This window comes from Eumetopias jubatus, unplaced genomic scaffold (assembly GCF_037043125.1).
Source record: "Eumetopias jubatus isolate StellerSeaLion01/CBP00866 unplaced genomic scaffold, mEumJub1_p1.0 scaffold_15, whole genome shotgun sequence".
Taxonomy (NCBI): domain Eukaryota; kingdom Metazoa; phylum Chordata; class Mammalia; order Carnivora; family Otariidae; genus Eumetopias; species Eumetopias jubatus.
Window position 1 is genome coordinate 87,616,411 of NW_028274821.1, and position 137,354 is coordinate 87,753,764.

At 54.6% G+C, this 137,354-nt stretch overlaps 7 protein-coding genes, 1 long non-coding RNA gene, 1 other non-coding gene and 1 pseudogene across 20 annotated transcripts in view; 6 read left to right on the forward strand and 4 right to left on the reverse strand.

The window, feature by feature from the left end:
* Positions 1-3,061: 3,061 nt before the first annotated feature.
* DNM1 (dynamin 1) lies at positions 3,062-46,759 on the forward strand. The gene is made up of 20 exons (XM_088018751.1): positions 3,062-3,245; positions 17,278-17,351; positions 17,661-17,810; positions 18,098-18,301; positions 18,514-18,612; positions 18,710-18,870; positions 19,942-20,084; positions 20,212-20,347; positions 20,531-20,598; positions 21,728-21,866; positions 29,133-29,219; positions 32,413-32,483; positions 32,662-32,713; positions 35,506-35,619; positions 39,441-39,550; positions 40,220-40,331; positions 41,131-41,301; positions 42,568-42,809; positions 43,186-43,401; positions 46,422-46,759. The coding sequence occupies exons 1-20, from the start codon at positions 3,085-3,087 to the stop codon at positions 46,492-46,494; spliced, it is 2,583 nt and encodes an 860-aa protein (XP_087874877.1). The 5' UTR covers positions 3,062-3,084; the 3' UTR covers positions 46,495-46,759.
* A 1,466-nt stretch (positions 46,760-48,225) lies between these two features.
* GOLGA2 (golgin A2) lies at positions 48,226-65,433 on the reverse strand. Its single transcript, XM_028107760.2, is given in 28 exon segments — positions 48,226-49,202; positions 49,293-49,446; positions 49,526-49,632; positions 49,730-49,832; positions 49,920-50,135; positions 50,419-50,507; positions 50,739-50,814; positions 50,894-51,139; positions 51,868-51,981; positions 52,223-52,560; positions 52,930-53,017; positions 53,221-53,328; positions 53,436-53,525; positions 54,855-54,996; positions 55,323-55,381; positions 56,296-56,402; positions 56,501-56,594; positions 56,681-56,743; positions 57,031-57,069; positions 57,886-57,966; positions 58,161-58,220; positions 58,626-58,689; positions 58,810-58,853; positions 59,118-59,149; positions 59,152-59,233; positions 62,297-62,377; positions 63,700-63,822; positions 65,303-65,433. Coding segments are annotated over 28 exon segments (3,108 nt in total). The 5' UTR covers positions 65,387-65,433; the 3' UTR covers positions 48,226-48,978.
* A 273-nt stretch (positions 65,434-65,706) lies between these two features.
* On the forward strand, positions 65,707-71,309 carry SWI5 (SWI5 homologous recombination repair protein; the record flags this gene model as incomplete). Its single annotated transcript, XM_088019123.1, has 5 exons — positions 65,707-65,816; positions 66,102-66,150; positions 67,896-68,017; positions 69,093-69,187; positions 70,984-71,309. Coding segments are annotated over 5 exons (441 nt in total), but the record flags the coding sequence as incomplete, so codon positions are not given.
* A 2,726-nt stretch (positions 71,310-74,035) lies between these two features.
* Positions 74,036-74,580, forward strand: LOC114212787 (small nuclear ribonucleoprotein Sm D2 pseudogene; annotated as a pseudogene).
* Positions 74,581-88,549: 13,969 nt separating this feature from the next.
* TRUB2 (TruB pseudouridine synthase family member 2) lies at positions 88,550-99,434 on the reverse strand. The gene is made up of 8 exons (XM_028107955.2): positions 99,277-99,434; positions 98,606-98,737; positions 96,943-97,017; positions 95,749-95,810; positions 94,526-94,607; positions 91,869-91,941; positions 91,201-91,337; positions 88,550-90,443 (listed from the first exon to the last, which is right to left on the reverse strand). Exons 1-8 carry the CDS (start codon positions 99,383-99,385, stop codon positions 90,118-90,120), a joined length of 996 nt encoding a protein of 331 aa, XP_027963756.1. The 5' UTR covers positions 99,386-99,434; the 3' UTR covers positions 88,550-90,117.
* Positions 99,435-99,548: 114 nt separating this feature from the next.
* On the forward strand, positions 99,549-109,401 carry COQ4 (coenzyme Q4). The gene is made up of 7 exons (XM_028107945.1): positions 99,549-99,880; positions 99,963-100,097; positions 101,191-101,287; positions 101,825-101,927; positions 107,562-107,691; positions 108,228-108,321; positions 108,811-109,401. The coding sequence occupies exons 1-7, from the start codon at positions 99,811-99,813 to the stop codon at positions 108,983-108,985; spliced, it is 804 nt and encodes a 267-aa protein (XP_027963746.1). The 5' UTR covers positions 99,549-99,810; the 3' UTR covers positions 108,986-109,401.
* A 5,055-nt stretch (positions 109,402-114,456) lies between these two features.
* TRNAR-UCU (transfer RNA arginine (anticodon UCU)) lies at positions 114,457-114,547 on the reverse strand. The gene is given in 2 exon segments: positions 114,457-114,492; positions 114,511-114,547. It is a non-coding gene; the product is annotated as a tRNA-Arg (tRNA).
* Positions 114,548-115,052: 505 nt separating this feature from the next.
* Positions 115,053-128,899, forward strand: SLC27A4 (solute carrier family 27 member 4). The gene is made up of 13 exons (XM_028107833.2): positions 115,053-115,205; positions 116,520-116,686; positions 119,021-119,415; positions 120,625-120,783; positions 121,920-121,989; positions 122,080-122,171; positions 122,977-123,086; positions 123,298-123,507; positions 123,717-123,843; positions 124,477-124,614; positions 124,782-124,946; positions 125,042-125,188; positions 127,887-128,899. The coding sequence occupies exons 2-13, from the start codon at positions 116,526-116,528 to the stop codon at positions 128,042-128,044; spliced, it is 1,932 nt and encodes a 643-aa protein (XP_027963634.1). The 5' UTR covers positions 115,053-115,205; positions 116,520-116,525; the 3' UTR covers positions 128,045-128,899.
* Positions 123,957-135,000, reverse strand: LOC114212823 (uncharacterized). 10 transcript variants are annotated; one of them, XR_015766816.1, is made up of 5 exons: positions 134,684-134,999; positions 126,725-129,407; positions 126,309-126,422; positions 124,814-126,218; positions 123,957-124,362 (listed from the first exon to the last, which is right to left on the reverse strand). It is a non-coding gene; the product is annotated as an uncharacterized LOC114212823 (long non-coding RNA). The 10 variants fall into 10 exon arrangements; XR_015766821.1 differs by lacking the exon at positions 123,957-124,362 and having other exon boundaries at positions 124,370-126,218; positions 134,684-134,796; positions 134,922-135,000; XR_015766820.1 differs by lacking the exon at positions 123,957-124,362 and having other exon boundaries at positions 124,370-126,218; positions 126,725-128,967; positions 129,329-129,407.
* Positions 135,001-135,166: 166 nt separating this feature from the next.
* Positions 135,167-137,354, forward strand: part of URM1 (ubiquitin related modifier 1) — a 15,349-nt gene continuing 13,161 nt past the window's right edge. For all 3 annotated transcript variants that reach the window (XR_003610074.2, XM_028107873.1, XM_028107874.1), the window contains exon 1: positions 135,167-135,233. Coding sequence is in view for 2 of the 3 variants with exons in the window: in XM_028107873.1 (XP_027963674.1) it covers positions 135,199-135,233 (35 nt within the window). In the remaining variant the exon portion in view is untranslated. The remainder of the gene's footprint in view (positions 135,234-137,354) is intronic.

A 137,354-nucleotide genomic window follows, 5' to 3' on the forward strand; every position in this document is an offset into this window, starting at 1 on the left:
AAACTCTTATGCTCATACAGATCCAGTTCCAGACCTATTCTGCTCCAGGAATCTACCCATCTCTTCTCCTGATGCTACCACAAAGCATGATTATTACAGTTTGGGAATATATTTTAATGCCTGATAGCACAAGCCCCCAACATTATCATGCTTTACCAAAAAAATTTCTTGCCAATTCCCGATTGTGTAAAAAAATTTTTTCTAAGTAAATTGTGGAATGATGTTGTTAAACCACTCCCCCCACGACCCCCTGCCAAATCTCAAGTTGCATATAATAATATATATCAGAGCTTCTTCCACGCTGATGTGCATAGGAATCTCCTGGGGCTCTGTGGTTCTTGTTAAACGGAGGTTGTGATCCAGCAGGCCATGAGCAGAGCCTGAGATTCTACATTTCCTTCCTTCCTTCTTTCTTTCTTTCTTTCTTTCTTTCTTTCTTTCTTTCTTTCTTTCTTTCTTTCTTTCTTTCTTTCTTTTCTTCTAAAATTTTATTTATTTATTTGACAGAGAGAGAGAGAGAGCATAAACAGGGGGAGCAGCAGAGGGAGAGGGAGAAGCAGGCTCCTTGCTGAGCAGGGAGCCCCACGTGGGACTCGATCCCAGGACCCTGGGATCATGACCTGAGCCGAAGGCAGCCGATTAACTGACTGAGTCACCCAGGAGCCCCCCCCTTTTTTTTTTTTAAAGATCTTATTTATTTATTTGACACAGAGAGAGAGCACAAGCAGGGGGAGCTGTGGGTAGAGGGAGAGGGAGGAGCAGGGCTCGATGCGGGGCTTGATGCGGGGCTCGATCCCAGGACCCTGGGATCATGACCTGACCTAAAGGCTTAACCGCCTGAGCCACCCAGGCGCCGCAAGAGATTCTACATTTCTGACAAACTCCAGGTGGTGTCCAAGCTGCTGGTCTGGTACCAGACCTATATAGTATGATCCCATTTCTGTAAAAACAAAATGAAATAAAATGAATATATAGGGGACAAACCAGAGAATAAACACCATAAAAGCTATACTTAGTGGTTATCTGTGGGTAGGAGGATGACCAGAAGCTTTGAAATATTGTGTAAAGTCTGACTTTTACAGTAAGTTTCACTACTGTAATTAGGAAAAACAACTCAGCTGTGATGGTGCCCCTCTGGGCAGACATCTGCAAACTACACCCCCTCCCCAAATTAATGGCTCCACTCCAGGCTTCATCTCTGCCCTCTCTGGTTCTCAGAGCATAATAAAGGGGCTGGGTCTAAGCAGCTCTTCTCAGGATGCACAATGTATGTAGCTGATGCTCCAGCTGCCTGGAGGGCTCAATCAGTTGGTTTGATCAAATTCCCCCGAGCACCAAGCCAGGGCCACGCCCCTCACAGGGATTCTAAATCTCTCATTATCCCCATTACCTAGATTAGAAAACTGAGGCTCAGAGACAGGAAGGGACCTGGATCACCCAGCTTGAACAAAGCCTACGGCCTGCTCATTTTCCTTTGCCTGCCTGGAAAATCCCCTGCCCCCAGATGTCCATGTGGGTCACTCCCTTACTTCCTTCAGGTCTCTGCTCACATTTTTACCAGAATCCTACTCTCACCACGCCAAACAAAGAGTAACACTACCCCTGCCCCAACCTTCCCCAGCTTTCTCACTTTCCAAAGCACCCATCACCATCTGACAGGTCATATTTATCGGCTTATTGGTGTTTGTTCCTCTTTTTCCACATATGGGTATAAGCCACATATGGGTAAGGACTTTGTCCATTTGCTCATTGCTTTATCTCTGCGGGCTGGCATAGGGCCTGGCTCAGGTAATATGCATTAAACTGGTGAGTGAATGGTGATCTCTGATTCCCAGGGCACTGCTCTCCCAGCAGTGCTCCCCAACCCCCCACATTCATATACAGGGTGACCCGCTGATGCCCAACAGCACAGGGTAGGCTGGCCTCTCTTTCCCAGCCTCCTTGTGGGCAGTCCAATTTAGGTTCCTCAGAATCAGAGGTGGATGTCTAGGCCTGGAGCCCATGTCCTCTCCATGTGAACAGGACACATAGGGTAGGACTATAGGAGTCCTGGATTTGAATTCCAGTTTTACCACCACCCTGATGGGTTGGGGCAAAGACTGACACTCTCTAGGACAAGAAGTCCCAGCTCTTCCAAGAAGACCTTCCAAGGGTCAGGGCCCTGGCACTTTCTATTCATTCAGTCTGGCCTGCTTTCCCCCTGATCCGCCTGTGGCTGGCTCCTTCTCATCATCTAGGTCTCTTCTCCAATGTCACTTCCTCAGAGAACTACCCATCTCCTCCCAGGCTAAAGGGGCCTTTTGCATCCACACATGTACCTCTCTTCACACCCTGTTTACTTCTTCCATCACTGTTAGTGTAAACTATTTTCACTTTTACGATTTCATTTACCTGTTTCTTCATTTCCTGTCTGTCTCAACCACCCCAATGTAAGATCTGAGGGTAGAGACATTGTTGATCTTGTTCACTGTTGTATGTCCGCTGCTGCCTATGACAGGGGCTGGCTTACAGGTGCTCAATAAATATTTGTTGAATTAATGTTCTGTCTCCTTCTAGAAACAGGGAAACTGAGGCCCAAGGCAGGACGGGCATGCTGCCATGAATAAGTGTCAGAACCTAGAGTCGAAGGCAGTGAGGCCGAGTGGAACTCCAGGTCAGGAGACCTTGAAGGAGACCCATCTCTTTCCAAGCCTCAGTTTCCTCATCTGTAAGATGGAGTGAGACAGCCATGACCACTATCCGAGAGGCCCGGTACTAGGGGTGAGACCTTGCCCAGTTCCAGGAATGATAGCTGCGGTGCAGCATCGGAGCCCCCCAGACACGGCTCAAGCGCCCCAAAAGCCGCAGATGGAGAAAACTACAATCCCCATGGTGCCGCAGGCGGCACCTGCGCACAGCGGCCAGCCCGCAGCGCCGTGACCGCCCTCTGGCGGCATCCTGGCGCAGAGCTCCGCTCGGCTCACGGAGGGGCGGGGGGGGGGGGGGTCCGCGGCGCAGGCAGTCGGAGCGCGCGGCTGCAGCGGCTGAGCAGGAGCCGGGAGCTGGAGCGGCGGCTGATTGCAGCCCGCGGGGCCCGCCGCAGCCATGGGCAACCGCGGCATGGAGGATCTCATCCCGCTGGTCAACCGGCTGCAGGACGCCTTCTCCGCTATCGGCCAGAACGCGGACCTCGACCTCCCGCAGATCGCCGTGGTCGGCGGCCAGAGCGCCGGCAAGAGCTCGGTGCTCGAGAATTTCGTAGGCAGGTAGGAGCGGCGCGCCCCGGAGCGCGGACTGCCCCCAGCCCGGGTCCCCGGGCCTCCGCCCCCGACGGCGCCGCGACCTCGCAGCCCTTGGCGCTGCCTCCGCGGACGGCGCGCCCCCCGCCTGCAGCCAGACGGAGGGTGCCCCCCCACCAGAGCCCCTCAGGGGCTGCAGCGCCCCCCGCTTGTCCGCAAACGTCGTCAAGCCACCGGCCACGGTATCACGCCCCCCTCCTCCGCCACATCCTTTAGGGAAGACGGCGCTCTGCTAAGAGACCCTGGCAAAGGGTGCCCCCTCCCCCAGTATAGGCACCAAGGGGGCCTGCATTACTCAGCGCCTCCCTTTGGCTCCCGCGTCCCTCGGAGAGGGCAGCACCCCAAGGGCAGTGCCCCCCAGCCCTAGGCTCCACGGAAGACAGCTCCCTCCCCCAGGAGGATCCCTGGAAAGTGGCTAGGGACCCCCTCCGCAGCTGTGTCCCTGGGAGAGGACAGAGCCCCCGGACATCGAGGACCATGCACAGCCTCCCCCCTCACACACACACCTCTGCAGCTCCCGCCGCCATCCGTGCGCAGCGCGGCGGCGGAGGGAGGAGGGGGTTGGGGGTGCTGCAGGACCAGGAGGGGGGTGGCCGTGAGACCGCTTCCGATCCTCTTGCGAGCCGCGGGTACCTGGCTCCGCCGCCGCCCCTGGGTGGGGGGCGCCTGCCACCGCCGCTCTCCCCTGGGCCTGGCAGAGGGATCGTAATGGAGGGAGAAGGCGGCGGAGGGCAGAGATGACTAAGACAGGGAAGCAGGATGGCGGGGAGGGGGGAGCCATTTGCACAGCCTAATCCCCCTCCTGGCTCTGATCCCATAGGGCGCTGGGAGGGCCAGGTGGCGGGGAGTGGGGGGCAACCGCAAAGACAAAAGGTCCTGGGTTTAGGGGGGCAGGTGGGGTCGTGACCCCCCCTCCCCGGGATCCCCAGAGAAAAATGGAGTCCGGGATGGCTTTTTGGTGCGGAGAAGGAGGATGGTGCTCTCCCGGGAGGGGGATGGGGGCTGAGCAGACAGGGAGGAGGCAGCGACACCGGCCGGCCTCCTGCTCAGGCATCTCCCTCCCTCACCTTCTTCAGAAACCCTAGCTTTCTCCCAGTGACCTTCGCTGCTAAGGAAGCAACTGGCCTGTGAGAGATGGAAGCAGAGGCCCCTCCCTCCGAGGGGCAGCAGTTCCGAGGGGACATCCTGGGTCCAAGCCAGGTTCTGCTGTGAAGCCTCAAGAGAGTCATTTGCCCTGTCTGAGCCTGTTTCCCCACCTCTAATAAGGACAGTTGCACTGGATGGTTGTTCCTGCCCCTCAAATCACCTGGGAAGACCAGTGCCAACCATGGGGCTAAAGGGAAGGGTTCTGACGGGAGCAGTGTATCTGGGAGATGTTGGAAAGCCACCATGGGGGCGGCTGGGCCCATCTGGTCAGCAGCAGGGGAGGCCGTCTGTCTCTTGGGGATGGGCTCCCACAGAGCCCCACTCCTGCTCACGCGACCCTCAGAGCTTCAGAGACAAACAGGCAAGAGATACAGATGGGCCCCTTCCCTGTGGCCCAGCAGTCAGGGTGAGGGGGTGGCAGGGACTCTGGACACAGCAAAGCCCAGAGGCCTTAGTGCTTTAAGGAACACCCACGGAAATGCAGCACTTTACAGTGTACAAACCATATTCCTACCTTTCGTCCATAGAACATTTGCTGAACGTCAGCTTATTCCAGGCTGTGTGCTCTGGCCATGAGGCATGGGGCGGGGGGGAAGGTGACCTCAGCCCCCCTCTGCTGAGCCCTTCTCATGTGCCCCACACCATTCTCCACAGGATGGCTCACAGCAGCCCCATGAGGCAGGTACCATAATGCCCATCCTGCAGCTGAGGGAACAGACCCCAAGGTTAGATGCCTTGCTCAAAGTCCCCCAGCCAGGAAGGTCAGCATCTATTAGATTCCAAAGCCCAGGTTCCTAATCTCAGCCTTGAGAGCCTCTGAGAGCCAGGCCCTGAACTGGGCACAGGGACATGCAGGTGCATGGGCCTCCATCTTCCCTCTCTGTAGGATGGGACCACGGACGGTTGCTGCCCTACTTTCCTGACAGGGCGGTGCGGGACTCCAGGGAGTTCATGGGTGTAAACACCCTTTTGTAAACACGTGGGAGGGAGCTGTTGGTGGTCAGTTAGGCTTGGGGACCCATGTGCGCCAGGGCCAACCTGGTTCCTGTCTTCCTGGAGTTCACTGTCCAGCCAAGGCAGGTGCCAGTAAGTAGGCAACATAGCAGGCCGGCATGGCCACAGCTGACTTGGGCCCCTGTTAGCTTGTTGAGTGGAGTAGGATGTGGACTGTGTCCCCGGAGGCCCTGGTCCTCTCGCTGCCCCCAGCACCCCGGGGCCCTCTGACAGTGGCCCTGCAGGAGGATGCGCAGGGTGTCCAGGTGCAGGCCCAGGGCGGCTGAGGAGGGCTTGGCCTGAGGTGGAGGAGTGGGTGGGAAAGCGTTATTTGATCCTCATGAAAGCTAGTGAGGAGACCACAGCTGGGGCACCCGGAGGGAATTCAGTGGGGCCCCTAGCCAGCCCCACCTGCTCCCTCATGGGCTCCTGACCTCTCCGTCTAGGGCTGGGTCCCCAGACCCGTGAGCATGGAAACAGCCGCTCCATCTCCCGGGGCTTCCCAGGAGCCAACCCCCCACAGAGAGGAAGTGGAAAAATACACCAGAGGGACCAGAGGCTGCCCCGGGCCAGCCTGGGCTTCTGTGCAGCCCCGGATGGCCCTGCTGTCGACTTTGCAGTCATGTGGCAAAGCAGCTGCCCGGACCCTGCTAGGACTTGTCTGGGTCCATGCTCTTTCTTCATCCCCCTTTTACAGAAGGGAAAACTGAGGCTGATTCACTCAGTCATTCAGACATTTGTGGAGTGTCCCCAGTGTCACGGCGCTGGAGAGTCTAGGGTAGAAAAGACAAAAGCTTTGCATTCCGAGGGGGAAACTCTGAAATAGTAAACACAGGAGCGCATATGAAGAAGACAGAGAATGTGGTCAGTCCTGTGGAAGGGAAAAGGGAGGTCAGAAAGGGTTTCTAGGAGGGGGTAGCATCTGAGATGAGAAGCCATGAGACTGAGAAGCATTCTAGGCTGAGGGAACAGTGAGTGCAAAGGCCCTGGGGCGGTTAACAAATGTGGCATGTTTAAAGAACAGAAAGGAGCCCCTGTGGCTGGTGTTTGGTACGCAAGGGCAGCGTGGCATCAGAGAGGTAGGCAGGGGTTGGATCTACAAGGCCCTGAGGCTCTGATGAAGAGTTGGGTTTATTTTCATTACTGCCAGAAGCTTTTAAGTAGTGGAGTGCCTTGAGCTGATTCCACCAAGTGTGTAACTTGGGGAGGGGGCGGGGGACAGGTGAGGAGGCTGATCTAGTGCGCAGGCGCTGATGGGGGCCTGGGCCAGGACTTCCACAACGGGGAGGGGGAGAGCGGTGGGGTTCAGGGTACATTTTGGAGGAAGTCCCACATGACTTGCCGGTGGATGGGATCTGCAGGGTGAGGAAGGAGGACTCAAGGATGACGTCAGTGTCTTTGATTCTGCGTGGGTGTTGGTGCCGTTACCGGAGGACGGGAGGAGCAGGTTTGGGGGGGCAGGGGCAGGACCAGGAGCTCGATTTTGAGCATGTTGAGTTTGAAGTGTAAGGTGGGCAGTGTGGTGATGAAAGCTGGAAGCTCAGGGGAAGGCGGGCTGGAAGTGTAAGTTTGGAAGTCGTCCATGGCGTAGAGGTGGGATTTAAACCCATGGGAGTAGATGAGATCATCTCGGGGCGAGTGTAGACAGAGGAGTGTGGGCAGGGCCCCAGGACACCCCAGCATTTTGGGAGCAGATGCCTGCTGCCCTGGGCCACCCGACTTTGCCCCCGGCTCCACGCCCCCTCCCTGTGACACCTGTCCAGGACCAAGAGTGGGCTGTCCTGGGACAAGCTCTCAGGCTACGCTCCCCTCCCCTCACTCTGGTGCCAGGTAGGCTAAGAAATGGGTAGCACCCACCCTCCCTGCCCCGTCAGCCCCTGGGGAGGCTGAGGCCAGTGGGAACGCAGCAGAGGGGCGGAGGGCGCAGGCTCTGGAATGGGACCTGGGTTTGTAGCTCAGCCCTGCCATTTACAAGCTGAGTGACCTTGGGCATGTTTCTTAAACCCTTCTCAGCTCCTAGTTCCTCATCTGTAAAATGGGGATAGTAATAGCATGTCCCTCTTAGGATTGTGCTGAGTATTGAGATAATGCCCACGAAACACTTGGGGTAAGGCCTCGTAGAGAGGATGTGCCAGGTTTGTTCCGCCTGGACAGAGGGGCAGGCTGGGAAGCAGCTGGGGGGCAGGTGGGGGCAGGGGGCCTTGTGAGTGGGCCTCTGCCCAGAGCCCAAGGGGTGGCCTGAGAGGCAAGGCTTTGGGTTTCCCTAGTGGCTCTGCCTACCCCTGCTCAGGCTCCCTGGCTCCTACCGGTCTCCTTGCTCCTTCCTCCATGTTCTCATCCCAGCGTGGGCTTGGTGCCGGTCTCTGGCCTCTGAGAGCCCCTCTCTTCGTCATCCCTGGGCCCTCCGGTGGGGGACAGCCCACTCCGCGTTACTAAGCTCTCATCTTCTGAATACTTTGGGATACATCTTAGTGGTTCCAATTCCCAGACTTGGAGACTGAGTCCAAAGAGGATTAGGGGATATCCTGAGACATCCTAGGTGGAAAATTACTGACTGGAGGGGGCAGAGGGGACTGACGTTTGCTTCTGTTGAAAGGAGGGTGTTGTCAGAGGGGCAAGAGAAGGCCCCCTGAGGAGGGGGCCTTGCGGGTGGACCTGAACAAGAAGCCGACCCGGTCAAGCAAAGGAGTGGACACACCCCAGGTGCAGGGTCCCATCCGAGCACAGGCCCAAGAAGAGAAGGAGCCCAGTGGGTTTGAGAACCCAGACAGAGGACAGCGTCACTGAGGGAGGAGTGGAGGCCCCAGTGAGACCAGGGAAGTCGGGAGACACCGGCGGCCCTCAGCAAACACCCACACCCACAGAGCCGACTCCCTGTGCTCCAGCCTCCATGTGCTCAGAGTGAGCCCCTGCCGAGTGCTGAGCACACATAACCAGACTCACCTGCTCCACCCAGGCCAGAGAACATCTTTTCCAAACCCCCGCCCCATCCAGTGGCCCCAAGGAGTCGGGAATGAAAGGTGACTCTGGCAGACAGCATCTGATCCAGGCTCCAATAGAATCGAGTTTCCCTGACCTTGGCTCGGGCTACAGGGTCAGAACCTCGGTGGGCGATGGGAATGCGGGGGGCAGGGGGGCAGCGTGGAGGAAGCCAGTCTAGGGCCCGGTGTTATTAGGTGTGGAACAAGAGCAAAAATGGAGGCCCACGTGCCAGATGTCTAAATATTCCAGTTATAAATCAAGCTAAGGGATCGCTGAATACAGTACATCCTGCCCTCCCACCTTGACAAACACACTTTCATAAGAACCTGGCAGACTGGGTTTGAATTTAGAATTTCAGACTCCTCAGAGTTCCGTGATGGGGTGTGGCATTATGGGGACAGGTGGCCCCTCTCCCCAGGCTGCCCCTGTCTCTTCTTACTCCATCCTGCACCAGAAGGGGCCTCCCGGGCTCACATGCCGACACCCTGCCCTCACATCTGAGATCCATCCGAGATGCCAGGAAGGATTCCCTCCCCCCCCCCCCCCCGCCGCGGCTAGGCAGGGCAGACCCTGGAGGAGGGCTTGAGACCAAGAGGGAATTCCAGAGCACTCAAGTGTGGCCTAGGAAGGGTGCATAGGCTCCAGCTGGGCACCGACCCTTGGCCCCTGGGGACCCCTTGCTCTAGAGATCCAAAGAGCGACCCCTAGAGCATGGGGCAGGGGTCCTGATTCCCCATGTCCAAGGGCAGTGCTGATTATTATTTTCTTGGAGCCAACAACCTGTTGGTTGGAGGAGCAGACTATCATCTCCTGTTTTCAGATGGTGAGATGGTTCAGAGAGGGTAGAGAGCTGCCTGAGGTCCCACAGCAATGGAACTAGAGGCAGGACAGGAACGGGTACCGGTCCCCTGCCTCATGTCCGTCCCTCTTCGCCCCCCCACCCCCGCCGCCTGCTTGTGCACAGATCACACCCCTCAGCTTCTCCTCTGCTCTTCTCGGTTGTCTCTCTGGACTCTGACCCCTCCCCGGACTGAAATCCAGCTAAGGAACAAGAGCTGTATGGGGTCGGCTAGAACCATTGCAGGCACCTTGAAAAAAAGACTCTTGGCCTTGGAAGGTGGTCAAGGCCGTCTCCTAAAGGGCATCTTCCCACTGCCCTGGCCAGAGGCTCCGGGACCAGCCTCCCCTCCTGGGTCACCCTCCCCATGCGAGTCCGTCCCAGGCCCTGTGGATCCTGCCCCTGGTCCGCCCACCTTCTTGAACCTCAGCTGCCCCCACCTTTGTCTTAGCCCCGGGGGTGGCCTTCTCTTGTGCCTCCACCCCGTTCTCTGCCTGACAGCACGGAAACGCTCTATGGCCTCCCAATCTGACCCCCTCTGCTTGAAGCCCTCTTTGGCCCCTGACCTCCAAACCGAGCCCCTCGCTCCTGAGTTGAGCCCCTGAGACCTGCCTTAGCCAGCCCCGCTTCCGCCTCTCCCTGTGGGTCCACCCTAGTATCTTGCAGGTCGTGGAGAAAATGCCCCCCTCACTCTCCTGCCATATGCTGTCGTCATCTTCACCATGCCCTCGTCCTCCTTCACTGGCTCATCCTCTGAGTCTCACATCAGCCAACACCTCTTCCAGGATGCCTTCCCTGACCACCCTCTCCCCCTATGACCTGCCCCTCGCTGTGTGGGATAGGGCTCAGTGTTCTCCCAGGACGAGGGGCTGCAGAGGAAGAGAGAGGCCATTGCCTTGGGCGGAGGGCTCCCAGCAGACAGCAGTTCCAACCACGGTTATATGAACATTTCACCCGTTTATTAGTGCCTCCTCTTTCATCACTCCTGCTCAGATGCATCTGATCTGAGCACAGGGAAATGAGGCCACCGGGCAGGATGCGGAGAAAATTCTCAGCAGGTGGATGCACACTCCCCTCTGACCTGAGTTCCAAATTTGAAGGAACACAATGCACAAACAGGGCACCTAGCCCACATGCGCTCAGGTGGCTCATGGCACCACCAATGGGCACCCTCCCTTAGAGCCTTCCACAGCCAGGATTGCAGGGCATCCCCTCAGCAGCCCTTAAGGAGGGAGCTGCTGGCCTGTGTCCCATTTCACTAATGGGGAAACTGAGGTTCGGAGCAGGGATATAATTTAGTGGTGGAGCTGAGATTCTTTTGCATCGAACTACTGGTGATAAGCAATAAGGATCCAGGCGTAGCTCTGTTATCGAATGACTTGGGAAATGCCCTTGATGAGCTATTAGGCAAACATAGCCACTACATAAGTGTGGACTGGAGCCCAGTGTGTGTATGTGGGCACGTGAGGGGTCTCTGACCGTGTCTCTCATCACAGCAGCCTTACACAGCCATGCGAGGATCAATCAAGAGTTTGCGGGGGGAGGGGGCGCCTGGGTGGCTCAGATGGTTAAGCATCTACCTTCGGCTCAGGTCGTGGTGCCGGGGTCCTGGGATCGAGCCCCGAGTCGGGCTCCCTGCTCAGTGGGGGAGTCTGCTTCTCCCTCCCCCTCTGCCTCTCCCCCTCTCTCTCAAATAAGTAAAATCTTAAAAAGAGAGAGAGAGAGGATGCAGGGGGTGTGCCTAGCAGCCTCTGTCAGTATAACATGGGACTCTTGATCTTGGGGTCGTGAGTTCAAGCCCCACCTTGGGTAGAGAGAGTAGTTAAAAATAAAGTCTTTTTCTTTTTTTAAGATTTTGTTTATTTATTTGACAGAGAGAGACACAGCGAGAGAGGGGACAAAAGCAGGGGCAGAGGCAGAGGGAGAACTGGACTCCCCGCTGAGCAGGGAGCCCGATGTGGGACTCGATCCCAGGACCCTGGGATCATGACCTGAGCCGAAGGCAGACGCTTAACAACTGAGCCACCCAGGTGCCCTTAAAAATAAAATCTTAAAAAAAAAAAAAAGGGATGCAGATTTCTTTTTTTTTTCTTTTAAAGATTTTATTTATTTATTTGACAGAGACAGACACAGCGGGAGAGGGAACACAAGCAGGGGGAGTGGGAGAGGGAGAAGCAGGCTTCCCGCAGAGCAGGGAGCCCGACGTGGGGCTTGATCCCAGGACCCTGGGATCATGACCTGAGCCGAAGGCAGACGCTTAACGACTGAGCCACCCAGGCGCCCCGGGATGCAGATTTCTTAAACAGCTTTATTGAGGTATAATTTACATGCCGTAAAATTCACCTGTTTTTAGTGCACAACTCAATGATTTTTAGTGTATTTACAGAGTTGTGCAACCATCATCACAGTCTAATTTTAAAACACTTCCAGCACCCCAAAAAGAAACCTTGTGATGATGCAGATTTTCAAGCGCCCGGCAGAACCTCTGACCAACAGTCGGCGAGCCATCAGTGTTTGCCATGATTATTATCGTAAATGATAAAATGTTTACAGTGGTGGTCCCCAGGTGCTGGGATGATGATTGTTGTTGTTTTTTTTAAGATTATTTATTTATTTATTTGACAGAGAGAGACACAGCGAGAGAGGGAACACAAGCAGGGGGAGTGGGAGAGGGAGAAGCAGGCTTCCCGCCGAGCAGGGAGCCCGACGCGGGACTCGATCCCAGGACCCTGGGATCATGACCTGAGCTGAAGGCAGACACTTAACGACTGAGCCACCCAGGTGCCCCTGATGATTGTTTTTTATTTTTAAACATTTTGTGTATTTTCTGAATATGTTTTCAAAGGGAGAACATAGGATTTTTACAGGTAGGAGGCAAAAGAGAAATCTGTTTCCATCTTGAAAATATAAAGTCATCAACACTTGCAAGGGAGGGAGGGAAGGATAAGGAGGAAGGAAAGCTCATCGCTTTTCTTTAGTAGGAAAAACGGTTGCCGAGGGGAGAGTTTGCACTTCGGAGTCCAGAGCCCTGGGTGCTCTCCTACCCAGCCACCAACTTGCACTATGACCTTTGGCAACACTCTTCCCTGCCTTGTGCCTCAGTTTCCAAACCTGTACAATGCCAGTGATTTGGGGAAAACTAGAGGAGCTCGTCTTCATTTTTTTTTTCAAAGATTTTGTTCATTTATATGAGAGAGAGAGAGAGTGAGTGAGCACAGAGGGAGAGGGACAAGCTGACTCCCCGCCAAGCAGGGAGCCCGATGTGGGACTCCATCCCAGAACCCCAGGATCATGGCCGGAGCCAAAGACAGACACTTAACCGACTGAGCCACCCAAGTGCCCCGAGGAGCTCGCCTTCAAATCATTCTTTTGGCCAGCAGGGCTGCCCCGAGGGCCAGCTGCCTGCCCTGCTCCATGATGGGCACTGGGGCCACCGTGGTAAATGGGACCAGCCCAGTCCCTGCTCTCAGGACATCAGAGCATCAGGGGAAGCCAGGCCAGGACTGCCCTGAAATGTTCAAACCTCAGCTGGAAATTCATGGTCTGTGTGATGTGGGCATGCCTGGGGCCTCCTGGGGCAGCAGGAACAGAGAGGGACTTGTTGCCTGGAGGCCGCCTCACCTCCTCCCCACTGTATTTCTTGGCCCACCCCCTCCCTCGCCTCCACCCTAGCTCCGTGCTTCAGAAGGCACCTCAGAGCTGGCCTGCCTCCCTTGCCTTCCACTTTCAGGAGCAAGATTTGGCTGGAAATATCCTGGCGCCCCCTCCCACTCTTCTGGCTGTCCCCCAGGAGACCCACCTTCCAACTCCCTCCCTGCTGCATCGTTTGGTGGGGGCCCAGCCTGTGTTCTCAGCTTGCTCAGCAAGTTATGTTATTTATAATCATAATAGCTACCATTTCTTCAGGCATCAAGGTATGTGAGCCTCACAGCAACCCATTTTACTGATGTGGAAACTGAGGCTCGGAGAGGTATGGTCACTTGTCCACAGTGACACAGCTCCTGAGTGGCAGCTCTGACATTCAACACCAGGCCTGTCTGAGCTCAGGGCCTGGGAAACAGGAGACATGGAAGGAAGGCGGCTGCCAGGTGCGCGCCAGATGGAGCCTGCTGCTTGCTGGTGTTTGCATTCAACAGGACCTGGGAAGCAGGGTCCCTGAGCTCTGGCCCCAGATCTCAGGTCCTAGAGTAGAGTAGGGGAGGGTCACTTTGGGCCTTTGGTGTACTTCCTCCAGACCCCTCTGGGTAGGACGGTGCTAATTCGGACACGGAGGCTGTGGCCCTTGAGGGTCCCAAGAGGTGTTTAAGGTGTTTACTTCATCCTCCCTGTGCTTCAGGTTTGAAGGTGTCTCTGCAGATGGCAAGGCAAGGCCTCCTCGGGAAACCACCATCTGTCCAGAAGGAATGGGGAGAACTGGCATGCCACCACGCACCCCTCCCACATGGCTCCTGGGGCTGGTGGGCCCAGCACACTTTCCTCTGTCGTCCCTCAGCCTAAGCAGGAGCTGGGTGGGAGGTGTGGGGTGGCACTGGCTGGAGGCCAGACCGGGCTGAACCCCCACTTTAACAGAGCGCCATGGGACAGTGTATCCAGGTGGAAGGCAGGAGCCATGGAGCTGTTCAGCCATGCTTGCTCCCTGGAGCGTTGCCTGAACACCTACTATGGGCCAGGCCTGGGGTTAGCACGGGAATCCGGCAGGGAGCAAAGATCTCACAGTCCGGACGTGTGAACCAGCCAGTGCTCTTTGCTGCCTGCCCAGGCATGGGGCCCTGGTCCCCTCTCCGCCACCTCTCCCGTCACAGCTCCTTGCATCTCTCGGGGCCTCTGTCCCCTCCTCTAGACAATGATGGAGGAATGACATGGTCTCTGAAAGCTTCTCCTCCTCAGGGTGCATCATTTGCCCCTAACCTTTCGTGGTCAGAATCCCGAGATCTGAGTCAGTGCCTGGAGGAAGCGGGCAGAGTGTTCTGTGGGCTCTCACATTCCTTGCTGAAATTTGGGAACTCTCCTAGAGGGGGTGCTGAGAGCAGGCAGCACCGTGGGCAGCCCCCTGGAGCTGCTGAGTGCCTACTATGTACCAGGCCCGGGCTAAGCTCTTTGTATGAAAAGCCTCCACAGACCTTCTTGCAGCCCACGTGTGGTCGTGGATGATGACCAGTTTCTATGATGCTGGTTTGCAGCTGAAGGTTTTGAGGCCCAGAGAGTGAGGCCCAGACTGCCGAATGGCCAAGGTGGGATTCGAACCCAGGGCCTCTGCCTGGCATTGGCTCCTAACCACTAAGCTTGAAAGGGAATATGAAAGTGACATGGGGTTCATGTTTACAATCCAGATTCCCTCTCCCCTACCCCTGCCCCACTAGCTCCTAACCCAGCATATCTGAGGAACATGCACTTTAACAAGCTGCCCCTGCAGACCATGTGAGGGCCTCACTCTGAGAACCTGGGGCGGGACAGAGATGGGGCCTCTCCCCACCCAGGCACCCCCATCCCCACCCTGGCCCCAAGAGATCCTGGTCTGAGGAGGGGCTCTACTCCCACACATAGCCCTGCCCCTCTAATCTCTGCTTCCCATAAGCTTCTTGTCCTTTAAGTAGCCCTGGGGAGGCAGTGACTTGGGGAAGCCTGGCCCAGACCCCTGACCACACCTCCAGCTGGGGCCTGGGCTCCCCGTACCCTCTATGCAGCACCTCATTGGCCTCCAACCCGCAGGTCTGCTGCGGCCAAGTGGGTCCATCTGTGCAGTGGGCCTGGGGCTCTCAGGGAAGAGCTCCAAGGAAGGTCCATGTCTCTGCGTGGGGGGCTTTCTGTGGGGAGTCCCATCCTTCCCAGCTCCTCCTGTAGTTTCCATGGCAACTCCTGTTGCCATGGTATTGCTGGGTGAGGAGCTGGTGGGGGAAAGGGTGGACCCCAGGCCCCCATGCCCACCCAGCCTCCTTGAGAACAGATGTCCTATCTACACAGCCCTGGGGGTTTCCAAATACTAGAGAGTCACCCCCCAAAGGAGTGAGTAAAGGATGGGAGAGATAGAGACAGGAGCTGCCTCCCCCCCACCCACCGCCCCGTTAATCCCCTCCTCTGCGCTGCCTGGTGCATCTCCGTTCCAGCACGTGTCACACTGCATTGCATTATGTTTACTTGTCTCTCTCTCTCACCACACTGTGAGCTCCTCCTCCGGGTAGGGAGCTGTCTGACTCATCATCTCGCATCCCCGGGGCCCAGCACAGGGCCTGGCACAGAGCAGCTGCTCCCAAATATGTCCTAGATGGAATTTAATTGAATTACATAAAAAGCCAAGTCTGGCTTTTTGGGTTGAAGGACGAGCAGAGTTTGACAGGAGACTTCCCAGCCTCTGGGGCCCAACAGGCCCTTGGGGTTGAATCTGAGCTCTGCCATTCCCATCTGGGTGACCTTGGACAGGTCACCTCACCCCGAGCCTCAGTTGCTTCATCTGTAAAATGGTCATTTCCATGTCAGAGCCCTGTTTTGAGGGCCAGGGGAGTCAGTCAGCATTTACTGAGTGCCTCTTACGTGCTAAGCCTTGGGCTAGACAGGGGGATCCCGTGGTGGACAGAAAGATGCTGGCCCTGCCCTTCTGAAGCTCAGTCTTGCAAAAATGAAAAGTGCTTGCCTAGCACCTGGAAATGATGAATAAATGCAGGATTTGTCATCCTTCTCCTTCCCCACAGAAGTAGCTGACTCCTCCCTATTTGCCTCTCATCCCCCCAGAGGAGGCGCAGGGGCAGGAAGAGGTCTCCCCAAGGCCCCAGAGGAGGCCTTGAACCCAGGAGCTTGGGCCTACTCTGCTGTGCCTGGGACCCTCCCGGCCGGAAGGGGATGGGGGCAGTGCAGGAAGCTGCATGGTCCAGGTCAGGCTCTGGGATGGGAGTAGGAGACCTGGGTTCTTCTCGGGCTCAGTCCAAGTCCCGTAGGAGCTTGAATGTCCTTTCGCCTTCTTGGGCCTCCATGTGCCTCTCCATGAATGAGGTGGCCAGCTGGATCCCTCTGGTCCCTCAGGCTGTAGCCTGCCCCCCGCTTTCCTGCATCCTGGGGATCCCATGACTGCAGTTCTGACAGCCTGCTCCCTGAAGAGACCTCCGCCCTCATGCCTGCGCTGGCCTGGGTGGGGCCGAGGGTGGGGGTGGATATGAGAAGAGCTGACAGGACAGAGAATCAGCACCCACAAGAGCTGGCCAGAAAGACTGCTGAGGTTGACACTGGCACGAGCAGATATCTGGGGTATAGACATCAGGTCTGGGGCAGTGACTCGGGGACCCCTCAGGTCCCATCCTTCAAAGACTGGGTCTGCAAGGGACTGAAGCGCAGGGAGCTCTCACAGGAGGGTCAAACAGATCTGTGTCCGGAGTCTGCTCTGCTGGATACGGACCGTGCAGCCTGAACACCTCTGAGCCTCAGTCTCCTCATCCGCAAAATGGGGACAGTAACAGCACCTACCTCACAAGGCTATTGTGTGGAGTCCATGAGATATTGCCCACAAAGAGCCTGGCATGCAGTAGGCACTGAAGAAGCATGAATTTTTTTCCCTTGCCTCCTCCTTCGCCCCACCCCTCCTCATCCTCAACCCCAGCCAGATGGGGCCCCCTGGGAAGGGGAAGTGAGATGCTGCCCTTCCCCCACAGCGGAAGGGAGGGGAGAAGGTGCAGCTCCGTTTTCTTGAGATCCACTTGGTGACCACTGGACACTTGGGCACCCCGTGCCACAGTTGAATGGCAGTGGCTGGGTTGGCACATGGACTTCTTTTTGGCCCAAAACCAACACAGGGCATCCCTGAGAGAGATCTGGGGGTTATGGGTCTTGTCTGCTGACAACTCACATGCATAAATCTGTGACCCAGGGTACTTGGGGGAAGTCCTTTCCACCTTTCTCGGCTTCCATCTCCCCTCAGTGACACGAAACCCCGGGGCTAAGGTGTGGTGGGCACTTTAGGAGAGCACTGGGGCTCCCCATGGCAGGACAGGTGCCCCCAGGACAGAGGGAGCCTATTCAGGCCTTGACCCTCCGCTCACTCCCAACTCATTGCAGGGACTTCTTGCCCCGAGGGTCAGGCATTGTCACCCGACGCCCCCTCGTCCTGCAGCTGGTCAATGCCACCACAGGTACGTGCTCTCATCCACCAGCAGCCCCACCAGCCTCTCCAGCCTCCCCACTCTATCCGCAAGGAGAGGTCCGGCCTAGCCGCTGAACTTGCTTGCTATGTGACTTTGGCCCTGGATTCCCCGTCTGGACAGTAGGGATAAAAATGCATAACGGGGACATGGCGTTGTTGTGGGGAGGGAGGAGAGAGAAGGCAGTGTTTGGGGGTGTATGGGGGTCTATTCCCAGTGGAAGATGGAACCCAAGTGGGTTCCAGGTTAAGATGCTTACCCCTCCACCTTTCCTCCCCACCCCACCCCATTCTGGGGCAGAATATGCCGAATTCCTGCACTGCAAGGGGAAGAAATTCACCGACTTCGAGGAGGTGCGCCTGGAGATCGAGGCTGAGACAGACCGGGTCACGGGCACTAACAAGGGCATCTCGCCGGTGCCCATCAACCTCCGCGTCTACTCGCCGCATGGTGAGGAGACGTGGCCCCCGTCCCGGGCCTCCTGGTCCCCTTGCTTAGCTCCGCCCCCACAGCGACCACCTCCTCTGCCCATCCTAACCCCAAGCTCCATCCCGCCATGACTCTGCCCACCTCCGGCCACGCCCCTAACGGGTCCCCGCTTTAGCCCCTCGTTTCCCTAATCCGTCCACCTGCCGCCAGCTCCCAAGCGGATCCTCTCTAACGGGCCCTGTTCCTTAATCCGCCCGCCCACGGCCACGCCCCTCGCCTTGAGCCCGCCCTCTCGCCACCCTGTCCAGTGCTGAACCTGACACTGGTGGACCTGCCCGGAATGACCAAGGTCCCGGTGGGGGACCAACCTCCTGACATCGAGTTCCAGATCCGGGACATGCTTATGCAGTTCGTCACCAAAGAGAACTGCCTCATCCTGGCTGTGTCCCCGGCCAACTCCGACCTGGCCAACTCCGATGCTCTCAAGGTTGCCAAGGAGGTGGACCCCCAGGGTAGGTTCCTAAGTGCGGCAGAAGTGCAAGGCCCTGGGGCTCTTCTTTCAGTGCCAGGAGGAGCCACTCTGTGAAGAATAAAGGAGGCAGGCCGTGGGTTGAAGGAGGGTGTGGGGAGGGAGATGGGCAGAGCAGGTGGCAGCGGGAGCGCTGGTGGTCTCGGTGTGAGGGTGAGTGCAGATGCAGACGACCCTCTCCTGCCGGCCCCCCAGGCCAGCGTACCATCGGGGTCATCACCAAGCTGGATCTGATGGACGAGGGCACAGATGCCCGTGACGTGCTGGAGAACAAGCTTCTCCCCCTGCGCAGAGGTAGGCAGGCTCCTCCCCTGACACGCTCCACTGCCCCTCTCCTTCAGCCCACCCCGAAGTCAGGGCTGCTTGCCCCTGACTTCACCCCCTTCCACAGGCTACATAGGGGTGGTGAACCGGAGCCAGAAGGACATCGATGGCAAGAAGGACATCACGGCCGCCTTGGCTGCTGAACGCAAGTTTTTCCTCTCCCACCCGTCCTACCGCCACTTGGCCGACCGCATGGGCACACCCTACCTGCAGAAGGTCCTCAACCAGGTAGGAGCTCAGGCCTGGGGAAAGCAGCATGGGGACAGAATCATTTAAATATATTTTGTGAGGGTGGCCCACAGAGGCGTCCTCATCGTGTTTGTGATGATGGAGGGGAGGCAGGGGGGAAGGCAGTGTGGTGTAGGGGCAGAACTGGGGACTCTGGACGCCACAGGCCTGACACTCCATCTCTCTGAACCTCTGTTTTTGCATCTGTAAAATGGTGATGTTGGTGATAAAACAAGATCATTGTGCAGCTTCAGGGAGATACTGTGTATGGGGACCTAGTCAAAGCAAGCCCCCGAACTTGAGAATCCCCCTACCGGAGGCCTAAACACAGAGGGGACATGGGAGCAGCCCTCCAGACATCCCCGTCCCAGACACATTTCATTTGGCCCTCATGGTGTCTAAAATTCAGCTAATTTCAGATACAAATCTAGACTCTCTGTTTCTATTGAAAATTACGTGGGGTGCCTGGCTGGCTCAGTGGGTAGAACATGTACCCTTTTTTTTTCTTAAGATTTTATTTATTTATTTGACAGAGAGAGACACAGCAAGAGAGGAAACACAAGCAGGGGGAGAGGGAGAGGGAGAAGCAGGCTTCCCACTGAGCAGGGAGCCCGATGCGGGGCTCAATCCCAGGACCCTGGGATTATGACCTGAGCTGAAGGCAGACGCTTAAAGACTGAGCCACCCAGGTGCCCCAAGCATGTACTCTTGATCTCAGGGTTGTAAGTTTGAGCCCCACAGTGGGCGTAGAGATTATGTAAAAATAAAATCGAAGGAAGGAATGAAGGAAGGAAGGAAGGGAGGAAGGAAGGAAGGGAGGGAAAATTGCATTATTCATCCATGAATTCAGCTCATACACCTACTGTATGCCAGGCCCCGGCCTCAGCAGCTTTGCTTCTCATGGGCAGGGCAGTGGTGGGCAGGATCATGGCTGCCTTCTACCTCTTTCAACCTCACTGCATCCACAGGTCCCCTGGCATCCTGGCCCCTGCTTGGCCCTCTGGGCATCTGTATTTGTGACCATGGCCTTAACTCCTGTCTCATTCTGTGCTCCCACCCCCCCACCTCCAGCAACTGACCAACCACATCCGGGACACACTGCCGGGCCTTCGGAACAAGCTGCAGAGCCAGCTTCTGTCCATAGAGAAGGAGGTGGAGGAGTACAAGAACTTCCGGCCTGATGACCCAGCCCGCAAGACCAAGGCCCTGCTGCAGTGAGACACCCCCCCATCTCCTGACTCCCCAACACCCAGCGGCCCCTCAGCACAGGGCTCACCCAGGGCTCCCTGCATGAGGCAGCTGCAGCCCCCTCACGCCTTCCCACTCTCTCCACCCCCCCAGGATGGTCCAGCAGTTTGCCGTGGACTTTGAGAAGCGCATTGAGGGCTCAGGGGACCAGATCGACACCTATGAACTGTCAGGGGGAGCCCGCATCAACCGGATCTTCCATGAGCGCTTCCCCTTTGAGCTAGTCAAGGTAGGACAGTCTCCCCAGGGGCGGGGGTGGGGGTGGGGGCTTAGGACTACCCACCCTCCCCCCGCCTTGGACTTTCACACATACCTTTGCTGACCTGGGGCCCAACCCTGGGAGTGGGGCATCTGTCTTGGCGTTCCAGGAGCAGGAAGGCCCTGACCAGCTGTCTCTTGTTCTCCTACACAGATGGAATTTGATGAGAAGGAGCTCCGAAGGGAGATCAGTTACGCCATCAAGAATATCCATGGCATTAGGCACGTATTGGGACCGGGGAAGGGGGCTGAGCCCTGGAAGGCAGAGGGTCTGGTACCAAGGCACAGGGAGTGATGAAGTGAGCTGCCCTCAGGAAGGACCAAGAGCCCTGGTCCCCAGTCCCCTCCACCCTTTCTGGCTCCCAGCTCAAATAGGCTTGAGCTGGGGGAGGTGGACTGGAGGCCTGGGCCACCCCCTCCCTGCAACCTGCTGTCTTCCTTTGCTGTCCCTGGAAGCAGGGCCTGGAGGCTGGACCAGCTGGGCAGAGCCCAGGACATAGGTAGCTGGGGAAGCATCCTCTGGGCTTGGGCCCCCTGCCCATCCTCAGGATGAGACAGCCTCCCCAAGTCCTATCCAGGTAGCTGCACAAAGCTGCCAAACCACTGGGAAGGGCCTGGGATGGAGCATCTAGGTATTGGTCTGTGTCCTTTTAGGATGGGACAAGGCCTCTCAACCCTCCAGACCCTCCCATAGTCTCATTAGCCCCAAGTGGGTCCCATTCCACATCACTTCCCTCCTTCTAGCCAACCCCACGGCCTTTGGAACAGGAAGGGGGCCTGGAAAAAAAGATGTTTCCTTAAAAGCTTAGCCCCCTTCAGGGACCCAGATCCACACTGTTCATTCAACAAGAAAATTTAAAGCACCTGCTATGTGCCAGGCAGTGAACGAGACCAAAATGACCCTGCGTTTATACAGGTTCAATTCCAGGGTTTGGCATAGAAATTACAGACTGATAACTGCATTGGCCATGACACAGGAAAAAAAAAAAAAATCTCTTCTGGTCTTAAAATAAAATGTTTTATTCCCAGAAAGGCTCTTAAAGAGAGCCCAGTTTGGCAGTTTTCATACCATGTTTGGCCATAGCACCTTTTGTATGAACAGAATCTTCAGAGGAAGCAGGCCATACGTGACAATTACAAGCAGACCTTGTCTTGCCCCAAAGAGCGTCAATGGAAAGTCCTTCGTTAGAATCCCTCCCGCCCGTTTTACAGATGAGGACACTGATGCCCAGAGAGAGGGAGTGGGAGGACCCCAAGGGCAGAGTTCAGGGGGTCGGGGGGCCCCTGGCCTGGCACTCCTGGCAGGAGCTGGCCTATGACACTGTGCCCTTCTCCCGCTCCGGGCGTTCAGAACGGGGCTCTTTACCCCAGACATGGCCTTTGAGACCATTGTGAAAAAGCAGGTGAAGAAGATCCGAGAACCGTGTCTCAAGTGTGTGGACATGGTTATCTCGGAGCTAATCAGCACGGTTAGACAGTGCACCAAGAAGGTAACCCGGTGGCCCGGGCCAGCCCCCCCCACCTCTGCCCCCATCCTGCACTGCTGCCAGGCGATCCTTTCCCCACACCCCCCACTGCCTCCTCGGTAGCATGTACAGACCTCAGCGGGGTGGGAAGGCAGGCCACCACAGACTAAGACAGGGGGTCTCTCTGAGGGGGCCTCACCCACTCCCTGGCCCCCAGGCGCAGGGATCACACGTTGATAAGACAGGTGTGATGGTGGCTATTCACCCTGAGAGCCCAGCAAGAGCTCCCCCAGCTCAGGGAGAATCGGCCTGGAGGGACCCTGAGCCCCCTCCCAGCTTTGGGGGTCCCCTTTGGGGGCTCCAGGGAAGGGTCACGGGGACACCTTGGCGCTGCAGACAGGTGAGATACAGGGCCTTCTTGGGTGCTGCTCTGGGGGTCTGGATGGCTAGAGGGGTACAAAGGACCCAGGTCTCGCAGGTACCCCGACTCCCCACTGTCTTTCACCGCCCCCATTCTCACCCCAATCTCACTCAGGACCCTGCCCTTCCCTTCCATCCACATCCAACCTTCCAGGGACAGAGTCCTCCTCCATCTGTTACGTCCTCTGAGCTTCACAGAACCTCCCAAGGAGGGCGGGGCAGGGAGGATGGCACCCATGTCACAGCAAGAGAACTGAGGCTTAGGAGATCAAGTGACTTGTCCAAGGTCAGATAAGCTAGCAGGTGGCAGAGCGGCCACTCGAAGCCAAGGCTTTGGACTCCAAATCCAGTACTCGTTTGATTCCACCCCAGCCTCCCTTTCTTGCCTCTCCCCACTGCTGCCCTGGCCCCTCTCTACCACCACTTCCACTCTTTCTGTCTTTCCTCTTCTCTCTTTCTGTCTTTCCCAGCTGAATTCCTCCAGACCCTTTTGGAGGAGAGGCAAAGGATGCCCCTTGAGGAGAAAGGGAAGGGCAGGAGTAGAACCAGGAGCTGGAGAGTGGAGGTCAGGCAGCTACACTGCAACTCCAGGAGGCATCATCTGCACCATGGTCTATGCAAATGGAGCCCCCTGGAGTTGGGCAGTGCACAGCCTGGGCAGCTGGATGCAGCAATCCTGGTGGAGGTAGGGAATCGTGCCAGGCTTTGGAGTCAAGATGAAGTGAATGCAGGAGGTGTTGGCAAACCTTGAATTGAACAGAATGGGTGGGTGGGGTCCTGGCCTGGGTCAGCCCCTTAGGAGGACCCAAAGGCTGTGACAAAGATAGCATCGGAAAAGACAGAGAGGGCCGGCTCAGTGTAGCTGAGGAGTCGCGGCGGGGGCGGGGGAGCCCTGGGCAGAGGAGCTGAACTCAGTAAGGGGCCTTGTACAGAGCAGAGGCTTGGTCCCTCAGAAGCCCCCCAACCCGTACCCCACAGAGCCCTGCGGGATACTTGGCAGCACCTGGGAGGTGCCGACCCCGGGTGGCGGTAGGGAGGGCCGGTCCCACACTCACAGTGTCTTCTGTTCTCTTCCCTTTCTCTGTGTCGGTGTCTCTCCGTCTCCCCCTATGCCTGTGCCATCCTCCACTCCTGAATCCTGGCTCTGCTTGGCTTTCACTCCCCTTCTATTCCCCACCTGCCCACGGCTGTTCCACCTCCCGTCCCCCCTCCTCCCCGGGTGCAGGACGGGCCTCTTCACACCTGACCTCGCTTTTGAAGCCACAGTGAAAAAGCAGGTGCAGAAGCTCAAAGAGCCCAGTATCAAGTGTGTGGATATGGTAGTCAGTGAGCTCACCACCACCATCAGAAAGTGTAGCGAAAAGGTATGACCGCCGCCAGGGCGGGGCTGGGCCTGGCCGTCCCTTCCTCATGGCCATGGACTCCCGTGGGCAGAGCCATCTGCTGAGCAGGCCTGCCAGCCTCTCGGCCACCCACGTGGACCCAGATGCCTGTGCTGGCTGGGTGATTCTGGGCCCTTAGGTTTCGTGCCAGCTTATAACCCTGGGTCTGCTTACACTTACGATCCTTTTAGGCCCCCATCTCTGCTAGAAGACTTTGCTCCAACCCGAGCATCCTCAGCGGCCCCTTTTCACCAACAAGAATTACAATGGTGACGATGATAAGGGGATGGCGGATATTTGTTGAGCACCTATTATGTGCCATGCACTGAGCTAAGTGCTCATCTTTGTTAACTGACTTGAGCCTCCCAACGACCCTAAGAAGTGGGTCGTGTTATCCCCATTTTACAAATGATTAAACTGAGTCTCAGAAAAGGAGAGCAGAGTGGGATTCAGATTCAGGGAAGCTGAGGAAATAGATCTGGGATCCAGGCCTCCTGGGGTGGGGGAAGCTATCCCAGTTCCTCAAAACCAATTTGCCTAAAAGCATATTGGATTACTCACTTTATGGTAATCCGTATGCGTTCGACAGGGTCAGCCTCTTTTGGGTCTGTGACCTTTTAAATGCCTTCTTCCTATTTGTCTACTTCTGGGCATTCTGAGGATTTTTAGCCAGATCTTCCGAAGGCAGTTCTTTCCAGGGGAGTTCATGAGAATCAGGTGCCTGGGGGAGCCTCTCCAGGATTCAAATGCCCCTGCCCAGCAAGCTGAATCAGAATCTCAGGGAGAGCCCAGCCTTGCCTGTACTTGAAAAAGCTCCCTATGCTGGGCGGTGGGGGCATTGCTGCCTCAACTTCATGTTGCAAATAAGTTTCACGGGTTTCATGGCTCGTGCATAATTAGTCACGTGCGCCCCTTTCCTTATCCTGTCTCACTTTGCCCACTTTTGTGCCTAATGTGGACAGTAAGCGAATTAGCATCCACTCCAGGCCAGTTCCAAGTGGAGTGAAATCTGGGCTGGACTCCCCATTGCATAGTATTTACCATGACATCTGAGTCACGGTCCCACGGCATACTCAGCAACACAATCTTACTTTTGTTAAACTTTAAAAAACACCGAGTTTATCTTAAGCTGCCTCAAATCTCTTTACAAAAGAAGACAAGATATAACTAAATTATTTTAAACTTCAGCTTTTCGTTATAAAACTAATACCTTCTCAATTTTAAACATTTAGGAAATGCCAAAGCTTAAAAAGAAGGCAACAACCTTCCCTTTCCAGGGAGCCACTAGTGAGACTTTTGTACATTTCTTGCAAGTCTACTCCTTTGAAAGAAAAATTGAAACTATCAGTATTGATTTTGTTCTGATTGTACACGATTGTTACAAAAATATTCGAACAGCACAGAGAAAGCAAGTCCCTATAATCGTACAACCCTAAAAATAAGGACTATTAGCTTCCTAACTAATTACAAATATACGCCAGTTTTAACCTAAATGGGATCATACTATACACGCTGATTCCGGAACTCTTTTTTACTGAGCAGTGTATAATGGAAGCTTGTACATAACTACAAGATCTACCCTTGAACACAATTTTGGTAACTTCCCCACTTCTCCAACATTGCCCTCCAAAAAGTTTTTACCAATTTATTTCTCCAAATCTTTTTTTCCTAAGGTTTATTTATTTATTTTGAGAGTGGGGGGAGGGGCAGAGGGAGAGAGAGAAAAAAATTCCCAAACAGACGCCCAGCTGAGTGCAGAGCCCAACCGGGCTCAATCTCATGACCCTGAGACCATGACCTGAGCCGAAAGCTCAGTTGGACGAGTTGGACGCTTAACTGACTGAGCCACCTGGGCACCCCCTCCAAATCTTTTTTCTGTACATAGGTTTATTTACCCTGTTAGGTAGTCACACTGCGAATATATTAGCATCCTGCTTTTTCTTTTGGTAACACACATTTTGGGGAGGTATGTTACATAGTCTACATAAACCTTTTTTAGTGGTTGCATAATATTCTACTAAATAGATTTATCATGGTTTACGTAACAGTTTTTCTATTGGTGAACATTTCTTTTTTTTTTTTTTAAAGATTTATTTATTTATTTTAGAGAGAGAAAGACCACGAGTGGGCGGGGCAGAGGGAAAGAAAGAATCTCAAGCCAACTCCACGCTCAGTGTGGAGCCCAATGTGAGGTTCGAGCTCACAACCCTGAGATCAGGACCTGAGCCAAAACTAAGAGTTGAACACTTAACCAATTGCGCCACCCAGGCCATTTAAGTTGTCTCCAGTTTTTCAATATTATAAATAATCTGGCAATGAACATCTTTTTTTTTTTTTAAGTAATCTCTACACCCAACATGGGGCTTGAACTCATCACCCTGAGATCAAGAGTCACACACTCTACCAACTGAGCCAGCCAAGTGCCCCTGAACACCTTTGCCAATACAAATGTTTATTTTTCTTTCTCTAGGAATTTTTTCCTTAGGATAGATTCCTAGAAAACTGATTACTAGAATCAAACATTTAAAAACTGTGAAACAGTCTGCTGAATTGCATTCCAAAGGAAAGCAGTAATTATCGTAAATGGTAAGATTTTGGAAGCAACCCAGATATTCTTCAAGAGGGGATCGATTATGTAAGGTATCATGCGGTCAATGGCAGACAATAGCTATTAAAAGGGCAAGGCATATTTATTTCCATTCACATGTCCCTCCACAATGTACTGTGGGGAAAAAAGCAGGTTTCAGAAGATAATATAGTATTGGGGGAGGAAATAATATATGTAAACAAGAAAATTCCAAAGGCATAGTCATCAAATTGCTAACCATTATGTTAAGAGAGGGCAAGAAAAATAGGAATTTTTCCATTTCCACTTTGCAAATTTTAGTCTTACAGTGAGTCTGTAGATTTTTGTCAGCAGGAATATTGATACCAAAAACTTTAAAAAGGAAAGCTTATAAATTATTTCTAAAAAATAATGTTGCCTTTTGATGTATTTAATGAGTAGTGATTTTGTTTCTTTACATGGCAAAATTCACCCATCTTCTTTATTCCCCCCCCCCCCGCAAATCTTCTAAGGTTAGCAAGGCACCCCTGCCAGAGGTTTCTAAATAGTCAATTCTAACACTTCCCAGGCCTGCTGGATTACAACTTTCCTCTCTGGATGAAATCTGGAGTTTAATGTCGCCCATGGGATGTACTGCTCAATCCTCCCAAGGACCCTGAGAGGGAAAGTGCTGTTACTGGCCCATTTTCCACATGGAGAAACCGAGGCTCAGAGAGGTTGCAGTTACTTTCCTAAGGAGAGTCGGCAGGGCAGGGGCTGGCTTTGAAACAAGAGTCATGTGGCTCCCGGGCCTGCGTCCTTGGCCACTCACTCATGGGCTCCAAGCTGACCGCCCCACTCAGCCAAGGACTGAGAAAGAAATGTTCCACTTTAAAAACTGGCTAAAAGTCCTGGAAAGGCTCAGAGACAGCCAGAATGGAAAAAGATGCTCAAAGGGAACAGAACTTCTCAAAGAGGCTGAGGCTGCCTTGTCATGTGTGACACGTGGAAAACCTGACAAATGTAACATCCAGGCGGTTAGTGGGAGAATTGGTCATGCTGTTTGGCAAACTGCTCCCCCTTCCCTCCTTGCCCACCTCCCCCCCCCACACACACCCCTGCCACAGCCCTGCCCTGGGAGGAAGCACTTGGGACCACCTCAGAGGAGGCCTCAGAGGAGGTGACTCAGTCCCAAATCTCTACCCCAAGTTGGAGACTTCAAGGAGCAGTGGAGCCCCTCCTTGGGCTTCGTGGGGTAGCGGGTCCACCAGGCCCGTCTAGCCAGTGTTTGTTTGGAAGCCTCGGTCTCGGGCTACCTCTCCCCCAGGTCCCCTGTGCTTGGCCACATCAGCCACACCTTGGCATATCCATGGGATGGTCGGGGGCACGGGGGGGCGGGAGCTCACATCTCTCACGTCTACCTCTCCTGGGCATCCAGGGTGCCACTTTCTTCCCCATCCTCCTGCCTCTCCCCATGCCCCCTGCCCCATCCCCTTGGCCTCCATCTTGCCCTCAGGATCACTACCTGTGACCCGGGCACGCTAACCTGCAGGTCTCTTCCCACGTAGGGGGATTCACCTGAGGGGCCTGACCCAGGCATGGGAAGAGTGACAGGACTGGTTCAAGATTTGCCCGACCTGGGTCCCATGTGACCACCAAGTGGGGAGGGCAGGCCAGCAGGACTCGAAGTTCCTGTGGGTGGGCTCCCCATCGTCAGCTCAGCGAGGCCCCCTCCCCGAGGAGGAGCTGGTTCATGAGCCAGAGGGGCTGGTGTCCCCTCACCCTGGCAAGGGGGGCGAAGACATCCATTCTTCATTCATTCTCTCATTCCTTCAACCTGCCCTCTCTGAGCCGAAGCCGTGTGCCTGACCTGCCACTGTCTTCAGGGCAATGACAATCCAGTTGTGGGGGGGGGGGCACAGAGAGGCTCCTAACCTAGCTCTTGGGGGTGGTCAGGGCAGGCTTCCTGGAGGAGGCGGCATCCAACAGTCCTGCAGGAGAATGAAGCGATGTGGGCTTTGTCCAGAGCCTGGCTGAGATGAGGGCAGAGTTCACAGGCAGAGGGAGGAGGGTTTCTGCCTCAGTTGATAAAAACTGGAGGGAAATGGGTACTGGTGAGCTCCCACCCCAAAGGAGTGGGGTAGAGACAAGTTGGCTGGGCAGATGCTGCTGGGGATGATGGTGCCAGGCCGGGGCATGCAAAGGGAGGCAAAACTGGGTGGATTCTACCAAGAAGGCCCGGGGCCCAGCCAGGCCCCCGCGGGGTACTGCTCATGCTGCTGGCACCCCACTCCGCATGCCCCCCACCCCGTGCCCTCGCATGCCTTGCCTGGGGCTCCTGCATGTCCTGTATGTGCCTGCTGGTTTCCCCCTGCCCCCTCCCTCAGCCTGACTCAGGAGGCCAACTGGCACCTCGGGCCCTGCCCTCCCCAGATTCTTCCTGGATAGGAATCTCGAGGCTGTTGTCTGCCTGATTCCCCACCTGACTGTCCCTCCAAGCCTTTGGGAGGACAAGGGGTAGCCCTGGGGGTCAGCGAAAGCTTTGGGAGCTAACGGCTCCCCCAAAAAGAGGCCTCCATCGAATAGTCTGTTTCCAAGATGGCTGCGACCAAGGGGGCGGGGCAGGCTGAGCCCTGGGGCATTTCTGCCCATGGGAACTGCCGTCCCCCCGAAGTTGACCGGGTAGGCCAGCGAAGAAGAGGGCCTGGTACTGGAAAGACCCTTGAATTGCCATTTGGAACCCACACTTGGGGGAAAGGGTGGCCGTGGCTTGGTGCCTTCAGCTTCCTGGGACCCCGGGCCTCTCTTCCCCTCATCTCGGGCCTTCTGTGTGTCCTGCCACCGCACCGCACGCTCCTGGATCCCCGGATTCTGGTGGGGTGGGGGTGCTCCCCGCCGGTGCCCCCTGTGTACGTGGCTCTCTCCCCTCCCGCCCCTCCTTAGCTCCAGCAGTACCCCCGGCTGCGGGAGGAGATGGAGCGCATCGTGACCACCCACATCCGGGAGCGCGAGGGTCGCACCAAGGAGCAGGTGAGCCCACCGCACGCTGCTTCCCTCCTGCCCCACCCTTCCCATTTTGCCTCTTGCCTCAGGCTCCCTTACACCTTCTCGCCTCATACTCTCTGCTTCTCTAACTTTTTTATTGCGGTCAAATATATATAACATACAATTTGCCATTTTCACCACCTTTCGGTGTGTGGTTCGGTGGCGTGAAGCCCGTTCACTCTGTTGTGTGACCATCACACTCCCATCCGTCTCTCCAGAACCTTTTCATCTTCCCCAAACGCAGCTCTGTGCCATTAAACAGTGACTCCCCAGCCCCTGCCTCCCCCCACCCCCTGGCAACCACCATTCTCCTTTGTGTTTCTGTGAATTTAACAACTCTAGGGATCTCATATACCTGGAAGCTTACAGCAATTGTCCTTTTGTGTCTGGCGTATTTCACTTGCATAATTTTCTCAAGGTCCATCTATACCAGGTGTGAGAATTCCCTTCCTTTTTTTTTTTTATTTTAAAGATTTTATTTATTTATTTATTTATTTATTTATTTATTTATTTATTAGAGAGCGAGTGAGAGAGAAACAGCATGAGAGGGGAGAGGACCAGAGGGAGAAGCAGGCTCCCTGCCGAGCCAGGAGCCCGATATGGGGCTCGATCCCAGGACCCTGGGATCATGACCTGAGCCGAAGGCAGATTGCTCAAGCAACTGAGCCACCCAGGCGCCCCCGAGAATTCCCTTCCTTTTTAAAAAAAAAATTACTTAAATTCAATTAACTAACGTATAGTATATTGTCAGTTTCAGAGGTAGAGGTCAGTGATTCATCAGTCTTATATAACACCCAGTGCTCATTACATCACGTGCCCTCCTAATGCCCATCGCCCAGTTGCCCCACCCTCCACCCCCTCCCCTCCAGCAACCCCCTCAGTTTGTTTCCTGAGATTAAGAGTCTCTTATGGTTTGTCTCCCTCTCTGATTTCTTCTTGTTTTGTTTTTCCCTCCCTTCCCCTGTGCTCTTCTGTTTTGTTTCTTAAATTCCACACAAGTGAAATCGTGATACTTGTCTTTCTCTGATTGACTTACTTCACTCAGCATAATACCCTCTAGTTCCATCCACCTTGTTGCAAATGGCAAGATTTCATTTTTTGATGGCTGAGTAGTATTCCATTGTACATATAAATATATACCACATCCTCTTTATCCATTCATCTGTTGACGGACATCTGGGCTCTTTCCATAGTTTGGCTCTTGTGGACATTTCTGCTATAAGCATTGGGGTGCAGGTGTCCCTTCTGAATTCCCTTCCTTTTTAAGGAATGTCCGAATGATGTTCCATTGCCTGTATAGAATTTATTTAGTCATTTATCAGATATTCATTCATTCATCCACAAACATAGTCACTGAATGCCGCCTCTGAGCTGGGAGGAGCAGAGATGAACAGGCCCCCTCGCGGGCCCGCACAAGGCTTATAGGCGAGTCCTCCTTATTTGTCCATCTCTCTGTCATCCTTCTGTCTGTACCAACCCCTGGCTCCCGATTCCTAGCCTCCATATTCATACGCCCCTTCTCCATGATGATGCTGTCCCCCAATCATTCACATCTTTGTTTGGATGTTGTGTTTTTGAAACCTCATTGATCTCTTCAATTACAAAAGTGACAGATAATAAAATATTCAATCAGTACAGAAGTAATTAAATTACAAGTAAAGTGTTCCTTCATTCACTCCCTACCCCCAGTTCCTCCCACAAAAGAACTGTTATTAACAGTTTGGTGTGTTCCCTTCCAGGCCCAAGCATTTTTTTTAAGATTTACTTATTGGGGCGCCTGGGTGGCTCAGTAGGTTAAGCGTCTGCCTTCTGCTCAGGTCGTGATCCCAGGGTCCTGGGATCGAGCCCCGCATCGGGCTCCTTGCTCTGCAGGAAGCCCGCTTCTCCCTCCCCCACTCCCCCTGCTTGTGTTTCCTCTCGCTGTCTCTCTGTCAAATAAATACATAAAATCTTTAAAAAAAGAGAGAGAGAGAGAGAGAGAGCACAAGTGAGGGGAGGGGCACAGGGAGAGGGACAAACAGACTCCCCGCTCAGTGGGGAGCCGGACGTGGGGCTCCATCCCAGGACCCTGGGATCATGACCTGAGCTGAAGTCAGCCACTTAAGCAACTGAGCCACCCAGGCGCCCCTAGGCATTTTTTCCCTAGACCTATACACATTCCAGATTCCATCTTAATCTTCAATAACCACGGTCCTGCTGTGTGTCTTGCCTTTTTTCTCTAAAGATAATTGTAGAAGCTAACATCTGTTGAGCACCCATTACGTGTGAGACGTGTGATCTGCCTCATTTCATTGTGCCTTCACCACTCCTAGGAGGCAGACACACTTCATCTGTGGAACTTGAGGCTCAGTGAGCACAGGCTTATTATGCGGAGCAGTGGGGTTTGGGTCTAAACCTGGTAGTGTGCATCAGTCATGTTCCTCTGGTCATGACTCGGTTAAGAATCTCATCACTCTTCCTCATTTGCAAAGGGGATCTTCCAGTGCCAGAACCTAGAAATTGTCCTCATTCTTTTCAATAACTGTAGAGTGATTTATTGTTCAGAGGAGGCCATAATTTATTTCACCTTCTGATGGCCATTGGCTCGTTTCCAATTTTTCTCCATTACAAACTACACCACACTGAACACCCTGGTATACATATATCTTTGTTCACTTGGTGAGTTTATCTAAGAGACATATATATGTATATATATAGTTCTAGAAATGAATATGTGCATTTTAATATTGTTAAATGTTGCCAAATTACCCTCCAAGAAGGTGATCCTACCTTGCACTTCCACCAACAGTATATGAGAATCCGTCTTCTCACAGTTGTGCCCACACTGGTCATTACCAATATTTATTATTAATTTGATGGGTTATAAAAGGATCTCATTGTTTTACCTTAGATTTCTTTATTAATGAGGGTGAGCATTTTTACATAGCCTTATTGATTATATGCATTTCCTCTGTGAATTGCCCATTCATTCAAGAGTTCTCTGGCTCTTTTGATTTGCTTGTCTGTCTTTCACTTACTGACTTGTAGGAAGTCTTTGTTATGGATACTATTATTGATGCACTGATTGATTTATTCTGGGTTCTATGTGTGCTATAAGTATATTTCTTCCAGCCTTTCATGCATTTTAAAACCCTGCCATATTTTTTCCACTTGCCTGCTGACCTGTGTATCCTCGAAGGTCATGCTTCTCATCGATATTGAGCTGGCTTACATGAATACCAATCATGAGGACTTCATAGGCTTTGCCAAGTGAGTGCTCCCTAGGCAGAGAAGGTGACATCTCCTGTGAGTGTGTGTGTGTGTGTGTGGGTGTAGGACCCAGGCCTGCTGGGTCAACCTTCTGGGTCTGGTGCCCACTGAGTAGTGGCATTGAAGCTAGGCCTCTTGAGAGAAGAAATTCTGAGACTCTTCCCTCTCTCCCTATTAGTGCTCAGCAGAGGAGCAACCAGATGAACAAGAAGAAGGCTTCAGGGAACCAGGTGAGTGAACCCCAGTGCCCCAGCCGGAGGGATGGAGGGTGCCGGATGGACGCCAAGCTCTGAGAGCCCCCTCCCCCAAGGGGAAGGGTCCCACGGGGGCCAGGGAGCCTGTCAGCTGCCAGCCACAAGCCTCCCACTCTGCCTCAGTAACCCTCTCTCCTCTCTCCCGATGCTTCTCGTGGTTGCTATGGTTACCTCTTTGCAGGATGAGATTCTGGTGAGTACCAGGACTGGGGCTCTTTGGCTTACGTAGTGAAGGGGAGGAGGGGGCCCATTTACAGCGGGATGCAAAGGGGGCAAAAGGGCACTCTTTGGCTTGAGCTGCTTGCACACACCAACACATGGGTGTCCACATGTGCTCTCAGTCCAGAGGCAAGGCCTAGCCATTCACAGAGTCCCATCAAGCTGTCCGTCAGCGCACATGAGCTTAGCATCTACTTCAGGCAGAGGTAGACCATGTGGGCTGGGTGGGTGAGAATGGCTGGGAGGGGCCTGGCACTCAGTAGGTGCTCCTCAAATATCTGTTGAATGGATGGATGGATGGATGGATGGATGGATGGATGGATGGATGAGTGGATGGATGGATGGATGGATGGATGGATGAGTGGATGGATGGATGGATGGATGGATGGATGAGTGGATGGATGGATGGATGAGTGGATGGATGGATGGATGGATGGATGGATGGATGGATGGATGGATGAGTGGATGGATGGATGGATGGATGGATGGATGGATGGATGGATGGATGGTAGCTATCCCTACCAGAGAGTGGAGTAAAGAGATGAATGAGTGTCAAGAGACAAGTCCCTCCTCGCCCATTCTGTCCTTCAGATCTCTGATGGAACACCACTTCTCCCCCCGACCTGTACACAGGAGTCATAGCCCGGAGTTTTCCAGAGGCCGTAGTTTCTTTGTAACAATCTAGGTGTTTGTGTGATTATTGGCTTCATACTTATTTCCTTCTCAAACCCCATGAGGGGAAGGGCTGGGTCTCTCTTGTCCATCAGCAAATTCTCAGCCCTACAACCCAGTGCCTAGCACACAGTAGGTACTCACTAGAACAAAGGCATTAATGAGTGTAATATCCCAGGGCAATTCAGTTCAGCAAACACTCGGTGGTGCCTACGCTGGGCTGGCCCTGGACAGGAGTCAGACTCCGGTCCTGACCCCTGGACACCTGAGCCTGCAGTCAGGACCCAGGCAGGGTGGGAGTTGGAGGGGCAGGCAGTTCCTGGTGCAGAGGCTGTGGAAGGGGGTTTGGCAGAGCGGGGGGTGGCCAAGGGAGGACAAAGGCTGCCAGTCAGAGCAGGGAGTAGCGGGACACGGTCTGCTGATCCGTTCCTGGGGCGTGGAGTGCCAGGGCCTGGCATTTGGATTCAGTTCCAAAGACAGTGACAACACACTGGGGATCCTCCCTGGACCTGGACAGGGCGGAAGAGGGACCATGGGGCACCTGGCTATCGTGTTTCTGTGAACGGTGAAGGCCGCTACTCAGCTCCTGATCCACTATGTTACTTGGGTTCTCTGCAAGGTTCTGGGGGAAACCAGAGGGTCAAGGAGGGTGCCGGGAGGAGGGTGTGGTTCGAGGTCCTCAGAAGCAGGCCTGACCGCAGAGGGCTTTCCCCAGGCTCCTTGGCTCTTCTCTGGATGCTCAGAGGAGCCAGGGAGGTCAGGGCTGGGGGAGGGAGTTCTTTCTGAATGGCCCACCACAGGGGTCTAGTTAGTGGCCTTGCCCTTGGAGTAGAATCTACAGGCCCTGTCTATAGTGATGGCTCAGGATGCTCTTGGGGACAGCTGCATCCTGCTGTGAAAACAGACCTTTGACTGTTACTCTGGGCTCCCCAGGGAAGAAGGGGCCTGTTCAATTCATGCTCAGCCCTTCACCCTGCTCCCACTTCCTACCACCCTACTCCTGTCCAGGCCCTGGGGCCAAAGACCCTTAAAACCCTACTGCCCTAGCATTCATGTGTTCATGCCACAAATATTTATTGATTACTTACTGTCTGCCAAGCACACTGCAAGGTGCTGGGATATACCAGTGAGCAAGAGAGTTCATAATTTAGCAAGACAGGCTGACATCAGCAGATAATCTTCCCTCTCTCTCTCTGTCTCTCTCTCTCTCTCTCTCTCTCACACACACACACACACACACACACACACACACACACACATAAACACACACACAATTTTGAAATCTCAGCCTTTGTCATAGAAGAAGACTTAAAGGAGTGATAAAAGACTATAAGAGGATAACGGGGGTCCTGACTTATCCTGGAGGCCAGGGAGGGCCTGCCTGAGAATGGGACTTCTGAGCTGACACCCAGAGGGTGAGGAGGAATTTGGCAGACAGACAGGAGGGAAGTGCTTTCTAGGCAGAGACAGCAGTGGCACGTACAAAGTCCTTGAAGTCAGAAACAAGTCTTAGAATAAGGTGGATCTTAAGCTGCAAAGACATTCAGAATTGTCTGGCCCAGTGGGCCCCCTAAACTCTGCTTGCACACTTTTAGTGGTGGGGAGCTCATCCCCTACCAAGGCTACCAGTCCTCTCCTCAGATGGCTCTGACTGTCAGAAGGCTGTTTACCCTGAGCTGACCTCTGCCTTCCTCCATCTTCCAGTCTATTCACTTGTGGTTCAAACCACAGCAGGTCTGGCCCGCACCCTCCCTGCCCGGCCAGACCGCCAAGAGCTAGAGGAGGGGTGGGCTTTTGAGTGCCTCTCTCTGCCTACCCCATCCTCCACAGGGAGTCCTGGTCTCTTCCCACTGACCTCCTGCCCTCTCACCCTCCAGGTCATCCGGAAGGGCTGGCTGACCATCAACAATATTGGCATCATGAAGGGGGGCTCCAAAGAGTACTGGTTTGTGCTGACCGCTGAGAATCTGTCCTGGTACAAGGATGATGAGGTGAGTAACGGGCCGCTGGTCATCAAGGGGTTTGGCTGGTGGCCAGAGTCAGGCTCAGACACTACCCAGGGCCTGGAGTAGACCGGGTCACCCAACAAACAGGGCTTTTCTTAAATCACATCAAAGACCCTTGGGTGGAAGTGGGCTGCAAGGATCAGAGGCAGGCAATCCTGGGAGCTCATCCAGGTTGGACAGAGAAGGTGGCATGGCAGGAGCGGGGAGCCTGGGGCCGAGCGCCCTGGAGAGGGTGGGCAGGGGTGCTGGGCGCCCCTCCCTGACCCCGCCAGCCCTGTGGCCTTCCTGTTTTCCGGCTCCAGGGTGTGCCGCCTCCCCCGTGGCCCCCACAGGCCTATGACACACACATATCCAGCTGCCAGACACCCTGTTAACCCCTGCACCCCAGTCCTCCAGACCCCAGCGGTGCAAGGGAGGCGCCCCAGGTGCCTCCAGGCCAAGGGGCCGGGAGTGATGGGGTCCTGCAGAGGCTCCACACAAGACCCCCCCCCCCCGCGCACAGGGGCACGCAGAACCCCTGCTACCTCCCTCCCTCACTGCCGGTCTCCTTTAAGAATGAGTCTATTTGGCTTCCACATCTGGATTCCAGAGGTGACCAGAGAGAATAGGGAGGGCTTGGGGTGGGGGGGACTTGTGGTAATGAACTCCAGCTGGCCACAGAGTGGGGGAGGGGACCTTCTTCCTGAGGAAGCTTTTGGAGGAGAGGGCGCTCCAGTGGGGAAGTGGGGCTGGGGTGGGGGGCTGTGATTTTGGTCTCTGAGCTCCCTCCTCGATCCCCGCCCCCTCCAAGTTGCCCCGGGGAAGGCTCCCCCGCCTCCCCATCTTGGGCTGGGCCCTCCATCGTCACTGGCGGGGGCGCCAAGTCATCTGGACCTCATTACCCCAACCCTGGCCTCTCCCCGACCATGGGGCCCCTGGAAGGATGGAGTGTGAGGTGGCGTGACACGGGCGGGGGGATTGCTTCCTGCTCTGTCGCTCAGGCAGGCTGCCTAGACCCCTCATGGGCTGGGGGTGCTGACTGCTGGCCCCAGAACTCCTGATGCTCTTATGTGAGGATCGTTATATGTTGGGCCAGGGGACAGTGTGACCTGGGGCTGAGGGCTACGCTGCAGGGAAATGTATCCAAGAGGGGCCCCGTCCTCATGTGGCGGGGTCCTTTTGAGCTCTGTGTGTACATTTGAGTCGGGTCGTGTGTGGGGCGCGGTGGGGGTAGGCAGTGAGTGCCGGGAGGTGGGGTGTGAGGCTGATGGGTGGTGTTGGGGGGGCGTTGGAGGAGAGTGTTTGGGGCATAAGCGTCCAGGTGTGGTTGGGGGAAGACTGTGTGCGCCTGAGGTACGACTCTCAGGCGTGTGCCTGTGCCCGGTGTGGAAATGAAGGGGTATGTGTGTGGCAAATGGGCTTGAGGAAGGAGAATGTGCACGTGGAACGTCTGAGAATATGTATGTGCTCGAGATGGAAGGATGGGAGAGAGCCAGTGTTCCACTGTGAGGGTGCGTGTGTGCGCCCCCGAGATGTGCGAGTGTGCTTGGGGCACGAATGTGTGACTTGGGTTTGGGTGTGGGAATGTATGTGTCTGAGTTGTGCGGGTGTGCATGTCAAGTTGTTGTGTGTGTGTGTGTGTGTGTGTGTGTGTGTGTGTGTGTGTCAGATGTGAGTGGATTTTTGCACTACCAGCTTGCGGACATGGAGGTGGTCTGGGCTGCAGGGAGGATGATCTGGCCCCCTCTCTCCCTAGCCGCCAGCCCTCTGGTCTTTGGGACTTGGGTGGCCCTCTGGGCAGACAGGCGGCTGCCCATATCCCCAGTCCTCATTGCCACCCCCCATCTTCTCAGACTTCCTCCGCCGCCCATCAGCACCCCCATCCCGTCTCAACAGCAGGGTGCCCCTTTTCCCTCTGCACCTCCTCCCAGCACCCCCCCCGTGCCCCCACCCCCAGCCCCCTGCCCCGTCTCCAGGTTCCGGTTCTGGGATGGCGGGTGGGGGTCGGTCCAGCTCTCCAGCGGCGGCGCCGAGGGTCTAACCCAGCCCAGCCTAACCAATGTGCAGACTACTGTACAATTTGGGAGTCCTGAACAGATAGTCTAAACACTGGGTAGACGGAGTGGAGGTGTCCTCTGGTCCATCCAGGCGGCAGTGTCTGTCCGTCGGGTGGGAGCTTCGGCCCCATGTCCTGGAGATCCAAGGCCCCCAGCCCCAGCCCAGCCAGCCCGTGGTCCCCTCTCTGCTCCCGACTCCCCTTCTGCCTCCTTTGACGTGGCAGGGGTGAGCGGGAGCTGTGGCTGGGAAGGAGGGGCCTGGGGAGGGGGCTGGCCAGCAGGAAGGGAGGAGTGGGGGGAGGAGGCCGCTCCTACCTAGAGTCCAACCCCAGAGCGCAGGGCGGGTGGTGGCGGGGCCTCCCTCGAATGCTTCCAGATGTTCCCTGGCCGCGTGTGCAACTTCCTCCTCTCCTCCCCCAGCCACCCTCTGGGACTCCCGGCCACCCGCCTGGCATAAAGAAGGCTTTATGTGGCTGGACAGGCCAGGCGGGTGTGGGGGGCAAAAGGAGGTGGGCAGGACGGCGCCAGGACTGGGGAGCAGGGTCCTCCTCAACCCAGCCCCCTCCCGCCCCCCTCCCCCCTGCCCCCGACCTGAGATCCTGGATGAGGCTCATGCCCAAGCCCTGAGTCCCTGAGATCCACACAGACATCCCCTGGCCACAGCATGGGTCCTGTGGTGTGGGCACGTGGGGTACCAGCAGCAGAAACCCTCCTCCGCCTCCCGGAGCCCCATCCCGGAGTACCTCCTTTGCCAATCCCTGAGCCTCCCTTGAACATACCAGCCTATAGACGAATGTCAGCCCACAGCAGACATACACAAGTGTGCACGTAGGCCTGGCACCCACATGCCCATCCACAGATACACATCACTCCTCCCAGACGACTACAGATAAACCAAACGTGTTCAACCCATGCAACAAACCATCTGCGTGGAAACATGCATGCCCACGGAGTGCCCCCCAGGCACGCTCCATGCAAACAGATGTTTACAGTTGCCACACACACCCATGAGAGCGTGCACACATCCGCCTTGACGCACAAACATGCTCACACGGACCCATGGCCATGCTGTGCACCTCTTCGGGCACACGCGCGCACGCACACACCTATGCGACACAGACACGTGGGCGCACATACACAATGGTCATGGTGCGTGCTCCAGCTGGCGTGTGTTTGCACAAGCACACAACTACACACGTTGCACACACAGACGTGCCACCTCCAGGCTTGTGCTGTGCGCCTGATTGCTAACACATGGGCGGCTGGCGTGGGGGAGGGGGCTGGCGTGGGCTGAGCCAGCCCTTTGAAGCTGCTGGGGCTGGTGGCCCCCCTTCTCTGTCTCCATAGTCAGGAAATGAAGTCAGCAGCTTAGCCAAAGCCGGTCCCGTTGGCCAGGCTGGGGGCGAGAGAGGCTTGAGTGTGGGGTCCCTGGCTGGGGCTGGCCTGGACGGCATCCAGAGCCTGCTTGGGGTGGGACTGGGAGCCACCCTCGGTCTCGCCACCCTGCGCCCTTGGGCTCTGGCATGTATGCAGAGGTGGTGGGGATGGCTTGAGTGCCATTGGGAACCAGAGGCGCCCGGCAGGCCCAGGGCTCCATGCCAGGCTTTCTTCAGATGGCACCTGTGTCGTGCCTGGTACGCAGGTGCCCCCACAGCCCAGGGCCGCTCTGGGGCTCCACAGCCCCGCCCCACCGCGCGGAACGCTCTCAGGTTGTGAGGCATAGCAGGGAGCAGTGCCGACCTCACCCATCGCCCCCACCTCTATCCACAGGAGAAAGAGAAGAAATACATGCTCTCTGTGGACAACCTGAAGCTACGGGACGTGGAGAAAGGTTTCATGTCAAGCAAGCACATCTTTGCCCTCTTTAACACTGAGCAGAGGTGGGTCTGCAGACTGGAGCCCCAAACCACCCTCACTGAGCAGAAAGGAGAGGGACTTGCCCCAAGCCCCACAGCAAGTCATTCCTTTGACAAATATTTAGACAGTCACTTAGTGAGCACCTGCTCTGCATAAGACATTCTGCCAGGCCCAGGAGGACAAGGAAGAGCCCACCACCAGGCCTGATCCCCTTCTTGTTGCTCAGTGTCCACTGGGGTCGGTGAGGGTACTGGGCCTCTCGCCTCCCAAGCCAGGGCTACCTCCTGTGGGCTTCCCCTTACTCGAGATGAGGGGTGAGTAGAGCTGCCATCAGGGAGGTCCCCAGGCAGCGAGGGGGAGCCAATGGGGGCTGCATGGTCAGGGATACCCCTCTTATGAGGGCTCATCCCCCCTCCTCTTTTTTAGTCCCTTTCTAGTAGAGCATTTTACTGCTGATTTCACTGAATCCTCAAAATGACCCAGGGAGGCAGGAGTTGTTTTATTAACCCATCTTCCAGGCAAGGAAACCGAGGCTTGGAAGGGGAGGGGACTTGCCCAGGGTCGCACCGCTGGGAAATGAGAGAGCCAGGCCTGGACCCCAGACGTGATGCCCCCAATCCGTGCGTGCCCTTCACCACCTGCGTGAATGGGTTTCACGCCTTCTCCCCTCACCGCCTCACTCCATCTTGCAGGAATGTCTACAAGGATTATCGGCAGCTGGAACTGGCCTGTGAGACACAGGAGGAGGTGGATAGCTGGAAGGCCTCCTTCCTGAGGGCTGGCGTGTATCCTGAGCGTGTTGGGGTGAGTGGCAGGGCGGGGGGCGGGGAGCAAGCTACTTCCCACAGGGGGCCCGGGGTCATCATCCTCAGTGATATCAAGTCATGTCACTTGAGCCCGTATGCAGCTCAGAGATAGCACGGATCCTCCCCCTACCTGCGCTGGGGTGGGGTCAGAGTGAAGCCTTCCGCCTGTTCTTGGTGACCCTCCTCTGCCACCGATGGCATTTCCTGCATCCCTTTCGTATCGTGGTGGCTTTCTGTGGCCACCTCCACTTTCCTCCTCTCTTTCACTGCGGGGATGTCTCGAGTTACCTTAGAGCTGGGGTAGAGTGCCCTGGGTTCACTCGCCTTCTCCTTTCTGTGTGTGTCTGCTTGGGCCATGCTTGCTGGTGGCGGCGGCGGCGGTGGCAATGCTGGTGTCGTGACCTCTTTGGCTTTGGTGTGGGCCTCCCAGGACAAGGAGAAAGTGAGTGTGCCCCTCCCTCGCCTTCTGCCAGGTGTCTCCAGACTGGCAGCAGCTCTGGCCAGGTCTTCAGCATCAGGAAGGGACCTCGGAAGTTCTATCCTAATTGATGGACTGGGAAACTGAGGCAAATTCTAGGCACTAGACTGAGAGCCAAGATAAGGCTGAATGAGGGCCTGGGGTCCTAAGAGGCACTGGGGTGGGCAGAGTAGGCAGACGCAGAGTGTTTGGGGGAGCTGGTGTCTGTTCTCTGTATGGCAGTGTTCCAGGCACCCTTGGAGGGGCCGAGACCCTGGGGGTGCCTGGAACCTGGCTGTGAGGGCCCAGTCACCCTGATGCCCTCTATTCTCAACGGCAGGCCAGTGAGACTGAGGAGAACGGCTCAGACAGCTTCATGCACTCCATGGACCCACAGCTAGAGCGGCAGGTGGAGACCATCCGGAACCTGGTGGACTCATACATGGCCATCGTGAACAAGACTGTGCGGGACCTCATGCCGAAGACCATCATGCACCTCATGATCAACAACGTGGGTGCAACCCTTCGTGGGCGGTGGGTGCTCTTGGGGGACCAGGGAGGCAGCGACCAGGTTGGCCTGGGGGAGGCACAGTCCAGTCCCTTGGGATCAGGTCTAGCGAGGTAAGTATAGGTCCACACGAGAGCTGTCCAAAAGAAATATAATGTGAGCTTTGTATATTATATTGTAGTCACATACCCAAGTTGTTCCAAACATGCTTAAATGTTTCCCAAAAGGAACTAGGAATCACATCTTTTGAGAACTCCCAGGCCATGTTTTGAAATGCACGCCCCGCAGAATCACTACCATCCATGAAAAGGCATGGCCCCCAGAGAATTAGAACTATGTTTGAATCCTGGATTTGCCACAAATTCTGTTTGGCTTTCAGTAAACTACCCTCTCTGAGCCTCTGTTTCCCTATATGTAAACATACGGATAATACAGTTGAGAAGGAAGGGAATATAAAGTGCAGAACAACACAGTGCCTGGCACAGAGTAGGTGCTCAATATATATTTGAACAACAGATAAGTGAGACACAGGCCTTTTTTTTTTTTTTTAAGATTTTATTTATTTATTTTGACAGAGAGAGACACAGCGAGAGAGGGAACACAAGCAGGGGGAGTGGGAGAGGGAGAAGCAGGCTTCCCGCCGAGCAGGGAGCCCGATGCGGGGCTCGATCCCAGGACCCTGGGATCATGACCTGAGCCGAAGGCAGACGCTTAACGACTGAGCCACCCGGGCGCCCCGAGACACAGGACTATGGCGTAAAAGTCTCAGTGCCTCTCCATGAGTATCCCAGGACCCGCACCTGCGGAGTATAAGGAGCACATAAACCCACCGCCTACACACAGAGAGTCCCATTTCACGCAATCCAAGGACGCATTCACACCTGTTACTCAAGGGCTCAGAAAATTTTAAACTCATCTACCTTATTTTGGTCCCGTGGAGCATGCAAGTCCTTGGAAAGGATGTAACTAACTACCCCATTTTATAGATGGGGAACCTGAGGCTGAAACACAGCTGAGTAACTAGGTGTCCTTGGTTGCATGGTGGGCCCCGAGTGCCTTCCCACATCTATGACCTTGGACAGGTCACTTTTCCCCTCTGGACCATCTGAGAAAAGGGCAAGGAGGGAGGCGGGGAAGCAGAGGAGACCTCCAAGGTCAGGCGGTGGCACAGCCAGGGCCCCGAACTCCCAGTCCAGCGTACAGTCCCGCGGGGCTTCACGGGGTACGGGCGTCAGGCCCCAGCCCGTCCTTCTGTTCGCGCGCCCGCAGACGAAGGAATTCATCTTCTCGGAGCTGCTGGCCAACCTCTACTCGTGCGGGGACCAGAACACGCTGATGGAGGAGTCAGCGGAGCAGGCGCAGCGGCGCGACGAGATGCTGCGTATGTACCACGCACTGAAGGAGGCGCTCAGCATCATCGGCGATATCAACACGACCACTGTCAGCACGCCCATGCCCCCGCCCGTGGACGACTCCTGGCTGCAGGTGCAGAGCGTACCGGCCGGACGCAGGTACCAGGGCCGGCCCCCACGGCCCCAAAGCCCCCCAGCCCGGGGCCCGCGGGAGGAGGGCCGGGACCGGGCAGTGGCGCGCCCGCGTCACCGGAACGGCTCCCACCTGGAGCAGGGGGCGGGGCTTAGTAGAAATGGGCGGGGCTTACTGCGGGGCGGGGCTTGCCGTGGAGCGCTGGCTGCGGGGCTGGGTGGAGCTGGAACTTTGGAGCCACCGGAGGCGGGGCTTAAACTCCGGGAACAAGTAGGGCGCGGCGGGGCGGGGCGGGGCTTCCGCGCATGGGCGTGACCGGCGCTGGCCTGGGGCGGGGCCTCAAGGTGGGGCGGAGCTGCTCATCTCTTCCCCTCCTTGTCTTCCACGCCCTGTCGCCCGTAGGTCACCCACGTCCAGCCCCACGCCGCAGCGCCGAGCCCCCGCCGTGCCCCCAGCCCGGCCCGGGTCGCGGGGCCCTGCTCCTGGGCCTCCGCCTGCTGGGTCCGCCCTGGGGGGGGCGCCCCCCGTGCCCTCCAGGCCGGGGGCTTCCCCTGACCCCTTCGGCCCTCCCCCACAGGTGCCCTCGCGCCCCAACCGCGCCCCGCCCGGGGTCCCCAGGTGAGTAGGGGTTGAATACGATGGGAGAGACCACCGGGCGGGCGTAGCCGGGAGGGAGGTGTGGCCAGAGCCGGCCCTCTCCATCCAGGGCGCTCGGACGTGGGTGCCACCCGACGTGTGGCTGAGGGCTGGCGGAGCCTGCGCCCTAGGGAGCGCTGAGTCCCGGAGGTGGTCCTTTCTGGGGAGGGGGCTGTGGGACTCCTCCCACCTGCCCCCTTCTTTTCAGCACTTGCATGGCGCTTCCCTCCCTTTTCACTTCTCTCTCCCACACGTTGCATTCCTCCTCCTTCCTCCTCGCTCTCCTCCTCCTCCGTTCTCCATTCCATCCTCAACTTCTGTCTCCCAGCCCCTAGTGACCTACCTACCTCGGGTCTGGGCATCTCTGAACCCAGATCCTCTCCAGATGTGGAGTTTTTCACTTACAGGGCTACTCTGAGTCCTGACTCTTTGAGCTGTCCCAGGGGGTGTCTGGCCTCTGGCCCACAGGAACAGAGGCCAGGCTGTGACTGACTGGAAAGGTGTGTGATGTGTGTGTGGGCGTGCACACGAGTGTGAGTGTAAGAATGGCATCCAGGCACGAGCTAGGACACGGAGCATCTGGGAAAGGGGACTGGGAGCCATGGGGCAGTCTACTGGCTTTCTTCTTTGGCCCTGCCTCTGGCCCTACCTGGCCTGGACCGACATGGTGGGTGTTGGGGCAGGAGTGGGTGAAGGCTGCCCCATTCCCAGAGATTTCCAAGGAAAAGGCTTCTACTTCATCCCTTGGATTTGCCTTCTTCATTCATGACCCTTTTTCAAGGAAGCTCATTCTGATATTTCAGTCCCTGTTTCCACTGGCCACGTTCCTTGAGGAAGAACACATCAGACCAATAGCATCCACTTGTGTTTCCAGATGGCTGGAGGGTAGGGCCTAGCCTTCGTGGGTCTAGCCCCCATGAACCCCAAATGAAGCAGAGATGGGACTTGCTTCCACGGTGATCTGATGACCAAAGCAGATGGGGTAAAGCAGGCAGCGTGGTATTGGTCAAGAGCGCTGGATTGGAGTCCAGAGGTTCTGGTTCATCCTGGGCTTTAGGCAAGTCACTTTCCCTTCCAGGGCCTCAGTTTCCTTTCTACCACATGATATTTAACATTCTGCCTTTCTCCCAGGGCTGGTGTGAGGATCAAGGGAGACAGTGACTGTAGACAAGCCACATGAATTGCAAATGTGGCTATAGGAGCGCTTTGCTAACTTCCCTTGTGAGTTCAGATTCTTAAGGGTATTTGACATGCCCAGGTCTGCGCTGAGGGGTGACATATGGGAAGAGGAAGATTTGGCACCTGCTCTAACTCCAGTCTTGCTAACACACGGGAAACACTTGGCAAGTCACGGCCCTGCCTCGGGGGAAGACAACAGCCTGGGAAGCTTCAAGACAGATTGACCTGGGGGAGGTCTGGGGGCTGATTGAGATAAGACTCAGGTGATGAGGAGTCAGGGACATCTGGGTCGGTGCGGGTGAAGGTTTAGTGTGGGGTGCATCGAGGAGAGCCGCTGGCCAGAGAAGAGTGCAGATAGAAGGAGGAAGAATAAGAAAAGGTTGCCCTGGGTATGGTGGGGCAGGCTACAGAACCTTAAAAGTTCACAGAAGGGTTTGTCTTCTTGGGACTCAGTGCTGTGGGGACTAGGGAGCCATGGAAGGTTCTCGGGCAGAGAAATGGCAGCTGGACCCTAAGAAAGCAAGATCTGTCCCATATGGAGCATTGCAGGTGGCCCTCTGAGCACGCCAGGCACGAGTGTGCAGGGAGCTGGTGCAAATGCCTCCTGTGTATGGGCGAGCTTCTGTGTTGTGACTCAGCCCACGCGTGTGCTTCAGTGTGCCGAGTGGCTGCATGCCCCACATCCGTGCTGCACGTGCCGGCCAGTGAGGGCGCTGGGCAGTGGGAGGCGGGGGAGGTGTATGCGTGTTGTTTGCGGGCATGTGTGTCAGCGTGTGCATGCGGGGCCGTGGGGCCTCCCAGCATGTGTGTGCACGCCCGGGCGTGTGCGTGTGCGTGACCCCATCCCCAGGCCTGCCCCGTCCGTGCGTGTGAACTGCCATGTTGATTTGGTGCTGTCTTTCAGAATCACTATCAGTGATCCCTGAGGAGCGTCAGCCACGGTAGGTGCATACGGGCCTCTCTGCCTGCTGCATGAACGGTGTGTCTGTCCCCCACCCCTGCTGCACCAGCTCCACATGGGGGGGCGCACCTGGGACCTCAGAGCCAGGCTCCCCCTCCCTCTCCCTTCTGCAGCTCCAGACTTATTCTTTCCTCTTTCTGTCCTCGCTGCCAGCTGGCTCTCTCACCTCCCTCTCAGCAAGCCTCGGGACTCAGTGCCACTGCTCAGGACCTCCAGGGCTGAGCCTGGGGAGCTCTTGGGACAGGCTCCGCGCCCAAGCTCTCGGGAGCCGGCAGAGAGGGCAGAGAGCTCATGGTCAATGGTGTAGAAGCAGGGAACTCGGAGGGGGTTGTGCGTGGGGCCGGACTCAGCCAGAGGCCTTGGAACTTCGTCCCAGGGGTGCCACACTGTCTCCCCAGTCTGAGCCGTGCTGTTGGGGCAGGGCAGCCAGCACCCAGCTCAGGGGCCAGAGCCATGGTAGGGCCCTGCCTCCTCTAGCGGGCCAGCCATGGGGCAGCCATCCGGGGCGAAGGTGGGGTGCTGCTTTCTGAAAGCTGGAGGGCCCTGTCCACAGCTCACAGGCGAGGCAGGGTCACGCAGGCCATCTCCCTCCCTCCTTGGTATTGTCATGCCTGTGGAGGCACAACAAATGACAGTGTCCTCGGCCCCAGATGAAGCGCCATAGCCAGCCCACAGGCTCATGGCCCTGGGGCCTGGTGCTCCTAGGGTGACCTACGCCTTTCAGCCAAGGGGACCACAGTGTCCACTGACCTAGGCAAGTCAGCTTCTCTGGGTCCCACCCTGGCTGGGCCGCACAGTCACCCCGCGACCCGCCTGCCACTCTGTCCCTGCCGCTGACTCTTGCTCTTCTGCTTTTCCCCAGCAGGAAGGGCCCAGCCTCACCTACGCGACCTGTGGTCCCCCGACCAGCTGAGGCTCCCCTCTTAGACTTATAAGCCTGTGGCCGCTGGTATCCGGCTTGCCTGACCTCCCCGCCTCCCCAGGGTCCCTTCTGAGGACTCCAGGCTTTCTGCCCCCCCAGAGGGGCCTCCAGTGCCCCCTCCAGCCATCCTTTTAGCTTTGCCCTCCTGGTTCAGTGTTCTTTCTCCTCCTGTCTCTCTCCGTGAGGACTGGTGACTGTGGCCTGGGGCTCACGGCCCCACACTCCGAGGCTAGGGGTGGCCCCAGGCCAGTACGTTGGAAGACAGGGAGGGCCGAGCATGTGCCTGGAGCTGTGGGTGCACTGCCTGGTGGTGTATGAGAGACCGGCGTGCGTGGCAGGGGGAGGGCCGCCCCGGCCTCTCCCCCACCCCGAGACCCCTGGGAAGCTGCGGCCCCTACCCACCTCCAGTTCCTCCCGCCTTTCCTCTCTCTCTCCTCCATTCCAGAACCCTCGCCCACACCCTCAGCTTCGTCTTCTCCCCCTGCCAGCCCCGTCCTGCCCCGCTGGGCTTGGCTGCCCTTGCCTTACCATTTCTCTCCCTCCTCTCCGTTCTCTCTCTGCTTTATCTCCAACTGCCAGCCGATCGGGTCAGGCAAGTCCATCCCGTCCTGAGAGCCCCAGGCCCCCCTTCGACCTCTAACCAGATCCCTCTATTCCTCGGAGACCTCCCTTTCCAAGCCTGCCTGGACGGCTGTTCTGTGACTTAACAGTGGCTCCCCAGCCTCAAAGCCCCGCCCTTCATCTGTGACTTAGTCTGTTGTAGTGGTGAGCTGACACATCCAGGCGTGATGTTGGTGAACACTTGTGCCCCTCCGTGGTATTGCTCCTACCCCGTTCTATAAATAACTATAAATACTCATATATACACACACACGCACGCACACGCACATGCACACACACACACAATCTGGCCGCCACAGCCTCGCCTCTAGTGTTGGGAATCCGTCACCAGGCTGTCCTTGAGGAGTCTTGTGGCCCAACTACCAGGGAACACTGTCACCCTGACATCCCCCTCTCCGAAGTGTGCCACCTCTGATGAGCCTCCCTGTCCTGCCCGGCCTGTGGACAGCCACTTTTTCCGTCCCTCCCCTGCTCAAGCCCGGGGGCGCTGTCCTGGCAGCCGGGTGGCTCTTTCCCACCGGTCTTGCTGTCTCTCGGCTAAGAATAAAACCCATTCCTGGACGATGGGAAACTGCCCTCTGCTGGCTTGTGTTCTTTGTGGAGTTCAGGGAAAGGGGAAATCTTGAACACTGGGTTGCAGGGGTGGGCAAGGGCCCAGCCATCGCTCCGGTGCTGTAAGGAGTGGCGGTAAAAGGCCCCATCCTTCGCAAGGCCTACTGGGAAGGCACCTGGGGGGTTCACAAATTCTCATCCTGGGAAGCCCGCTCTGCCCACTAGGGGGCAGGGGCACCGACTCGGCCTGGAGGGAGGATTGGGTGCTGGGACCCTGTTTTCCCTCCCCAGGATTAGATCAGGCTTCTGAGCCTCTGGGCCATTAGGGCAGGAATGCCCCTGAGAGTCCCAGGGCAGAGCCCCCTGCGGTCCCCCAGGCGTCCCCAAGCAGCATGGGGGTGACAGGCCTGGCCCACCTCTAACAGCTCCGCTCAGGCTCAGACACACTGGGGCTCCGCACAATCCAGAAGCCTGCCCTCTGCTGGCAAGATCTCCTCCCTGTTCCATGCCCACAGCACAGACCCCAGTCCCTGGTGGCCAGTGACCAGAAACAGGCACCCACAAGGCCAAGTATGGCTAAATCCTTTTATTCTGAAATAAAAAGCAAACCCACAGGAGTCGAATCACCAGGGCAGAACCCCGTCCCCGCCTCCTTCTTCTGTCTTCCTCTGTCCTATGCTATCAATAAATAAGTGTCCCCATTCCCCAAATATTTAATAGAACTTGCTCCCCATTTGCCAGCTCTAACCTCTGCTATGATACAGGGGCTGCCCGATCCCCAGAATATACAAAATGTTACAGAAGTACAGTATATACACTGAGGGGGGAGCCCACCCCGCCAGCAGCTTATATATGCCTTTGCTGGGCCTCAGAGAGGCTTGGGAGAGTGCTGCCCAGTCGTCTAGCGGGACAGGGGGGCACTTGTGCCCCAAAGTGCCTCTGAATAGAGGATGCATGAGCCCCTCTGAATGAAGGACTGCATGGTGGGGGTGAGGAGGTCACCAGGGAGCCCCTGCTCCCCAAGAGAGGGACCCCGAGAGGGAGCCTCCTAAATAAACTCTATATCTATTGAGCCTCCGGCTCTTTGTTTTTCTGGAACCATGAATAGTCCAGATATAAAGACACAGCTCTCGCCAAGGTGGCAAGTGGGTCTGCACCGATTTATCTCCCCCCATTAGGGGGCCTATCATACCCCTTTAGGGGTTCTATCTTGCTAGTGTAGGAGAAAAGGGTGACTGGGAAGGAATGATAGGGTGGTAGGGACAGGGTGGGGGCAGAGCCCCCGGCCCCATTTCTTCAGATTTTGCTTGTTGGTGACAGGTGCTTAAATCACCATGATCTTCACCTCGTCATTGTCATCAGCCCGGTAGAAGAAGGGGATGCAGGGGTTGTTGCCCAAGCCTGGGCGTTCCTGGGGGTTCTGGATCTCACGCAGCAGCTGCATGATCTGCTGTGCAGTGGGGTTTTCAGGGGCACTGCGGCCCACCAGGGCCTCTCCCTGGGGAGGTGCCACACTATCATTGTCAGCCAGGCTCACCTCTCGAAGATCTTCGGGGGGAGAGAGAGGCAGGGCTCTGAGTGCTGTGCAAGCTCTCCCCGCCCCCCCTCAACCCACCCGCCCCCGAGGGCTCTACTCACCACCCTGGCCATTGGCATCGCCAAGCTCTTGGGCTGGAGGTGCTGCAGTGGGCTCCCCAGCAGGGTTCTGGACAGTGGCCAGGAGCTTGCCCTGCCACTCATTGCGCTCGCCTACCAGGCGGAGCACTAGCTCCTGCAGCTCCAGCAATTTGACCTGGAGGGAGAGGTGCTGAGCCCCCGCGAGGCCCATCCCTGCCCCGCACACCACTCCCAAGGACGCGCAGGGCCCCTACCTTCATCTCCTCCTTGTCTTGAGCCAGCCGGCTAATGTACTCCTCCTTCTCCCGGTGCCGCTCCTTGAGCAATGCCCTCTGACTCTGGTAAAGGGCTATATACTCTCCTGCGGGCGGGTGGGCAGATGGGCGGCCGCTCAGGCTCTCGCCCCATCCCAGAGCTCCTGCCCCGTGCCGGCCCCGGGTGCTGGCCCTCCCGCTCACCAATAGTGTCCGTCTCTCCCGAAAGCTGGATGCAGCGATGCTCCAGCTCTTCCACCCGCTCCTTCAGCTCCACTTTCTCCTGCATGAGCTCCATGAATCGGTTCTGCGGCCAGAGCAGCGGGGGTCAGGGCGCGCCAGCCCGCCTGGGCCATCCCACCCTTGCCGGCCGAGCCGCAAGAGATTCGCTCACCTGCAGCTTGTCCATGGCCGCCTGGAGGGCCTGGTGGGTCTCCCCAGGCACACTGTCGCCTCCACTCCCGGGGGCCGCGGCCATGTCCGGCACGTGCGGGCCCGGGGCCACCAGGTGAGCCAGGCGTTGGCAGCGCAGCCTTTGGTCCTTCAGCTGCCCACGCAGCCGGGCCTGCTCCTCCTCGGCGCCGGCTAGGGCCGAGTTAAAAAACGCCACCTGCGGGCAAGATGTGCTTTTGTGGGGGGGGGCTACTCAGGGTGAACACGGGGGTGGAAAGGAGCTCCTCCTCCCCCGGCCTCAGCGGGCCGGGCCCACCCGTGGTTCAAGAATGGTGCCACAGCTGACCACTGGCTCCCAGGGGTATCGGGGGTCAAGAGAAGTCGAGGGAGGCAAACCAAGAGGCAAGAAGGGTGCCCGGGGCAGGTGGGGGGGGGGAACCTCAGAGGGAAGCAGGAAGGTGGCACAGGGAAGGAAGGGGCAACGGCGGGGGTCCGCTTACCATGGCCTCTCGGCTCTCCAGGCCCTCCGGCACGCTCAGCTTGGGCCGGGCAGCCTCCTCGTGCTGTTCCTCACTGTCCAGGTCGTCTCCTGTCGGGGCAGCCGGAGGCTCCTCAGACAACCCAATAGGGGAGGTGGAGCGGGCCGGGGAGGAAAGCTCGGGGCCGGCTCCGCCCCGCCTTCCTGTGTGACCTCGGGCCAGCCCATCCCCAGAGGAGAAGGAGCCACTGTCCTAAAGGTCCCTTCGCGCTCAATTCAGTGCTGCTCAAAGTCGCCCTCTTCCTTGGGCTCTGTCCCCTTCCCCTGGGCACCCCCACTTACCTTCCCCAGGCATAGCCATGAGGCTCAGCTGGGCCTGGAGCTGCTGGTTCTGCTGGGTGGCAGCTTCCAGGCGTCCCTGAGGGGCCAGGAAAGAGTAAGAAGGGACACAGGTGGCAGGTCCTCCCCTTGGGGGCCCAGCACTCGAACCCCCTCACCTGGGTCTCCTCTAACTCTTGGCGGGTCTTCTCGGCCGCCACCTTGACCTGAACATCCTCGTGCTGCAGCCGGTCCATGAGCTGGGTCTGCAGCAGGACCTGCTTGTGCAGCAACTCCTTGTCGGAAGCCATCTGCTGGTAGGCGGCCACGTGCTGCTGACAGGCGGCCACATACTGTTGCAGGTGGCTCACGTACTGGTCCCGCTGCTGCTGCAGGCTCTCAGCCTCCCGGCTCTTCAGCTCCACCTGCGGGAAGACCCTGAGACTGAGGCTGTGGTGGCCGTGGCTTGTTGCGGGGGGATGGGGGGGAGATTCGGAGCCCAGGCTGGGGAGATGGGAGTGGGGGGGGGTTAGGCCTGCCGCCCGCCTGGGCCCCTGGCTCCTTCGCTCCAGGACCAAAGTCACTGCCCCCACCCCCCGCCCAGAGCCCCACACCTCCCTCACCTGGCCTCACACCTCATGACAGCCCTCCTTTTTAACTTTAGTGGAAAATCAAAGAGTCAAAGCACGCCAACTGACATCTAAGTGTGCCCTGAATGCCTCACTTTACAGGCATGCTTCTCCCTTAATCCTCAATACCTCCGTGAGCAAAATGCTAATCTCCCTTTTAGATGACACTGAGGCTGAGAGATGAGAAGCGAACAGTGACCAGTGGAGCTGCGGGCAGCATCCAGGGCTGAATCCGAGAAGCTGCCCACGGCACACCATCTCTTGCCCTCTGGTCAGGGGCTCGAGGTCTCTGGCCGCGGCAACGACCTCCATTCGGCCCAGGACTACCCACTCCATAAAGTCAGAGAGCAGGGGGCAAGAAGGAGCCTGTGCCACAGGCAGGCTGGGAAGGACCCTGGAGTCACATGCCCCCCACCCCCTGGCTGGAGCTGCCTGTCCTGGCCGGAGCTGCCTGTCCTGGCCAAGCCTCCCACTCTCCAGGTGGGTGTCTGTCCCCCAGGCTCCTCGGCCAGCGCGGGGGTTACCGTCTCCTTCAGCTCCCCCAGCTTCTCCTGCAGCTGGCCCAGCTTCTTGGCCAGCTCCTTCTTGACATGCTGCTCCGACTGCAGCGCGGTGGTAACCTCCATGTTCTCGTTGGACTGGACAGAGAGGAGGAGTCAGTGGCCACCCGGCGCAGCTGGAGACCCCAGGACATGCTGTCTGCCTCCCACAGCTCATCTGAGCAGGGCTCTCTAGCTCACAGGGTGCCTTCATGGGGACCCATGTCAAGTGGGGTCCATACCCCCCTCCCCAGTTTTACAGGTGGGGAGACAGAGGCCCAGAGGGGTTCAGTGTCTCGCCCTGTGCCAGGGACCAGGCCAGGGAGGAAGGGCTGCGCACCAGCCTGACAAAGCCGTTCTGCAGCTCAGCCAGCTGCTCCTTGAGCTCGCGGTTCTGGGAGAGCGCGCGGCTGATGGTGGTGCGGTCATTCTGCATGGTCTCCAGAATCTGCTTGCGCTCTTCGGCCTGCTCGCCCCAGCACTCAGCGGCGCGCTCCAGCTCCAGCAGCCGCTGCTCCTGCTCCTGGTTCAGGCGACTCAGACCTTCGTTGTCTTTCACCTGGGCCTGCAGCTGCCCCGCCAGGATCTCCAGTTCCTTCTGCAGGTGCTCAGCCTCTTCGTGGAGCCGCTGCTCCTCCTCCGAGGGCCCAGCTGGGGGCTCCAGGGCTGGGGGCACCGCTGAGAGGGGGCACACAGGAGGGGCCTCTCACCTCTGTGCCTCCCAAAACCCCCACTTCTTGGTCCACAGCTCCTAACTGGGCCTCGTCACCCCAAACCTTGGCCTCCTGGCTAACAGTCCCCTCACACCCATGGGACGTGCAATCTTTCAAGATAATTTGGAATAGAGTTCCTTAGGTTTTTCTGCTCGAGACAACTCTGGGTGGTGGCCAGTGGGCGCTCCACCCGGACTGGCCAACTCCTGGTACAGACCTCCTTCCCTTGGCCACAGTCCCCTTCCAACCACCCACATCCCTGGGGGCATTCGAAGGCACCCTCACCAGCCCTCTGCCACCAATCCTGCTCCCAGATCCTCCAGCCCCAGCTTACCTATCTGGTTCTTCAGTTCGGCCACACTGGCCTCCAGTTCCTGCACCTGATTCACGCTGTGCTCCTTCTCTTCCCTCAATTTGTGCATCTGCCCAAAGCACAGGGGGGAGGGGCGTGTGGGGGGCGGGAAGAGAGGACCATCGCCCTCTCTACCCCTCCCCCCTGTAAAAACTAGACAGCTGCCTCTGGCTGCACACAGCAAGTGACAGGGTTCCCATTTTACTGATGCCTGGGAAAGATCACGTGACCTGTCTAAGGCGGGGGGGGGGGGGGCCGAAGGTCACATCTCACCTGTTCAGACATCTGCTTCATCCTCTGCTGCCAAATGGCATTATCCTCCTTCAGATTCTCTGCATACTGGTCTCTCTCCAGTTGCAGTTGCTTTAGTGAATCTTTCAGCTGCAAGAAGGGGCGCAGAAGTTAGCAGGGGCTGTCACTGTGCCTCACGGGCTCCTGGGCACCTGGGGTCACCCTCCTCCCACCCCCCTCGCTCTGCAAGCCCTCACCTGCCCTACACGGGCCTCCAGCTGTGCCCGGTCTTCCAGGGCCTGCTGTAACTCCTGGCTGCTATCAGGGATTTTCGATTGACTAGAAAACTGGAGAATGAAAGATGAAAAGGTTAGCTGTGGGGAGCCCAGGTGTACCACACAAGGCCCCCCCACAAAAGGGCCTGAGCTGGGATAACGTACAACTTGGGATCGATGAAGATCTCTATGCTCACACTGTTAGTACGGCATCCGTAGGCTTTCTGTTAACTAAATACTCATTGTAAGTGTTCCTCTAGCTCCCAATCCCCCCGACCTGGTGTACATCCTTCCAGATCCTTTTCTGGTTATAGTGAATAAGGCTACAAACTGGTCCAGGTCCTAGAACTGGGGCAGTCAGGGCACAGAGTGCGGGCGTCCATCAACTTCAGGGCAACCTCAAGTCCTCACTTTCTATCTCTAGCGGGCCATTTATTAGACTGCCCATCACAGGGACGGGCCACAGAGGCAACATTCAATTAACACTTGCTGAGAGGATGGGTGGCCAGACAGGTGGATGGGTGGAGAGCTCTGTCTGCTGCCCAGGCCAGACCAAATTTGGAGCTCTAAGAAATCGGGTCCCATATCCAGGAGAAAGCAATCAGGAGGGTGACAGACCACATGAGCAATAGCTGTGTAGCTTGGAAGAGACGAGGGAGCGACAAGGAATCTGCGCACACACACACACGCCCCCACCCCCCACCCCACTCCCACCGCCAGTATCGGAAGGTCTGTCTTGGGAAAGAGACGAGATTTTTCCTGTGTTGATCGGGAGGTTAAGAGCCCCACCGAGGGATGCGACCTGAAGGCAGAGGATGGCTCAGTGTGAAGAAATTCTGACGGAGGGGGGCTCTCTGGCCCTGGTGGCCCGCCCTCCGAGAGGAAGCAGACAGACTCATGGGCTAGCCTTATGCCTGCCACCTGTACAACAATGGTTTTCACCCAGGATGCTTTAAAAAAACAAAAATAAGGGCGCCTGGGTGGCTCAGTTGGTTAAGCGACTGCCTTCGGCTCAGGTCATGATCCTGGAGTCCCTGGATCGAGTCCCGCATCAGGCTCCCTGCTCAGCGGGGAGTCTGCTTCTCCCTCTGACCCTCTTCCCTCTTATGCTCTCTATCTCTCATTCTCTCTCTCTCAAGTAAATAAATAAAATCTTTTAAAAAAAAATACATAAAAAATAAAAAATAAAAATAAAAAACCAAAAATAAAAAAGCCCTATCCCTGAGATTCTGATGCCACAGATCTGGGCCAAGCCTCGATTTGTAGATTTTGATCAGTGTTTGGAGCAGCATTCTGTGGCGGTGCCAGAGCAAGGATCCAAATCTTCCAGCTCGTGGCTGGAGGCCGCCCACTACGATCCCGGGAGACAGCGGCCCCCGATGGTTGGGGCTCGGGCCTTACCTGCTGCAGCAGGAGCTCCGACATCTCCAGTTTCTTCTGCAGCTCCTCCATCCTGAGCTGCATGCCCGCCTTCTCATTTACCAGCACTCGAAGCTTCTCGTCCAGTTCCGAGTTCTGCTGCTGCAGGTCCTCGTTGTTTTTGCTGTGGCCACAGGTGGCCAGGAAAGGCCCACCAGCACAGGACAGAAGGGAGCCCTCTGGTGACCGACCGGCCACACGTGCCTCAGAGCCACAGGACAGGGGCGCTGGCAGGGGCCCCCGGCAGCAAGAGGCCCCAGCGGCAGGCCAGAGGGAAGACCTGAGCGGCCTGAGGCCATGGCCTGCGCTGGTGGCACCGCTGGGCCCAGCTCTGCACGGGTCCTAGGCCGTAGGAACCGCCCCCCCCACCCCCACCCCCACGCCCCTCCGGCTTCCCAGCCCGCAGCCCGCAGCCCGCAGCCCGCAGCCCGCAGCCCGCAGCCGTCCTACTTGTTTTTGTATAACTCCAGCTTCAGGGCATCTCGTTCTTTGGTTAAGTCTTTGTTGTGCTGCGAACACAGAAAGGCGGGGTCAGGCGCGGACACGGGGAGAGTGCGGAGGGCGGACTATCAGCTACCCTTGACACTTCGTTCAAAGCCTTTCCAAGCCCACGCTCTCATTCGCCTCGGAAAAGAGCCCGGGAAGGGTGGGAGGGACTCCCGGCTGGCCAGCAGAGGTCCGGACAGAGGGGGTGGCACTGCTACCAGGCCCGAGCAGCATTGTGACTGGTCCTTCCCTGAGCCAGTCAGCAGGCACCAGGCTAAGGATCGCGTTCAAGCCTTGCGACCACCGCATGGGGCAGGCCCGACTGTGTCTGTTTTACAGGTGAACGCAGATCGTTACAGGTGAAGTCGTTTGCCTGCAATCCCCAGCAGAGCTGGAATTAAACATCCAGTCTGTCTGATTCTTCACCCAGTTTCTCCCTGCAGTGGGGGAGCAGATCCAAGGAGTGGAATTAAATTTGCATTGGGATCTTCTGTCTCTTTTTTGAATGATCTATTCATAGGCCCAGCACTCATGAAGGTACAGAGGTGACAGGTCTCCCAGAGCTACTCTGTTCCTCTCCCTGGGTTTTTATAAACCCTTTCATGCACCTTCTATCTATTACACACATGCTTCCCTTCCTACACAAATGGTAACATACTAAAAGTACTGTCCTGTACTCGGCCAAGGCCCAGAGCCGGTGACCGGCAGGGCTGGCTCTCTGGCTCTGGGCTCTGCATTCAGTGCTCGCTCCAGAAAACAGCCCCCACCACTGCCAATTACCTCAAGACAGCCAGCTCAGCCCTGCGTTTCTTCTAACAACTTTACAGTAGCGAGAAAGGGCCCGTGCTGCCTTCTGGGCAGTAAGACATTCCACCATGTGGGAGGGACCTGTCGGGGAAGCTGCAACTCCCGCGGATGGGTCCCATGAGGGGCTTACCCTGTCCACCTGTTTCTGCTGTGTGGAGACAGCAGACAGGGTGCGCTCCAGTTCTCCAACGCGCTGGCGGGAAGACTGCAGGCGACTAGCAAGATCTTCAGACTCTCCTAGAATGACAGAGTTTGAAATGGAACCCAGGAAGGAATCCCACCCAAGGCCTACCAACATGCCAGGCTGAGGGATGGGAGGGTGTCTAGACCCCCACCTGCTTTCTGCCTGGCCGCCTGCTGTGTATGGGCCAGGGCTGTCTGTAGTTCAGTCTTCTCAGACACGAGAATTCCTATGGTCTGAATGTGAACCTTTGGGAGAGAAGGCAAAGGGGCGCTGAAGAGGAGGGAAGGAAGCGTTTCCTGGGGGGTGGGAGGGAGACCTCGGCTCCACACACCTGCAGCTGCTCCCTTAGAGACCCCTGTTCCTTTGCAAGCTTCTGCTCAAACTCCTTCTTCTCCTGCAGGAAGGAGGACACACAACATCCCTGACTGGGAGGAGGCAGAGATGAAACAGCAATGCTCCCAGAATGCCACCGATGGCCCAGGACAGGCTCAACAATGTGGCCAGATCGGGGGCGGGTTGGGGGGGGGGCAACGGATGGGGGGCAGGGGATGGGGAAGGGGTGGGGGACGAGGGGGCCTTTTATTCCTCCAGGCTAGGAGCAGACCAAGACGAGAATGGGCCTCTACATCTGAATCCTCCCCAAACCCATCTGCCATGTAATCAGCAAAGAAATCACGTTACTTTTTCCAGTTGATCCAAGGTTTCCTGGTTCTGCTGTTTCTGTGGGGAGAGTCAAAGGAAGGTAACTCAGTCTGTCCCCCTTTACTACCCTCCCCACACCAAGACGGAGGATGGGCAGGGGCCAGGGACGGGTTTTAAAGGGAAAGTTCACGGGGACATGAACTGACAGACTCTCCTCAAGCTCCCAAGGAAAGAGACTTTGGGTCTTAAGTGGCTTTGCTCACAGCTATGCAAGTGAGAGTCTGGATCCAGATGCCCATGAAAGGACAAGGACCTAAACCTCTAGAAATGGGAGTTGAGAAGCGAGACTAGACTACCCTTCTGTCAGCTCGTGGTTCGGAAGGGTGCATTCATTCACAAATATTTGCTGAGCATGCCCCCGCCCCAGGCCAGGTTCTGTTCTTAATAGCAGGGATACAGGAATGAGAAGGACCTGATTTTCTGAGCTAAAAGGGACCTTGGCCACCTCTAATTCTACCTCCTCAGGAAACGGAAGCCCAGAGAGGAAAGGTGACTTTGTCCGAGTTGAAAGATGGAGCAAATTAGGGGCTGAGAGTCAAGGCTGGAGCGCACCAGTCAAACCAGTGCTTCCTCCAGAGGCAAGAGCCCCGGGGCAAGTATGGGGAGGACCCAAGCGGGGGTGTCTGGAGAACAGAGAGGAGGCAAAGAGGGCAGCCACAGAGAGCCATGCTGCATGCTCCGTGCTCCGGGGTCCCTCCAATGGAGACTTAGGCCCCCCGGCACCCCATTCTCCCTTGGCACCAGGGGCCCCCAGCCCCTTTCTTCAGAGCCCCAGGGAGAAACTGGAGCCCCAGACTGGCAGTGTGGAATCAGGGGACCCCACTGGACTCTTACCAATTCCTCTATCTTGCTACTGAGTTGTTTGTTTGTTAGATTGCTGGAATCCAGGGCTAGTGAGAGCTCTTGGTACCGGCTCTGAGGCGCATGCACAGGAGGAGGAGGAGTTGGACGAGGGCGGGGTGGGGGGGAGAGGTAGAGAGAGCAGTCATTAGGGTTGGGGGCTGTCTGCGCTGTCTCAGCTGGCAGCGGGGCACCCAGCCCCCACTGTGGGAGGAGGTGGGGGGGTGCTGGCCTGCAGGGTCACTGAGCCACGGTCCAGACCCACTTACCTCCAGATCCTTCATATTAGTAGACGCTGCCAGGCCCTCTCCATTGATGTAGGCTGAAGGCTAGGAGACACGAAAGGGCCCACATGGAGGTGTGCTCTGCCCCCGCCTCCGGACCTAAGCCGCCCGACCCCCTGGCCCGCCCGTCAGCTGCAGACCGTTGTGCCTAACCCCTTTGGGCCAACTCCTCCTGGTTCTTATCTCCCCCCTCATCCGTCCCCTCCCAGGCAGCTCTCATCCTGTGCTTCCTGCAGAGGGAGCAAATACCGTCACCAGCTTCGGCTTTGAGGTCCGACCCCTTCATCTGGGGAGCTTCAAAGATGACTCAGAGGAGTCCCGCCGAGCTGAACGTCGCCCAGCGAGCTGGCTGCCCCTGGGCTCTTCCGTCCCTCTTGGGAACCTCCGCCTCATTCTTTCCGTCATATCCCCCCACCTACCCCCCACCTTGGGTTTCAAGTCCTGGGGTACCTCAGACACAAGACCATTGAGCTGCTGAGATAGCTGTCGCAGGCTCTCGGTAGATGACACACATCTGGGGACGAACACAGGAGTCAGGGGTGCAGGAGGCTCAATGGGAAAGAGGGGTTCGCGGTCAGTGGCCTACCCCGACTCCCTCGGCCTAGGGACTGCTGCCCCCACAGGAGATACTCACTTGCTTTCATCCATGAGGAAAGGGCCATTTTCTGCATCATGACTCTGCTCAGGAAGAAACACATGAGGTGGTCACTCAATTGCTGGTAAGACCACCCAGGGGTGGGGGGAGGCAAGCATCCTCTGACAACCTGCCAGCTCCCCAGACTTCAGGGAAAGACCTGGTCTCGGCCTGCCCCACCTCAGTCCTCCGGAAGGAACCAAGCTCCCTGAAGAAAGGGGAAGAGGACCCAAAGCAGGTCCAGTCCTCTCGTGGGGGGGTGGTGAACATCGAGTGGGGCGGCAGGCAAAGGGCGAGGAGGCACAAACCTGAACTGACGCCATGCTAGTGACACGGGGGGACTAGCACAGCGGGAAGGGACACCATCAGGTGACACGGTGTCATCAACAGTCGGTGCGGCAGGAGCGGCGCAGTCTTTGGGCGCCTGTCACAGAACAGAGAAAGGGGTTAGGGGCCATGCGGGTAAGAAGGCGCCTTGCTGCCACGGACGCAGGGGTGCAGAGCGGGCAGGACAGGTGTTGCTGTGGTCAGAGTGACAGTCACACATGCTGGGAGCCACTCTGGAGGGCGGCCATGACTCGCCCGAGCTGAGGGCCGCTCTGCAGCCTTCTGGACGGCCAAAGCTCAAAGCAGGGTCTGCGCGACCTCCTTCCTCAACATGGGCGCCTTGTTCTCCGTGGAGCTCAGCAAGAGACATTATCAGGCTCTGACCTGCAACAGCCACAGCAGGTGGAAAACAGGGGTGCCCAGTCAGGGAGAAGGAAGGCACTGTTCTTCTGGAATGCCAGAGTGACCCTCACCCTGGGCCCTGCCAGGCAGAGGGTGGTGGTGATGAAGGACGTGGTCAATGCCACTACCTGCCTCCTTCCTCTCTGCTCTCTTTTCCTTTCCCCCTTCTTTTCCCCAGCTACTGGCCATATTATTTGCCCAATTCAGGCCTTCTCTGGGAAAGAAGCTACCTAACTAGATGCCTCACCCTACTCCTGCAGGTAAAAAGAAAAACACGGCCGCTAGCCCCACTCCAACCTCCTAGCTCCGAAACACCTACCCAGCTGAGGACCACCGTGAGAAACCAGAGCTAGGACGTCTACCCTCTGACTCTTGGTATCCTGGAAAACAATCCTGTGACTGGGGACAAGAAGCCATGGAGAAACGGCTCCCTCTTCCCCACCTGGACCCACCTGCTTGACCAGGGCCCCACCCAGCCTCTTCCTGGGCTCAGGCCTGACAGCCCAAGCATGTAGCTCTACTGATCTGATGTCTGACAAGGAGCAAAGATGAGCAGAGAGACGGGGAAGATGGCCGACAAGCTCGAGTTTGAAGAGGGGAGCACACCAGGGAGCCAAGGCCTGGCCAGCGAGGCTGGGGCCTGGAGGAAGAGGGACCCAGGGCTGGCTGTTCTCTGGACCCAACAGCCCTGGCCTCTGAAAAGTCAACTCTACTGCCCTCCTTAGAGCAAGTGCTGCAAAGCCCAGGAAGCTGAGGACGAATCAAGCAATCTGCATGTTTACTATCCAGGCTGTGACCTTTGACCCCAGGACCTGGCGTTGCCTTGCCAACTTGTCAATAGAATCTCCCAGGTAAGAGCAGAGTCTCAGCGGCTAGCAGGGCTTGAGACTTTGGGGGAGGTGGGCACTTCTAGCCCTGGGCCCTGGCAAGCTCTGGGTGCCTCCTGGCATCCTGGGTTCCCATGGATCCCTAGCACTAGACACAAGAACGTTCAGAAAAGGAAGAAAGTAATTTTCTGAGGACTTAAATAAATGTAACACGCCGATTTTAAGATCGACCCAGTTATTTCACAATTTTAGGCATTATAGCAAAAGTATGGAGTATTTAAAAAATCACTCTCCACTCCCCCAACTGTCCCATTCCATTAAAATTTTATTTCTCCATGAGTCCCCATTTCTGGAAATGCTGTCAGCTCTGTTCAGGATCCTGTAACCACAAGCCTGCATTGCGGGAACAGAAAACTTAAGTGGGAAACAGCCACTGATACAGAGAGGATTTAAAAACCACAAGAAAGATCTGGGTCTTCGTTTCCAGGACAACAGAGGGGTGTGGGCACAGAATCTTAGCACTCAGGGCAAATGCCAGCTTCAGGAGTCCTCTAGGCCTGGGCTCCCTTCCCTGTGCCCCTCAGCAGCTCCTCTGAGATCACAATGTGAGTCACTGCACCTGGACAGACCCGACCACCCAGGCATGAGTGGTCCCAGTGGGTGAAAGCCTCTCGCACCAGCATCCAGAGCTCTGTCCCCGCCCTCTCCCCATGCCCATCTCTTGCAGGACCTGGCCGCATTTCAGCCCTACCCTCCTCCCCTCACACCGGCCTGGCCGGTGTCCCAGGACAAAGTGTGAACATCATGTCCAGAAAACCCACCCAGGCTCCCTTTCTGGGAGATGCTCTGTAAGCTCATAATGCTGGCTGTTACCTGCATCCCGCCCTCCCTCTGCCTGGGACTCCCACTTTCCCCACTCTCCATCTGGATAAATGCTACCCACCTGTAATCTTCAAACCAGTCTCGAGTCCATTTAGAACCAACCCTGCCCTCAGTTGGGCACTTGGAACGTTGCCACGGTCTACCTTTGCTTCTTGCAGTAGGGTCTGCCTCCCTCAGTGTGCATTCGACCTAGTTTACCTCTTTTCTCGAGCACCTAGCCAACCGCCTCCCCTAGCAAGGGCCACTGAATACACAGCCAAATGTCCAGTTGATTTTTAAGAGAGAATGGGGGAGGGGGGCGCCTGGGTGGCTCAGTCATTAAGCGTCTGCCTTTGGCCTCAGGTCATGGTCCCAGGGTTCTGGGATCAAGCCCCGCATCGGGCTCCCTGCTTGTCGAGGGGCCTGCTTCTCTCCCACTCCCCCTGCTTGTGTTCCCTCTCTCGCTGTGTCTCTCTTTGTCAAATAAATGAATAAAATCTTTAAAAATAAATAAATAAAAAATAAAAGACAACAGGGGCGGGATGTCCTGTTTGGTTAACCTCATGTGCTTTACAGTTAATTCCTCTGAAAAAATAACCTCGATCCTTGTGACTATAATGTACGCTCCCTTCGTCTTAACCCTACAGTCCCCTACTCTCAAACCAAAATGAAGTCATCCAATTCAAAGAGAGCACAAACTTGGGGATGGGTGCCCAAAAGGCAAGCCTAAAGGTCTGCTTTTATTTACTCTCTCCGAGTCTGACATGCCACTGGGTATTCATACTCAAGGCTTGAAAAGCCCAGATCCCACACACCTGCTCTGGAAGCTCTCCCAAATTACCTTTAAACTTCAAGGTATGTCTCTCCTTCTTCAAGATGATAAAAGATGAGGGGCAAGAAAAACAAGCCAATCAACCAAGCAGGTGAAAAAAGCAGACATGAACAGGCTGAGGGTTAATGACAGCAACATAAAATAAGCCAGAGGCAAAGTATCCCCCAAACCAGAGAAGCCTTGGGGCATGCACAGCTGGGAGAGAGCAAGCCAGAGAGGGGGCTCGGCACTGCCTCACCTGCCACTTGTCCAATGGGGGGAACGCTACCCCATTGGAGCGGTTAAGGTCGGACACCAGCACCTTCAGGATGTCCTGAATCTACAGGCGGCGAGAAGGGAGAAACAAGGGCAAGGGGAGAGAGAAAGTGGCTTAGAGAGAGGTGAGAGAGTCAGGGAAGGAGGAAGAGGAGAGAGGGGAACAAATCCATGGCCCGGGCCGCCTTCCCAAACGGCTACCAGCTGCCTTGCTGGAGGCAGAAATCAGCATACATAGAGGGAAAAGTCCCCTGAACGAGACAGAGAATGCAGTCACCGGCCCAATGCAGCGGTTTTCTTAAGACACTCATGAGAGGGCGCCTGGGTGGCTCAGTTGGTTAAGCGACTGCCTTCGGCTCAGGTCATGGTCCTGGAGTCCCGGGATCGAGTCCTACATTGGGCTCCCTGCTCAGCAGGGAGTCTGCTTCTCCCTCTGACCCTCTTCCTTCTCATTCTCTCTCTCTCTCAAATAAATAAATAAAATCTTTAAAAAAAAAAAAAAAAAAGACACTCATGAGACCCGCTCCTCAGGCCCAGGATGCTGGGGACGAATCTGACAGGAATGTCATCTCCGTTTTAAAACCAGACTTCCAAGGAAGGGTTCGCTTGAACAAAGGGGGCTCCAGCTAGTAGTCTGAAAGACACTGATTTGCTCCAACAATATCATCTTACAGATGAGCCCACTGGGCCCAGGGGAGGAAGTGATTTTCCTGAGGTCGCCCAGCAAGCTGGTGGCAAAGATGGACTTAAAACTCAATGTCCCCTAACCCAAGTGCTTGGGCCTCTCCTCGCTACACCCTGGGCCCCTTCTGTTGCTTTCTAAAGGGACAGCATGATGGCACATGGCTGCTCTCACTGCCTGGCTTCCCTTTTGAGGCTAGGGATGAGCAAAGTCACCAGAACAGTACGTCAAATACCACTACCCTTTACTGAATGTTTACCCTGCACCAGGCCCTGTGCCAGGCCTGCGTGGCTCAGTCAGTTAAATGTCTGATTCTTGATTTCTTTCGGCTCAAGTCACATCTCAGGGTCCTGGGACAGAGCTCTATGTCAGGCTCTGTGCTCAGCCGGGAGTCTGCTTGAGGATTTTCTCTCTCTCCCTCCCTCTCCCTTTGCCCCCACGTCCCCAGCTCTCTCTCTTTAATAAATAAATCTTAAAAAAAAAAAAAAAATCAACCATCTCATTCCAGTGTCACAAGTGTAAATAAGATAACATTACCCCAATTTTACTGATGTGGAAATATATCCCTAGCAGAGACATTATCCCCAGCAAAGGGAGAGGTAGGATTCAAACCTGTACCTGACACTTCCTTCACAATCTTAACCACCACCCTCTACTGCCCCTTGAGCACCCTGGTCCCGGGAGCCTGGCCGGCCAGTACTCACATCCTCGGGAGAGTGACATCCATCAGAAGTGGTTGTCTCTGGACTACTCCCATTTTTGATCTTCCTTTTCTTCTTCGCTCCTGCAGGAATACCAGGGCTGTTCTTCTGCTGATATTCCCTCAACTGCAGAAAAGGAGAGGAGCAGGATTCATGAGAACTCTAATCCCCTGTATTCACATCCAACTTTGTAGTTTACCATATACTCCTACATTCGCCATCTGATTTAATGCCACCAACAGCCCTACAAGGTGTTGTATTTCTCAGCGGCTGCAGACATGGAATGATAACTTGGCTTTAAAAAAAAAAAAGAGGGGGGCAATAATGGAATTTAAACTTAGTCTTCCGACTCCGAGTTCTGGGGTTATGCCAGGAAATCAGCAAGTGCCAAGAGGCAAAACCAGAGGTGGAGATGGAAAAGTAAACATCTGGGTAATCAGACTTTAGAGTCCTTTCCTACACATCTGTTAAAGTGGCACACTGGTACTTAGCAAACTTTTACGTCAACGTATCCTGATGGCAGAAGGCAATGAAGGCGCACACCTAGTGAATGTGGGAACGTAACAGAACGAGGACAACCCAACCACCATTTCGGAGAGAATTCTATTATAATCTTACACATCTGTGCAAACGTCATTCCTAGGTACATTATTATAAAATGACTTTTCTCTGTCAAGAGAATCAAGCACAATTGATGCTTCAGTCCCATATTATTCTGTGGCACTTAGGACACTCCATGTTGAGATGATGATTTGGAGAAGATTCCCACCTATGAAGTTCAGGTTCCAGAGATCTGTTCCACAGAGGATAAGCAGATCTTACTCTAAAGACCACCGATTGAGGGCGACCCTGGTCCCAGAATCATGGGGAATTAAAATGTGAGGTAGAGAATTCAGATTTAAACTGTGAAAGTCTTTCTGGACAGTAGAAACCTAGGAGGAAACCATACTAAAAAAAACACAGTCTCCCCAGTTGTCACCAAGGTGTTATCAACGTTCTGCGATCACTGCTGAAGTCAATGCCTAAGGATGGGGTACAATCTTAGAGTAAGGGCTCCTGAAACCTCTCCCACCCAGGTCCCATAGTCCCCAGTCCCCTTGAAGCTGGGAATTTGTGCCGCGATCAGAGAAACCGGAAAGGGTATGAAAACACTGGAAGACTGGGTAGTAAGATCAAACACCGGGCTCGTGGCGCTAATGACAGTTCCGAGGGGGACTGTGACGTAACTACATTCCACTCCTCCCTACCGACGCCCGAGTCGCCGCTCCGCGGTGGGGGAGGGGAAGGCAGGGCCGGGACCGAGGTCCTCGGAGACCGGGACCGGGCAGGGGAGCCCAGGTCCTCCGGTTCTGGGTGGCTGATGGCGAGGGCCAAGCCCGGAGCGAGGATCCCGGGGGTCACCGGCCCAAAGTCACCCGGGGGCGACGGGCGAGGGCGGGGGCTGGGCTGCCGGGGGGCGGGACTGGCTGAGAAGACTTTGGGGGGGGCGCCAAGGGGCGCCGAGGGGCTCGCCCTGTGTGCCTCAGGGGCAGCACAGACTGGCCACGGTCCGGCCTTCGGAGGGGCCTTTGGCTGGGTCAGGGAGCCGCGACCCGGCACGTTTTACCTTCTTCTTGGCCGCAGCCAGTTTGCTCTGTCGGGTTTCTTCCGACATCCCGGGACGGGGAGGGGGGAAGGGGGGCCACATCATCAAGATCCCGACAACCACCGCAGAACTGCTTCCGGTAGTCACCGCGCTGACTTTGCGACTGAGCCAGGAAAGGAGGGACCCAGGAGTTTCTAGGCAGCAGCTGGGTGGGCCCCTCAATACCTCAATCCTATTGGTCGCTGAGAAAGATGAAAGGGGAGGGGGCGTGGCCAGCCCGCCGCGGGCCTCAAGGGACAGGTGGAGTCACAATGAAAGCTGAGCGCGCAGCCGCTGTCCCCGCCCACCTCGCGGGAGGGGCGGGGCCTGAGCTCGCAGGGTGCGCGCGCACCTCGCTTTTTGACCGTTCGCGGTCTGCATCCTAAGATTCCGAATACCTGGCGGGCCTGAGGGGCCGCTCTCCCGCCCTCGCCCTGGACCCTCCTGCACTGCATACTCCCCCGAGACGGGGACCCCGGACCCCAGGGCTCCGGAGGTGGGCGAGGAGCGGAGAACAGGCCGAAAGGGCATCCTTTCACAGCCCCTTTCCTGACTCCCCATATCCCTGCCCCAGACTCTCTCGTCCCAGAGATCACTTCCGTCTACCCCCATCTAGCCCTCCACACACTCCCCCCTCTCCGAGTCTCCCCTTCCTGGAGCATCCCGAGCCTGATCCCGGACCATAACTGCCCCTTCCCAACTCCTAACCTCCCCACACCCCTTTCCTTCCAGAGCGGACTCTAGGTTCAATCAGCATTTTTTTCCTCGGATTCCTCTCCAGGACTCAACCAGGACTTTCCAAAAGTTGCCGCGGGGCCTTCCAATCCCCTGTGAGTATGCCTGTGCACCCCCCCCCCTTTTTCTGGCCCTCCACCGTGGAAGTCAGTGCTGCTCCCAGTCTTCTTCCCCACCCCAGCCCTCTTCAAGCCTTCCCCCGAGCAGACCTTGTTCTGCTGAGAAACTCCAGGTCATTTCTCAGTCCTTCCCCTTTTTTCCTCCCTGCCCACCAAGCTTCAAAGAAGAAGCAGTGTCCTGGCCTTTGCCCTGGGTACCCAGGCTCTCCCAGTGGGCTCTGTCTCTCCTCCTTCCTGACAGCACCACGAGTGGTTGGTTTTGAGAACACCACGATCCCCTCCCTCACCTGTCCCACCCCACACAGAAACCACCCTCATTCCCTCAGACGTGTGCGCTCTCTCCTGCCTTGGCCCTTTCGACATACTGTCCCCTTCTGGAATACTTTCCTTCCAGCTCTTGAGCAAGGTGAAGCCTGCTCATCCGTCAGAGCTGAGAGGTCCCTCAGAGAAGCTTCACCCCCACCCCTGACTCAGTCCAGTTGCTCATTTAGACACTCCCTTCGCACACTGTACTTCACCTTAAAAGCACTTTTCAGGCTTGTCATTAGTTGATTATTTGTCATTCACCCATTCATCTGACGCATTTTATTGAGTGCCTACCACGTGCCAGGCACTGTTGGGGACACAGTGAACAAAACACCGTCCCTGCCCTCATGGGGTTTAAACTCCAGTGGCGTAAGGCCGGCAATGAACAGAATATTATTAATGAAATGTATATGGCAGGTGGTGATGGATGTTATACAGTATCAGGACAAAAGAATAGTGAGCCATTGGGGAGTGACCATTTTAGGCGGGGTGGTCAGCGAAGGCCTTCCTGATAAAATGTGAGTAGAGCTTTAAATGGAGATATCTGGAGGAAAAACATAATGATTGGGTATTTTAGATAAGATCCGTGAAGGCAGGGGCCAGGCTTGATGTCTTATCCATTGCTGAGTCCCTGGAGCCTTTGCCATTGCCTAGCAGATAGTGCCTACTCCCTCTCTGTCAACTGATTAAAAGCCCCTGTCCTACGAGTAGTAACCATGTCTTCCTTGGCTTCTTCTTGTAACATGTGTACATGGTTGACCCAACACACATTTCCTAAAGATTAGCAGTGTACCAGGCACTGGCCTTTGCAACTTTTAGAGGCAGAGAGGGCAAAGATGAACTGCAGCCCCAGGGAAGGGGTTTGTCACCCAATGAAATTATAAGCCCAGCGACATCATAGACTTGGGCATCCAAGAAATAGACGTGAGGCAGGTTATCTGGGGTCAGATTAGGGGCCAGGATGAGCCCTTTAATTAGGATTGGGTGTGGCTTAGGAGTGAAAGAAAACCCCAAATAACGGTGGCCTAAACAGACCTCAGGGTCCCAGGCCTCTATCTTGTTCCACCGCACCTTCAACATGGTTCTACCTTATCGCCCAAGGTGCTGTTCAGGTCTTTCATGACATCCACATTCTAGCCAGCAGGAAGGAGGAAGGAAGGCCAGAGAAAGGCGTACCCTCTCCCTGGAAGGACAATTCCCAGAACCTGCATACATGATTTCTGACTAACTTCCACTCGCCAGAACTTAGAGAGCTACATCTAATAACAAGGGCAGCTGGGCAATGTAATCTTATTAGGGGGTGGGGGGGTGTCAGTCACCAAGCAGAAGGGGGGCGGTGGTTGTTGGGGACAGCTTGTAGGTTCTGAATTGTGGATAATGGGTCAGTCTGGCTGATGACTTTATGTGCCACACAGCGGCCATCTCCCAAGTCTGGCCAGGCTGATGGGGCCAGCGAGGATTCTCTGCACCTCGACATTCAGAAACTGAAGGAGAAGAGGGACCTGCTGGACAAGGAGATCACCCAGTTAATATCTGAGTAAGTCTCGCTGGGCTCCTCCACATGCTTAAGATAACTTTTAACCGGAGGCCCAGTAACTGAAACCCAGCCACACTAGCTTAGCGAAAAACCGGGACCGTGCCCTGCCGAGGGATTCAGCGTGTCAGCAGCCTCTCTCGGGTAGGGTGTGGTCAGACCTGGGAGGAGCAGGAACTAGGAAGCGGAAAGCTGTCCCCAGCAGAGGTTATCACTCGGTCCCTCTCTGCCTCTTCCATCTGCACACCGACTCCATTCTTTCTCTGCAGTTGGGCTCTCCAGGGCCTGGAGGAAGCTGGCTCTTCCACAACTCCTGGACTTTCTCACACCTCTTGCTCCAGCCATGTGGCATAGACTGAGCAGCCTTTGAATGTGCATTTCACATGGGAGGGGCTCTGACTAGCCACTCATGTGCCCATCTGTGAATCCCCCTGCTGTGGCCTGGGTCACACAGTACCAGTGTGGCTGCAAACCACTCCCTAAGGGCACAGGGAGATTGGCCAGGAGTGAGGGGCTAGGCAGATCCCCTGCCCTACCGTAAGCTTCCTGAGGGCAGGGTCTGTCTTGTCCCTAGTAGGTCCTTAGTGAACATTTGTGTAGTTTGTTTTTTTTTTTTAAGATTTTATTTCCTTATTTGCCAGAGAGAGAGTACAAGCAGGGAGAGTGGCAGGCAGAGGGAGAGGGAGAAGCAGATTCCCTGCTGAGCAAGGAGCCTGATGTGGGGCTCAATTCCAGGACCCTGAGAGCCACCCAGGCGTCCCATGAACATTAGTTAAATAGATGCCTTGTGGGAACCTGGTGGCGCAGTCAGTTAAGCGTCTGCCTTGGGCTCAGGTCAGGATCTCAGGGTCCTGGGGTTGAGCCCCACATCAGGCTCCTTGCTTAGCAGGGAATCTGCTTCTCCTTCTGCCTGCCGCTCCCCCTGCTTGTGTGTGCTCTCTCTCCCTCCCTCTCTCTCTCTCTCTGACAAATAAATAAATAAATAAAATCTTTAAATAGATGCCTTGTTACTCTGAACCTTGGATCCTCCTCAGCTTTCTTAAAGATCCTCTTTCTCTCTCTCCACCCCTCACCCCAGAGGCTACAGTGTGAATGAACTGGAGGACCACATCTCCCTTCTCCACGAATATAATGACATCAAGGATGTAGGCCAGATGCTGCTAGGCAAACTAGGTGAGCAGCAGGACTCCAGAGGAGCAGCCTTCGGAGGGAAGGAGTCCGCATTCCCCCGGGTGTCTGGATTTTGCTCCTGGGCCCTCTAACTTGCCAGCCTTCCCATCCTTCTCAGCTGGCCCATTCCCCGAATGCCCCAAAGCACCTGTACAGCTCTTACAGGAGTCCCTGGGGTCTCTTCCCTCAAGTGTAGAGCCTGCTTCAGAGCCCCAGGCAGGTTTGAGCATGAACTTGCCTACCGCTCGATTGTGGGCTGTGGTTCCCAGTCTTCTGGGGCCTACTCAGACTGATTGATACAGCACCCTTACCTCAAGTGGTTGACTCGCTACAGAGGCAGAAAGTCACAGATGGGTGACTTTGTGACTTCAAGGAGTATTTTGTTCTTCCTTGAACAGTCTGACTATCCAGAGGGCTTGGCCAAGGCACAGACACCTGTGTGCCTAGGCTGGTTAGGACAGTCCACTTTGGAAGCAAGCAAAGGCATGGACGGCCTCAGTCCGGTCACCTGGCTGGGGCCGGTGGGCACTCCAGCGTTGAGCACGCAGTGACTGTTTGGGACAGGGTGCAGGGCTGGGATGTCTGCCTGGTCACTGCAGGAGTTTAGCACTTCCTGTAGAATTGCCTATCAGCATCCGGGAGTCTGTGGCAGGGAGGGCTTCTCTGTTCCAGTGGGGAATGGGTCCTGAGGAAGGAAAGGAGATAACAGGAGGAGGGAAATACAGATGGAGGAAGGAGGATGATCAGACCCCAAGGAGGAAAGAAGGTGAGAGGACCGTAGCCTGGTGGTTAAGGGCATCCCCTCTTGTGAGATAGAACCCAGCTTGAGACCTGTTTCTCCAGGCCTGGGACCTGGAGAGGACAGGGCAGCCTATCCTCTGAGGTTATATTTACTGAGCACCTACTCTGTGTTGCTCTGCAGGGCGTGGGGCACTCTAGTGAACCAGACACCTGGAGGACCCTGTTCTCATGTGACTTAGGTTTTGTTGTGTGGGGGAGGGGAGGGAAATGGTCAATAAGTAAAGGAACACAAACAAAGGAATTATAAAATGTGTTAATCGCTATGAAGGAAACAGGCCAGGGGCACCTGGGTGGCTCAGTCGTTAAACATCTGCCTTTGGCTCAGGTCATGATCCCAGGGTCCTGGGACAGAGCCCCGCATCGGGCTCCCTGCTCGGCGGGAAGTCTGCTTCTCCCTCTCCCACTCCCCCTGCTTGTGTTCCCTCTCTCACTGTGTCTCTCTCTGTCAAATAAAGAAACAAAATCTTAAAAAAAAGAAAAAAAGAAACAGGCCAGAGATGGAGAAGAATATTGAGGTATGAACAGGGTGGCAGGTAGGGATGAGCTAAGGCGGTCAGGGAAGACTTCTCAGGAGATCCCTTCCCCTGGGAGACAGAAAGTAAGGATCTTTGAGGGAGCAGGAGGGATGGTATCGCTAAATGGCCAGGGCATGACCCCTGGGCCAGGCTAAGGAGTGAGGGTTTTCAGCAGGCCCCAGGTGCAATGTAAATATAAATTTACATTTTCAGCAGATGGCTCTAGGTGCTCTGTGTGGAGTTCAGGGGAGCTTTGTTTGACTCCTCTGTGAAGTGGGGTGAGGGTTCAGTGAGTCTTGTTTGGGGTGGCCAAGCAGGGCCCACAGTGGTAGGGTCTGGAAGGAGTTGCAGGAGGGTATCTCGGCCAACTAGGGGAGCAAGAAGAAGGTGCTAGAGTGGGTCCTGCGTAGGTCAGGCCTTTGGCCATTCTCCCTCCCACTCCTCCCACCAGACACGCATCTTTTCTTCTTTCTTTCCTTTCAGCTGTGATCCGAGGTGTCACCACCAAAGAATTATATCCAGAATTTGGCCTGGATATGAATGACTGAGCCAAGGCTCACAGCCCTTTGTCCACAGCCCAATGGGACAGGCAGATTTGAACATGAGAGGCAGTGAGAGCCCATCCAGCACATGCACAGGCTTCCCAGCGAGGAAGCGTCAGAAGCCTTTCTCTAGAGAGCTTGATCTGAGTCACAAGGGAGCCCAGAGACAGACAGTGAAGAAGAGCTGTTCCCTGCTCCAAGTTTCCTGAAATGTCCTAGTGATGTCTGTGTGTGTGTGTATGTCTCCCGTTTGTAAATAAACATACAAGCAATCTTGGTGTGAATCTCTATACTGAGTCCCTCTCCTCCGGTAGCCCCCTAATCTTCCCCGGGAGAAAGAGAGCCTGCCTTGGGTCATAACAAGCTAATGTGTACCAAGCACTGTGCTGCGCACCTTACATCATTATCTCTCAAGCCTGAGTCCATCCCATGAGAAATGAATATTGCTCTCCCCATTGTAGAGATGAGGAAATTGAGGCTCAGAGAAGCAAAGTGACTTACCCAAGGTCACATAGCCAGTAAGTGGCAGAGCAGGGATTCAAGCATAAGTCTAAGTCTGAAGTTTATGGTTTGCAATATTGCCTTTCTGGGTTGGGGGGACAGGCAGGCAGGAGCTGAGCGTGAAACAGCGATGCTGGAGGAATTCGTCCCGTGTGTGTCCCATCAGCACAATGAAGGTTCCAGTCCCAACTGTAGTCTTCTCTGCCAGCCCAGGGCAATCTGTCGCCCCTCCCTGGTGTGTTGTTTAGCCTGATCCACCAGCACTGGCAGAAGTGAGACAAGTGTTGCAAGTGCTCGGTGCAATCCAGAATGGCGGGATTTCACACCGAACCCGCCAAGTGTTCTGACTGTCCCAGCGGCTCATCCGGCTGTCCCTGCTGGACATCTTAAGACCGTAGGTGTGGTAGTGCTTGAGGGCAGGCCGTCATGAGGTGAAGTAAGCATAGTTCCCAAAAACCGGCCATGTGAGTCAGGCCTGGGTGTGGGTCCCTGCCCACTTGGGAGCTGTGTGACCACAGGCCACCGACTTGGCCTCTATAAGCAGAAATCACAGTAGTACTATATGCATTGGGGCAGTTAGCATTAGCTGTCTCAACAAACAACCCCAAATCCCCATGGCTGAGCACAAGAAAGCTTTATTTCATCAAGTCTGATGAGGGTCTGGTAGCCCTCCTGCATTTTAGGGCTTTGCTGCTAGAATCCACAGCAGGGAGCCAAGGGAGGGAGAAGACATCAAGTCTGAATCGACTCGTCCCCTGATCAGCAGCCATCACTCCTGCTCATAGACAGTGGTCCAGAAACAGCCACATGGCGGGAACCCACTAAGGGAGACGGGGCCTGGGAAACGAGGGTGAGCACCTCGATATTTGGTGGGGACTGGCTGCCATCCGAGCCGCAAGTGCCTAGCTCCCCAGTGCCCCATCTGCGCCCCTCAGTGGCTGGCCTGACCCATGCCCATGCTCCGGCCCTGTTCCAGTCCGTTCTAGACGGCACACGTTCGTTTGCACCTGCATGCCCTCGTTGATGACCACGAGAGCTAGGGTGCATTCCCATTTGAGGACATTTCTCGCCATTACCCATATCTTCACATCATAATGTCCACAGGTTTTCACAACCACCCAACCAGATAGCTTCCATCATCATCCCAGGCTCAGGAAGTGGAAGCAACTTGTCAAAGTCACACAGTGGCCAAGCAAGAACAAGAGCCCAGGTCTGTCTGACTCCAGACCCCGGCCTTCTAACCTGGACCCCACACCATGAGACCTTCGCGGGCTCTCTTCCCAGACTGGGTGCCCTTCGAGGACAAGACTGTCAGATTCATCTCGAGTGACACCTTTCACGCCTGCACCCCACACATCCTCAGTATTTGCCTAATTGAATGTGACCCTGATCCCATCCTCTTAGGTCCTGAGGGAGAGCTGGTGATCTAACTGGAGATGGGTACAGGACGGGAATGGGCTTTCTGAGCCCCTCACCTGTCTGAGCTCCTACATAGCTCTCACCTCAACTGACTTTTCCCTTCCAGCTTCCTGAGCCACATCATTTTCCAGCGGAGGAGGAGGTGGAAAGGTTAGCAGCCAGGCTCGGGGTGGGGGGAACCTCCAGAAAGCTAGCTCGTCGTGCCTCCATCCACACTGCATCTCTCAGGGCCAAGAGCTAGGGAGCTATGGCCTCTGGGTCTCTGCCACGCAGTGCTCACTTGCTAGCAGAAGTCAGGGGTCTAAGAAATGATGACAATGCAGTTTGGTCGAAGGCTGTTGTGGGTTACAGGAGCACATTTGAACAGCACCTAGTTTGGGACATTGGGGAAATGTCACAGGGTAGAGACACCCATGCATGTACTGGGAGTCAGCCAGGAAAGAACGTGGGCAAGTATTCCAGGAGGGGAAATGACATTGACAGAGGCCCTGAGGCCAAGATCTTAGTGGACCCAGGACGGACGCTGGGGACTCAGTCCGCTTGGACAGTGATTAGAGACAATTTGTTGACTATTCACTTGGACTCTTGGTGCAGACGGGACCCTGCCCCAGACACAGTCATAACCCAGCTCTGCATTTGGGGCTGAACTTTTTTTGCAGGGAGATGGGTACAGTTTTTTTTTTTTCTGTAATTCACATGTTTTATGATTTAACTCTTATGATTTGAGAAAATCCAATAAAGACATTAACTCCAATGACGACATTAAAAGAAGACACATAGGGGGCGCCTGGCTGGCTTAGTCGGAAGAGGGTGTGACTCTTGATCTTGGGGTTTGTGAGTTTGAGCCCATGTGGAGTATGGAGATTACTTAAATAAAACTTTAAAGAAATAAAAATAAGGGATGCCTGAGTGACTCAGTCGGTTAAGGGTCCGACTCTTGACTTCGTCTCAGGTCATGATCTCAGGGTCTTGAGATCGAGCCCCGTGTCGGGCTCTGCACTGGGCGTGGAGCCTGCTTAAGATTTTCTCTCTCTCTCTCCCTCTCTAAAAAAAAATAAAAATAAAAGAAGACAGCTCTCTTCGGAGGCAGCAGCAACGCGGAGGAGACGGCGCTGATCTGGGACCTCAGGCACTATCACCATGAGCCTCCTCAACAAGCTCAAGAGTGAGATGACCCCAGAGGAGCTGCAGAAGCGGGAGGAAGAAGAGTTCAACACAGGTCCGCTCTCTGTGCTCACGCAGTCAGTCAAGAACAACACCCAGGTGCTCATCAACTGCCGCAACAACAAGAAGCTCCTGGGCCGCGTAAAGGCCTTCAACAGGCACTGCAACATGGTGCTGGAGAATGTGAAGGAGATGTGGACCGAGGTCCCCAAGAGTGGCAAGGGCAAGAAGAAGTCCAAGCCAGTCAACAAGGACCGCTACATCTCCAAGGTGTTCCTGCGCGGGGACTCGGTCATCGTGGTCCTGCGGAACCCGCTCATCGCCGGCAAGTAGGGGCCTCCTCTCCACCATCAGAATTCCCGCCCTCATCCTGTGAAGACCTGCCCTTTGTAATGGGAATAATAAAGTCCTGTGTTTTTTCTAAAATAAATAAATAAATAAATAAATAAAAGAAGACACATAGGAAAAAAACAACAGGGAATGCACCAAAATAATAACGCTTATTCAAGATGGGAGGATTCTTGGTGTTTTCTCTTTGCTCATGTTTTCCTCTACAGCAGCCATGCTGTCACATGGGGTGGTTCTGCTGCCATAGAACCCGCATCCCCACACCTCCACCTGGTGACTCTCCGTTCTCAGCAGCCAGTAAATCCTGACCTTCCTGTTTAATCCTTCCTTTGCTTTGTTTTATTCCTCCCTTTTCCCCTTAACTCCATACTAGTTATTTTGCTTGATTCTAAACTTATCCTTGGGGCACCTGGGTGGCTCAGTTGTTAAGTGTCTGCCTTCGGCTCGGGTCATGATCCCAGGGTCCTGGGATCGAGCCCCGCATCGAGCCCCGCATCGAGCCCCGCATCGAGCCCCGCATCGGGCTCCCTGCTCCGCGGGAAGCCTGCTTCTCCCTCTCCCACTCCCCCTGCTTGTGTTCCCTCTCTCGGTGTCCCTCTCTGTCAAATAAATAAATAAAATCTTTAAAAATAAGTAAATAAACTTATCCTCAACCTTAATTCCAAATATTACTAGAGATCATTTTTCCCTGGACCCTCGCCTCTTTACAAAATACGGAAAGCCTGGAGTCCCAAGACCTCTTGTGGCTATGTACTTGTGTTCTGGCAGTTGCCCTGAGTTGCGTTTCTTCCGTAAGGTAACACATGGCACTAGGGCAGATTCCAGGTTCTCAAGCTGAGAATGAATAAATACACGGCCCCAAACTCCCCAAACCACGGAGGATCCTGGAAAGAAAAGCATCATCTGGATCCATTTCCTCTTATGTGGGGTCATTTCTGCCCGGTGTCATGGCAGGCAAAGGCCTCCAGGGGGCAGTGTCCGCCCAGAGAAGCGCCCGAGGGCGGGGGAGGCAATTCCTAGGAAGGCCTTGCTGGGAAAGTCTGGGCCTGCAAAGCCACTGGCGCAGACCAGATCCTCAACGCGCCCCACACAGAAGTGGGGTTCTGTCTGGCAGCACCCCTCTCAGGAGTCTGGAGTGACCCCAACCCCCCCACAGGTGGTCAGGAGCCCACTGGCTGTGAGATGTGAATACTGACAGCTGCCACTTCTCAGGGTGCACCTCCTTGGCAGCCAAGGGTACCTCTGACACAGACCTAGTTTGTCTGATCACATCTAGTGTAAACCTGACTCAAAAATATCATCTAGCCCCTACGGCACGAACACAACACAACCTGCATTCTCGTCATCCCTGAGGATTGAAAGGGGTCATTTCTCGACAGCCCCCCCTCACAGAAGCAGTGTCACCAAATAGCACCCCACTTGAGCTCTGCTCAGAAGGGGATGCGTCCGGGAGGCAGAGAGGGGAGGAAGGCCAGGGGCCCAGGGCTCCACTGTGGTGGGAGAAGAGTGCCTGCAGCCCCCGGCCCCTTCCCCGGATGCCCTGGAGGCATTGTGATGAAAGTTCTGCGTCAGGTGGCCGTGGACTGACAATGAGGGGAAAGGTGACAGCCACACACTCAAACCAGTCACGAGCCGGAGGTTTCCCCAGAGAAGGGGTTGATGGTGGTAACAGCTACCCTTTACGAAGCACTGTTGGTCAGGCAGAGAGACAAGCATGTCACCAGGCGCATCCCATCCACATCTCCCAACCACAGAGCGCGTTAGGTGGAGTCTCCCCATTTCCAAACTGCAGTTCATGGGGTGGAGTGACTTGCTCCAGGTCACAGGGCTGATTAGTAGCTGCGCTGTTGGACCCCGGAGGCTGGCCAACGGAGGCTTGTCCTGCCTCCCCAGCAGAGGCCCAGCCTCCCTGGAGTCTTTCGCCCAACATCATGCATTGACAAAAGGAGGAGTTAGAACTTGAACCCAGAACTCTCTGAGCCCTTAAGCTCAAGGTCTTAACCACAAATCTCTGCTTTGCTTCTTAGAAGTTGTATCTGCCCAAGCCCTGCCCTGGTGGCCAGGCCAGTGGCCAAAAATGAACAGCTTTGGCCTTGGTCTCAGCCTTGGCCCCTTTCTCTTAATTCCTCTGAGCAGGAGGCTTTGCTCCCTTCCCAGGGACCCTCTCATTCCTAACATCAGGACAGGACCAGATCCTCTCCTGACCTTTAGCTTCCTCAGCCTCTTGTGTTCATCCCAGAATCCCAAAGGATCTCAGCTGGAACAACCATCATAGCAGCTAACACTGGGAGAGCGTGCTCTGTGCCAGACCCCAGGCCTAGAGCTCAGCATGACTATTGCCTGTGTTTGCATGGATTCCTAAGAGGTACATACTTATCTCCATTTTCCAGAAGAAGCAAGTGAAACTCAGAGAGGTTAAGTCACTTTCCCAAGGTAACACATCTAAGAAACAGACTCAGAGGTTAAAGATTCCAAAGACGTGCTCTTTAAAGTCCAGGTAATAATTTCCAAACCTCTGATTATCACAATTATCTGAAAGGGCTTTTAAAAATAAAGATTTAGGTCTCGTAGGGATTCTGATTTTGTAGGTCTGGGGCAGGCCTGTTTTTTGTTTTGTTTTGTTTTTTAAGATTTTATTTATTTATTTGACAGAGAGAGACACAGCGAGAGAGGGAACACAAGCAGGGGGAGTGGGAGAGGGAGAAGCAGGCTTCCCCGCTGAGCAGGGAGCCCGATGCGGGGCTCAAACGGATCATGACCTGAGCCGCAGGCAGACGCCTAACGACTGAGCCATCCAGGCACCCCAGGCCTGTATTTTTTTAACGAGCTCCCCAGGTGCTCTTGATACATGACCTCCCTGGTGAGTGTTCCTTGGCAGTTGGTGAAATTGCTTCTAACCACCGGTAATAACGTCCGATCAAACCCTGCCTTCAAACCAGCCATAGTCCTTTTTTTTTTTTTTTTTTCCCCCCAAACCAGCAATATTCCACCTCTTCTAGAGAGTCCCTGGACCCGGAGAGCCAGCTCTAGCTCAAACTCAGGCGGGATTTGATCTGCCTTCTCCCCCTCTCACAGGTCCTGGTGTTTGTTAGCTCTGCCACTTGGCTGGAACTGACCTGCAGCCCTGCCCCCCACCCCAGGCGCCAGCAGACCGGCCCAGCTGGTTTGCTGGGGAGCAGCTCCGCCCGTCCTGCCATCTTAGGGCTCCTCTTGCTTCTGACTTACCAGGGGCTCAGTTAAGTACCTCCAGGAGCTGGCAGCGGGGCCCACGTGAAACAGGGCTGGGCGGGGAGTCACTTTGACCGAAGGCTGCATTGCAGACCACAAGGGGGCTGGAAGGCGCCCCCAGACAGCACCCCCCCCAACCATCACCACACCCTGGCCACCCACCTGATGCTCGTCTCTCTCGGTCAACCTCCACTGCCCCCGGACAGGAACACCTCTAGTGTGACTAATGTGGGTGCCTCCTGCTCTCCAGCCCATCTCCACAGTCTCACCCTTCCCGTTAAGGTGCTTGAAGGAGGGGGTTAGTTAGGGACTGACAGGATTTGCAGCAGAGATCGAGATGTTGATGATACGGTATTGGAAAGAGTTTTTTGTTTGTTTTAAATTTTTTTTTAAAGACTTTATTTTTCAACAGAGAGAGACAGTGAGAGAGGGAACACAAGCAGGGGGAGTGGGAGAGGGAAAAGCAGGCTTCCCGCCGAGCAGGGAGGCCGATGCGGGGCTCGATCCCAGGACCCTGGGATCATGACCTGAGCTGAAGGCAGACGCGTAACGACTGAGCCACCCAGGCGCCCTTGTTTGTTTTTTAATCTGTGGCCAAACAAAGGAAGCTCAGCAGGCTGAGCCACGGATGGACAGTTGCAGGAGGCTGGGTTGGCATGAACCTTGCCAAGCCTATGTCTCCTCATCTATAATGAGGTAAAAGAGAAAAAATAAATAAATAAAACGCGCTGTGAGCACTTCACGACGGATCATAGCTGTAAAGGTGGGTTTAATGATTCTAAAGATACAGGCCATTGTGTCAGCTCATTATTATGATAATGCATTTGTGTTCTAGGCATATTCCTGGTCCCCGAGGAGGAGTGCAAGGTCCTTCTCCCTTCAAGTGGGACCTTTCATGAGCCTACCTTCTGGGGTAGTAAAGTCCAGGGAGGGGTGAGGAGAGGAGGGCTGGGAAGGAAGGAATAAGAGAGGGGGCACCGAGGAGAGAGATGGGAAGGGGAGTGGGCTGGGGGCACCTATTAAGAGAAAATTCTTACCTTGCAAACTGCAGTTATCTGGGCATTAATATTCAATAAGCATTTTTTCAGGCACTGCTCTAAACTCTGGGGATGCAATAGTAGGAAAACAAATAATCCCAGCCCTTGTGGAACTTACATGCTAAGGCTGGGAGAAGACAGTAAAGCAAACAAAAAGTCCCTTGGATGGTGACAAGTGTCAGGCAGAAGATTAAACAGGGAAAAGAAGAGATGGGACCTGACGTTTATAAAATTTGAGCCTCCTTCCCCTCCTCCCCCAAAGACATATTGAATGAATTCAAGTTTGGGTCCTGGGCCCGGGAAGGGGCCTATTCTGAAGTAATTTATTTTTTCTAAGTTTTTTTTTTTTTTTAAGATTTATTTCTGAGAGAGAGAGAGAGAGTAGGGGGAGGGACAGAGGGAGAGGGAGAAAGAATCCTTGAGCAGACAGCCCTGCCCCTGCTGAACGCAGAGCCGACACGCGGCTGGATCCCAGGACCCTGAAACGATGACCTGAGCCGAAACCAAGAGCCGGCCACTTAACTGACTGAGCCACCCAGGTGCCCCTAAACATGTTTTGTTTTGTTTTTTTAAGTCATCTTTCCGCCCAACGTAGGGCTCAAACTCACAACCCTGAGATCAAGAGTCACGCGCTCCACCAACTGAGCCCCTGGGCTTCTGGGGCAGTTTTATTTATTTTTTATTTTTTTATTTTTTAAAGATTTTATTTATTCATGACAGACAGAGAGAGAGAGAGAGAAGCAGAGGGAGAAGAAGACTCCCAAGGAGCAGGGAGCCCGATGCGGGACTCGATCCCAGGACCCTGGGGATCATGACCTGAGCCGAAGGCAGACGCTTAACCATCTGAGCCACCCAGGCGCCCTCTGGGGCAGTTTTAAACAGGGTGGGAAGGTGTCAGTGGAGTGGAGACCCACAGGAGGAGACAGAGGGGGCCCTGTGGACACCTGCGGGGACCAGCAAGTGGAGAAGGCCTTGAGACAGGAGTGTTTGAGGAACAGTGTGGAAAGCCAGCAGGGCAAACAATGGAAAGGGAAGGGGTGGGGTGGGGGCGGGGAGCAGGTAGTGAGGGTCTTTGAAGCCACTGTTAAGGACTTTGGCTTCTATTCTAGGCGAGCAGGGAAATGCTCTGCATAGAAAAGTAACAAGTCTAACTTGCATTGTTACAAAATCCCTCTGTCCACTAGGTGGAGGGGTTACAAGCAACAGACCTAGGTGAACGGTGCTAAATGGTCAGATTCTGGAAACAATAGTATTTTGAACACACAGCCAGCAGCATTTGCTAATGGATGAAGTATGGGGTGTGTGGGAAAGGGGGCCTGCTGGGCTCTGGGCCAGAGTGACTAGAAGGGTGGAGTTGTGCTCCCTGGAATGAGGAAGTCTGGGAAGATAAGGAGCTGGGTTTGGGTTCTGTGAGGTTTGAGCCGCCAAGAAGCGAGAATGCTAGGCAACAGGCATATGGGGATGGAGCCCCTGGGGAAGGTCAGGTGAGACATATAGATGGGGACACCGGCCTTGTAACATCCCCTGGTTTTGACAGCCATGCATTTCCCACTGACATCACCTAGGAGGGTGTGGGCCGAGAAAAGAGCTGGAAGGAGGTTGGGGGCACCAATGAGGACAGCTCAGGGGAAGGGGGGTTCCAGCAAAGAAGACTGAAAAGGAACCAGGGAGGGAGAAGAAGGCCCAGGGGAAGGCCCTTGAAGACATCCCGGGAGGCACCTCACGGTGACCTTGGCAAGAGCGGTTTCTGGAGAGCAGTGGAGACCAAAAGTCTGATTAGAGGGGCTCCGGGCAGCATGGGATCGAGTCCTGCATCGGGCTCCCTGCTCCTTGGGAGCCTGCTTCTCCCTCTGCTTCTCTCTCTCTCTCTCCCCCTCTGAGTCTCATGAATAAATAAATAAATAAAATCTTTAAAAAAACAAAATACACAGTGTGGGTTGGGGTTCACACCCTGGCCCCTCCGCCGACAAAGGCCCACCCTGACGCACAGGGACAGGGCTGCACGCCTGTGGGCAACCGGCAAACGCAGAGGCCTGTGGGATTGCTGATGACGTTGCTGGTGTTTTTTAAGAACACGTTTTGTGCACAGTAGGTGCATGCTGTTGCACATGTTTTGGCTTTAAAAAGTCTCTTTCTTGAAATAATGGACTCAATAGTGCAACTTGAAACTCAACTTACAAATCTCATGTTGCTAACATATTTGGCACAATTTAATGATCACTGTTAAGTTCTAGCATTTTCAGGGTTAAAGACACCTCCCTAAGGAAAACATTTTACTATCCTCAGGGATTTGGAGTGATTTTTCCCAGCCAACTGAGGCTGCCTATTGACGTAAGAGTTTAGCCGTGACTTGGGGTTCTCCGGTCCCCTGCAATCCCGAGACCATGACAGGCCACAGTGAGTCCGCTTTATAATCTCTGTGCCAATAAGGACTCCAAAAGAGGTGGTGGAACAGGCCCTGTGCCTGGGTCCCAGTTATCTAATTTTTCCAGCTAATGGAGGTTTGCATACACCCTCTGGTTAGGTTTCCTCACCATTGGATTAGATCCTGCGAATCCAAGCCTCACTTGACTTTATTCCGAATTTTATACATGCAGGCACATATATTTTCATATGCTTCCTATCTAGCAGGGCCATTAACTCTTAGATAAGATTAGATTATGCAGATCTCCTCTGGCTCCAAAGTCTCAGTAGGAAAATCTAACTGGGGATGTACCCAGGGCACAGTTGGGCTGGGTCTAGGTTTGGCCAAGGTCAAGATAGGGGGGCCATCGGGTGCCTGGGTGGCTCAGCTGGTTAAGCGATTGCCTTCAGCTCAGGTCATGATCCTGGAGTCCCTGGATTGAGTCCCGCATTGGGCTCCCTGCTCGGCAGGGAGTCTGCTTCTCCCTCTGACCCTAACCCGTCTCATGTGCTCTCTTTCATTCTCTCTCTCTCAAATAAATAAATAAAATCTTTAAAAAAATATATAGGGGGGCCATGGTTCAAGAAGGATTAAGAGCACAGGGTCTGGAGCCAGACTACCCAGTTCAAGTCTTTGATTTTTTTTTTTTTTAAGATTTTATTTGTGGGCGCCTGGGTGGCTCAGTTGGTTAAGCAACTGCCTTCGGCTCAGGTCATGATCCCGGAGTCCTGGGATGGAGTCCCACATCGGGGTCCCCGCTCAGCAGGGAGCCGGCTTCTCCCTCTGACCGTCTTCCCTCTCGTGCTCTCTGTCTCTCATTCTCTTTCTCAAATAAATAAAATCTTAAATAAATAAATAAATAAAAATATTTTATTTGTTTGACAGAGCGCGCACAAGCAGAAGTAGAGAGAAGGAGAAGCAGGTTCCCTGCTGAGCAAGGAGTCCGATGTGGGACTCGATCCCAGGACCCTGGGATCATGACCCAGGCTGAAGGCAGACGCTTAACAACTGAGCCACCCAGGCGCCCCCAGTTCAAGTCTTGAGTCTATACCTTGGTGGGTCGTCTACCCTCTACCCACTTGGTGCCTCAGTTTCCCCATCTGTAACATAGGGATCAAATTCCCTGGGAATTTCGGTGCAAGGGTGGGGCCAGGTAAGAGGGGGTGGTAGGTGACAGCCTGGAGCTGCTAAACAGGAAAAAGGGTGGCTGCCTTGGGGCAGTGAATGTGGCTTAAGTAAGCAGGAGTGGACTATCCACAGGTCCAGGCCACTGAGGTCAGAGAGGCAGGAGACATGCGGGTTAAACTGACCTCTGGAGCAACTACCTGCTTAGAAGTCAGGGAGGCGGCAGGGTCCTATCCAGACCTAGGTGCTCTCTGCTGGGCAGGGTGTTTCTCCCTGCCAGCTTCCTCACCCATAAAATGGGGATAATCATGATTTCTTTCTTTCTTTCTTTCTTTTTAAGGATCTGATTGATTGATTGATTGATTGATTTAGAGAGCAGGTGTGCAAGCGGAGGGAGGGGCAGAGAGAGAGGGAGAGACAGAATCTCAGGCAGACTCCGTGCTGTGAGTGAAACCCCACATGGGGGCTCGATCCCACGACCCTGAGATCATGACCTGAGCTAAACCCAAGAGTTGGACGCCTAACCGACTGAGCCACCCAGGCGCCCCCAATCATGGTATCTTTCATAGCGGGGTGATCATGGGAGGGAGACGGCAGAAGCCCGCAGTAAATGATAGGTACTCTTGTTAATATCACCGTACTTTTCAAAGCACTTGGCCTGGTGATCACCGAACGTGGCCTGGCACTGGGCCCTGGGAATAATTGATAGTGATGGCACCAGCTTAGTTTTTCAGGCATTGTAGGCAGCCATTTTCTTTTTTTTTTTTATAACTTTTTTAAAAATATTTTTATTTATTTATTTGAGAGAGAGAGAATGAGAGAGAGAGAGAGCACATGAGATGGGGGGAGGGTCAGAGGGAGAAGCAGACTCCCTGCTGAGCAGGGAGCCCGATGCGGGACTCGATCCAGGGACTCCAGGATCATGACCTGAGCCGAAGGCAGTCGCTTAACCAACTGAGCCACCCAGGCGCCCGTGGGCAGCCATTTTCTACCTTCTGGTGAAGTTGTTGGTGGGAGTGCCGGAAGAGAGGCCCAGAGGGGTCGGACCTTCTTGGAAGGAACAAATCCTGGTCACCCTGGCCCTTAACCCCGTGAGGTTCAAGAAAATGCAGAGATGACAAAACCCAGGTAGATCTTCCATCCAGCAGATTCTCAGTCAGATTATGAAGCTAAAGGTCCAAAGGCCCACCTTCTGACAACACAGGACACTTACCTTAGGTGCAAAAGTCCTCAAGATGATTCTTATTCAGAGGCAATCAAACCAATCTGGATATTGCATCTCCACAGAGGACCTTTTGTCCCCTGATAGATAGATACTCTTTGACCCGCAATTGCTGTTCCTTGGCTTCAAAGGCTTCTTCCTCCAGATGATTTCCCAGACTCGTGCCTGACCTCCTTGAGCTCTTTATTCAAATGACCCCTTCTCAAACTGCCCTATTTAACATTCTCCACTGGGTGTTTGGGCTGTCTTGTTTACTGATGTATTCCTGGTGCCTACTACAGGATCAGGAAAATAGTGGGCACTCAACAAATATTTGTTAGTCCAATTCTGGATAAAGTGGCTGGAAGGCAGGCCTTGGGGAAAGCTGCCCCATCCTACTGGCAACAACGTGTTCTAAAGAGAGGAACAGCCCAACGTGGGAGAAGGTCGGAGCCTTCCTGTACCCCTGGGCCACCCACATGGGGTCTGGAGGAAGGAGCCCCCGTACCTGGCAGACAGACAGGAAGAAATGGCCGCACTCTATCACACATGAAAGAAGCAAGTTGTGACACACCGTGCATATTATAATTCCACTTTGTTAAAAAAATTGACCATCTGGGTTAGTCCATGTAGTCAACATATATTTACTGAACTCACATCCAGGTAAAAGAAAAACTTTTCCCTCTCTGCTGACACCACACGTGTGCAGTTTTCCATACAATTCTCCATGGACAAGGACCGGTGTCCTACAATTTAACTCAATTCTGATACTAACTGGCCTGGAGTTAACAGCAAACCCACAGGTTCAGGGCTCAGTCCTACAAGACGGCCCCCACTTCAGACGCTAATCGCAAGTCTTAGGTGGTCACATGTCTGCGGACCGACAGGCTATGAATCGGGAGTTCCCACGACCCCCTCATCAAGTTTGATCATTTGCTTGAACAGCTCATGGAACTCAGAGAAACACTTTGGTGACCAGTTTACTCTAAAGGATACAACTCAGGAACAGCCAAATGGAAGAGCCACACAGGGTTCCTTGCCAAGGTATGTGGGGAGGGGCGCAGAGCTCCCATGTCCTCTGAGGGTGTGCCACCCTCCTGGCACCTAGATGTGTTCCCCAACATGGAAGCTCTCTGAACCACATCATTTAGGGGGCTTTATGGAGCTCCCATTCAGTGGGCAGGTGTGGTTGAAGTGGGGCCTTATTATGAATGACAAAAGGTGTTCCTTTCACCTTTGTCACTTAGGAAATCACGAAGGTTGTAGGTGCTCTGGCCAGAACCTGGGGAGGAAGACCATGTATTTCTTATTATATCTCAATATCACAACAGGTATTCAATTCCTTAAACACAGTTACTAAGCACCTACTGTGTGCCATGCCTGGGACTAGTTAGTAAGCCACAGTTGCTCCAGCAGAGAGGCAGGATGGCGTAGTGGTTAGGAAGGCTGACACCGGACAGCATAGATCCTCTCCCTGGCTCTGAACTCCCTTGCTGGGGTGTCTTAGGGCATGTCATTTGCCCTCAGTTTCCTCTTCTGTAAACCAGGGATAGCCATAGTGCTTAAACCCTAGGCACATTTGAAGATTACATGAGATTGGGTACGTTACGGCTCTTAGCCCAGGGCCTGGCACACAGCAAGCTCTCTGGAGGCACTTACTCATCTGGCTCATCTCGGCTCATCTTATCCCTCTGTGAGACAGGAACCACTGTCGTCACTTCTACCTGACGGATGGAGGAAACCAAGACTCACCCATGTGGAGTTACTGGCCCAGCTCACATACTGAGAGGCAGGGCTGGGATTCAAACCCAGGTGGTCAATCCCACAGGGCCCCTTGGACCATGTCAGCCCACAGAGGGAGCATGTATTGTGTTCCTAGATGAAAAAGGGACACATCCTGTTGTGATGAGGTTTGGGGGCAGGACCCAGATATTTGGTCCAACACCAGTCTACATATTGCTGCGAAGGCATTTGAAAAACGAAATTAACATGTACTTTGGGGCGCCTGAGTGGCTCAGTCGTTGAGCGTCTGCCTTCGGCTCAGGTCACGATCCCAGGGTCCTGGGATCAAGCCCCGCATCGGGCTCCCTACTCTTCGGGAAACCTGCTTCTCCCTTTCACATTCCCCCTGCTTGTGTTCCCTCTCTCACTGTGTCTCTCTCTGTCAAATAAATAAATAAATAAATAAATTGTTTTAAAAAAGAAATTAACATGTACCTCAGTAGATTTATCAGGTTACCCTCCGCAGTGTGGGTGGGCCTTATCCAATCAGTTGAAGGCCTTAAAATAAGAAGGGGAAAAAAAACTGGCGGTCCCCCAAAGAAGAGGGAATTTTGTTTCTAGACTTTCTTGGGCTCGAGCTGCAACTGCAACTCTCTGCTAGATGTTCAGCCTGCCTCTTACTGCCTGCTGCCCAACCCTGCAGATTTTGGATTTGCCAGGTTCCACGATCACGTGCACGAATTTTTCTAAGTTTATTTATTTATTTATTTTTAGTGATCTCCACACCAACGTGGGGCTCCACCTCACAAATGAGATCAAGAGTCACACACTCCACCAACTGAGCCAGCCAGGCAACCCGATGTGAGCAAATTCCTTGAAACAAATCTATCTCTAGATACACACTTCCCCTTGGTCCTATTTCTCTGAAGAGCCTTGATAAACACATACCCCATCCTAGGAGCCCATGGTGTGGCTCTAGTGATGAAGCAGACAAAGCCCTCATCTCAACAGACTCCTGGGAGATATATTTGTTTTATTTTTTTTTTTAAGACTTACTTATTTGAGAGAGAGAGAGAGAGTGAGCAGTGGGTAGGGGCAGAGAGAGAGGGAGAGAGAGTCTCGGACAGACTCCACACTGAGCAGGGAGCCTGATGTGGGGCTCAATTTCACGACCCTGAGATCACAACCCAGGCCGAATCAAAGAGCTGGACACATAACGGACTGTGCCACCCAAATGCCCCATTTTCCTGTTTTCTAATCTAAGACCAACTACCCAAATTTTGTAAGTTCTAGAATGAGATCCAGATAGACTTCTTATATACGGTGCAATCAAATAAAAAGTTTAAATTCTTAATTGGACAAGGGAAGGGGAGATGCTTGGTGAAAGCCCTGGAAAGAGGCCCCGGAGGGGACAGCTAGATTCCCTGACCCTGGGTTGCCACCCTCCAGACCCCCTGGGGCCCTGAGCCCTCCCCATTGCCCCAATCTGCAGCAGACGTGGAGGGGACTATGGAGCCTGCCCTGACCTTGGGGGAGTCTTCTGGGCACGTGACAATAGTGCTCTAAGGAGCACTTAGCCAGCCCAGGTGAAGGTCTAGCCACGTGTTGTGGGTTGAGTTGTGTCCCTACACAATGCTCATGTTGAAGTCCTAATCCCTAGTACCTGAGAACGTGAACTGTTTTTGGAAATGGGGTCACTGCTGATATAATTAGTTAAGAGGAGGTCATACTGACTACAGTGGGTACCTCATCTGACCAGTGTCCTCATGAAAGGGGAAATTTGGACACAGGCATGCGCACAGGGGGAAGGCCACATGAACGTGAAGGCAGAGATGTGAGCAACACTTCTACAAGCCAAGGAGCACCAAAGATTGCCAGCAAACTACCAGAAGCCAGGAGAGAAGCTTGGCACGGTGTCTTCCTCACATTCCTCAGGAAGAGCTGACCCTGCCGACACCCTGCTCTTAGACCCCTAGCCTTCTATGCTTAGCCTGTGGCAAGATAATCTGTTGCAGCCACTTGGTTCGTGGTACCCTGTTAGTGTGCCCCTGGTAAACGAGCTCACCCTGTCATTCGTGGCTGTTGGCTAATCTCTTCTCAAATGGCCCTCAAATAGCCGTCCATGTGGTTCCTGAAGACCAGAAGGGAATGGCCATGCCTAGCTGGCTCCTGCGGGGCTCTGTTTTTACAGCTCCCATATCAGAATCCTTAGACACTTGCTAAAATGCAGATTTCCAGGGATGCCTGGGCGGCTCAGTTGGTTAAGAGCCCAGGACCCTGGGATCATGACTGAGCCAAAGGCAGACGCTTAACTGACTGAGCCCCCAGGAGCCCCCGCAGTACATCTAGTCGTCATGTCTTCTTAGGCCCCTCTTGGCTATGGTGGTTTCTCAGACGTCACTGCTTTCGATGACCTTGATAGTCCTGAGAAGTACTGGTCAGGCATTGTGTAGGATGCCACACTGCCAGAATCTGCCCCATGTTCTTCTTCTAAGACTGGGGCTCTGGGTTATTGGGAGGAAGACCACAGAGGTATAAGGCCATTTTCATTGTATCATAGCGAGAGGACATACCAGCAACGTGACTCATCACTGTGGCTGTTGACCTTGATCAACTGGCTGAGGTGTGTTTGTCAAGTTCCCAGCTGATTTTTATGCTGGATAATCAGGAGGTGATGGAAAGAAGGACTCTGACTCTGTGACAACTCTTATAGGTCACCGAACGTTCAGAAGAAAGGAGCCACAGCAAGTAGTTGGCTCACACACAGCGCAGGTCATGCAAGGTACCGAGGCAAGCACCTCACCATGATTTCATTGCTACAACCCACCAGGTAGGCAAAATCATCATTCCCAGGTTAACGTATGAGGGAGCCGCACTTCTGAGGCCCCACAGCCAGAAGCCGGCAGAACCACACCTGCTCAGCACCACTGAGCCGCCCCCACGTGAAGGTGAAGGAGCCCTGCTGTCTGGGGCCTCCTCTCCCAGGGTGACGGGGGTGGGGGTGGTGGTGGCAGAAACATGCGGGGCTTCCCCTCAGGGCGCAGACTGGAACCTTAGCCAGAGGCCAACTCGCTCCTTTTAGCCCAAATGTTCTGAGGGGCGCCTGAGTGGCTCAGATGGTTAAGGGTCTGCCTTCAGCTCAGGTCGTGATCCCAGGGTCCTGGGATCGAGTCCCGCATCAGGCTCCCTGCTCTTTGGGAGCCTGCTTCTCCCTCTGCCTCTCTCTCTCTTTCATGAATGAATAAATAAAATCTTAAAAAAAAAACCCACAAAAACTGGGGCGCCTGGGTGGCTCAGATGGTTAAGCATCTGCCTTCGGCTCAGGTCATGATCCCAGGGTCCTGGGATCGAGCCCCGCATCGGGCTCCTGGCTCAGCAAGGAGCCTGCTTCTCCTTCTCCCTCTGCCTCTCTCCCTGCTCATGCTTTCTCTTCTCTCTCTATCTCTGTGTCTCAAATGAATAAATAAAATCCTTTTAAAAAAAAAATTAAAAAAAAAACAACACAAAAACCAAAAGTTCTGAGTGGGAAAATATCCACATGGATAGAGATTAAAAGAGAGCCAGGCGCAAACAAACAAACAAAACAAAAAAAACACCCCATCCACAGGGGATCAAAGTGTCCAAAGCCTAGGAAAATCAAATTGGCAGGAAAAAATGGCTAAAAAAAATGTTTGAAGATTTTATTTTTGCAAGAGAGATTGAGAGAGGGCTCACCCACGCATGCACATGCCACGAGGGGGAGGAGAGGCCAAGGGAGAAGCTGACTCCTTGCAGAGCAAGGAGCCCAGTGCGGGGCTCAATCCCAGGACCCTGGGATCATAACCTGAGCTGAAGGCAGACGCTTAACCCACCGAGCCACCCAGGCACCCCAAAAGATTGGTTTTTGAACATTTCCCTGAGGGTATTAGAATAGAGCCTTTTTATTTTTAAGTAGTCTCTACACCCAACATGGGGCTTCAACTCACAACCCCAAGATCAAGCATTGCTTGCTCTACAGACTGAGCCAGCCAGGCTCCCCTAGAATAGAGCCTTTTGACCCTGTATGCCCCATATTTATTTAACCAGTCCCTTACTGATGGATGGTAATGGCATCTCCTATTTATTACTATTACATTATAGCTATGACCATCTAAGTACCTACAACTGTCTGCAACTTATGCCAGAAGACAGGTTCCTCAAACTGTAACTGCTGAGTCACAGAGCAGGAGTATTTTTAACTTTGACACATACTACCAAGTTACTCCTAAAAGGTTACAAAGTTGTACCTTCCTACCAGTAGCACAGACTGCCCATTTTCTCACATCATCACCAATATTGGATATTCTCTTTTTACTGTTTGGAAAGGCAAGGAAAAGTATCATTTTCATCTGTATGTCTCTCATTATTAGAGAGGTTGAGCATCATTTCTGGCTTATTGGCCACTTGGATTTCTTTTTATACGTATAAACGCACAATTCATGTCATTTGCCCAATTCTCTTATCTTTTTCTTATTGTTAATCTTTTTGAAGATTTTATTTATTTATATGAAAAAGAGAGAGCACAAGCAGAGGGAGAAGCAGAGGCAGAGGGAGAAGCAGGCTCCCCGCTGATCGGGGAGCCTGATGCGGGACTTCATCAGGGGTGCAGGACCCTGGGATCATGACCTAAGCTGAGGGCAAGCACTAAACCGAATGAGTCACCCAGGTGCCCCTGGATATTCATTCTTAAACGTGTTACAAGTATTTTTATCTGTCTTATCATTTCTTTATCATCTTTTCCTCCACATAGAAGTTTCTCCTTTTCCATCGGGTCAAGTCTGTTGATTTTCTTATAGTTTCAGAGTTTTATGTCACATGTTCTTCCCTTCCTCTTGCATTCTGCGCAGTTATCAGTTCCAGCTCAGCACAATTCTTATCTATTCACTGTCTCGCCAGCCGCCTGGCCTTTCAAGGCCCTGCACAGCTCTCCAGCCCCAAGGCAGAGCTTGGCCCCCTGGAGTCCCAGGGCTGGCCTGGACCGGGAAGCTGCTGTGTGCCCAGCCCTGGCCTCAAGCTCCTCTCCAGCTCTGCTGCCACCCGGGGAGCTGTGGCCTGGATGGCATCCTGGATGCTGTGTAAATCCCACTGGGTCCTCAGGAGGGCATCGTCTAGGGTGAAAAAGCCATCCCGCGTACGCCGCACTTGGGAACAGACAGCGGTGGTCTTCAGCTCCAGGCCGATCTCATGCACCAGCCTCCTCAGCTGCTTCTGTGTCTCATGCATGCACTGTACCTCTGCCAGGGACACACAACAGATCTGAAGGTTGGGAGCATGGCCTCTGGTATCTGTGGATCTAAATCCACACCCGTGATACCTCTTGGCTGTGTGATAAACCTTAGAGAAAGACCTTAGCTCTCCAGGACTTTGCTCATGGGCCAGCCCTGAAAGTTGATTAGATGTGCAGAATCTTGGGCTCCACCCAGACCTGCAGAATCAGAGACACCACCCCCCCCCCCCCCCCCCCCCCCCCCCCCCCCGCTGCAGGAGTTTTGTGGACAGGTTAACTTCCGGAAGGCTGTTCTGGTCTAAGACTTAAGGCTCATCTGTAAAATTATCTTAAGAGATAATGTACATAAGGTGCTTATCATTGGGAGAGTCCGGGTCAGCACTCAAAGAGCCCTTGTTAGTAAGATGAAGAGAGAAGAAAGGAGGGAGGGACCGAGCTGGGTGGGACTGGGGAGACGAGGGTGCTGTCTGATGGCCCACTGCAACGTGAAACACTGCGAGGCAATGGAAATGAACCACTAAGTATTAACTTCTCGCTAAGGTCTGGCTTCAAAGTGTAACTTGGCAGCATATAGGACGGGATTTGATCTGAGTGCTGTGTGGATGGGCCAAGTCCAGCCGGGGGCTGAGAAGGAAGCTGGCCCCTGGCGCCTTAGCCAGCAGGGATCAGGGTGGGCATGTGCTGGGGTCTACAAGGGCATTCCACAATGATTCCCCAAACCCAGGAGCCCCATCTCACTGCTCCAACTTCCTGGAGCAATGTACCTATGAGGAATTCCGGCGGCGCAAAGAAGACGCATCGGATGCCCGTTACCAGCATTGGGGACTTGCCCATGGGCCGAATCAAGCCTCTCACAGCCATATCATAGGCCTCCTGGGTCTGCAAGTCCAGGTTGGAGTACCTGGGGATCAAAAGGGGGCTGGCGTGGGATGGGGAGCTGGGTCCAGTTTACCCCTGGCCCTGCCCCACTCAGGAAGAGCTTTCCTAAAGCTCTTCTTTCGCTTTCCAGCTTCCCTGCCCCTCCAGCTGCCTTTTTCTATCTCCTCCAATCCCTAAATGCAGGCTCTGCCCTCCTCTGCAGTCTCCCTAGCTTCCGGTCAAGCACTTACTGCCTGCTCCTGCCCCCTGCTTCTAGGTCATATGATGTGGGTTCCTGGCTTCCCTCTCCACTAAATCATATACTCTCACTGAGGCTAGCTGGGGTCTCTTGTTCCCCCTTGGTCTCCCCAGGGGCTGGCCTGGCACAAAGAAACACTCCTGCATGCTATGGAAGGAAGGGCTGGTTCATGCTGCTTTCGGGCTCTAAAAAGAAGGTCCATGGAACCTGCCCCAGCGTGGGCAGAGCCTACAGGGAGCCCAGTGGGTACTTCTTACTCTTCCAGCACCTCCTCAAGGGCCCCTTTCAGCAAAGTGTGGATTGGGCCCCACTTACATCACCAGGGCCTTCTGATGGGAACCTTGGATCAGGGCGAGGATGCGGTCCAGCTTCTCTCTGGTCACATGGTCTGGAAAAGCCAGGGGATGGTCAGCACACGAGCGCCTGCTGAGGACAGGCAACAACAAACTGGCAAACTCCCTTCCCTCAAACCAACCCCATCCTTGGAAACTGGAGGGGTCCCAGAGCATCCAGGGCTCCCATTTAGGGGGTTATGAGTCCTTTGAGACTCTTATGAAAGCCCAAGAACCTCGTCTCAGAAAGTTATGCCTGAACTCAGTATTGTGAGGATAGTTTTAAGGGGCTCACAGACTCCAAGTTAAGAACAGTTTCTTATGGAAATGAGGCTCAAAGCCATATGACTTCTCCAATATTCGAAGCCAGGTTCCCTGAGCCCCAATCTGGGTTCTTTTATGCCAGGGACCCTGGGAGCGAGAGGGCCATCTGTCTGAATGCAGACACAGATGGCAGAAGGGGGTGGCTCTGCCTGCTGGTACCACCGAGTGACTAGGGCAGGCAGCTGCCAAGCCCAAGGATGCTCACAAACTGCTAGGAGGCTGATCCTGGGGCCCAGCTGGGCAGGTGCCAACTTCTGGCTCCAAAGGCCAGAGTTCTGGGCACAGGTGTGGTGACCGAAGGTCTGCCAGCTCGGAAGGGCCTAGCCTAGGCCTCTTATCCTCTCCCCCTGGCTTTCTTCATGCCATTGTTTTATCTGAAATGTACCTACCACTGCCCCCTCCCTCCTCATTTCCAGCTCAGCTCAAATGCAGCCTCCTGCAGGAAGCCCTCCTGGAGCATGTCACTTCTTTTTCCTGCATCCTGAGTCTCTTTCCAAGCATTGAATTTGTTTTGGTTTGGGGTGCCTGGGTGGCTCTGTCGGTGAAGCATCTGCCTTCGGCTCAGGTCATGGTCCCAGGGTCCTGGGATCGAGCCCCGCAGCGGGCTCCCTGCTCAGTGGGGAGCCTCCTTCTCCCTCTGCCTGCAGCTCCCCCTGCTTGTGCTCTTTCTCAGATAAATTAAAAAAAAAAAAAGTCTCTAATTTGCTTTGGTTTTAACATTATTTTTTAGTTATATAATTGACATATAAATCTTCTTTAAGAAATTTATTTTTTTTAAAGATTCATTTTATTTGAGAGAGAGCACGTGCACACTCGTACCCGTAGGGAGAATGGACAGAGGAAGAGGATCTTAAGTAGGTACCCCTCTTCTTTAAGAAATTTAGATCAGGGGGCACCTGGGTTAAGTGGGTTAAGCACCCAACTCTTGATTTCTGCTGAGGTCATGATCTCAGGGTCGTAAAATCAAGCCCTGCGCCGGGCTCCACACTCAGCGTGGAGTCTGCTTAAGATCTCCCTCTGCCCCTTCTTCCTGCATGCACGTTCTCTGTCTCTCTTTCAAATAGATAAATAAATAAATAAAATCTTAAAAAAAAAAAAAAAGAAAGAAAGAAATTTAGATCAGCATTAACAGCATCTCCCCTTCTCCAAATTCGGGCTTCTTCCCTACCAGAGTGTCAAATTGGTAACTGTCTTTGGACATGTTTTGTATGCTGATACACCCACATATACAGATTATATAGTGTTACTTTGCCCCGTTCTTAATCCTGTCTAGAAGATTACAGAGGTGTGTGTTTGCTCTCCCTGCCAGACTGAGTTCACTGAGACTGGGGACCCCATCTGGTTCATCAAGACCCTGGCACATGGTTGGTGCCCAAAAACATCTGTCAAATAAGAAAATGTAATAGATCCTATGGAAAGTGTTAGAACATAGGGAGGGTAAGAAGCGAGGAATGAGCCATCCAACCATCTATCCACCCCCCCCACCTACTTCTTCATCCATCCACCCAACCAACAAGAACCTCCCATGTCCCAGGCTCTGCGCTGTGTGTAACCACAGGAATGGAATGACGTGGTCCCTGCTCCCATGGTGACAGTGTGGTGGGAAGACAGATATTAAATAATCACTAATCATGGGACGCCTGGGTGGCTCAGTCGGCTGAGCGTCCGATTCTTGATTTCGGCTCGGGTCATGATCTCGGGGTCGTGGGATTGAGTCCTGTGTCGGGCTCCACACTCGGTACATAGAGTCTGTTTGAGATTCTCTCTCCCTCTCTGCCTCTGCCCCTCCCCCCACGCTCGCTCTTGCTCTAATTTTTTTTTAAAGACTTTATTTATTTGAGAGAGAGAATGAGAGAGAGAGAGCACGAGAGGGAGGAGGGTGAGAAGGAGAAGCAGACTCTCTGCTGAGCAGGGAGCCCGATGCGGGACTCGATCCCGGGACTCCAGGATCATGGCCTGAGCCGAAGGCAGCTGCTCAACCAACTGAGCCACCCAGGCGCCCCTCTCTCTCTCAAATTTAAAAGAATCACTAATCATTAGTTGATTACTGTTCTAAGAGTCCATCTAGTTCATCTGGGGATGAAGTGGAGCTTCCCTGGGGAGGTGACATTTATGCCAGATGGGGAGGCACCGGGCAATTATACTTGCGAGACAGAATGATGTGCCCAAAAGCCCCAGCAGCCAGCCCAAACTTAGTGTGCTGCAGTCACTGAGGGCTGCAAGGCCCGCGTGGGGGTGAGGAATCGAGGGAGAGCAAATGCAAAGGCAGCCATAGCCGCTCTCCTCCCACGGCCCTGGGCGCCTGCGGGCTCTCACCATATGTTGACTTTTCCACCAGCCGCCCATCCTCACAGAAGTCATCTGTTGCTTTGCCCAGGAGGCCACGTACTGTGTAATCCTGCAGAGATGGGGAGGGGAAGATGGGGTCAGATTCCCTGCTCGCCCTCAGCATTGAGGAGGGAGGTATGTCCAGCACCTCCTACCCCCAACCTGCTAGATAAGACTGCAGGTGGGGGGTCCTCAGGTCTCCCCTCAGGGAGCCAGGCACTCAGCCCCCACCCAGCCACCCCACTGTCCCCCCAGGGAAGGGCACCAGACTTCCCTATGACAGAAAGCACCTGCCCGCAAAGGATGATGACCGCCCTGTGCCTCCACGTCTCTTCTCTCCAGCCAGACCTGACAACTTATCATGCCAGGCCCCTCCCAGTGCACCCTGTCGGCTTCTCCCCAGCCTCCAAATATGATCTGTGCAGCTAACAGCCTCTGCCACAAGGAAGGGATGACAACGGCAGCAGTAATAACTTACTGAGCATTTACCATGCGCCAGTGACTGTGCTAAGTATGGTGCAGGTAGTTACTAACTTAATCTTCAGAGTAACCCTATGGAGGAGGTACTATTATCTCCCCCACCTTACAGACGCAGAAATGGAGGAACACGGATGTTAAGTCATCCACCTGGGGGCCCACAGCAGGCAGAGGGGAGAAGCTGGTTTTGAACTGAAGCCGTTTGGCTCCAGAATCTGTGCTCTTAACCACTAAAAATGGAGGCTAACGCAGCACCTCTGTCCCCTCTCATGGTGCCAGATTCCACAGCCCCAGCCCAGATGCAAGCTCCCTGATGCCTGGATGGTGACGTCCACCTCTCAGTCTTGGTCTGGGGTCAGACAGATCCAGGTTTAAAGTGCAAATCCAGGTTCGAATCCTTACAGGTTGCACGACCCTGGGCAAATGACATCCCCTCTCTGTGCCTCAGTGGTCCCATCTGTAAGGCGGGTTAACAGCAGATCCCACTTTTCGGGGAGGATGTGAGGCATCCAAGAGGGAGTCCACATGCAGTGCTCAGCAAAGAGCGGCTGGCATGCAACAAGGCCAGCAGCGGTCATTACCGTGCTATCCTTACAGTCGCCCCCAGCACACGGCCATGAAACAACGCTGGCTGATGACCTGGGTGTTCCCCCATGCAGTCCTCTCAGCTTCACATTCCTGCCAGTGAGCCCCAGGGAAAGGGGCTAAACAAGCTGTCTGCAGCATCCCCATACCTTGGTGAGGTGAGCATTGTACATGCTGGTGAGGAGCCTGCGTCCATGTCCCACGCCGAGCACTGGAAGACACCCAGGCTGATGTCACACCTGGCTCCCCCTTCTCATTTCCCTGGGACCTCCAACCCCCACAACCACCACCTGAATCCTTCCATCTCTGATGCTGCTAAAGCCAGCAAGAGGGCAAGGACAGCTTCTTCTACAGGGAGCAAGTGAGCTCCCCTGGGTAGATACGAAAATGTAGGTTTCGGGGCCCACCCACTTGTACTGACTCTGACTCATGGAGGGGCCTTGGATCCTTAGTAAGCGCCCCGGGGGGATGCACTCCAAAGAAAGTGACCAGGCCCCAGTCACACAGACCTGCCCTCAAACCTGGGGTGGCTCTAAGCATGTCCGTTAGCCTCCTTGGGCCTCAAGCTCCCCATCCGTAAAATGGGGATACAAGATCCTGTCTGATCCCTGTGGGTGTTGTGAAGACTGAGGCAATACACAGGAAGAAGTGAGCACAAAGGAAGGGCCCAATAAAGGGGCATTGTGGCCACTGCCTGCCTTTTCCTGGCTGTTTCTCCCTCTGGCTGGAGGAGAGAATGACCCTCCATTCACTCCTGGAGAGCGAGGGCAGGGAGAGGGAACATGACATCATGTCTGCCTGCCTGTGCCCCAGGAAGTGAGACAAGGGGACTGTGACTACCGCGCACGGAGGATGTGGCCACCGCCTGACCCTGGGGACACAGATGGCTCCTGACTCAGGGCTTTATGTGTCCAGCTCCAGCGACATTCAGACCCTGGCCGGTGGGGCCAGAGTCACACGCTTGGCTAACCCACACAAGTGATGACAGTTTGTGCTCCCTGGAACAGGGGCATTCTCTAGCCACATGACCCAGACCGAGTCACCTAAGCTCCTGGAGCCTTCTTTTCTCCATAAAATCAAAATCTACCTAATAAGGTTGTTGTCATGAAAACATGTGCACGAAGGGCTTCATGCTGCACGTCGAATGCAGGAATCACTTGATAAAAGTGGGCAATTGCGCCATCCCCCCTTCCACTGGCTGACCAGACTTGGGGCAGGAAGCAGGCGAGGAGGGTAGCGGCAGGAAATGGCGGTCAGGCTGGAAGTGGGTGGGGTTCATGGTAGCTCCCTGGTCTTCTCCCGAGACTGTATCACTGCACCCCCGGGCTCACCACATCACCTACCAAGCACCCCAGACGCTTGAGCATCCAGCCGGTGTCCCACGCCAACCTTCAATCTGGTGAATGCTGGTCCGCAGACTAGAAAGAAACAAACGAGTCCCTCTGCTCAATGAATCCAGCCTCCAGGATGACTTCAGCCTGCATCATGGCCTCATTCCTAGGATGTAGCCTCATGGAGCCCAAACCAGGATCAGGTTGGACTCTCAGGCCCCCATGTGGAATCTGAGGCCTCGAACCATTTCCTCAGGTCCCCGGGCCCAGGAAAAGGGCTTGCGACCCTGCCTATCATCATTCCCTTGGTGAGAGGCTTTGAGGGGACTGGGCAGAACATTGGGAGTCAACTTTCCTACTCAGCTGTGGCAGAGAGTCCTGGCCACCCCAGTAAGAAAATGGAGGTGGTAAGTTACTGAAGGCAGAGCCTGGGTCCCAAGTTCTAACCCTAGAGCCCAGAACTCACTAGGCACTCAGGAAACAACTAGTGAGGGACGCCTGGGTGGTTCAGTTGGTTAAGTGTCTGCCTTTGGCTCAGGTCATGATCCCAGGGTACTGGGATCGAGTCCCACACTGGGCTCCTTGCTTAGCAGGGAGTCTTCTCCCTCTCTCTCTGCCCCTTCCCCTTCTTGCTCTCTCAAATAAATAAGTAAAATCTTAAAAAAAAAATTAAAATAAAACCATTTTTAAAATGTGGGTTTTTGTGTATCGATTATATCTCAATAACGCTATTTAAAAAGAAAAAAAAAAAAAGACCGCATGCAGCAATGAGCCAGAAACATATATACTTCTACAGAACAAGAGGTATCTGGGGGAAGGATATGGGATGGTTAAGCACCTACTGAATCCAGCCTATGTTACTTAATATCCACACTGACCCTCAGTTTCCTCATTTGTGAAATGAGAACAGGACCCACCTCACAGGGTTGTGGTGAAGATTTAATAAAATGGTACTTGGTAAAACCTTAACATGGTATCTAGTACAGAAGAGATCCTCGGTACATCATACTTGTTATTGCTACACTGTAGAATCAATAAATATCACTGCCAAAGGGATTTTAGTGGTTTCTGGTCAAGCCCCTCAGTCTTCCTAATCTTGTATAGTGACAGGGAGCTCATTATAACTAGTTCCATTCTTGGGCAGCTTTGCTGACTAAAAAAGTCACTCCTTCCCAAGAGCCCCAAACTCCCACCTTAGGACTTCTACCTGAGGGTCTCAATTCGCATCTGGAGTCCCAGAATAGTTAAAAGAGGTCAGCAAGCTACAGTCCACAGGCCAAATTCTCAAGCCTGTTTTTTTTTAATGGCCCATGAGTTAAACTTTTTTTTCAATGATCCCCCAAAAATCAAGAAATATTTTGTGACATAGGAAAATTATATGAAACTCAAATGTCACTTTCCATAGTTTTATTGAAACACAGCCAGGTTCACTGCATTCCATATTGCCTACAGGTTCTTTGCCCTACTACTATGGCAGAACTGGGCCTGCAAAGCCTAAAATATTTGCTATCCGGCCCTTTCCAGGAAAATTTGCCAATTCCCGGTCAAATACTTCCATCCCCGCTGTGGCCCTTCAAGCATCTGGGACAAGAGTCTGAGCACTGACTGGAACACTGACTCTGGGCAGAAACTGCCTGGGAAGTGACACCCAGGCCCCTGCCTGAATGTGCCTTACCCAGCGGATGGTTGGTGAGGGTGGGCACACTGGTGGCGGTCAGAGTAAGCTCCTTCTCTTCACCGTCTCCCACGGGGCCCAGCAGAAAACGAACACGCTGTTCAGGGGCAGGAGCCTTCCCAGCATTGACACCTGAGTACACAAAGGTAAAAGACATCAGGTCAATTCTGTCCGAACACCTGGGGGAGATGGGACAGGGAGGTATGGAGATGTAGAAGAGAAAGCCCATGTAGCAAATAGCAGCAGTTAAGAAACAGGCTTGGGCACCTGGGTGGCTCAGTTGGTTAAGCGACTGCCTTCAGCTCAGGTCATGCTCCTGGAGTCGCCGGATCGAGTCCCGCATCGGGCTCTCTGCTCAGTGGGGAGTCTGCTTCTCCTTCTAACCTTCTCCCCTCTCATGTAATCTCTCTCTCTCTTTCTCGCTCTCTCAAATAAATAAATAAACCTTAAAAAAAAAGAAACAGCCTTGGGTTCAAATTCTGACTCTATTACTTATGACATCTGAACGCAGGGGAAAGTGAGGAGTAACGGAGTACACAGATTACATGCTTAGGAAAGCGCTCTGCCCAGTGGACTGGGTCACATGACTTTATTTTGCCGGGAGGATCAGACGCGGAGATGGACTCCCGGAGAACCAGAGCGGGATCGTGGGTCTGGTTCGAAGCGCTCACCCTTCAGAAGCTGCAACTCCACGGTGTCCCGCACGTGCTTCCATTTTAGCCCCGGGGGCTTGTAGACCGCGAAGAGCCCGTGCAGCCGCGCCAGGCCGCGGGACCCCATGCCCGAAGCCAGCGGCGCCGGCTGGTGAGAGAGCTGCACCTGAACGGAAGTGCCGTCCGGTCCCCCTCCCAAATGTGGTCCGGACCCTGGGTGCCGCCACGTTTCGCAGCCGGAAGAGGTTCACGTCTTTATTGGCCTCGGGGGAAAACGCACGGAGGAGAGGACAGGAGTGCCCGACGCTGAACCCCGAGCAGGGATCACTTGGGGAGCCTTTCTGGGAGTGAGGGGAAATGGGGAGAATTTTGCTTCGGTGGGAATAGGTGGTAGACAGGTCGCCTGGGTTTTCTTCTCTTACTTAGCGATAGGGCCCTCTCCTGTCCGTGCCTCCTTCAAAGGCCCTTCTGGGCGCTCCGCGGCGGGAGAGGTTTGCGGCATCGGCCCTCCCCGTACACTCTTCCCGCGGCCGCCGGCTGGTGCCTGCTGCCATGGGGACGCTGCTGCGCTCGGCCCTGCGCCCTCTCCGCCGACTCGGCGGCCTCCGGGGGCAGGCTGCAGGCAAGTGGCAGAGGCGGGAGGGAGGCCTGGGGCGCCAGGCTCGTCTGACCGCGGCCTTTTTTTTTTTTTTTTTGCCCAGTAGACGTGCCGCTCCGAGGCGTGCGCCACGGCGCCGCCGGCCTGCTCTACCCGGGGCACATCCCCACCTCCCCGCTGCAGAAGGCGCTGCTGGCCGCCGGCTCGGCCGGAATGGCTCTCTATAACCCGTACCGCCACGGTAAGGTCGCCGGCGCTCCCGGGAGGGCAGCGGGGGGTCGGCGCGCGCCCTTGCCTGGGGAACCTGGGCAGGTGCCCACCTCTCTCTCTACCCGTCCCCTAGGGGTAACTGGAGAATAGACTAGGTCGGGGTTCCCAAACCTGGCTGCATCCCATCATCACGCGCAAGGTTCACAAAAATGCAGATGTCTAGGGCCCACCCTGGGTTCAGTCCGAATCAGGCCGAGCCTGGGGAGGGGAGGAAGGGCCAGCATTTTTAAATAAACAACCTACCGGAAGATTCTGTCATCCAGCCACATTGAGAACCTGTGTACTAAATAGATGATTTACAAAGTTTGTTATACATTAAATTATAACATCCCAATAAAAATTAAAGTTTATGAGGTCAGACACCCCGACTGCCCTGTTAAATTGTATCAGCATGTTTTAGATTGTGCCTGGTACATAGCAGATGCTCAATAAATGTTTGCTGGTTGTATGACTGGAACATCTTAGGGTTCTACAGGACTCTTCTCATTCTCAGGATTCTAAGTCTGGAAAGGATTATTACTCCTGCCAATTGAAATGGCAGTGCTAACTGCTCACTGAGCCCTAATGCCGGTTGCTCACTGCACTAAATGTTTTATATGCACGATGTTCTTGATTTTTCTTCACATTAACCCTGTAAGAAAGGTGTTCTCCACATTTCATAAATTAGTACCCTGAGGCTTGGAAATGTGAAGCATTTTGCACAAGTTCCCTTAGACAGTGATTGCACCTGAACCCAAACCTAGCACTCTGATTCAAAGCCTGTAATCAATGGAGGCATGATAATCCGTTGTAATAATGGGTGTAAAAGTGACTTATAAACTCTTTAGAGCACTGTGCTAACCAGAGCCATCTCAGCCCGTTGGATTAATACAATGATAATGACTATAGGTACATATATTGAGCCCTTACTGTGTGCCAGGTGATTTGCTAAATGTCTAACATGAATCCTCGTAACTAAGAGGTAGATAGGATTTTGGTTTATCATGTAGGAGACAGGCTCGGATGGGGTCCAGTAACTTACCTAACATCATATCTTCCATTTGTCCCCATTTCTTTCCTTTCAGACATGGTCGCAGTTCTGGGGGAGACCACAGGACTCCGTGCCCTGAAGGTCCTCAGGGACCAGATGAGGAAGGATCCAGAGGGTGCTGAGATCCTGCAGTAGGTCCCAGCTGTGCCTGGGGGATTGGGGATATTCTTTGGGGATCCTGACCTCTCTGGAGTCACATTGTGTTCCTCTAGGGAGCTCTTCTTGATGCCCAGGCCATGGAGAGCTGCACATGCTAGGCACTGCCCAACTCCGTGGGTGCCATTCACACACACACTATGATGACCCGTGGGTAGTGCAATGTGGTGGCCTCAGCCCAGATCCCACCACAGGGCCCTCTGCCTTCCCTAAGCTCCCATAACAGGCTAGCTGTAACCCCCACTCCCCTGCAGTGTCCTTTGTGAGTACCCTGATCACACCTGAGGCTTGCTCCCTAGATTATGCCACTGCAGGCAGGAACCATGACCTTGGCTTGTGGTAGTCTCCTCAGTCCCTGCCACTGTCCTGGCCAGAAGCACGTCCTGCAATAGGATTTGTGTCCCCATTGTTGCTCTCTGCCCCTTCACTTCCCAAATCCTTGCTCTAGCTGGCCTCTCACCTGCCTTTGCTGCTGCCCTCCCAGTACCTAAGCCCTTCCTTCTGCCTTGCAGGAAGCGTCCCCGGATCTCGCTGTCTACCCTTGACTTGGACAAGCTCCGTAGTCTGCCTGAGGGCTCCCTTGGCCAAGAGTATCTCTGTTTCCTGGATGTAAATGTGAGTTTCCAGCTTCTGTGCATTTGGCAATCACTAGGAAAGGCAGAGAAGGGCATGGGAGTGATGTCCTGAGGAAGGAGGAGTCCTGATTGGCCACCATGGCCAGGTGTGTTTTTTGTCTCTTGTGCCAAGGCTTTGTCATGTTCTATGGGACAGGCAAATGGGTCAGGAACTCCAAGCAATAATACTGGCCAGTATGCAATAGCCGCTTACTGGGTGTCAGCTGCCAGGCTCATACCTGATCTTGTTGAACCCTCCCAACAGGAAGGTTCATGCTTGACCCTCCCTGCCAAGTATGTGCTATTATTATCCCCTTTAATAGATGAAGAAATGAGGCCCAGAACACTTAAGCAACTTGATGATTTCATACACCCAGTATGAATGGAGGCAGTATTCATACTCACATCATGCCTTTTTTTTTTTTTAAGATTTTATTTTTAAGTCTGTCTCTATACCCAATGTGGGGCTTGAACTCACAAACCCGAGATCAAAAATTGCATACTCTACCGACTAAGCCAGCCAGGTGTCCCCAGATCATGCTCTTAATTGCTGTATTATGTACTCATGTTCTAGAGTCAGTGCTTTCCCCAGGGTATGACAGGTTGTGGCACTCTCTGTCCCAGGCAGGGAGGACGGGAGCTGGTGGGGAGAGTCCCAGCTGCTGAGGAACTCATTCATGTGTTCAGGATCTGCCAGTTGTCACCCATTGTTCCAGGTGCTGGGGATAGAATGGTGAGCCAGACAGACAAAACCCTGCTCTTGTGGCGCTAATATTCTGGTTTGGGGAGGAAATCGAGTAATAAAAGAAAAAATTTCATATAAAAATTCGGGTCAAATATTTATTGACTCCTTGGAATGTACAACACTGTTCTCTGTAATTGAGATACAGTGAATGAAACCAGCAAAGAGCCTGCCTTTGTGGAGCTTCCATTCTAGCAGATGGTGCTGTGAGAACAACATCCTGAGAGAGGACAAGGAGGTGGGGTCAGAGGTGGCCACTTCCCATAGGGAGGTCACAGGAGGCCCCTCGGAGGAGACTCGGAAGAGGAGGAGCCAGCCCTAAGGAGAGATGAGGAGGAACAGGGCTTCTGGCAAGTGCAAGGCCCTGTGTGTTTAAGAAAAGGGAAATGGGGCACCTGGGTGGCTCAGTGGGTTAAGCATCTGCCTTCAGCTCAGGTCATGTACTCAGGGGCCTGGGATCGAGCCCCGCATCGGGCTCCCTGCTCAGCTGAGAGTCTGCTTCTTGCTCTGCCGCTCCCCCTGCTCTCACTGTCTCGCTTACATGTGCGCTCTCTCTCTCTCTCTCATAAATAAATAAAATCTTCAAAAAAACAAAAAAATGGGGCGCCTGGGTGGCTCAGTTGGTTAAGCGACTGCCTTCGGCTCAGGTCATGATCCTGGGGTCTGGGGATCGAGTCCCACATCGGACTCCCCCTGCTCTTTGGGGAGCCTGCTTCTCCCTCTCTCTCTGCCTGCCACTTCCCCTGCTTGTGCTCTCTCTCTCTCTCTCTGACAAAGAAATAAATAAAATCTTTAAAAAAAAAAAAAAAAAGGGAAATTGAAAAAAGGAAAAGTGAGTGGAGGACAGATGGCCAGTGGCTGGGAGGAGAGCTGGCCCAGACCCTGCCAGCCATGGGAAGAAGTCTATATTCTGTAACAGGAGCAATAGAAGACATTGAGGGTTTCAAGTAGGCTAGTAACATGACGTGATTTATAAAAGGACCTTAGGATACAGCTGGGACACCTTCCCTGTCCCAACCCCTCCATCCCCGTATACACACATCTCACCAACAAGAAGCTCTGTCAAGTAGTTCTCCAGCCCACTGCGGGTTGCTCTAGAACTAGGCTTCTCAACCCCAGCACTATTGACTTTTCGGGCCAGATAATTCTTTTATTTATTTATTTATTTATTTTTAATTTATTTGAGAGAGAGAAAGAGAGCATCAGTTGGGAGGAGGGAGAAGGAGAAGCAGACTCCCTGCTAAGCAGGGAGCCTGACACGGGACTCGATCCTAGGAACCTGAGGTCATGACCTGAGCTGAAGGCAGATGCTTAACCAGCTGAGACACCCAGGCGCCCCAGGAACAGATAATTCTTTGTTTGTAGGGGCTGCCCGGTGCTTTCCAGGATGGTTAGCAGCATCCCTGGCCTCTCTACATAGATGCTAGTAGCACCCCCACTAAGTTATGACAGCCATAAATCTCTGCAGACATTGCAAATATCCCCTGGTGGACAGCTGAGAAGCTACTGCTCTAGAAGATTATTTGTTCCTGGAGCGCCTGGGTGGCTCAGTTGGTTAAGCGACTGCCTTCGGCTCAGGTCATGATCCTGGAGTCCCGGGATCGAGTCCCGCATCGGGCTCCCTGCTCGGCAGGGAGTCTGCTTCTCCCTCTGACCCTCCCCCCTCTCATGTGCTCTCTTTCTCATTCTTTCTCTCAAATAAATAAATAAAATCTTAAAAAAATATATTAGATTATTTGTTCCTGAGATAATAATCTGCTCCCCATACTCTCCTGACACTTGATCCTGCCCCATTTTCCACCATCTCCTCAGATGTCACCAGGAAGCAAGTTACTTCATCAATGGGAAACCCACCAGGGTGGCCGCCTTCTTCTGAAGTCCCCAGAGCCTTTCATCTTGTTGCTGTGGAGGGGATGGGACTGCCAGGACCTCCCTGGGCACCCTGCCCGGTCTCAGCCCTAGTTGTGACAATAGCCATAGAGACTGTGACACTTGTAGGGCACTGAAACCAGCAGCCCACAGAATGTGAAGGAACAACCTTTGTCCCAGCAGAGATTGAGATCAAAGTTCAAGGTGAGGCCACCCTCCCTGAGGCTGTCATTGGTAGGGGGTATGGTCATCTTGTGGTATTAAGATTATGGGCCTGGGCTCTGGAGTTAAGGGTAGCCTGAATTAGAATCCTACCTCTCTTCCCAGCTTTATGGCCCTGGACAAATCATTTGACTTCTCTGAGCCTCATATTCCTTATCTGAGGTCAGGGGACCTAATGTTTATCTTCCAGGGCACTTACATGGCTTATAATTAATGATATTAAGGTACTGGCTTTGGGGGGCGCCTGGGTGGCCCAGTCGTTGAGCATCTGCCTTCGGCTCAGGTCATGATCCCAGGGTCCTGGGATCGAGCCCCCCATCGGGCTCCCTGCTCCGTGGGAAGCCTGCTTCTCCCTCTCCCACTCCCCCTGCTTGTGTTCCCTCTCTCTCTGTGTCTCTCTCTGTCAAATAAATAAATAAATAAAATCTTTAAAAAAAAAAAAAGGTACTGGCTTTGGAATCCAGTGGACTTTTTTCAAATCCTGATTCAGCCACTTGATTAGCTGTGTGATATTGGGCAAGTTACTTCTCTGAACCTCATTTTTCTTACCTTTATCTGAGGCTCCTAAAGTATCTACCTCCAGAGGGTCATAAGGATGCCTTATGATGATATATGTAAAGGACTTCATACAGTGCTGACACATAGTAGGTACTCAATAAATATAATTGCTATCACTCTGATCACCCTCAGCTTCGCACAGCACGTAGAACTCCCTAGAGAAGAAATTAGGAACCGGAACCCAGGGAGCTCACAGACACAGACCAAGGCCCTGAGCCAGTAGCCCCAAAGCAATGAAGATGTCAAATCCTTTGGCCTCTGGACAGGCTGAGATCATGCTTTGGGAACAGGAACACTAGGCTGCTCCCATTCTGCATGGGTGCTGCTGAGGACTCACAGAGGCAGTGGGTGGATCAGAGAGGGTCAGTTCATCCCTTCCTGGGGTAGAAAAGTCCCTGGAGATAGAACAGTGAACAAAGCAGCCAGCAGCCATGTGCAGCTGAAAGGCCACTATGGCACTGTTCACAGAAAGCGAACACAAGCCGATAGGTCACTTCCAGTCTGCTGTTAGCCACTTCAGTAAAAGCAAAAAGAAACAGGTGCAATTAACTTTAATAGCCTCTTTTATTTAACCCAGTGTACTGAAAATACTATCATTTCAACATGTAATTGATAGTTCTAAATTACTAAGATTTCACATTGTTCTCTTCACACCAAGTCTTTGAAACTCAGTGTGCATTTTATGCCTACTACGGCACAGCTAGGTTGGAACTGTCCCATTTCTAGGCTTGGTGGCCACATGGAGTGAGTGGCTGCTGTACTGAAAAGTCCAGGTCTAGAAGAGGGGCACATACGATGCACATCACAATACAAGGCACGGGATGCTGCAAGAGACCGTAATGTGGACCTTAGCAGTCTGAAGGTCACGGACAGCCTCCCTACAGCAGGGACACTTAAGGCGAGTCAGAAAGGACAGGTAGGAATTGTCAAGGTGAAGCTGCGGGTGGTGGGGGAGAGCACTCGAGGCTGGGAGCAGCTCATGTGAAGGATCAGGGCCCAGGCACCTGGCTGGCTCAGTGGGTGGAGCATGCAACTCTTGATCTTGGGATTATGAGTTCAAGCCCCATGTTGGGTGTAGAGATTACTTTAAAAAATTAGGGATACCTGGGTGGCACAGTCAATTAAGTGTCCAACTCTTGGTTTTGGCTCAGGTCGTGATCTCAGGGTCCTGGGATCGAGCCCTCCGTTGGGCTCCGCACTCAGCCCGGAGTCTGCTTGGGATTCTTCCTCCCTCCCCTGTGTGTGCACACACCATCTCTGTCTCTCTCTCAAGTATATAAATAAATTTTATTTATTTGGGTGAGGGGGAAGCAGACTCCCCACTGAGCAGGGACCCCATGCGGGGCTCCATCCCAGGACCCCAGGATCATGACCTGAGCCGAAGGCAGACGCTCAACCAACTGAGCCAGCCAGGTGCCCCCCCCCCATTCAATCTTTAAAAAAGAAAGTATCAGGGGCCCTGGAAACTTCTTTTTCCCTTTTCTCTCCGTTTTATTTCTACTTGTTAAAAAAAACATAATATGGTGTAACTTAAGGTAAGATGACGTAAGAGTTGCCATCTCAGGGGTGCCTGGGTGGCTCAGTCGGAAGAGTGTGTGACTCCTGATCTCAGGGTTGTGAGTTCTAGCCCCACGTTGGGGGTAGAGTTTACTTTATTTGACAGAGAGAGAGAGAGAGAGAGAGAGAGATAGTGAGAGAAGGAACACAAGCAGGGGGAGTGGGAGAGGGAGAAGCAGGCTTCCCGCTGAGCGGGGACCCTGATGCAGGGCTTAATCCCAGGACGCTGGGATCATGACCTGAGCCAAAGGCAGATGCTTAACAACTGAGCCAACCAGGCACCCCTAGAGTTTACTTTAAAGAAAAAAAAAAAAAAAGCTGTCATCTTAACCATCTCTAAGTGGACAGTTCAGTAATGTTAAATATATTCACATTGTTGTGAAACCAACCTCCAGAGCTTTTCCATCTTGTAAAACTGAAACCTTATCCCCTTAAACAACAGTCGCTTCCCCCTCCTGCCAGAAGCTGCTTTGCCATAAATTCCAACAGCCTTGGACATGTGTGGGTAGCCCATGGGGGTGTTAGTGCCACCATATTCCCTACCCGAGGACTCCCCTGTTGGCAGGTATGGACAGAAATAGTCCATGGTATGAGTTTGGTGGGAGTGGTTGACAATCAAGAAGAGGCTGGCCAGTTTGGCCTTGGGAACAGTTGGGAAGAGATCTAGGGGAGGTTCATGGTTGTCAGAGGGTCTCCCCAGATACCCGAGCACCCACCCGATTCGTGGACGATGAGGAGCTAGCCTATGTGATCCAGCGGTACCGGGAGATTCATGACATGCTCCACACCCTGCTGGGGATGCCCACCAACATCCTGGGTGAGTGGTAGCCCCCAGCAGCCTTGAGAGTGGGGCTGGGCAGGGTGGGGTGGGGTGTTGCAGCCAGCCTGTCCACCCGGATTTGTCACACACTAGCCAGCCGGCTCAGTGCCTCATTTTCTGCTTTCTGAACATCTTGGTAACATCTGTGCCACGCATCGCCTCTCCATCCCACTGCCTCTGTGGTTCCTAAGCTGATGTAGCAGCATCCAAGCATCAGGGCTCCCTGCTCTGAAACCCTCCACAACTCCCTAAGGCCTGTAGGAACCACCCCAGACTTCTCAGCCTGGCTTTTGGAGTCCTGTGCACTCTGACCCCAGGCTTCCTTCCCAGCCATTACCTCCTGCTCTTTCCTGGACCCTCACCTTCACCCCAAGCCAAGTGCTCTAAGGCCCAGCATGGGCCAGGACCGGCATGGCCAACCCGACAGAGATCAAAGAGGAGCAGATGCTTTGCTCTGTTCTGCCAGGAGCACCATGGCCTCTCTCCCTGGGCCTTTCTCACCTCCCACCCCATTTCTCACCCTGCCCCCCCAGGGGAGATCGTGGTGAAGTGGTTTGAGGCTGTCCAGACCGGCCTGCCCATGTGCATCCTGGGTGCCCTCTTTGGACCAATCCGACTCAGTGCCCAGTAAGTTCTCAAGTGGTGAGGGGTTCGGGAGAGCTCAGAGGAACCAGGATCCAGGAAATGGGACAAGCATGCAGCCTTCCTGAGCAGCCCCAATGGTTCTCCAAGAAGCCAGAGTAGAAAGAATGGGGCAGGAGGGTGCAACTGGCCTGGCACAGGGTCTCCAGGGCAGTGAGTGAAGCCTGGATGTTTCACAGGACTCTACAGTCTCCCGGGCCAGGCCCCAGTGTTGGGTCAGAACACGGAATTGAGGGGGTGGGGCAGCAAATCCAGTGTTAGTTCCTGGAGTTAGGTAGCCCTTGATTTAAATCTGGGCTTTGGCATATTTAAAACGTGTGGCTTTGGACACAAGATTTTACCTCACTGAGTTTCTGTTTCCTCATATGCTAATGGGGATAATAACTACCTTCTTTTTAAGGTATTTGTGAGGACTGAGAAAATGTACACCAACTTCTGGGCACCTTATGTCTTTTTTCCTCTGCTGCCCCACAGGAGCCTGCAAGTGCTGGTTTCAGAGCTGATCCCATGGGCAATTCAGAATGGGCGCAGAGCCCCGTGTGTCCTCAACTTGTACTACGAGCGGCGCTGGGAGCAGCCCCTGAGGGCTCTACGGGAGGAGCTGGGCATCACAGACCCCCCCACCGTGCATGTCAGGGGCCTGGCGTAGGCCCTGAGCCACTGCCCACACCACCACCCAACCTCCCCTGAGGCGGACGATTCTTTGGCCATTACCTTTGTTCCTTTTCTTTCAACACTGACCCTTGGACCCTTCATTTATCGTAATTTGTCATAACCACTGTTGAGTGGCTTTGAGGACCACCCCAGGAGGGAGCATGCAGGGCACTGGAGCTCCCAGGAGAGCCAGGAGCTGCCCAAAGATCACCACATGTGAGTGAGAATCAGTCGTCCAGCCTGGTGCTGGGGTGTCTCAGGTCCACTACTCCTGTTCTGGACCCATCCCTGCCAATGAGGGTTTTCTGGGTGCCAGGCTGGGTGTCCTCCAGGAGGAAGGGCTATACCAGTTTCCAAGACCTGAGAAGGGGCAGGTGAGTCTCCACTGTCTGAATAAAGTCTGCCATCAGACCAAGTGTCCGCTTCTCCTGCCTTTGCCCAGTGCTCCCCATGACTCTGGCAGCTTTGGGCCCTTGAGCACCAAGGACAGACATCCCCTCCAGCCTGAGCTTCAGCTACTTGTCCTCTTTCCTTTGGTCTGAAGTCAGACAGACTGGGATTCAAATTCCCAATTCCTCCATTGTTTTCCAGCAGAGGGACTTAGGGCAAGTTTGTTCCCCTTTTCAGCCCATTTCATCATCAGGAAAAGGGGAAGAGAACTGCTGGTTCATTTTGGAGTGGCACCCAGGCATATTCTCTGGGTCAGGGCCAAGGGGTGTAAGTACCATTGCAAGAGTGGCTAGCCCTGTCTTGGGATTTAGAACCAGAAACACTCTCAAGATGGCAGAGCCTTTAGAGTTTTGGGGGGCCAGCTCCCCATTGTGTGGATAGGACAACTAAGGCCTAGAGATAGGCAAGGAATTGCCTGAAGTAGCTAGAACACATGCCACAAGACTTCCTGGGTGGGTTTCTTATGCCTTAGTTTCCCTATCCATAATAAGGGCTACAGTTTTAGAGCTGTACTATGTGCCTAAGCAGTTGAGATGCACACGTTATTGCATTGCTGCTTTCAACAATCCAAAGAGATGTGTTATTCTGTTTTACTAATGAGGCAATAGGAGCAGAGCTGGGACTAGAACCAGGGGTTGTCTGAAACCTGCCCCACATTGCCAACCAGTGCCTCAGCCTACCTTGTGCCAACCACATCCCAGCCCAGGGCTCCCAGTGACGGAAGTGGGAGGTTGGAGGCCTACCTTGGATCCAGGGCCTTTTCAAAAGGGAAGCCTTGTCCTGAGCTCTTTGATTTTCTGCAGAAAGAGGAGGAGACTGGGGTGAGCTTTCCAGACCTAATCCATCTTTGCAGTATGGGCCACCTTTCCAGATCTGTCATGTTTCCACAGCTTTCCAGAGTCCAGGCACCTCTACCCCCACATCAGTAAAAGTCAACAGTACCAAGTTTGGGGGAAAAGGTCAGACTCACAGAATGCCTTCTCTGCCCAGCTGGGGACTTCACCTGCTCCAGCCACTTGGTACCTGAATAACCCTGAGCCTTTAAAGCATTGGAGAGATGGGCACTGGGCATCATGATTAGCTGGGAATGGAGTCTGGTCTCCAGATCTTTTTTTTTTTTTTAATGTTTTATTTATTTATTCATGAGAGTCAGAGAGAGAGGCAGAGGCAGAGGAAGAGGGAGAAGCAGGCTCCCCGCCCAGCAGGGAGCCTGATGTGGGACTCGATCCCAGGACCCTGGGATCATGACCTGAGCTGAAAGCAGACACTTAACCATCTGAGCCACCCAGGCACCCCTGGTCTCCAGATCTTAAGGTGGCATTTTTGCCACCAACTCGTGATTGGAAAAAAGTTCTACTGGCAAGAGCTACCATTTCCTTAGTTCTTTTTTTTTTTTTTTAATGTTTTATTTATTTATTCATGAGAGTCAGAGAGAGAGGCAGAGGCAGAAGCAGGCTCCCTGCCTAGCAGGGAGCCCGATGCGGGGCTCGATCCCAGGACCCCGGGACCATGACCCGAGCCGAAGGCAGACGCTTAACCATCTGAGCCACCCAGGTGCCCCTTCCTTAGTTCTTACCAAAGCCCATAAGTCTCTCTCAACTTCTACCTAGAAACTTCATTCTTCACCTCAATAAACTATGTTGGCCTTCTTTCTATCTCTGGGAATAGCATTCTGTCCCCAGGTCATCACATGGTCAACTACTTGTCATTCACATTTGTGTTCAAATGGCACCTCCTTGGAGAAGCCTGTCCTGCCCACTCACTTGAAGAAGTGCCCTCCCCCTTGCTGCACCACACCATGTCACTTTCTTTTCTTTCTAGCACTTACCACTCTGAAATTATCTTATTTGTTCATTTTATTTATGAGTTCTCTGTCAGCCCCAGGAGGTCAGGGAAACTTGTTCTTTCCCCTCACTGTTGGGAATAGTGCTTGGCACACAGTAGGGGCTTGCTGCTTCATTAGTTGAAAGAGTGGGCGCTAAGCCCGGAGTAGAGAACCCCACAACAACCTCACTTCATGGTGAAGACCGGGGGTCTCAAGTTTGGGGAGCTTGTTCTGGGACACACAGGTCTTGACTCCTCTCCTGGTAGCTCGGGGAAAGCTCCCTTTCCCTCTGCCTGATAAAAGCCTTTGTAGCAAGCCTCAAAGCAATGTTTGGGGGCACAGGCTCTGAGGACATACAGACCTGGCCCTGGCCTTGGCCCTGACCAGCACTGCACCCTTGCAGTAGTCCCGTCAACCCTTTAAGCCTCTTTCTCCCCACCTGTAACATGGGGAGAGTATATACTTATCCCACAGCAGGGCCATTATGCATGTGTAGTGATTTAGCACATAGTCCGTGTTTAGGAAGTAGAAACTGTCATTTTCCAGGAAGGTCCTTCAAGCTCTCTGAAGTCACCATGTACACAATGAAGCCAGAGGTGTTTATTTTGCACACACCCAGCGTGGGAGGACTTCTATAGTTCAGAGGTCCTAATGCCCAATGTAACCATTATCTACAGGATAAGCATCCATGGTGTGCCAGGGGCCAAGCCACTTCAGTCCCCTGGGGAACTTTAGTGCCTCCAAGTGAGTCCAAATGTCGGTCTCTCATCGGGCAAGCCTGGAGGTTTAAGTGCTGATGCTGATGTTAATTCTCCAATGCAGGGGAGATGGGGGTCATGTCAGTGGAAAGGAGCCCACTGTGAGGTCAGCCTAAGCTCAGCCTGTCCCACAAATGATAGCACCCAGCTCCTGCCCTTCTTAGGAACCCTCAGTGGCTCTTCACTGCCCCCAGGATAAACTCCTCAGCCTGGCACACAAAGACCTTTCCAGTCACATTTTCCACCACACGGCCCCCTGTGTGTGTATCCTGACGCACAAGCCCACTAGTCTCTGCTTATTTCCCAAATACCTTCTGAGTGTAGGCCAAATGCTGGGGGTCGCACAGTGATGGAGACAGCTGCATCCCCGCCCTCTCGGAGTTGAGTGGTTATAGCAGCTGAGGGCCTTTGACATGCCCGCCATGTGCTGAGAGCTTGACGCGCATCATCTCGTTGAGTCCATACCCAGCCCCAGGAGGCAGGGACCATGATGACTGTATCCCCATTCTATAATGAGGACACTGAGGGGGCACCTGGCTGGCTCAGTCTGTAGAGCATGGGACTCTTGATCTTGGGGTTGTGAGTTCAAACCCCATGTCAGGTGTAGAGACTGCTTAAAAATAAAATCTTTTTTAAAAAATGAGGACACCAAGGCTCCATGAGGAGAGGTGATTTGCCCAGTGCCTCAGGTGGTGCTAGGGGTGCAACCCAGATGTACCTGACTGGAAAGCAAAGAAGACAAGTCATAATAACGTGTGGTGGGTATTGACAGAAGTATGGTGAGCACTTGGTGAGGGGCAACCTATTTAGTGATCTAATCTCCACTTTCCTCTCTGTGTCCAACTAGATTGTAAGCAATTTGAAGACAGACTGTTTTGTTACCTCTATGTCCCCGCACATCTCCCCCTCAGGCCAGGCCCAGGGTCTGGGTGGAGTACTGCTTTGGCTTCACTGTTGTGACCAGGCTGGGTGGAGACCAGCGGGGCTGGTCACCAGTGCCATCTTCCAAACTCTCCTTTGCCCACATTATATATGACCTCAGCAGATAATGTGGAAATGATCATGTTTATACCTGTGGATCCTGGCCTGGATCAAGTCAGAGCCTCCAATTCACTCTCCCTGTCATTCATTCAGCAAACATTTATCAAGGTAAGCCCTGTGGACATAATCAGAGGTAATCTTTTTTTTTTTTTTAAAGATTTTATTTATTCATTTGAGAGAGAGAATGAGATAGAGAGAGAGCATGAGAGGGGAAAGGGTCAGAGGGAGAAGCAGACTTCCTGCTGAGCAGGGAGCCCGATGTGGGACTCGATCCCGGGACTCCAGGATCATGACCTGAGCCGAAGGCAGTCGCTTAACCAACTGAGCCACCCAGGCGCCCCAATCAGAGGTAATCTTCATGTCTAGATTTTGCATGTGCTTTGTGGTAAGCTTGTAAACTACAATAATAAATAAAATAAGTCAAACACTAACTCATCCTCTGTGAGGTTTGAGCACTACTAGTATGTCCTCATTTTTATATATAAGAAGAGACTTTGAACTTTCAGCAGAGAAGCTGTTCCATATCTGTTGGATGCCAATGCAGAAGCCCATCACCACTGCACCACACTGCCTCTTGAATGTAATAGCGACGGGGGAGGTGGAGCTTTAATTTACCTAGGTTCCCCAAAAGGATGCACTCTATACTCTGGAAGAAATAAATCCAAGTACTTCTCAGACCAAAATTTCATTTTTAATCCCTATGACTAGACCCTGAAAACTGCCCCTCTCCCCTTTAAGGACTTCTTCCTGGACTAAGGAATTAGGGGATGTACTTAAGGATAAGTGGTGGGGCCCCTGGGTGGCTCAGTCAGTTGAGCCACAGACTCTTGATTTCTGCTCAGGTCATGATCTCAGGGTTGTGAGCTCAAGCCCCATGTTGGACTCCAGGCTCAGCATGGAGTGTGGGCTTGCCCCTCTCCCTCTGCTCCTCCCCCGCTCACGCGCTCTCTCTCAAAATCTTAAAAAAAATAAATACAAGGATAAGTGGCAATTGTGCATGCCCAACATGTTTGGTTATCATGGTACCAAGTTTTCAGAGGCCCAGAGCCACACAGGACTGGGAAGCTGGCAATGACCCAGGACTTGGCAGGTGGCATGACAAATCCGGTCGTAGGCTTGGAAGCCAGTTGCTTTGTTCCAAGGTCCAGAGCGATCAGAGGCCAGTTAGGTACAGGTCTTCAGATCCGTGCCCTTTGTACCACCAGGTGTGCCAGACTGCTTACAAGATACCATGGATGGGAAAGGTTACCTAGGCACTAATCCTGACGTCACGTTTATCGCTGTCCCAGATGCAGACGTGCCAGCCTCAAGTCTGCAGATCTTCTGAACCATGTGAAGGTACTGGAGGCCGTAAAATATCCACATGGAAGTGAGGGAGGAGCTATCAAAATTCGACTCTGGTGGGACTCGAACCCACAACCTTTGAATCACCACACCAGGATCGGTTAGAAGTCCAATGCGCTATCCATTGCGCCACAGAGCCGGCTACTCAAACCTCCCTCAGCTCACCTCCCTGCCTACACGGCCCTTTTAGCGTTCTTCTAGGTGTGGCGTTGGCCTTTGTGGAGCCTTGCCCGTCTCTGCGCGCAGACTCCGAATTCTCCGCCCACGCTGCGGGCGGGGGCGCTCCCCACCACGTGCGAATGACAGTGGCTTGCGGGCTCTGGGCCCAGACCCAGCCCGCGGGTCTCCTTCCCTCCCGGGGGAGGGGCTCTCCGCGGCGGGGCGGGGCTGCGAAGCGCGGACTACAACTCCCAGCGTACCGCGCGGGACGCCGCCCGGGGCCGTCGCGCTCGCAGGGCGGGCTGGGCCGGGCGGCGTCGGGCGCGTTGGGGTTGCGCGGCGCCGAGGTCTCTGCGGCTCTCCGACCGCGGGGAAGGCGCGGGAGGCGGTGCTGCGGGCCGGCGCAGCCGGTTTGTGTTGCAGGAGGCGGGCGGGGGAGGAGCGCCGCGGGCGGGCGGGGCCGGGCTGCGGGCGGGGCTGGCCGGGCGGCCGGGCCGTGCCGGGCTCAGAGCCGGTGGAGCTCTGCTGAGAGCCGGCTCTGCGCGCCCAGGAGCGGCTCATGCCCCCCGCGCTCCCCACTACGCTGCCGCAGCCAGGCCGCATCTGGACGGGGCGCCGCGCGGCGGGACCGACGCCGGGTGAGCATAGACCGGGCCAGTGGGTCCCGGGCGGGGAATGTGCCTGGCTGAGTCGTGGGGCCGGCTGGGGTGAGGGGGGCTCCCTGCTTCTCTGTCTCCTTGCCGAGCGCTCTGCTGCCCTGGCTGCTTAGTTAGGGGCGAGGGCGGTTCGCAGTGACCTGGGACGGGGGCCCGAGGGTTGTGGCATCCTCTTCCCTTCGTCCCATCCCCCAGCCTTCCGGGACGGGGTTCTGTTCTCTGCCCTGGCCGGCTCTGGGAGCCCAGAGATCTGAGGACCTTAGAGACCTTGGCATTGGATACGGGAGCGCTGGTTTGGTCCCCCCTCCCGGCTTTTGCTTTTCGTGTGAAGGGGGGCGGGAGATGGTCTTTAAGGGCTCCCTGTGGTCCAGACCATGTCTTCATCCTGGCTTGGAGACTGTCAGGCTACATTACAGCCATGACCTTCAGCTCCTCCCCAGGAATAGGAGAACCCCTAAAGAAAACTGAGTCCCATCTGCTGTCTCTTGAGCAAGTCCCTAAAGCGCCGGGAGTAGAGACCAAGAGTCCTAATCTCAGTCCAGTCAGCCATTCCCCTTCCTCTATAGCCCAATCCCCAAAGATTCATCTGAGTGGCTTGCTGAGTGTGTTTGTAGGGGGTGACTTCAGGGCCCTCCTGAGCTCCTTCAACACCTTTCCCTTTTAGGCAGTCACCTCTCAGGCACCTCCAGGCTGTAACCCGTTTGCTCTGTCGCCCTCTGTAGGCCAGCAGATACATGGCACTGTCCGAGTTTGTGGGCTGGGTCAGAGCCAGGCCCCTTCCCAGGAAACTGCCCCCTTGGGTATTGTGGCTTGGCCTGGTCATCCAAAGACCCAAGGAGGTTCTTTGGATAAGGAATCAAGCCAGACACACTTAAGTTAATACCCCTCTCCAAGCCATTTTTGTTAGAGATCCTGGATGTCAGGAGAGTGGACTGTCCTGTTTTGGCTGGAAGGGCTTCGGAGAGCAATTCCCGATACACCCATAACATAGAGGGGGAGACTAAGGCCTAAAGTAGGAAGGGAACTAACCCAAGGTCACAGGGAGAGTTGGAGGAGGAGATGGGACTAAGGGGCTAGAACTCAGCCCCTGCCTCTTAGCCATGGAACTCCTCATCTCAAGTCCCATGCGTCTAGCCTGTCCCTTCAAGACAGCCCTGGAAAGGGAGCCCATCCTCAGGTACCACTCAGTATGACTAATCCTCACTACAGGTTGACCTTTGAGATCATAGTGGCTGCCTGGGCCTGGAGGTAGGGGGACATAGACATTTGGCTCCACTAACTGCTCTGTGCCCACAGGCCACAATGCTGCTCGGGGCATCCTTGGTGGGGGTGCTGCTGTTCTCCAAGCTGGTGCTGAAACTGCCTTGGATCCAAGTGGGGTTCTCCCTGCTGTTCCTCTACCTGGGGTCTGGAGGTTGGCGCTTTGTTCGAATCTTTGTCAAGACCATAAGGCGTGATATCTTGTGAGTATCTGGTCCAGTCCATCCAGCCCTGATTCTCCTATAACATGATGGGCTCCTAATTCCCAGAATCTCTCCAGATTAGGCCTCTACGAGCACAGGGCCCCTGGGTCCCAGAGGAGCAGCCTCTGCTTTATACCCTTCCCCTGGCAGTAGTACCTGGTATCTCCATCTCCAAGGTGAAAGTCTTCTCCTAGGAGATCTCCCCAAGTTGGTGCCGTTTAGCCTAGGGCAGATTTAGGGGCCCAGGACATACACTGAACACCAGGTGTGTCAAGAAGACATCTGCAAAGGGTCCTAAGGCTAAGCAGTAGCTTGTAAGAAAATGAAGAGGAACTCTGTGGGAAGGGCCCTGTCCGTAAGTCTGAGAGGGCACAGAGTTCAGAGCAGGGCCCCGAATCAGGTATCTGGGAAAACCTGCTCCCCAAAGAAAGTTAGCTACTGTCCACAGGGCTCTCCTGTACCAGAAACACCTGCTGCTACCTGCTCTATGTCAGGCGTCAGGTTGGCTCTGGGGCCCAGAGAGGAAGAAGGCTGACCTAGTCCTGGGCCCAGCTCAGACTGGTCGGGGAGATAAGCAGGAGATACAGTAAATCCCTAAACTAACAATACCATGCTGGCAGAGACCCTGGCAGTCTTGCTCACGGTGGTGTCCCAGTGCTCAGCACAGTGACCCGCACTCAGAACAGGCAGCTCAGCACCTGTCATCTGAATTGGTTGTAAAAGGAGGTACTGAGTGGCCACTGCAGGAAGGGTGGTAGCAGAGAGCTGTAGGAGTGTGGAGCAGGGAGATGGCATCAGGCCAGGACCTTGGGGAATCAGAGAAGGCCACCTGGAAGAGAAAAAGCTGTGGTTGAGAGGCATCTCCAGGTGATGGGAGCAGGGGATTCCAGCCAGAGGGCACAGCATCTGAATAGGCATAGAAGTCAGGGAGCTAGAAGCTTTCAAAGGTCAGAGGGGGCAGGGGCAGGGCAGGAAAGGGGGATATTGCCAAGTGATTTTTTTTTTTTTTTAAATTCAGTTACTTAATACATAATGTATTATTTGTTTAAGCGGTACAGGTCTGTCATTCATCAGTCTTATGTAATACCCAGTGCTTATTCTAACATGTACCCTCCCCAATGTCCATTACCCAGTTACCCCAGCTCCCGACCCCCCCCACCTCCAGCATCCTTCAGTTTGTTTCCTAAGATTAAGAGTCTCTTATGGTTTGTCTCCCTCTCTGGTTTCGTCTTGTTTCATTTTTTCCTCTTCCCCTATGATCCTCTGCCTTGTTTCTTAAATTCCACACAGCAGTGAGATCATATGATAATTGTCTTTCTCTGATTGACTTATTTTGCTTAGCATAATACCCTCTAGTTCCATCCACATTGTTGCTAATGGCAAGATTTCACTCTCTGATGGCTGCATAATATTCCTGTGTGTGTGTGTGTGTGTGTGTGTGTGTGTGTGTGTGTGTGTACCACGTCTTCTTTATTCATTCGTCTTTTAATGGACATCTGGGCTCTTTCCATGGTTGGTTTTTGGTTTTTGGTTTTTTTAATTTTATTTATTTTTTGACAGAGAGAGACAGTAAGAGAGGGAACATAAGCAGGGGGAGTAGGAGAGGGAGAAGCAGGCTTCCCGCTGAGCAGGGAGCCCGATGCAGGGCTTCATCCCAGGACCCTGGGATCATGACCTGAGCCGAAGGCAGACACTTGATGACTGAGCCTCCCAGGCTCCCCTCTTTCCATAGTTTTTGCCAAGCAATTCTACATTTAGTGAAGCTCTGGGCCTGATACTGAGTGGGGCCCAGGGGACAAGGTGGTGAACAGGATGGAGCCTTACCCTTGGTGGGCTCACTGGGAGGGAGATTGAACAAATCTCAAACTTACCCTTTATTTATTGTGGCAGGGGTCTGGAGAGGTACAGTACAGAGCTGTGGGAGGTCCCAAATGAGTTGGGACTTTGACTTGGGCCTTGGAGTTCAGGAAGGCTTTGATCAAGCAGCAGACTCAGAGCAGAGCTTCAAGTGTCATAGGTGTTGAACTCTGGAACCAGAGAGGACCAGGGTCCTCATCTCAGCTTGTGAAGCCCGGGCAAGTCATGGTGCTGCAGAGCCTTGTTTCTTCCTCTGTACTGGGGAGGGAGTAATCTCCGGGTGCCTGGTGTTATCGTGCAGCATCGGTGGGCTGGTACCTCTAATGGTGCCTGGCACACGGGTGCTGGGAAAGGGGAATGTTGGCAAGTGATTGGGCTCGGGAGCCTCAGGCCGGTGGGACAGCAACCTGGGCCAGGGTATCGGGACCCCCACTCCCAACCCCAACAGTCATGGCTCCCTTGCTTGCTCCCACCTAGCGGCGGCATGGTACTCCTGAAGGTGAAGGCAAAGGTCCGGCAGTACCTGCGGGAGCAGCGGACAGTGCCCATTTTGTTTGCCTCTACGGTACAGCGCCACCCTGACAAGACAGCCTTGATCTTTGAGGGCACAGACACCCACTGGACCTTCCGCCAGCTGGATGATTACTCCAGCAGCGTGGCCAACTTCCTGCAGGCTCGGGGCCTGGCCTCAGGCGATGTGGCTGCTGTCTTCATGGAGAACCGCAACGAGTTTGTGGGCCTGTGGCTGGGCATGGCCAAGCTGGGTGTGGAGGCCGCACTCATCAACACCAACCTCCGGCGGGACGCCCTGCGCCACTGCCTGACCACTTCACAGGCCCGGGTCCTCGTCTTTGGCAGTGAGATGGCCCCAGGTGAGCCCCAGGGGTGTGTCAGGCAAGGAGACCCATAGGATCTTGCACAGATCACAGCCCCCCTCCAGGCCTGGGGGAGGCTGCATGGCTCAGAGGTGAGGGCCATGAGCCATGGTGTCAGACAGCCTGGGCTCTGCCACTTGTAAAGCTGGAGATACTGAATAAGAGACTGGAAATGTCTGTGACTCAGTTTCCTCACTGTAGTACCTGCCACCTATCATTTTCAAGAAGATACTTTGCCCGAAGCGCTAACAAAATGGCTAATGCTAGGTGAGCCTGCAGATATAATGGTAACCATTCTTGGTGACTAATTAGGCCTCATTTGCCTCCTGTATAAAATGAGAACAAGAATGTATTCTTTGGTCTCCTGCAGAGCTTATGTTTTATTTGCTGCCATGATGAGCACTGACTGAGTCCTGAGCTTGATGCTTTACAAAAGCAGCTCTCCTCTTTACAAAGCCTGGTGAGGTAGGGATGGGAGTCTTGGCTTTACAAATGAGGAGACAGACGTTCAGAGTGGTGTGAGGAGCTCACTTAGGGTCACACCGAAGCAGGATTTCATCCTGGGCTTGACTGCTGTGGTGTGGGATGATGGCAGGGAAGGTCAGTGACGTGCAGGGAGGGGGAGAGGAAGGAGGGTTGGACAAATCCAGAGGGAGGCAAAAGTTGAGCCAAGGGGGGCAGGACTGGCCTGTGCCCAGTGCAGGGGAGTATCTAGACCGCTGTCGTGCCCAGAGGAGCCTGAGGGAAGGTTCCCACTTTATGAAGAGGCTGGAGGCTGCTGACCTCTGACCCTCCACACCTCCCTTCTAACTGGCCCCCACAGACGAGCATGGTATAGTGTATAAGGGCACAGACCTTGGCATGCGGTAGAGCTGGCTTAGAGTCCCAGCTCCAGCACATTCTAGCCGTGAGCAGGCCCTCCCATTCTTGGAGCCTCATTTTCTCATTTGGGGCTGCTGTTGGTGCCTACCTGCTGGGCTGTGTGAGCAGGAGTGCACATGGGAGGAACCCACTGTGTAGTTAGCCAGCAGCTAGGGAGCTCTTGCTCCCATCAGCATCTTATAACGAGGATCCAGGTGCTTCACCCATCTTCCTCCCTGCACACAGCCAGTCTCCCCTGACAACACGCCAGCCCTGACACGAGCAGAGGTCCTGGGGACGTGAGGTTTCCTGCCTCCCTGCTGATTGGCCCTGTTTCCCCTGCAGCCATCTTTGAAATCCAAGCCAGCCTGGACCCCTCGCTCAGCCTCTTCTGCTCTGGCCCCTGGGAGCCCAGCACGGTGCCTGCCGGCACGGAGCACCTAGACCCCCTGCTGGAAGATGCCCCCAAGCACCTGCCCAGTCGCCCTAAGAAGGGCTTCACAGGTGGGCCTCCAACCCCGCAGAGGGGTTCTCAGATGGGCCCTGGACAGAGCGCCGGCTCCAGGGCCAGAGGCCTGGGTTCTTCTGCAGACTTGCTGTGTGACCTGTAGTGAGTCCTGTCACCCTCCCTTTTTCCATCCGGGAAGATGAGGACCGTGACCATGGGGTCACTCTGAAGGCTAAACAGCCGATGTGTGTAAAGATGCCAGGCACAGTGCCAGGTACTTAGGAGCTCACAAAATTTGATCCTTTGACTTGTTGAACAAGCCTTCATTGCCGCCCAGTCACGAGCAGCAAGATCATGTGGAGCCCAGGAAACCGCTGGGTCTGAATTTTGGCTGGGGTTGGGCCAGGGGCTAGACCCTCTAAATATTCACCCAGCACCTGTTCGGTGCCAGCCCCTGTCAGCCTGGGGGCCTCTCTCTGCCCTGGGCTGCCCTACTTCCCCGTCCCCGCCTCCAGGCAGCCTTCCGACCCTGCAGCCTCTCCTGTACTCCACCCGCCCTGTGGAGCCCCCAGTTTGCTACACTGCCCAGAAGCTCAGAGCTGGCGCTGAGTTCATGCCTCAGCCCCACCACTTCCCTTGTAACCCTGAGCCCCTGAGCTGCCCTCTATCTGAACCTCGGCTCCCACAGCCATAACGATGGGGCTGGTAACAGAACCGATTTTATGGAGTGGTTTGGGGTTTGATATAGTGGAAAGCTGGGGTGTGACAGGAAGTGCTTAGGAACCAGTCTTTGTTGGCGTCATGGTCATTTTATCTCTGTCATGTATGAATTTTGTCTGCTGGGTGCTTTTGTAAGTGACTCGAGGGTAGGCTGTCTGGAGGGGTCAGCCTGGAGTGCCCATGCCCAGCCCAGAGCTGGTGTCAGCAGGCATCCAGAGGGCGTGAGGTGATTGACACATGACATGCAGTCATCCCACGTGTTCCTGGCCTCCTAGAACCTCCTACCAGGGGGGTGGGGGGTGGCGGAGCCTCTGCAGAAACGAACCTGACAGTCCCCCATCTGGGCCACAGGGTAGGGTAAAGACATGGTCTGTGGTGCAGAAGCTCTGTGGACACTCTGCTCCCTGCAGCCAGTATCTCCCTAGCCCTGGGTGGTCTCTTCTCACAGCCGCTACCTGTCTGTTTTCTTCAGATAAGCTCTTCTACATCTACACATCGGGCACCACCGGGCTGCCCAAAGCCGCCATCGTGGTGCACAGCAGGTAAGGGGCAGGTGCTGGGGGGACAGAGCCCAGGAGCCCCTCCTCCTGCCTCCCAGGGGCCTGCGAAGTGCCCTTTCTGTGCCCTCCCAGGTATTACCGCATGGCCGCCCTGGTGTACTACGGATTCCGGATGCGGCCTGACGACATTGTCTACGACTGCCTGCCCCTCTACCACTCCGCAGGTAACACAGGGCCCACCCTCTTAGCCTTCGGTGCCCCAAGGCCTCAGGAACCCCACCCCTCTTGGGGTGGCACCATCTTGTGGGTAGAAATCTGGAGTCAAATCTGGGTTCAAATTCAGATGTGGCCATTGACTGGACCTCTGAACAAAGTCGGCCACGCCAGCCTCATAATGTGTGTGGCCATGTCCCGCAGTTCTGGCCCGGCAGTTCATTTCCACAGGTGTGCACAGCCTTGCGGCTTGGGAAGGGAAGCACAGAGAAGCGCAGAGATGGAATAATTAAGAGTTCCTGCCCTCAAGGTGCTTAGAGGCAGGTGTGGATTTAGGGCAGGATGAAGAATTGGAACTCACCTGACTTTAATACAAGAAATGGCATTGTGAATATGGAGACAGGCAGGGAGCAGGAGCTCAGCTCAAGAGAAGAGCCCAGTGATGGTCAGGAAGGCTTCCTGGAAGAGGTGCTCCCAAGTCAGGCAGATGTGAGGTGTTGAAGCCAGGAGAGCTAGCTTGCTCCCCCTCTGGCTGAATGGCAGCATTACAGGTACAGGAGCAGGAGCTTGGGGCCAGCTCCAGGGGCCCCAGGGACAGTCTAAGGAGCATGCACTCGATCCCACACTGGGGAGGCACTGGGGAACCATGGGAGGTGTCTGACGAGGGGAGAGGGGTGATTAGTTTGTGTTAGAGGAACAGGACAGGAAAGAGGGACTGGGGAAGGGCCTTTGAGGAGATGGGCTGGGCGGGAGGAGATTCTGGAAGGAGGGGTCTCCTAACTCCCTGACCTCCACGTGCCACCCCTTCGCCTTTAGGAAACATCGTGGGAATGGGGCAGTGCCTCCTCCACGGCATGACAGTGGTGATCCGGAAGAAATTCTCAGCCTCCCGGTTCTGGGATGACTGTATCAAGTACAACTGCACGGTGAGTGAGAAGGGCAGAGGATGAGCGTCCCTGTGCTCTCGTGACCCACCCGCCCCATTTGGGGACGTCTGCCTCACAGCTGAGGCCCAGATCGTTCACTGGGGGCAACATTTCCGTTGTTCCAATGGGGAGGCTGAGGCCCAGGGCCCGTGGGATTGGGAGGTGAAGTGAGAGCAGCCGTGGGCCAGCCTCACACCAGGTCCACCCCCAGATTGTGCAGTACATCGGTGAGCTGTGCCGTTACCTCCTGAACCAGCCGCCCCGGGAGGCAGAACACCAGCACCGGGTGCGCATGGCGCTCGGCAACGGCCTCCGCCAGTCCATCTGGACCGACTTTTCTAGCCGTTTCCACATCCCCCAGGTGGCTGAGTTCTACGGGGCCACTGAATGTAACTGCAGTTTGGGCAATTTCGACAGCCAGGTCGGCCATGGGACAGTGGAGGGCGGGCAGGGGGCGGCGCGGAGTGTGGGCGCCGGAGCCCCCGCTGTCTGGTCGGGGCGGGCGGAGGGCGGCGCGGAGTGTGGGCGCCAGAGCCCCCGCTGTCTGGTCGGGGCGGGGCAGTTGTGGGAGTGTGGGCGCCAGGCCTCCCAACACTGTCCAATCTTAGGCCCAAGTCTTGGCCTTTGCAGGTGGGGGCCTGTGGCTTCAACAGCCGCATCTTGTCCTTTGTGTACCCCATCCGGCTGGTACGAGTCAACGAGGACACCATGGAACTGATCCGGGGCCCCAATGGCGTCTGCCTTCCCTGCCAGCCAGGTCTGCTCCAGGGTTGGAAGTGGGGTCAGAGCAGGAGACATTGACCCGGGAGGGAGATGGCACTGGGCTGCGTGAGTGGGGAGCCCTTTTCTGACCAGTGGCCATCACTCAGCTCTTAGGGCCACAAGTCATTTATTTTTTGTCTGTTTGTCCTTCCATTCTTTATCCCCTCTGCCCATCAGTCCATTGATTCACCGCTGTGTGGAGGACCCCCAGGTTGATCCTGGCTCAGCCCCTTCACTCTGTGCCCGAGTCCGCTCATCTGCGAGTGAGGCTGATGGCAGCACCATCTCCTGGAGTCGCCCTGGGGATCATGTGTGCTAAGGAACGCACAGAGCCAGGGGCCCAGGGAGTGCTGGCTCTGGTCAGGCTGTCCACGTAGAGCTTGGCCACCCTTTCGTATCATTTGTCTTTCCATATGCTCCGTGACCAGATGTTCCTGAGTGCCTCTGTGCATCAGACCCGCCAGAAGCAGCTTCCCCGCCCTCGGGGTTCCTGCCGCAGAGCTGGCTAGAGTTCCTGTGGGAAGCAGTGTGAACAGAAGTCAGATCAAGATGCAGGGCGCATTTGGGGGTGGGGAACGGGTGAGAGGAGGCCATTAGAGTAAAGCTGCTCGGCCTTCTCTGCCCCCAGGTGAGCCAGGCCAGCTAGTGGGCCGCATCATCCAGCAGGACCCCCTGCGGCGCTTCGACGGCTACCTGAACCAGGGTGCCAGCAATAAGAAGATCGCCAAGGACGTCTTCCAAAAGGGGGACCAGGCCTACCTCACTGGTGGGTGGGCACCAGCCCCTTTGGAGGGACAGGGTGGAGAGGAATGAAGGGGCCCTCCCCCACCTTCAGAGAATACTGCCCCAGTCCCAGCCCTCCCTGTCAAGCAGGTCCTGGGGTCCTGTGAGGCCGGCCAGCCCAAGCCCAGACCTCATACTGTGCCCCCGTAGGAGATGTGCTGGTGATGGACGAGCTGGGCTACCTGTACTTCCGAGACCGCACGGGAGACACGTTCCGCTGGAAAGGGGAGAACGTGTCCACCACCGAGGTGGAGGGCACACTCAGCCGCCTGCTGGACATGGCCGACGTGGCAGTATATGGTGTCGAGGTGCCAGGTATCCATGGGGGCGGTGGGAGGTGCCAGGTGTGTGTGGGGAGGCCCCGCTGGGGGGCACCGCCGGTTCCTCACGGTCCACGCTGCCACCCCCAGGAACCGAGGGCCGGGCTGGAATGGCTGCTGTGGCCAGCCCTGCTGGCAACTGTGACCTGGAGCACTTCGCACAGCTCCTCGAGAAGGAGCTGCCCCTGTACGCCCGCCCCATCTTCCTGCGCTTCCTGCCCGAGCTGCACAAAACGGGTATGTCCCTGCCCCTGCTCCAGCTCCCGGGTTCTGGGCCTGTGGCCCTTCTTGGCTCCTTTTGGGGAGACCTGGGGGGGCTGTCATTTGCCCTCCGGCCACAGCATTGCTGTGTCATTGGTAAACAGACCTCCCTGTGTACAAGTGAGCGGACCGAGCCCTCAGAGAAGGTTCACACATCCGTGAGCGGAACAAATGTTTACTGAGTACCTACTATGCGTCTGCCAGGCTCTGTGCTAGGTCTCGGGGATTGAGGTGACAGATTTTTTTTTTTTTTAAGATTTTATTTATTTGCGAGAGAGAGAATGAGAGACAGAGAGCATGAGAGGGAGGAGGGTCAGAGGGAGAAGCAGACTCCCCACTGAGCAGGGAGCCCGATGTGGGACTCAGTCCCGGGACTCCAGGATCATGACCTGAGCCGAAGGCAGTTGCTTAACCAACTGAGCCACCCAGGCGCCCGAGGTGACAAATTCTGATGGGACCTTTGCCGTCTTGGGGGAGGCAGCACAGGACAAGGAATTCCAAGGGCAAAGAACGGAATACAGATCGAACCGACAGAAAAGCAAATGAAGGGGGCTATGGTGCCTGGGAGGCTCCCTGGAGGAGGTGACCTTTGAGCTGAGACCTGAAAGGAGTGGGAGGCATTCCAGGCTGGTCCCTAAGACCAGAGGGCACTTGGGCACGAGAGGAGGGGAGGGAGGCCCCCGAAGCCGGAGCCATGGGGAGCTGTGGGCAGCGGTGTCAGGTGGGGCAGAGAGGCCAGTGGGGACCAGAAGACTCTGGGCTGGGGGGGTGCCTGGGCTCTGTTGGGGCAGCAGGGAGCCACAGAAGTGTTTGCGTAGAGCAGTAGCCTGTGTCAAGTGCGTGTGCCACGTGGCCCTCTGGCTGCTTTGTGGGACGCAGGAGAGGGCTACAGGCAGCCCCAGGGGAGCACAGACACTAGCAAGGGGCTGTTACTGTTCGGAGAGAGGTGAGTAGTGGGTCCACAGTAACACAGCAGGGCGGTGCCAGCCTTCTGTCTGTTGGACCACTGATGGGTCCCGATGGGCAAGAGGTCAGTCCTTGCTGCCCTGTCCCGACTCCCCCCCCGTCCCCCCCACACACACCCCCAGCATCTCACCAGCTGCTCAGCCTCAGGCCACCTCCTTTGTGCTCATCATGTTACCCCCTGCCTTGCTGGAAGGCCTTCCCGGACCCATGTCGCCTCTGCCGGGTGGTAGGCTCCTAGCAGCACCTGAAACAGTGTGGAGGGTCTAATGGGGACACTGGTGCTGGGCTCGTGATGGAGTCTGGGAGCTCCTGAGGTTTGGGTGACAGCTGACTTCTCTGTGCAGGAGAGAGGCAGGGAAGAGACCTCAGGTTTCAGAGGCTTTGCTGCAGCACAAACATCCCTAAACTTACTTTAGCACTTAAAACAGCCATTTTTTTTGCTCTCAGTTGTGGGTCAGCAATTTGCAGTTCAGTTCAGCTTAGCGGTTCTTCCATCAGCCCCGGCATCAGTCGTGGGGCTGGACGGGCCAGGATGTCCTTACTTACCTGTCTGGCTTCCAGCTGATTGCTTCTGCAGCGCTGGCCGGCAGAGCTGTCTGCGCTGATGATGGTGTCCCGTGTGCGCGCTGACCAGCACCACGGCCGCTAGCCCCGTGTAGCTGCTGAGCGCTCCAGCTGGGGCCAGCATGACTGCGGAATGGAATCTTACATTTTCGTTCATTTTAATTAAATGTATAGAGCCCCTCATGGCCAGATGGCTATCCTATTGGATAGGGTCAGTCCAGGGGGCGTCCCTGGGCTGTCCCACCTCTGCTCTCTGTGGCTCCTACCCCTTCAGAGACTATACTGGTATCAGGCACCCCCTCCTGGAGTGGAAGCTGCAGGGCCCCTCAAGGCCTGGACTCTCCAAACTCTCATGGTCTGTGGGTCCAAGCAAGTCACAAGGCCCGGTCGGATTCGGGTGGGGGCTGAGAAAGACTCCAGCTGTCACTGGGAGAAGTGGCCAAGCCACCAGGCAGCGGAGTGTGCATCCAAGGAAGGAGGGAACCTGGCCATTTCTGGCAATCTGTCGTAACCGGGTTCAAATCCCAGCTCCAGTGCTTACTAGCTGTGTGGCGTTGGCCCAGGGGTGTGCCTTGCCCCGCCAGTCTTCTCCTCTGTCCACTGGGCTGATGCCAATGACTGAGAAGTACAATTTCCATGACCTAAAACTGAGAAAACATTGCTGCTGTTGAAACTATTTCAGAGATGTTAAAAGCTGAAAATACATGCATTATGGAATCCGTAGAACACCGTGGCGCACCTGCCCCTGGAATTCATGTGCTCATTAGATGAGCTCACGCCTGTACCTTGGAGGTGTTCAAAGCACAGAAGGCCCAGGCTCTGGCCCTCCCTCTGCTGTCAGTCAGGGCGTGTGGCCTTAGATGGATAGTTTCCCCTCTTTGGTTCTCAGTTTCCCCAGCTGCAAGCAGAAGGCAGGTAGCATGGCTCCCCACTGCAGCGCCAGGGCTGCTTTGAGCAGCAGTACATAATATAATTAGCTGGAGCCGCCTTTGCAAAGTGCACAGGGCTGTGCCCTGCTGTGCTCCATGCCCTATTCCCGTGTTCTCCCCGGCCCTCTTCCTCTGCCCCTCAGCTTTGGTGTGCGGCTTCCCAAGGCTCAGGTCCCTGCCCTGCACGCTCTGACCCCTCTTCCTTGCTCCCTCAGGGACCTTCAAGTTGCAGAAGACAGAGCTTCGGAAGGAAGCCTTTGACCCGGCGGTTGTGAAAGACCCACTGTTCTACCTGGATGCCCGGAAGGGCCGCTACGTCCCGCTGGACCAAGAGGCCTACACCCGCATCCAGGCAGGCGAGGAGAAGCTGTGATTTGCCCCGAGTCCCTCTAAGGGCCAGCGGGTGCTGGATCCAGAGCCCCAGCTCCCACCCCAGAGGGGTCGTGGGCAATGCCAGACCAAAGCAAGCAGGGCCCAGCGCCTCTACCCCAAGGTGCTGTGGCCCCCCTCCCCCTCAAAACTGCCAAGTGACTCACTGCCGCCTCCCCCTGCCCCCCAGGAGGCTTTCTGTGAAAGCCTCAAGTCCATATTCTGTCTTCAAGGCCAGGTGGGGCCTCTGGGCCCCAAGATGAGACAGACCAGGCCCCTTAGGATGATGTCTTGGGTCAGGGCAGGGGTAGGTGGAGGGTCACCCAGCACTCCTCAGAGCACAGGGAGCTTGTAAATGGGACCAGGGCAGAAGCCCCCAGACTCAGGAAGCCAGCAGAGTGGGCAGGGGCTGCAGTGGCTATTGATCAGGTGGCCCCGGAGCTGTTCCAGTGTCACTCAGCACTGCCCGCGCCTCCAGGAGGATCGGAGGAGGACCCCGACCCGCAGCAGGCACCCTGACTGAATGCCCTCCCCCTCGCCATCCTCCTCTCCTGGGTGGCAGCCTGGCTGCCCCTCAGGCGGGACCTTTGTCCTTGTAGGTCTGTCCACATCACTTTCTCCATCGCAGTCCTGGGCTGGCTATGAGAGGAGGAGGGGGTTGGGGGGGGTCATTCAGGAGCCAATAAACTGCCTTCACTCCCCCTAGCCTGTGTGCATGCCACCTGAGCTCACAGCACCTGCTCAGGCCCCACCTCCTGCCCCTCCAGCCCATTTACTCACTCAGACTTAGGGCTACAGCAGGTAAGACGCCCTCGTTGAATTGGCAAGGTATTTAATAGCATGAGCTTGAAAGTCCAAACCAGCTGTGTCACTTTTGAGTTTGTGGTCTAGAGCAAGTGACTCAGTCTCCTCATCTGTGAAAGGGGACTATCAAGAGGATTCAGAGAGCACAGGTACACATGTTGAGGAAAGGGCCGTTCAGAGCCCTTGAGGGAGAAAAGCCTAACGCGGGGCCTGATCCCATCTCCAGACCCTCGCCTGTGCATTTCCTCGGGGGTCTGGGGGCTGTGCGAGCCAGAGCCGGGTGGCCTGACCGGCTCTGGCAGAGTCCAGGAAAGCTTCCCAGACCCATGTGCCCAGGGCTGCAGCACCGGCTGTGCCAGTGGAGAGGCAGCTGTCCCCGAGGCCCCGTTGCCAGAGTCACACCCAGGCTGGAAACGCATGGCCCGTTGGGAGAGGGGTCCCACCCAGCCCAGGGCAGTGGGCAGCATGTGCCCCTGGGCCTTACCTTCACTATTTAAGCTTCATCGCAGTCTGTCAGTCACTTGCTGAGGTCACACAGCAGTAGGGGGAGCTGGGGGGGGGCGCTGGAATGCAAACCCAAGCTGCTGTTGCTTCCTGCTGCTCCACCCACCACCTGGTGCAGAAGGCCAGGGGAAAGCCGAAGGAACTTCCATTCCACCCGTGCCTGTGGAGCCCGTTGTGGGCCCCGCCCTCGGCCTGCAGTTGATGGCTAGGGTGGAGGGCCAGGATGACATCCGGGATGCCTCCTGGGGGAGTGACTCTGAAGAAGGAATCTGATGCTCTTGGGGGAAAGTGGGGGGCAGAGCTGGAGTCCTTGGAGAGAGGTGCTGGAGGGGGCTTCCGGGCGGGGGTGGTGACAGTCACGGTTGCAGTGTCCTAGTGTGACCAGCAGAGGGCATGCAGAGCTTGGAGAATCCCATCTTCGTCCTCCGCACTCAGCCTCCAGAAGTGGGAAGGAGGGGCTGTGAGTCCCACCTCAGGCCCAGGCGGGTACACAGCCCAGAGCACCCTGTGGCAGGGCTTTGAGGGCCTAGGGTCAGACTTCCAAGGGGCTGGACCTGACAGCGTGGCTTTGTCTTTTTAACCCTTAGCAGTGAGTGCCTTCCAGTGGGATAGTGCCCCCCGCCAGGGGGCCCCATTCCTTCCTTAAGGTTGAACACACACCAAAAGTCAATATGGAGTGATGGGTTAAAAGCTCCAGCTTGAACAGGCATGTGTTCAAGTCCATTCGCCAGGCTAAGCCTCAGTTTCTTCCCCTATAAATGGAGATTACAAGACTAAAAAACAAAAAAAAATCTATATTCAGGTGTTAAGACCCCAGACTAGGCCTGAATTCGCTCCTTCCACACCACTCCTCCACCCACCCTTGAAGGGCCTTGGGAGCTCTCCCATCTGCCTCTGATCATTCTCAACCGCGGCCGTGTGAGTCATCATGCACACACAGTCGATTCTCGGTATGTCCTTGTGAAGTTCACGACTGCTTATTGGGCAATTCCTGACGTTTATATGGTGTTTCACGGTTTACAGAGTACGGTGTAAGTTCATCTATGGAGCAGATTCTAAAGACCTACGCAGGATGGGGGACGGGGCAGAGGCGGTGCGTGGTGAGCAAGAGAGACCTGGGAGCCGGCCGTCTGGGGACGGGGGAGTAAAGTGAGGAAAGAAGCAGAGAGTGTGTGGTTAGCTGCACCTACTAACCCAGGGCCCTCGTGGGGTGGGCAGTCCTGTTTCCTGGTCAAAGAGGCTTTTCAAGGAAGAGTTATCCAAGAATTGGAGGGAGAAGAGTGTTTCAGACAGCTGGAGGAAAACGTAAAGGCCTTGGAAGTCCGTGGCAAGCAGGGGAGATTACAGCAAGCTGTGACGCTGCAGGGGAGTGCAGGTTGGGGGTGGAGTAGAGCTGAAGCAAGCTATGAAAAATGAGTCCTTTGTGGGCACTTGTACTTGCATGCTTCCAGAGACTGGGGGCTATGTTAGGAGGTCCCGGCATCGGGGCAGACCCACTTCCTTAGACTTCCTGATGGCCACCACGGATGGAGCCCTCCTCTGTGCCCAGTCCTTTGTGTGCATTGGTTCATTAAGTCCATACCACAAAGCAGCTACTATTTTCATCCCCATTCCACAGATGAATCTGAGGCTCAGGGAGGCAAAGCCTCTCCCAAGACCACAGAGCCTGTGAATGGCAGCGCTGGGATGCAAACCGCCTTCCCAGAGCCGCAGTATTTGCATCTGCCGCAGGGCCAGGGGGAGGCTGGAAGGAGCCTGCCTTGAGCATCCCCGGAGGTCCTACCGCCCTCGGGACAGGCAAGTGGCTGACCAGGCCAGTGCTTGGCGTATCACTTTCAATCCCTGGGAAGGTTAAATACCTCCGAGGGGCCCATTGAGGCGGTGGCAGTAAGGGAGGGGGTGACCAAGTGACTTTCAAAGGGGCCTGAATGCGTGGCCGGCCCCTCCCCCACGAGGAGGGGGCCCTGCTTCCTCCCAGCCTAATGATATTCTGGGCTCAGCCCTCGTCTTTGGCGGCAGTTTAACCCGAGCCGGGGCGGATTTCTTTCTCACTGATCTCAGCTTGACACCCAATTAGCACAAGAATGGGAGGAGGAAGCCTGAGAGAGGCGCCTCCCAGCCTCCCGGGGCGCACGAGGGGAGCAGGCGGGAAGACAAAGGGCAGCGGGCAGGGGGGCACCCGCGCCCTTGCCTCCACCCCCCCACAGACCCTGCCTTTGTCTCCCTAGTTGCTTCAGAGGGGCTGGAGGCCGACGTCCGGGCTGGCCGGCCTGCTGGAGGACTGGGGATGGGGCCCAATTCCCCTCGTCTGCGTAGATCCCAGGGGAAGGCATTTAGGTGATCCGGACCCAAAGGGAGGCCGTCAGGGTCAGTGATACTGAAGGTGCTACAACCTGGGGTTGAGGCCTGACGCTTAGGGACCATGCACAAACCACTGGTTCTGAGCTTTGATTTTCTCATTGGAAAACGGTCCCTGTGAGCAGTCAATCTGTGCATGTATAGCACCTGACAGGTGTAAGGTGGGCATTCAGTAAACACTCTGAATGAGTATGTTAAATTAGTATTGCTACTAATTAAAGAGGTTGAGTGGGGTAGGTTTGGGGTCAGGAGAAGGAAGGACTTTCTGAGACCCAGGCACTCACAGAATGAGCGTTTTGTTTTTTTTTTAAACTTTATTTGAGAGAGAGTGGGCCAGAGAGAGAGAGCGCGCGCGCGCAGGGTGAGGGGCAAAGCCAGAGGGAGAAGCAGACTCCCCGCTGAGCAGGGAAACAGGGCTTGATCCCGGGACTTCAGGATCATGACCTGAGCAGAAGGCAGACGATAAACCGACTGAGCCACCCAGGCACCCCCAGAATGGGCTGATTTACCCAGAAGGGAGCTCCCATTTCTGGGACTATGCAAGAAGATAGAGGAATCCCTGTCTGTTGAGATGTGGGAAGATGCCTCCTTCCTAGGAGCCCTCTCCCTCCCACCATTCCTTTGGATTTGGGCTTAGGTGTGACTTCTGGGAAGCCTTCCCTGATCCCAGTGCTGGATTAGGGCACTCCTCCAGCTCCCATAGGGCCCCCATATGCCCCCTTTATAACACTGATCACACCACGTGGTCCATTTTTACATCTGTGTCTTCTTCTAGAACAGTCCCCAAAGGGCAGGGACCTGTTGGTTTTGTTCACTGTTAAGCACTGGGCCTGGTGCTTAACAGATGCTCAGTGAATGTGTGTCAGATGGCTGAAGCCCTTCAAATGCTCCCTAGCTCTTGTGTTCCAGGCCCAGGAGGGGGCAGTTCCTAGGAGGAGAAAATACTCAATTCATAGAGGTGAGCTGAGATCAGAGGCTCAAGGGCTCTGAACACCTTCTAGGAAGGCCCTTATCTTCGGCAAAGAGAAGCCAGTGAATGAGCAGGGAGTGATGTGTTCACTCACTCATTCAGCAAGCACTTACCAAACCCCTACAATTACAAAGCTCCTTACCACAAGCCAAGGATTAAAGATGAATCAGGCAAGATTTCTGCCCTTCAGGAGCTGGGTCTAGTGGAAGAATCTTAGAATATTTTTGCTGAAAGGACCTTCGATCATTTGGTCCCCAACCTTCTTTACAGATTGGGGAAACTGAGTTCCAGAGAGGGAAAGTGACCAACCCGCACGGCATAGTACACGTGGGACCTTTCCATTTACCGCAGGATTCCTTTGTGCCCTTTGAGGACCAGGGCTGTGTCTCATTTGTCTTCACTTTGCCAGTGCCCTGGAACAGTGCCTAATGCATCGAAATGGCTCAGGGCTCTCCATGGAGTCAAATTGTGCAATGAAGCCAAGGCCAGAGTGAGGGAGGCGGGAGGCAGGCAGGCAGAGAAGCAGCAGGTACAGGTGCAGGTGATGGTGGTGGTGGTGAAAGATTTGGGGGGTTGCAAAATCAGCTTAGATGGGAGATGAATCCAAATCGGTGATTTGAATATGGGAGAGAATTAAGAAAAATGCCCAAAGTTTCTTGAGTGTTTCAGTGGGTGGGAGTGGTATCCTTGAAATGACGAACACAGAGGAGGGCCTGCTTTAGGGAAAGAGGCACTGTGCCAAGAACTCATTTAGTCCTCGCTACAACCCTATGAGTTAGGGGTTGTTATCCCCATTTTACAGATGAGGAAACTGAGGCACAAACATGTACGTTAAGGGACTTACTTAAACAGCTAAAAGTGGTGGGACCTGGGGCGCCTGGGTGGGTCAGTTGGTTAAGCGACTGCCTTCGGCTCAGGTAATGATCCTGGAGTCCCGGGATTGAGTCCCTCATCGCGCTCCCTGCTCGGCGGGGAGTCGCTTCTCCCTCTGACCCTCTTCCCTCGCGTGCTCTCTATCTCTCATTCTCTCTCTCTCAAATAAATAAATAAAATCTTTAAAAAAAAAATGGTGGGACCTGGATATAAAGCTGGCAGGTGAATGCCTAGCTCTTTTTTTTTTTTAAGATTTTATTTATTTATTTGACAGAGAGAGACAGCGAGAGCAGGAACACAAGCAGGGAGAGTGGCAGAGGGAGAAGCAGGTTTCCAGCCGAGCAGGGAGCCTGACGCGGGGCTCGATCCCAGAACCCTGGGATCATGACCTGAGCTGAAGGCAGTCGCTTAACCAACTGAGCCACCCAGGCGCCCCAAAAAAGATTTATTTATTTGAGAGAGAAACCACACACGAGTGGGGGGAGGGGCAGAGAGATAGGGAGAGAGAGAATCTCAAGCAGACACCTGCTGAGCTCAGAGCCCTACTCGGGGCTGGATCTCAGGATCCTGAGATCATAACCTAAGCTGCAATCAAGTCAGATGCTCAATCAACTCAGCCACCCAGGTGCCCCAGGTAAGGATATTTTAAAACACAGTTCAAATCACCCCCTCCCCAAACCTTTCTGAGGCCTCCCACTGCTCTTAGAATAGAGATTGAATTCTTACCTGGCTCCCAAGGTGTGATTTGGCCCCTGCCCCCTTTCTAGCCTCATCTCTTACCAGGTCCTCTGCTTCCCAACTTCCACATTCCCTTCTTGGGGTGCTCCGGCATGGTCTCCCACCCAGAGCCTTTGCATCTTCTGTTCTCCTCATTGGAACGCTCCCAGAGGTTTCCCTCCCCCTCACAGCCGCCTACTTTACTCAGGTTTAGAGCTCAGTTCAGGTCCAGCCCAATCTGTTTTCTTTTTGAAATTCCTGTGACTTCAGATCACTTCTTTCGGTTCGAGATTTTATATTTATTAGTACCACTGGTTCGTTTATTTGATTAGAGCTAGCTTCCCCCACTAGCCTGTGAACGCCCTAAAGGCAGGAACCTTGCCCATCCCATTCACCACGCACACCTCTAGCACTCACCAAGATGCCTGGTACACGGAGAACGTGCAATAAATGTTGAATGAGTAAATCCCAAATCGATAACCAAAGGGGCAGATGGATAGCGACTCGATAGCTCAGGAGAGATTGCTGGGCTGGAAATAAAGATTTGCAGTCACTTACAATTCAAGTCAAGACGAATGGACGGGCTCACCCAAGCGCTGTGCGGGCTTAAGAGAGATTTGTTAACTTTTGCAAGATAAACAGTAACGTGGCTCACAGGTACTGCACAAAGATGCCCGGGGCCCACCTCGCTATGGCTCGCACAAGCCGCCGCCCACCCAGCTCTCTGAACCCCGTCACTAAAAGGCAGAGGGAGACCAATAGTCTCCGACAGCGCCGTGACCTCCCCTCCTCCGCTCCTCGCTCTCCGCCTTCCTCCAATAGCTGCGGAGGATGGCTCCCTGGGTGCCGCCTCTTCCGTCCGCGCCTACCGGAAGTGGGGCGGGAGCGCCGGAAGTTGAAAGGGAATTTCCTGTGAGCTCGGCTTCCTCAACATGGCAGCGCCCTTGTCAGTGGAGGTGGAGTTCGGGTGAGTCACAGAGTTGGGGCGCCGTGGGGATGGATTGAAGTCGTCGGGCCCGGAACTTCCCTCCCTCTGCTTTGGTCCCCGTGACGACCAAATCGCCAAGGCTCCCGGCGCATTCCCAGAGCTACGCCACCCGCCTCTGAGAGTCTGAGAGGTTCGGTCTCCCTTGGCGACGAGGCCGTATGTCCGGGAATAGAGGCGCAAGCCCAGTCGTGGAGGTGCTCTCTGGGCACTCCTCAGTGCCCTGTGCCCTGCCGGACCCTAAAGGTGTGACGGTTAGCTGGCGGCCTCCTTACCTTCTTTGCTAATCCCGTTTGGGACCAGGCCTGTGTGTCTGGCATCTGAGCTCCTAGAACCGAGAAGGACCACCCTTCACCCCCAGATTACTTCCTTCGCGCAGCAGTTTCCGCCTACACGGTTCCTAGAGCCTTGTTTCTCGTGGGATGTGTAGCCAAGACGGGACGCCTTTTCTTTCCCAAGATTTGGGAGTGTTAAACAGACCTGAAGCCCTTTCAGGACCTTCAGGAGACTTGCTGATTGCCTTCTGCTGATCTTGAGTCAGGTGGAGATACGGGGATAAATAAATAGCACGGTGGAGGAGGCTGAGTTGGCGGTGCAGCATGCACAAGACGAGAGGAGCAGGATTGGGGCACACACACCAATAGCTAAACAAACCCAGATCAGGGAGGAAGTCTCCTCAAGCCACTATCTTCTGTCCCCTACAAACAGGTTTGTCATGTGATTTCAGAGCTGAGAGAAACTGCAGAGCTTGGAGAGAAGGCAAAGAAACAGACCCAACAGATGGGTGGTAGAATTTCAAGTCACATGGGAAAAGCCGGGACTAAATGTGCGTGTGCGTGTGCGTGTGTGTGTGTGTGTGTGAAGATAAACAAGCCAAGGCTTATATGAAAGGGAAAGTCTGAAACGGTAATTTAAAACCTCTAGCCATAAATGCTTTTCCTTCCATGGGGTGCCCCAGTTTCTTTCATGTTTTCCCTTCATTGGATAGTCCATTCAGTAGCCATTTATTGAGTGCCTATCATGTGCCAGGCAGTGAGCCAGGCACTGAGGATACAAAGATAAATAGAACTCTGTCCATGTCCTCCAGTGTTCAGTGTTTCTGTCCGTTAGAATAAGGGAGTAGTCTCATGAATGTTAACTGCATTTTAATTGACAATATTGTCTGGCCCCATGGGTCCAATTAGAACGATACTGGTCTGGCCTCCTGACTATTTTGCTTCACTGACCCTTGGCTCAGCTATACACCCACCCCACCCCACCCCCCTATAGCTTGGTTCTAGGAGGATCCCTGCTGTTTTGACAGGCTTCAGCAGAGCTGAAAAGAGCTGCAGACTGCCGGTGTTACGGTTTATCTGCAGTCAGCCTACCTTTCATCCTTACTGAGTCAGACGTGGTACTTGTTCATCAGGAATGTCTCTGTCTGCCAGGTACTGTCCTGGCAGCAGTGGGGAGTCCTACTATGAGGAAGATAGGGTCCCTGCCTTCCAGAGCGTACGGACTAGCTTAATTACCCCTTTTCTAGCCTAAACATCTCTAGCTTCAGCCTCCCTCACCCCCAAGAGCAAGAGTGAGCCCCACAGCATTCCTCCCCTGTCTCCCCATCTCCTAACACCTCCTCTCACCACCTCAATGTCCCGTGAGAATGGGAGCTTCTCAGGAAGCAAGAATGTCTTAAGATGTATGCCAAACCCAGATTCCTTCTCTCTTTGTCTCAGTGCATGTTTTCGGCCCTGGCTTCTCTTTCATTATCTACATTTTTTAGTGGACTTCCTTCACCCCTCACTGTGAACTTGAGCAGATTTGCAAAGAAACCACCTTGCCCATCATTCTCTCCCTTCTGTCTCTTGAGTGCCACTCTGGTCCTTGAAGAGTCCATTTAGGATTTTCCCTCTTTTCCCTGAGTAGATGTGGTCCTGTCAGTCTGACCAGCTTTGATAGACTCTCTAGAAGACCTCTCACACTGTTCACTCTCTTGTGAGGAACGAGTTCTGCCCTCCTTTGTCTTGCCTCCTGAACTGTCCTGAGCGGTGCCTTTTCTTAGATCACACAAGGTTCAAAGTATGCAGTAGAGATGTGTTGTGTGTTCCTGAGGTCCAGATGTGA

Excerpts from the sequence above, each read along its gene's own strand:
- DNM1 (XM_088018751.1), top strand. The coding sequence starts at position 3,085 with ATGGGCAACCGCGGCATGGAGGATCTCATCCCGCTGGTCAACCGGCTG. Across the intron at positions 18,871-19,941 it reads TGCAGAAGGTCCTCAACCAG|CAACTGACCAACCACATCCG; the intron begins GTAGGAGCTCAG and ends CCCCACCTCCAG. Across the intron at positions 20,085-20,211 it reads AAGACCAAGGCCCTGCTGCA|GATGGTCCAGCAGTTTGCCG; the intron begins GTGAGACACCCC and ends CCACCCCCCCAG.
- TRUB2 (XM_028107955.2), bottom strand. The coding sequence starts at position 99,385 with ATGGGGTCCCGCGGCCTGGCGCGGCTGCACGGGCTCTTCGCGGTCTAC. Across the intron at positions 97,018-98,605 it reads CCTCACCAACCATCCGCTGG|TCTGCGGACCAGCATTCACC; the intron begins GTAAGGCACATT and ends GTTTCTTTCTAG. Across the intron at positions 94,608-95,748 it reads ACAATGCTCACCTCACCAAG|GATTACACAGTACGTGGCCT; the intron begins GTATGGGGATGC and ends CCATCTCTGCAG.
- COQ4 (XM_028107945.1), top strand. The coding sequence starts at position 99,811 with ATGGGGACGCTGCTGCGCTCGGCCCTGCGCCCTCTCCGCCGACTCGGC. Across the intron at positions 107,692-108,227 it reads GATGCCCACCAACATCCTGG|GGGAGATCGTGGTGAAGTGG; the intron begins GTGAGTGGTAGC and ends CTGCCCCCCCAG. Across the intron at positions 108,322-108,810 it reads CCAATCCGACTCAGTGCCCA|GAGCCTGCAAGTGCTGGTTT; the intron begins GTAAGTTCTCAA and ends GCTGCCCCACAG.
- SLC27A4 (XM_028107833.2), top strand. The coding sequence starts at position 116,526 with ATGCTGCTCGGGGCATCCTTGGTGGGGGTGCTGCTGTTCTCCAAGCTG. Across the intron at positions 121,990-122,079 it reads GCCATCGTGGTGCACAGCAG|GTATTACCGCATGGCCGCCC; the intron begins GTAAGGGGCAGG and ends GTGCCCTCCCAG. Across the intron at positions 124,947-125,041 it reads ATATGGTGTCGAGGTGCCAG|GAACCGAGGGCCGGGCTGGA; the intron begins GTATCCATGGGG and ends TGCCACCCCCAG.